This window comes from Pipistrellus hanaki, assembly GCF_964339955.1.
Source record: "Pipistrellus hanaki genome assembly, chromosome: 16".
NCBI lineage: Eukaryota > Metazoa > Chordata > Mammalia > Chiroptera > Vespertilionidae > Pipistrellus > Pipistrellus hanaki.
The window spans coordinates 19146360-19281364 of NC_140518.1; the positions used below are offsets into that span (position 1 = coordinate 19146360).

The window sequence follows — 135005 nt, forward strand, 5'->3', positions numbered from 1 at the left end:
AGGAGAGGATTTAAAAAAGATGGATCCTGCAGGTTTGCTTTCGTCAGGGTGGCTGGACTTGGGGGCAGAATTGGGTGGGGGGAGTTCTGGAGACACCTTGGAGATGGATTTGATGCTAAACCGTTTGCTAGCCTTTCATCCACGTGTCTGTAACTTCCAAAGAGAGAGAAAGCGCGCGTGTGTGTGTGTGTGTGTGTGTGTGTGTATACACAGGGGAGGGGGAGGGACTCCATCCCTGAGCGTGGCTGCCTTGGGCTGGTTAATGGAGACAGGTAGCTGCATGTGGATGTCTAAGAATGCTTCTCCTGCATACCTGTGTGAACCTGTGGGTCCAGAGCAGCTGTGGGTCTGCCTAGGAATTTGGACAACCACGGGGGAGGTGCGGGGTAGTCTGTGTGTCACCGAATGCCTGGGCTTGTGTTGCAGAGTGTCAGAGTGTGTGTGTGTAATGAAGCATGTGTCTGAGGATAAGAAGGGGTGCTTCTGTGAGCATGCATTGTGTCAATATGACTCTTTCTATCCCTGAAGCCCCATAAAAAGTCCACAGACCAAGCTGGCAACAGAACATATTTCCCGAGTACCTACTATGTGCTGGGTGGGCCCTGTGCCAGGCTCTGGAGATACAAAGAGAAATGGCCAGCCATCTGGATAGTTTCTAAGCATATCTCACTGTCTAACCACGCATGTCTCTGTTGACTTTTTGGCGCTTCCTCCAACCTCTCTGCATCACAGTCTCAACCATCAGATGTCAACAGGTAACTTTTATGAAATGTTGAAAATGTGTCACTTTGGGAGAATGTACTCCCCCTCACCCACCCACCCCCTTCTCCAGGCACGTGCCTGCTTGTGCCTGCTTGTGTGTGTGGTATGTGCTTAGGGGCGTGAGGACAGGATGGGGAGTTGGGGAGCCCAAGCTGGACCTGCTCCCTCCTCACTGCCAGCACTCAGTGCTGCGAGGGCGTGGCTGGGGCTCCGGGCTGACTCACACGGTGCTGCTCCTCCGAGCTCTGTTGAGCTGCTTCAAGGGCTTACTAGGGGTGAGCTGGAGCTGGCTCAGACTGGCTGGCAGAGCCGATGGTGCAAACCTCTTCCTAGCTCCAGAGATCGGGGGTGACACCACATTGGCAGCTCGAACTCTTTCCAGCACAGAAATCGGCAAACGATAGGAATCAGACACCCATTCACCCCCCAAAAGCATGTAAACATCACCGGTGCTGCCTGCCGTTACAGCAACAACAACCGGCTATTGAGTGGCAGCACCTGTTTGGCACTTGGCATCCCTCTCATCTGCACAAAAACCCTGTGAGGCGTTGGCCATTGTCCCCATTTCATACCTGGGGTTCACAGTTACAAGATTTGACCTCAGGCCTCTGCCCATCACGCGGGGCTGTGCCCCTCCATAAACGGGACCGTGGAATTGGGTAGGGCTGGCAGAGTTGTTAAAAAGCATCTTCTACCAGCTAATCACTGCTCACTTGACAGGAAAATTGAACTCAGAGAGCCTCACTATGGAGGGACGGGGGTGGGGATGGTTCCTGTGCTAATGCCACCGAACACCTAACGCCACAGCTGCCATCTCCCACCTGTCTCCCCACCTGCAATCATGCAGTGCCCACCGCAGAGCCAAGGTCGCTGCCACCGGATGTTGTGCCGGCATGGCAGAGTTTTTGGAAAGTTGACCCGCAGGTCTTGGCATCCAGTGCAAGTTATAGTTTCTTGTGCTGGATTTGATCCAGAGTTCAAGACCCTCAAGAACATTTTAAACTTTGCTTCGGTTTCCCCCCTAGAGTGTACCACCTGCTCACCTGCGCTTCGGGAATTAGGATTAAATTTTTTAAAGAAAAAAAAAAAAAGAAGAAGCAAGACAGAGCTTCGTGGTCCAGTCGTGGAGACGCACATCCTCTCCGACAGAGGTTCTTTGGGAAGCAAGTCCCCCCCCCCCCCCCGGTCCCCCACCCCCTCCCCGGCTCTGCCCGCCCCACTGACCAGAGAACCTGGATCTCTGTCCCCAGAACATCAGCGGCGCTTTGTCAAACGCCCCCCGAGGCCCCCGCCGTGCACCTCGCCTTGGCCGGCCTTCCATTTAGAACGAGAGCCCCCTTTCCCCTGCTCCGCTTTGGCTAAGGGACCTTTTGGGGGGCAAAAGGGTCCTCCCCCCAATACACGTAGACCCTGAGAACCGCTCTGCTCCCAGGACCTGGCCCTGCCCTGGAGTCCCCGGCCCTTCGGCCAGGGGAGCGGACCCCACACTGCTTCTCCCCTACCCCAGGCTCCTCCCTCCCATTCCCACTCCTCCCTCCTAGTCCGGCACCCCCATACCCCGTACCCTGGGGAGAGAACCAGCGCGGGCCACCACCCGCCCCGAGAGAGAGAGAAGCACACACTCCCTCACCCCACGCAGCCCTCCCATGCCCGCCTCGGGAGGACGGGGACTGAGGGGCGAGAGGGTGCCCCCGTTCCGCCGCCGCGTCCCCGGGTGGGCCCAGCGTCAGGTGCGCACTCACCTGGGGCGGGGGGGCGGGGCGGGGGCGGGCCGAGGCCGGCGGCGCCAATGGGACGGGGGCTCGCCGCCGGGGGGGGGGGGGGGGGGGGCAGGGGGGTGGCCAACAGCCCTCCCCTCCCCGCCCCGCCCCGCCCCGCCCCGCCCCGCCCCTCCGGGTTTAAAGCCCCGCGGGCGCGGGCGGCGGCGCTGCGCCGTGGAGCGGCGCTGGAAGTGGCCTGGCCCCGCGCCCCGCACCATGCGCCCCGCGCCGCCCCCGGCCCTGGCCGCGCTGCTCCTGCTGGCGCTGCCCGCCGCCCACGCCGCCTACTTCGGGTCAGTGCCCCCGCCCCCCGCCCCCGCTCCTGCCTGCCGGGCCTCCGGCCGCTGCGGGGCCAACTCCGCCGACCCCTCTGGCCCTGGCCCAGGCGGCATCTCCCACTCAGACGTCGCTCTGCCCGCGCCCAGCGCCCCCTCCCCGCGTCTCCAGCCACCTGGGCTCCGACCCCCAGCGCCCCCTCGAGAGTCCGGCTCTGGGGTCCCCATTCGCAGGCGCTCTTCCCACCGTCCCTGTCCGGGACCTGGCCGCAGGTCCCGGGGTCTGCACGCTGCTTCTCGGACCCTGGTCCGGTCCCGTCCGCCCGGTCGCGCCCCGGCGTCTCTCGGCGCCCCGATGCCCGCTCCGCGGCTCGGCGTGGGCTCTGTCCGGCCGCCGGCTTGGCCTCGGCTCCCTCGCCGCCCCCCGGAGCGGAGACCGGAGGCTGGGGCGGGCGGGGTGGGCTGGTGCGGAGCCGGGGAGGGGGCCGCGCGCGGGCCGGGAGGAGGGTCCGCGCAGCCCCCAGAGGGGACTGTCAGCTGGGAAATCCCACCGAACGCAGAGCGGCGTCGGTGAGTTCTCCCCGGAGGAGGACGGAGAGAGAGCAAGGGCGGGACTGGGAGCGCTGGGAGCGCACGTTCGGGGCAGTGAATGGGACCTCCTTCTCTGGCGCTGAATGGCAGGCACTTGGGGTGGGAGATGGGGTCGTGGGGGTGAAGGCACTTCCCTGCCCTCCGCCCGAAGCCTGAAGCCTGCTCCGACCACGTCCAGTCTGTCACTTTGGCTCACGCCACTTTTTATGGTCTTCACTCCCAGGTGAGGTTTGCAGTCGGACTAGAAGGCAGGCAAGGGAACCCCAAACAAGTGAACCTGCCAGAGGTTGCTTCTCAGGGCCTTCCAGGGAGGGGCGAGTAAGGGTCTGAGGTGCCCCTCCCAGGCTGGAACAAGGGCTGTGGGCTAATTTCCAGGTCATGACCTCTGGTTAAAGCACTCCTTGGCTGTGGGCAATGGCAGAGAGAGAGAGAGAGAGAGAGAGAGAGAGAGAGAGAGAGAGAGAGAGAGAGAGAGAGAGAGGGAGAGAGAGAGAGATGGAAGGGGCAAGGGCTTGTCAGCTCAAACCCTAGCTCTGGGCTCAGCTGCTGCTGACGGGGAAGACACTCACTCCGTCTTTAGGGCTACAATGACCCCTTTTACAAAGAAGGGGATGAACTTGAGCCTCGACCCACTCCAAGAGCAACGCACTGACACTTGTGTTTTGTTTTCCTAATGATTTCAGGCTTGAAGGTACTGTTATTGCCTCAGCAGGAAGGATAAAACGGGAAGGGCACAGATTTGGGGTTCAGTTCCACACTCCTACTTGCTAGCTGTGTGTTCTTGGCCAAATCACGTAGGCTTTCTGTGCCTTGGTTTCTCATCTGTAACGTGAGGTTAATCGTGCCTGTTTCATATGAAGATTATGTGAGTTAGTACATGTGAAGCAATCAGGACATGTCTAGCACATATGCTCAAGGAATGCCAATGATGATGATGATGATGATGATGATATCCCAGCTCTGACAAGGGTTTCTGAGCCAAAATGGAGAGGACCATTCTGGCTGGTGTGGTAGGAAAGCAGAGGACTTTGAAACAGGGCATGGGATTAGAGATTGAGGAGTGAGCAGGCGGCAGCCGTGGAAATGAGAGGGGCGATGATTCGGGCTGGGTTAACGGGGAAAGGAGTCCCGTGAGTCTTGGAGCCACCCCTTCCAGGTGTGAGCCTAGCTGGGCAGAGCTGGCAAAGCACACGTAAGCCGCCACCAAAACGTCTGGGGAGCAGGACTCACACTAAGAGAATAAGCTAAAACCGGGCCTCGTGCTGGCATGTGTTTGGTCTCAGAGAGCCCGGGTTCTCACTGGGGAAGCCCTGTCCCTCACCAGTCAGGCCGGGAGTCCCAGCTTCCCATCAGCATTTGCTCTCTGGGAGGGAGGTGTATCAGCCACCCCCACTGTAGTGAGAATGGGAGGCAATGTGCCTCTCTCTTCTCCAGGCCATTTGCTTTCTGATTATCAGAGGAAGAGCTCTGGCATTCTGATAAAGGAAAATTCAAACACCAGGAGAGCCAGTGGAGCCCATCTTTTGGGGACCTTCAGAATCACAGAAGCATAGACTTCAGCATTGGAAGTGACTCCCCAGGGATCTCTGGCCCAACTCCCTGCTTCAAGCAGGTCATTGTCCCCAAATTTTTAAAGGAAACAACCATCTTTTCCAAACCACAGTAAGCTGGCAGTTGCTGCTACTGCTTCTGCATGAGCCTGGAGCCTAATTCTGTTTATGGTCATCTATAATAATAAAAGCGTAATATGCTAATTAGACCAGACAGCCAAATGACCTTCCGGACATCCTTCCAGACGACCTTCCGGACAAAGCTGGGGCTGCGAGGGAAGCCGGTGCCAGCAGCGGGGGGAAGGAGGGCCGACTCTTGCACGAATTTCGTGCATCGGGCCTCTAGTAAGAACTTAATAACTAGTATCACAGTTTACAAATAACTTTCTCATTCAGCTCTTCTCTCAGCTGATTCTCAGAGCCATTCCTGGGGAATATAGGATGGGCCTAAGCAGTGCCCCAAAGGAAACCAAGGGTCAGAAAGGTCCAACAACTCACCCAATGTCACACAGCATATCAGTGGGAGAGGCAGACTAGAAGCCAGTCTGAGCTCTTTGACCTGCAGCCTCCAGAGCTAATACGGGTGGTCAGTCACCCAGGGAAGCAGCAGCCGCAAAGGAGGCTGTTTAGTTAACTCTGTCTGACTCTCTTGGCTGCGTCCTCAATGATGGGACCGGATGCACTGAGCTCTGCTGGTGTGTCAGGTGGACTCTCAAAGGATGGCATGTTGATGGTGGGCTGGGAGGTAGACCAGAAGTCTGGAAGCTCAGGTTTGCCCTCTTTCTGGACCATTCTCTGTGTTGTCTGTGGCCAAGTCATTTGCTCCAGGATCCTTAGCACCTGGAAGTATTAAGGTTTCCTAACAGGCTGGTCCTCGCCTGGAGTCTAGGATTATTCACCGACTCATGTTTTGGCCCTGTTGGCTTGAGAATTCCGGAAGTATTAACTGATGAGATGTTTTATAAAGGAACATGCCTTGCCTATGTGATGAGCTGCATGCATGATTAAGTCAGACCAATGGCTTTGCAACTAGAAATAGTTCCTTTGGATGCAACTTTTAAAAATCATAGTTGACTTCAATGGTTATTTTTAAATGTGTGACCTCTGTGCTTATTGGGTTTCTTTCCTCTCTGGAGATGAACAGAGAAGTTTATGAAAAGCACAGCTAGACCTGAGTTAGAGTTCAGATCATGCCTCTTGCTAACTGTGTGACGTTAAGCAAATGTCTTAACTTTGCCGAGTTTGGGTGATGATAACACCCATCCTAAAGGCTGGTGTGAGGCTTCATTGGGCCAATGAATGGAAGGGCCTGGTAGGTTGTCAGGCACATACTAAGTGCTCAATACAGTGCTTAGTACTCTTGGTGGTTGCTGGGGCTCTAGCCATCTTCTTGGGTTGTGGAGATGTCATCCTTGTAGAGAAGCAAAACATGCCGAAACCGGTTTGGCTCAGTGGATAGAGCATCAGCCTGCGGACTCAAGGGTCCCGGGTTCGATTCCGGTCAAGGGCATGTACCTTGGTTGCGGGCACATCCCCAGTAGGGGGTGTGCAGGAGGCAGCTGATCGATATTTCTCTCTCATTGATGTTTCTAACTCTCTATCCCTCTCCCTTCCTCTCTGTGAAAAATCAATAAAATATATTTTTTTAAAAAAAGAGGCAAAACACAATCTTAACCCCCCACACCTCCCTCCCCCAAATCAACATTACATACAATAAAATGCACGTGTTCTAAGTGCACGGTTTGGGTTTTAGCAAATGTCTGTCCCCATGTAACCACCACCACAATTACATTTCCTTCATCCCAAAGGATCCCCTGTGCTCCTTGGCAGCCCACCCTCCCCCACCAGCCCCAAGCCACCCCTTCTCTACTTTCTGCCATTATAGATTAGTCTTGCTCCTTGTAGAAGCTCATATAAATGGAATCATATGGAATAGTATAGCTTTTGCTATATGAATTCTTTTTTGCTCAAAATAATGTCTTGAGATTCATCCATGTTGTTGCATATACCAGTAGCACATTCCTTTTTTTTTTTTTTTTTTTTTTTGCCGAGTAGTCTTTCATTGTGTGGATGTTCCTCAATTTGTTTATTCATTCACCTGTTGATAGACATTTGGGTTTTTTCCAGGTTGGAACTATTCCAAATAAAGTTGCTATGTACACGTCTTTTTGTGGACATGTGTTTTTATTTCTCTTGGATAAATATCTAAGACCGGATTGTTAGATCACATGGTATGTATATGTTTAGCTTTATAAGAAACCGTCAAATAGTATTCCAGAGTGGTTGTACCGTTTCACACAGTAATGTGTGAGAATTTCAAGTATTCCGTATTCTTGTCAGCTACTGTCAGTCTTAATTTTGGCCATTTTAGTGGGTATGTATTGGCATCTGGCTGTGGTTTTAATTTGTGTTTTCCCATTGATGAATGGTGTGTTGAATATTTTTATGTGACTATTGGTCATTTGAATGTCTATTTCATTGACTTATTTGGGGTTTTTTATTGTTGAGTCATAAGAGTTTTTATTATTTTTGGTACAAGTCCTTTGTCAGAAAGTATTGGCAATATTATATCCTTGTCTGTGGTTTGCCCTTTCATTTTCTTATTGGTATCTTACCAAGAACAGAAGTTTTTAATTTTGATGAAGTACAATTTTTCAACATGTTCTTGTATATAGAGCATGTGCTTTTTTGGGGGGTCCTATTCAGGAAACCTCTGCCTCCCAGAGGCTGTGAAGATTTCCTCCTTTGTTTTGTTTTGTTTTGTTTTGTTTTTTCTAGAAGCTTTATAGGTTTAGCTTTTGCACTTAGGTCTATGATTCTCTTTTGAGTTACTTTGTGTGTGTGGTGTGAGGTAAGGGTTGAAGTTCATTGTTTTTTCATGTGGATAGCCACTTGTTCCAGCACCATTTGTTAAAAAGGTGATCCTTCCTCCATTGTTATCTTTATTGCAAATTGATTGAGCCAATAGATGAGGGCCTATTTCTGGACTCTCTTTTCCATCTCACTAATTTATATGCTTATCCTTATGCCAGTACCACTCAGCCTTGCTTACTGTAGCTGTTAAGTAAGTCCTGACACCAAGGACAATAAATTCTCTGTCTTTTGTTCAAAATTGTTTTGGCTCTTTTGGATTCTTTATATTTCCACATACATTTTAGTATAAACTTGTCAATATCTACAGAAAAGCCTGCTGGGATCTTGATTAGAATTGCAAGGAATCTATAAATCAATTTATAGAAGATTGGCATTTAAACAATAGTGAGTCTACTGATTTATAAACAGGCCATCTCTATTTAAAATGTTAGCAGTGTTTTGTAATTTTCAGTGTACAGGTCTTACAAATATTTTAAAAAACCCATTAAGTGTTTTATATATTTGAATAGTATTTATTTTTAATCAAAAAGCATTTTTAGGAATTACTTGAGAAAAAGCAGGGTTGAAGGGAAGAAAGGGTAAAATACATGTTACTGCTTTGGGGTAGTGGGTTGGAAGCCAAACATCACTGATAAGAATCACTGTGTTTAGGGAAGGAATTCAGCCAGCCTTGTTACCAACCCCCCTCCACGCCCCCAAGAGTTGGGCTCTAAGGTTGGGTTTAGGGTGAAACCAGCCTCCTCAGTGGATGGCGGTGACGTTTCTGAGGCTGTGGAGTGGAAAAAGGAGGGGAGGGAAGCAGGTCAGGGGGACCCCTGGGGTGGCATCTCCTAAGTAAGAGAGGTCCTGGTATCTTTAGGATTATGTGCTCAGGTAGATGTTGGGCTCAAGAGGATGTGGGCCAGGTACTCTGAGGGGACATCACCTCGGCATCTGCCTGATAGGATTGGAGGCAGCCCAAGGTCCTGGTCTTGGAGTCACACAAATTGAGTTCAAATCCTTCATCCAACTACTTACAAAAGTGTGGCCCAGGCAAATCATTTAGCTATTCTGACCTCAGCTTTCCCATCTTTAAAAATGGGTTCATCCTTACCTCGTGGGGTTGTTGTGAGGGTTAAATAAATGCATATAAACGCGCTGAAATGCTATTTATATAATAAAAGCATAATATGCTAATTAGAACAGACAGCCAAAGACCTTTCAGACTTCCTTCCTTATGGATGAAGCCAGGGCTACGAGGGAAGCCCAAGTCCCTGCTGGTGGCCAGAGGGAAGCTGGTGCCAGCAGCCAGGGAAGGAAGGCCTACTCTTGCACGAATTTCATGCATCGGGCCTCTAGTCTCTGCATAAGGAGTCTGAGAAATTTCATGATCTGCCTTAGAGCATCCAAGTTAAGGAGCATCTTTCGTGCCATTTGCTCCTTCCTCTCTCCATTTTTAGCCCACTGTGTAATTGTTTCCAGTCATTGTATAATTGAATCCTTCTGTGTTCAGCACTTTATGTGCATATCATCTCATTTAGCCATTGTGACAGCCTAGGAGGTGGGTACTGATATAATTATCTTCATTTCCAGGTGGGTGGGGGCACGTTCACAGAGACCAAGAGCCTTGCCCAAAGCCACGCAGCTAGTGGCTGGGAGCACCAAGATTTAAACTCTACTACTCTTCAGAATCCAGAGCCAACCCAGTCAGCCCTGCCTCATGCTCCTGTTGAGCCCCAGCTGAGGCCTGCCTCCCTCTGGCCAGCTCAGGCCCTCTGAGACCCAGCCTTTCACTTAGCTTCTATCATGGGCATCTCTCGTACCTCTCTCTCTCTCTCTCTCTCTCTCTCTCTCTCTCTCTCTCTCTCTCTTATATATATATATATATATATATATATATATATATATATATATATATATAATGTTTTTATCAATTTTTAGAAATAGGGAGAGAGAGAAATGTCATCAAGTGGCTGCTTCCCATACGCCCCCTGCAGGATTGAGCCCACAACCCAGGCATGAGCCCCAACTTGGAATCGAACCAATGACCCCTTAGTTTCTTGGTTGATGCTCAACCGGTGGGCTGTACTTCATGTCTTAAACCCTTAATTTGTCATCCAATTCTTCATGTGCTCATGTCTCCAATTCATGCATAGCTCTCTTTAAGAAGAGGTATTGGGGCCCTGCTGTGGTCTGAGTACCTCCCAATAGGCCTTAGCTTTGTTCCTAGTCTGTAGTGAATGTCTGAATGAGCAGTCCCTCTCCCTTTCCCTGGTCCTTCCTCTCCCCCAGAGCCCTCCTCTCTACCTCATCACATTTATTCTTTCATCTTCTGCTCACTCTTGGCTCTCTGGAGCACACGTTGCTTTGCCAGGATCTGGCCTGTATCTGGAAGGAGCTAGAAGCCAAGCAGAGAGCAGAGACTTGCCTGATCAGATGCCAGAGTCAGCCCCACATGGCCTACCATGGGGAACCACTGGCAGCCAAGATGCACTTGGTGCTAGGGCAGTGGCCTCAAGGCCAGACCCTTCCCTGGAGAGATGAAGATTGCGGGGGGGGGGGGAGTGAGGGGAGGTGAAGAGTCTTAAAGAGCCAGGAAATACTTAGACCCCCATGCTCAGTCAGCACTGGAATTTCCAAAGGAACTGGTTTTAGGACAACAGCAGAGAAGGCCTACTTTCTTGACAGTTACAATCCCTTCGAGGCCAGATGCGCCTCAGAATTGAAGACTTTTCAGATTTTAGAAAGGTAATATAATGCATACATCATGTATAACCTGACATCCCTAGCAAGGCCGAGGGCCAGCACCCCATCATCCGACACTTCATTTTTGCAGAAGAAGCATCTAGGTGTTGGGATAAATCAAGACCGTAAATATTCTCGCCTTGGTTCAGGTCAAGTCTCTGCCGCGTGAGTTCCTCACAACCGTGCGAACACTCGGCAGTTTCCAGAGCTGTCTGGAGTCTGGAATTGTGGATAAAGGCTTGTGAACCTACAGCAAACTTTCAGCACATGTCACCACCAGAGGCTGTGAAAGAAAGACTTGGGCCAAGTTCTTGGCTGGTCCTCACTTGGTATCAAAGGGGGGCTCGGGCTGCCCTGGGCAGTGTTTGTCCCCACAGGGGCTCAGAGGGCTGGAGGACGCGGGGTCTGACTGACCGCAGCCAGGTGGCCCTGAGCGCTGGCACCGGGGAGAGCACGCACAAGTGATCCCAGTCTAAGGGCCAGGGAGGGCATGGTTGCAGCCACACCCTCCTGAGAGCAGACGGCAGGGAGGCCAGGAAGTAGGGATGGAAGAGGCTGAGGGAGAGCCTAGAGCTACGCTCGAAGGGTTGGACATCTGAGGGAGTTATGCAGCCAGCAGGAGTCTGAGGAACACTTGCTCAGAAGATCTGGGGTGGGGACAGGAGGACCTCAGAAGAAAAGAACCTATGATCTCTACCAGGGAGCGTACAGGCTGCTTGGAGAGACTGTACGGCCCTGAGGAGGGAGAAAAGAGTGCCAGCCCCACAAAACCAACGCTCCTGTATCTGCAAAATTGGAAGATGGGGAAGGGGATGGGCGAAGAGCGATGGGGCTGACAAGTAAGGAGGTCTTCCTGGAAGAGATGGACAAGCATCATAGCATGTTAGATGGAGCTGGACAGGCCCCCTGTGTCCCTTTTCTCGTCCTCTGCATTGTCGGAGAAGGCAGTGGCTGGCTATAAAAGGTCCTAGCTGGTTGGCTCAGTGGATAGAGCATCAGCCTGTGGACTGAAGGGTCCCAGGTTCAATTCTGGACAAGGGCAGGATTCCAGTAGGGGGTATACAGAAGGCAGCCGATCAACCATTATCTCTCAGCATTGATGTTTCTATCTCTCCCTCTCCTTTCCTCTCTGAAGTCAATAGTGTGTGTGTGTGTGTGTGTGTGTGTGTAAATATAAATATATATTAAGTAAATAAAAGGGTACAGGGGATCCATGAGGGGTTTTGGACTGAAACGCATTCCAGGTAGGAGGTCCAGCATGAAGAAAGGCATGGAGGTCGGACTGAGAGCCATGGCTGGGGAGCAAGGAGGAGACTGGCTTGGCCTGAGGAGAGGCGCCCTCTGTACAGCCCGGGCTCGCTGTGCATCCAGCATGGTCCAAGGTGGGAAGTTATTCTGGTCCTGCTCTGGAGGACCCTGATCTGTTCCCGAGGGAGCACCCCCTTGGGCTGTCCTGGACCACTCTGGCCCTCCCTAGGCACACTCAGGGCCTGACTTCTTGACCAGGTTAGGAGGTTCCTGCTATTTCTGGAGCTGAGAGGAGGAGTGTGGGCCATCCCTGGGACCTGCGGGAGGACAGACGACGACAGCAGCCTGGGACGTCTCTGCCTACAGAGCATCTGCAAATAACAGAACTGCCCTTGTCACAGAGTGAGCACACATGAGACGTTCCCTAGGGGCCTGGCGCTTCCGGGACCCACAGCCCAGTTGAGCTTGCCTGGCCATGGGGAAGAGGGTGACCACTCAAGAGCATGCCATACTAGTTATCGCTGGTTGGTCAACTTACCATGATTCATAGGTTGGCCATAGGTTGGGGCAGAGCTGAAGGGGGGTGCTGCTTGCCAGGAGGAGATACAGCCTCAGCAGCTGCAGTCCCCACTCCATGCCTCCTACGCTGCTCCTCCCCTGGGTCAGGGTTGGGCCTCTGAACCAAAGACCCTTGGGAAGCTTGTCTTTAGGGCTTCTGGCCTCTCCTCTCTCTCCTCCCCCCACTCCTTGCCTCAGGCTCCCAGTTTCTCCCTTCCCAATCCCAGATGCTCTCCTCTGACCATTTTTCTATCTAGCGAAGTACGTGCTCCGGCACTAGCATTACATCAGACTCTCCTGCTGTAGTATGAACAAGCAGGCTGCTTCTCTAAAGTCAGAAGCTCTCTTTCTGACTTGGGGCTGAAAAGGGAAGGTTAGACCAGGGGCAAGTAGCCTCTTAAACAAAGGCACCTTCTCTCCCTGGGGCTGCCCAGGGGCCAGAGGAGTCCTGACCAGGTTTTCTTACCTTCAAACCTTCCTCTCTTCTATTCCTATCACCCTAGGCTGTGGTGGTGTCTGACTTTGATTACCTGAAGCTTCATGTTGAAACTGAACGCGGGAACCACCAGACGGGTTGATAGAAGCCGTTAGGAGACCTGGGGCCTAGCCCCAGCCCTGCCACGAGCTCAGTGGGTCACCTCGGACCATAAATCCTACGTGGATTCCTCAGGCACCAGGCAGCTCACAGCAGACACTTGGCAAACGTCTCCCTGTCCCCAGAAGCCTCGGAGATATCTCCCAGAAGCCATCATGGCGAAACCTTGGGACTGGGTGATCTTGTGGGGTTTATTCAGCCCTAAGACAGAATCACTCAAACGGTGTCCATCTGGACCCAGCCAGGGACCTGGGGGAGAGGTAGAGGCGAGGGGTTCCTCTGCTCGGGAGTCACTTCGGGGACCCTCCATGCCACCCGATCCGTGCATGTGATGGGCGAAGGCTCCCTCCCCTCAGCTTCTGCCTGAGCCTGAGCGGGGAGGGAGGGAGCCCGGAGGGGGGAAGAGGGATTCGTTTCCTTTCCAGATGTTGCACTTGTTACGCTGTGGATCCTGGAGATTGTTGAGATGCAAAGCGTGTTTGCTGTGTGGGCTGCTTGCTGCCCATTTAGCTCGGGAGCACGTCTCCCCGATGCCATCCTCAGCGGGCAGCCCAGTCTGCGGAAACAGGAAGCAGAGCAGTTCTTAGGGAGACAAAGCCCACAGCTGGGACCGCTCTTTCTCTCTAAGCCAGGGATGGGGGGGGGGGGGAGAAGGGGGGCTGGGGAGAAGCTCTGTGGGCTCCTGGGGGGAGGTGGTGATGAGATGCAGTCCTCAAGGTGGGCTCTGCGGCTGAGAGCTGGGGAGCAAAGCAAGGCTGGACCCAGGAGGGGCTGGGGGACCCAGACAGGAAAGGAGTGAATGTCCTTGTTTATTTCCGTCTTCTGTGGGTAAACCTGGCACAAAGCTGATGCACAATAAAACCCTCCATCTTAATTTTAAATGAGTGAGTGAGTGAGTGAAAGGAAGGAGTGCAGTGAAGCTAGGAGATGTAGACTGCTCATTGAGGACTTCTTCCTGGGGGAGGCGGGAGGTGGCGCTGACTCCAGGAGAGGGGGCAGGAGGCTGAGGATGGAGGGAAGGATGGAGGGCAGGACACCTGATGGCAGGAAGAGGGGAGAGAAGCCTGGGGCGGTGTTGAGGGCCCCGCCCCCTCTTTGAAGGACTGTTTGCTCAGAACCATGGATGCTCTCTTCCTGGGCTAGTCACTGCCCTCACTAACTCTTCCTGCTGGGAAGAGGTGGGTAGTGGAGAGCGAGCACGGGTGGGGGTAACAAGTTGGTGAGAGTGGGGGGGGGGGGGAGAGAGAGAGAGAGAGAGAGAGAGAGAGAGAGAGAGAGAGAGAGAGAGAGAGAGATTCAATGAGGGCTGGGAAAGGTGGGCTGAGACGTTTGAGATGAAAGCACAAAAGGAGCACTTACCGTGTAAACGGCCCTGCAGCGGAAGCCTGTTATCGGAGCATCTAATGGGGCTTGTAGGGCCGAGGCCAATGCTCCAGGCAGGGCAAGGCTTTCCTGGTTCCCAGGCAGCTGCCTGCAGTTGGCATGGGCCCTGGTGCCAGGCACAGCTCCTGGCCCCTCCAGCTAAGGGTCCAGACATGCTGGCATGACCTGGTGCCCTGGAAACCACCAGCCTTGTCCTGTGCCAGCCCCACTTACCCACCACATCCTGGGGGAGGCCTCCTCTGGCCCCATCAGACCCTCTCAAGCAGAAACAGGTGTGTGTGGAGGTGGGAGGGGGGTAGAAAAGCAGAGCCTGGGGCACACTCAGGTGATGGGAAGTGTTCTCCACCTGCCAGGCCTGGGGGCGTCCTCCTGCCTCCTCCCCACCCCACACCTCCCCCTGCAGGCAGGACCGAGACTGGCCAAGGTCAGGTTCTCACCCAGATGATTTGGGTCCCTGAGCAGCTACTGATTGTTCCTCGGGAAGCTGGACTTGTTCAAAACTTCCTTCTCCCTCCCCTGCCCCTTGGGGTCTCGGGAGAGTCTGGGGTACTCTTGCATTCAGCCATGTTTTCTCTAGACTGTGAGCTCTTCGAAGGCAGGAGCGGGTCCCAGCACCCAGCACAGGGCCCGGCACATAGTAGGTACTTAAGAAGGACAGGTATCTGGAGCTTATGATGTGCGAGGCAGTGTTCTAAGAGCTTACAGATGTGAACGCATTTCCCCCTCAGGTCAGCCCTGTGACGTAGGCACTGTGATGAGACTCAGGAGGTGGAGTCCCTTTCCCAAGGTGGGGGGACTCGTAAGAGGCGGAGGTGGGATTCGAATTCAAGCAGTCTGGCCCCGGTCATGCTCCCCCACTCGTCACCGCGTACCTCTTAGATGGAATGGCTCAGAGGGCGAGTGGATGTCCTCAAGGTCACGGGCGAGTGAGGGCAGACCTGGGACCCAACCACCCAGATCAGAACTGCCTTGGGGACCTGAGGTCCCTGGGTCCCCACTCTCCAGCAGGTGATGGGTGATTGGTTCAGGATGAACCCCACTTCCTGTCAGGGGTCTGATGGCTCCTGAGTCCTGGCTGATGGTAAACCAAAGCGGTCTCCTGAGAGGCCTTCCTCGAAGCCTGGGGAACCGCCTATTGCTTACTTCACCGTCACCTCAGGTGGGGCTGCTTTAGCCCAAACTGGGGGTGACCGTGGGGAATGTGAAAGGAGGCAGGAGCGGACAGAAGAGACATCTGGGTTGGGGGGTGGGGCAGGGGGTGAATGTGAGGTGGAGTCCTGAGGGGCACCCTTGCCTTTTCCCACTCCATGGGGAGATGAGGTGGCCAGGGAAGTGTCTGGGATGGTCTGGGGCAGGGGTCTTCAAACTACGGCCTGCGGGCCACATGCGGCCCACAGAGGAGTCTGATCCTGCCCGCCAGGTTTTTTGGGCAGTGAGCGCAGCCGAGGTGTTACAGTAGGAATTAGTAGTTCATATAGTCCGGCCCTCCAGCTCTCTGAGGGACCGTGATCTGGCCCCCACTTTAAAAAGTTTGAGGACCCCTGGTCTAGGGTCAAAGCCAGGTGCATCTCATTGCATGGGGGTGGGGGTTTCTTGTCTTATTATTAACCTAAGGGTCATGGGCCAAGGGGGCAGGGGGCAGAGGATATAGGCTGGGGCCAAAGAAGGGAGGAGAATGGAGATGGTCACAGGGGGGTGTTACTTTCCTAACTGGAGAAGAGAGTCTGGAAAGCAGCCTGTGGAAGCCGGACTGGATGATGCAGGAATGGGGAGACCAGTTGGGCCAATGCAGGTGCCACCCATGAGGTCCCGGGTGTCTCAGGAACACCAGTCAGGCGGGGAAGCCTGGAGGCTCGTCCTCCAGCGCGGAAGAGCAACAAGGAAAATTGCAAATTCTCCGTCCTCTGCTCTTTGGTTCAGAACGCTGGTCACTTGTTTGGCTGATAGTCTGACCTCACCGAGGAGCCGTGTCTTTATTAGAACCCCCAAATTTGTCTGGATTTGTTAGATTAACGAAGGCCACTTGATCTTCTCCAGTTTACTCCCATGGGGCTCAGCTAATATGTGGGCAGTTGAGACTTTTGCAGAGGGGCCTGGTGTGTGGGTTCCCAGGCCTGGGTGTGGTTTCTTTAAGGAAAGAGGATCCTGTCCACTGACCTGGAGCAGACTGGAGCCTGCACCACCTGGAATTCTTCCAGGGTCCAGGAGGAAGCCTTCCCCAGCAGATGCCCTGGGCTGGGCCCGTGGAGAAGAGCTCACAAGCACGGGTTTAAGGAAATGCCTCCAGGCATTCTCTAAATTTGATGTCAGGGCCCTATTTCTTTTTTTTTTTAATTTTTTTTTAATATATTTTATTGATTTTGTACAGAGAGGAAGGGAGAGAGATAGAGAGTTAGAAACATCAATGAGAGAGAGTCATCGATCAGCTGCCTCTTGCACACCCCCCACTGGGGATATGCCCGCAACCAAGGTACATGCCCTTGACCGGAATCGAACCCGGGACCTTCAGTCCCCAAGCCGACGCTCTATCCATTGAGCCAAACCGGTCTTGGCTTTTTTTTTTTTTTTTTTTTTTTTTTTTTAATATATTTTATTGATTTTGTACAGAGAGGAAGGGAGAGAGATAGACGGCCCTATTTCTTCAAAGGAAATATGATCTCCAACCACAACATGGAAAACAAATAAGGGGAAAACTGGGTCCCGGGAGGGCTCCCAGCTGTCCGCCTCCTCGCCCCTGAGGGGCAGTGCCAGGGCGCCTCTTCTGAGGGCAGCCCTGGGCAGCCCAAGGCCCAACGTGGCCTGAGGTCCCTGTGCGGTTGGCTGCCTTTCCCGACCATTAATCGCTACTTAGTGTCATTACCGCTAATAAAATTAACCGACTTTATAGTGGACTCCTGGGGCCGTCAATCACAGGCTCTATTACATGGAATTTAAAAACAAAAACAAAACATGTGCCTGTGGATGGGGAAAGGGTACTGAGCCTGGCTCACAGGAGCAGCCTAGGGCACGCTGGTACTCCACAGCTGTCATAAGAACCTCATCAGGGGCTGCAGGCACCCTTAGTTAGACAAGCCAACTCCAAGTCTTGACACTGTATTACAGGTAGGGGCGTCTCAAGCAAGAACACAGCTGACCTCAGAAAGACCCTGCTCCCCAAATTCTCTCTCCCACTCTCTTGAGGCATTGATTCATTCTCTCTTTAGACCAGCTTCCTTTAAAAAAAAAAAAAAAAAATCGCCTGAGTTACAGGCCAGTCACCAAAAAAGAGAGAGAAAGCAACTGTATGCTCTCTTAATTCACATTCCAAATTCCCAGAGAAAGGACTGATTGGCCCAGCTTGGGTCATGTGATCCTCATTGGTTCAATCAACAGGCCAGAGCAGCAGGGCAGCCAACCCATGCAGAGGGCCACCAGGGAACAGGGCTGTTTTGAACTGGTAGAACCATTTCACAGAGAGCTCTAATCCTAGTCCCCACCTTGCTGCTGATCTGCCCAGTCACTGTCTCTTCAGGTGTCTGCATAGTAATTTAAGGGGCTTAGAAATAAGCACTCATAAAGTGGTAGCTATATCATCTCATATAACATCATGTACCTGTAATGATACAACAAGGATAGCCATTATTCTTAAAATGCATTTGAGACAGGACTTGAAGGACGGGCAACACTGTTGATCAAAATCCCTATCCCTCCCTGCTCATTCTGCCATCTGTCAATCAGCCGCTGTAAGGAAAGCAGCAATTTCTGAAACATGGGAACTGCAGAGGCAGGCACTGTCCCTGGCGTGGGGGGGACATTTGGGGGGCTGCGTGGCTGCTGCCCCTTTGCTGCCTGCAGCCCCCCAGGGGCTCTCCGCCCTGGAAGCCGGTCAGGGTGGGGCCCCTCAGCTGGAGGAGTTGACATCAGGTTCTGCCATGGACCAGCCAAGGGTCAAGCTCCCAGGGTTTCCTGCCAGGCTGCCGGGAGGGGCTTGGGTGTAGGCCTGGCGGACTGGAAATTTACCCATTTGCCCCCAGGTTAATGATTAACGGGCCCCTGCCCTCACCCTGTCTGGGAGGGGAACCAGGGCCAGGCTGGGCCAGGAGGAGCCCGATAGCATCTGTCTCTGCTCGGAGGTTTCAGAGATATGCTCCGTGCTGGGTTGGCTGCACCTGATGGGTTTGGAACCTACAGGCACTTTCTGGGGGCACCTGGGGCCCGGCCAGCACCGGCGCCCACCCAGACAGGGAGGGCATGGCGTCTGGCCAGGTGTCCTGGCCGGGGCAGGTGGCTCCGAACGGGGAACTGTGCCCCTGTGTCCATGGGACACGGGCCTTTCTGACCCCTCGGGGCTTGGCCGGGACTTGCCTTGGAGCAGGAATGGCCAGTGCCACGTTCAAGCAGGAGCTTTAAAAGCCTCCGTGTGGCTCTACCTTCGTTCTTTTACCTTGACCGTGAGGCCAGCATGTTCCAGAAAGGGGTTACGTCCTCCAGCCTGCGTCTGGGATGACCCTCGCGGAGGGTCACTAGGGGATGGGACAGTGAGTTTTTGAACTGGTAGAACCCTGTCCCAGAGAGCCTCTGGGAGGGTAAGGCGCGCTCTAATCCCAGTCCCCACCTTGCTGCCGATCTGCTGGGCGACTCGGGCCCGTCACTGCCTCTTCAAAAAGCCTCTGTTTCCTTTTCTGGACAAAGGGAAGACTCTGCCCAAGTTAGACAGTCAAGCATCTTGCAGGAGGAAAGGATTCTGAGAAACTCTCGCATGTCCCCAGGCACTGTGGTTGGTACTTTTCACGTGATCACCCCCGACACCCCCAGGAGGTAGAGAGCATCGCTGGTCCCACTTTCCGGAGGAGAAAACCACGGCTTCAAGGTCATACAGCGAGGCAGTGGCAGACAGGCTCAGAACGTGGCAGCCGGATTCCAGCTCCCACAAACTTCAGATGTTATTGTATAACGAGAAGTCGGGACTGAGGGCAATTCAGCTCCGTCACCTTCACTCACCCATCTGTCAATCTGTCCATCCACCCACCCACCCATCCTCCCTTCCCTCCCATCCCTCCTCCTTTCTTTCCTTCCACCCATTCTTCCACCAACGCGAATATTCCCCAAGCATTTCTTATAACAGGCACTGAGTGGCCAGATGGTTGATGATCTGGGAACAAGTTAGGTTGGCGTGGGATTACTTGGGCGGTGACATGTGTCAGGGGGACAGGGCCATCGGGAGAATGGCTGGGTGTCTGCTCACCGTGTACAGCGCTCTGCCTCCCCTACCCCCCCCCCCCCACCTCATACTCCATCCCCATCCCCGCCTTTGGAATGAGTGTGGCTCTCCCCTCTGAACAGCAGCCAGTGCTACCTGCAGTATTTCCAGACTTCCCTGATAATTGAATCTGTAAATATACAGATTCCCCGGGCCCCACTCCAGACCCACAGAAGCAGACTTGCTAAGTGTGGATCCTGGAAGTCTGTGTTGTTAAGCACCGCGTGATTGCATAAGGGTGGGGAACTGGGTGGGCGAGAAGAGCAGAGACTTTGGCATCTAGAAGACACGCTTGGGACCCTGCCCTGGCCCCTGTTAGCAGCACCTTGGTTTCCTGCTCTGCAAAAAGGGACTAGAGCCCCATGGGGCCGGCCTCCCTCCGGAAATGGCGAACCCCTCCACGAGGGCCCCCTCCCCTGGCCTGCCCGCGTCCTCCAGACCTGTCCTCGTTAGTTCTCTCCCCCAGCTCCGTCGCCCCATTGGGACTCCCCAGGGTCACGGGTCTCCCTTCTCGCCCCCCTAGCCTGACTGGCCGGGAGGTCCTGACGCCCTTCCCCGGGCTGGGCACCGCGGCGGCGCCGGCCCAGGGCGGGGCCCACCTGAAGCAGTGCGACCTGCTGAAGCTGTCCCGGCGGCAGAAGCAGCTCTGTCGGCGGGAACCCGGCCTGGCCGAGACCCTGCAGGATGCTGCCCACCTCAGCCTGCTGGAGTGCCAGTTCCAGTTTCGGCAGGAGCGCTGGAACTGCAGCCTGGAGGGGAGGACGAGCCTGCTCAAGAGAGGTAGGGAGGAGGGCAGAGAGGAGGAGGGCTGGGGGGAGGAGGGCAGAGAGGAGGAGGGCAGAGAGGAGGAGGGCAGAGAGGAGGAGGGCAGAGAGGAGGAGGGCAGAGAGGAGGAGGGCAGAGAGGAGGAGGGCTGGGGGGAGGAGGGCAGAGAGGAGGAGGGCAGAGAGGAGGAGGGCTGGGGGAGGAGGGCAGAGAGGAGGAGGGCAGAGAGGAGGAGGGCTGGGGGGAGGAGGGCAGAGAGGAGGAGGGCAGAGAGGAGGAGGGCAGAGAGGAGGAGGGCAGAGAGGAGGAGGGCTGGGGGGAGGAGGGCAGAGAGGAGGAGGGCAGAGAGGAGGAGGGCTGGGGGGAGGAGGGCAGAGAGGAGGAGGGCAGAGAGGAGGAGGGCAGAGAGGAGGAGGGCAGAGAGGAGGAGGGCTGGGGGGAGGAGGGCAGAGAGGAGGAGGCTAGGAAGATGCCCTTCCCACACCCCTGGCCCCTGTGCTCAGGCCACACTGCCCTTGCGAATCCAGCCCAGTCCTGGGGAGCAGAGTTGTGGGTTAATGAGGCCCGTTAGTGAGGGCATGTGTCAGAGGATCGGGGGCTTCAGAAGTGGGTTAGTCCAACTTGTTCACACACGGATGTGGAGTCAGGAGCCTCGGTTCAGTCCCAGCTGTCTCCCTCACCAGGTGCCTAAGTCCCTTCTCTTTGCATCTCAGTGTTTGACCTGTTCCCCTGCCCCCAGCCCTCCACTGCCCCCAGATTCTGCCTGGGGAACTGGGGTATATACTCACAGTGAATGGAAAGGCCCATCTCAAATAGCACCTCGCGGCCTGAGCCCAAGGGCAGGGTCCTCGGGTTCACGCGCCCCTCCCCCCGCGCCCGGCCAGGCTTCAAGGAGACGGCCTTCCTGTACGCGGTGTCGGCGGCCGCCCTCACGCACACGCTGGCGCGGGCCTGCAGCGCCGGCCGCATGGAGCGCTGCACCTGCGACGACTCGCCGGGCCTGGAGAGCCGGCAGGCCTGGCAGTGGGGCGTGTGCGGCGACAACCTCAAGTACAGCACCAAGTTCCTGAGCAACTTCCTGGGGCCCAAGAGGGGGAGCAAGGACCTGCGGGCGCGGGTCGACGCCCACAACACCAACGTGGGCATCAAGGTGAGCGCGCTCCCGGGGCCCCCAGCCCGTCCTCCCCACCGGCCCCCCAGCACACACACACACACACACACACACACACACGCACACGCACGCACGCACACGCACACGCATGCACACAGCCGTCCCAGGATGAACCTCTTTTAAAAAAAAATTGATTGATTGATTAAGGTATTACATATGTGTCCTTATTCCCCCATTCCCCCCCACCTCCTATTCATGCCTTCACCCCCCTGAACCTCTTTTTTTCCACCAGCGTTCCTTGGGCAGTGGCTTTCAGCCGTGACCAGGACGCAGGGAAGGTTCCCGGGGGTCAGCGGCGCTGGACAGCGGGTGGGGGCCAGGGTGGGGGGACAAGCCCCGGTGAGACAAGAACGTTAGGAGAGGGGTCTCCGTTCCAAGGACTAGCCTTCCTGGAGGCCTTAGTAGCCAACACCGTCAGAAAGCTCTGATCCGGTGCCACCCCCACTCCTCCTCTGAGTTCACACATGGAAAGAGGAGGAGGCCCGGGCGAGGGACTGGACTTGGCTGGGGTCACACGGTAGCTGCCTCTCCTGGACTGGAGGGTAAACGGTGTCCAGGTCTGTGGGGTGAGCGGGCTGCGGGAGGAAGGGCCTCAGGAAGCCGAGGTCCAGGCCCTCATCACTGAGCTGTGCAAACCTCGGCTGCTGTCCTCGGCTGTGCACGCCGTCCACTCCACAGGGACTCCGGCCCGGGGAGGGGCCAGCCTAGCCCTCTCTCACCGCGGCATGCCCGTTGGCATCGAACTGCTTCTGCCCAGGGCAGGAGGAGCCTGGGGCTAGTTTGCACAGAGATGCCACCCGGCGAACTCTCCCATCTTCCTGCAGCTCCCCCGCTGGGGGGGGGGGCGCCCTGGGCCTCTGACCCCGCCTCCCTCTGCCCCCCCCCCCCAGGCCGTCAAGAGTGGCCTCAGGACCACCTGCAAGTGCCACGGCGTGTCGGGCTCCTGCGCCGTGCGCACCTGCTGGAAGCAGCTCTCCCCGTTCCGGGAGACGGGCCAGGCGCTCAAGCTGCGCTACGACTCGGCGGTCAAGGTGTCCAGCGCCACCAACGAGGCCCTGGGCCGCCTGGAGCTGTGGGCGCCCGCCAGGCTGGACGGTCCCGCCAAGGGCCCGGCCCCCCGGCCCGGGGACCTGGTCTACATGGAGGACTCGCCCAGCTTCTGCCGGCCCAGCAAGTACTCCCCGGGCACAGCGGGCAGGGTGTGCTCCCGGGAGGCCAGCTGCAGCAGCCTGTGCTGCGGGCGGGGCTACGACACCCAGAGCCGCCTGGTGGCCTTCTCCTGCCACTGCCAGGTGCAGTGGTGCTGCTACGTGGAGTGCCAGCAGTGCGTGCAGGAGGAGCTCGTGTACACCTGCAAGCCCTAGGTCCGCCGCCCGGTGTGCCAGCCGGGCACTGCCAGGACCCCCTCACTCAGTGCCCAGAGCCGCCCAGCCGTCCAGCTGGCCCCTCGGGGCAGATACGCCTGCACGCATGCGCTCATCGATGGGCGTGCCCATGGGCACCCGTGCTCCTTCCTCTCCCCGTCACGCCTGGCAGCCTCCCGCTCCCTCGACACTCAGCCATGCGAGGGGCAGGCTCTGCCCTGAGCCCGAGGGTCCCCAGTCTTTTTTGAGGACTTGCAGCAGGAAGGCAGAGTGGGAAAGGAGTGGAAGGAAACGAGAGAGGCCGGGAGGAGGGCAGGCCCGAGGTTTCGGAGGGGACGGGAGAAATCCCTCGCCATCTCCGTTCCTAGGACACGTGGCCCAGCGCCGCCCGGGAGAGGCAGGGAATTGAGCTTCGGGGTAAGGAGGGCACCGGGAGGCAGTGCCAGCTGGAAGCCCAGGCTGGAGCCTGGCTGGGAGGGGTCAGTCCCCCCCCCGGGGGCCCTGCTCCGGGCACAGTGGGCCCAGGGGCCACAAACCGTCACCACCCAGAGACAAGGGGCAAGGCCAGGGGCTGGGAGCCGTGGGTTTGGAGAAAAGCAAGCTTTCTGGGCTGGAATGGGCCACATCAGAGACACGTCCTAGACTCCGAGTCCCTGATTATGTTTTTAAAATCTGCCCGTGCTGAGGCCTCTTTCTTGTCTTGAGAGCTGTTACCCGGCGCCACCCAGCCGTGCTCAGCAAGAGCACCGGCGGGTGCAAGACCCAGAGGGGGCGCAGTGCCCGGGGGGCTGTTTGCTCTGGGACACAGATCCTTTAGTCCCCGCCCAGGAGAGGGTGGCAGCCCCCTGGTGCCAGGCAGGATGTGGTGCCAGGCAAGCTCAGCGTCTCAGCTTCCCCTGGAGCTGGCTCTGGTCCCCATGGTTGGGGTCCCCCTGTGCTGTGAGGCCCCCACACAGTTGACATTTGGGGTACAGGAGAGTTGGCTTATGCGTCCTGATCCTGGTTACATTTCTGCTCTAACAGCTACTCATCTGCTTAAGGTTTTTGCCCTGGGGAGGTGTAGGGACAGGAAAGTCTTTGCTAAGCCTGGTTTCCTAGGGAGCCCCCTTATTTACTAATGGGCCCTCCGCCTAAGAAACAGAAGTGACTGCTGAATTCCTCCAATCCTGTGGACATTTTCAGTGATACCTCCCAAGGCCCTGGGTGGGAGGAGGAGAGAGAGGCTGGTACACTCACACACACATACACACACACACTCACACACACACACACACACACACACGTACACACACACAAATGCACACACACTCACACACACACACACATGTACACACACATACAAATGCACACACACTCACACACACATGTACACACACATACAAATGCACACACACTCACACACACAAATGCACACACACTCACACACACACATGTACACACACATACAAATGCACACACACACACATGTACACACACATACACTCACTCACACATACATACACACACATGTACACACACAAATGCGCACACACTCACACACATGTACACACACATACAAATGCACACACACTCACACACACACACACATGCACACACGCATGCCTCTTGGACCTGCCGGGCTGAGGCTCCTCCCTTGGCAGCACACACCCCCCTGGGTCAGGACCAAAGCCCCGCAGGGATCACTTCGCTGGCGGCTGTGCTTCCCCAGAGCAGGGCTCGGAGCCAGCCGGGCGGAAGTGACCTCCTCTGGGATGGCCTTGGCCACGCTGCTCGCCCGGCCGCGCCCTCTGTCAGCTTCCTCTCGCCCTGAACGCAGAGTTGCTGACCCTCCGCTGAAACAGGAAGCGTCAGAGTCAGCTGAGTGCTCAGAAACTCCCCTCGGGCCCCAGGAAGACGCCCCGGGGCGAGACCTCCAAGGGCGAGATGGCTCTGCCTCTCCAGGGGCGCGGGCAGCCTGCAGGATGCTGGAAGGATCTCTGGCCGCAGAGGCTCTGATGAGCCTTCTTTCTGGACTGACCACGCACCCAAGCAGCTGGCCCACAGCTGACAGAAAGAGCACCCAGGAGAGGGGGCTGGTTTTCTCGTTTCTTCCCCACTCCCACCACCTGGAGACTGCCAGCCGCAGCCATCTTGCTCCCCAGAGACCCAACTCTGCCCCCACACTGGCTCAGCCCGAGGCCTACAGCGGCAGGAGGAGGAGCATGATCCACCAACACGCCATCTGCACCTCAACGCCAGGGCCGGCAGTGTCGGGGGTGCAGGAGGATAAAGGGCAGACTCTGAGGGATCAAGGCCATGGCTGGCCACCAACACAGACAGCCCAGGCCAAGAGCCTGGATGCAGGCTCTGAGGGCCCCTCCACCTGTGGGGCCACCTCTCTCCAGCCCTTCCTTCTCTTTTATGGCTCCCACCCTTTCTCTTCCAGTTGCCCCCAGAGGTCCACCTCAGTCCTGCCGGGACCCTGGGGACCAGTTACCACTGACCCCCTCATTCTATACAGCTTTAAGGGAATCACTCACAGGGTATTTGTTGTCTACCTCACATATATAGATTTTAGGGCAAAAAGAGAATAATTTATATAGCTAAGATATATGAGAAAATATTTATGTTATTTATATAGTTTCTATATTCTATGGGCAGCACCTGTGGCATGACTCCCCCCCCCCCCCCCCCTTCTGCATGAGCCCCATTGGCTTGATCCGGATCCTCCTTGCGAAGTCTGGAACTCTCTGCTCTTCTGGTCCCAGGCCCCCTCTCCTGCTCTGGCCACACTGTCTTGCTCATAACACTGATGACAACAAGGATGACCACACCTTGAATCTGTAAAGCACTTTCAATCTTCAGAAACCCTTCTGCCCCCAGAACCTCACCTGCTTTCCCCGTTACCCCGGTGAGGTCGGTGGGACCATGTCGCTGTGCCCTTACACAGATGCGGCCCCGGACGGGAAAGCGATGCTCAGAGTCACGCTGAAGAGGGCCCGTCAGTGACTATGGACCGACCATCTCTTGGGCCAGGCTCTGTGCGGGCTGACTGATCCTGAGCCCGGGAGCCCCAGAGCCCGGACACACCCTCAGCGCAAGGACCCGCGGCAGTGGCTGCTTCCCTGGCGGTGGGTGACATGGGCCGTTTGGATAAGGACAGCACTCCGGCATTTTCCCCATGGATTCCTGTGTCTCGGGGCCGGGACTGCCCACTAAGGCTGGAGAGACAAGGACCCCGTGGGGGATCACTCCAGGGGGCCACCATTGGACCCCCCCTCCTCCTGCCCAGGCTGCCCAAGAGGTCGGGCGGCTTCACAGGGCTCCTCCCAGCCACATATGGGTCTGCTTTTATTTGTGTTTTTATTTAAAAAAATGAATTGTTTCCCATGGGATTTCTGGCTTCTCCTGTAATATCAGCTGCACCGGTAGCCTGGGCCTGCGATGCCACCTGGCCGAAGTCAGCTTGAGAGGGGAGCCCTCAGAGACAGAGGGCACGGGGCTCCCCAGGTGGCCAAGGACCAGCCGCTGCCGCCCGCTTGATTTACAGATGCTCCACCGGGACCTCATGGGCACATCATCTCCAGCCCCTTGTCCAGACACACCCGGCTTCCCTCGTGTCCTCCGTTGCCTGGCGGACAGAGCGACAGACCTGTGCCAACCCTGACCGTTATTTCTTGCTTTCCAGAGGTTTTCTCTTTCTTTCTCTCCCTCTCTCTTTCTCTCTCTCTCTCTCTCTCTCTCTCTCTTTCTCTCTCTCTCTCTCTCTCTCTCAACAACCATGAACTTCAAATGCTTTTTGTCTTGGCACATTTGAGGATTACCGTGGGAGCTATCGTGTATTGAGCACCTTGTTCTGCCCATCCATGCGATTGCTTAGGGAGTTCCTACGGGTGCCCGCACCACCCTGGAGGCTGGGGGGCAGCAGTGAGCGGGACCAAGTCCCCGCCTCCCGGGACTGACACTCTCGTGGGGGGGGGGGGGGGGGCGGGGAGACAATAAACCAATAAACTACATGTCTGCTTCTATACCCACTTTGTCTCATTTATTGAAACCACCTTACACACTGGGCACAAGCACCACCATCTTACGGTTAAGGAAATGAAGGTTGTGAGACATACAAGCTCCCAGATGCCACTCGCAAGCAGCGATGTCAGGACTGAACCGCAGAACCTCCGAAGTGTGTATTCCTTCCTCTCTCCACCTGCTGTCCCCCTCAGATGTAGGCATTTCAGGGATGGATCACCCCCTTCTATGGATTCTGGTCACCTGAGGCCTAGAGGAAGGAAGTAACCCATCCAAGGTTGCATGCCACGTCAGGTCAGGCCGGAGCCTGGGTGCCCTCCCAGACAGGGTAAGTATGTCTAGAGCCCCAGTTTCATGGCCAGCAATGCAGGTTTGGGTGGGGGCAGGATGAGGCAAAGCCAGAACCTTCAGGACTTAGGATTGGTTGGGAGAAATGAGAGGCACGACTGTGCCTTGGTTTGAATCATTTGTCTGTCAGCCCAAGTGTCCTTCCTCTGGCCACTCTGCCTTCCCAGCATGCTTTGGGAAATGCAGGTCCTCAACCAGCCTCCGCTCCTGGGGGTCTGATAGGGCAAGAGGCACTGCCCTACGCCCACTCTCCAGCCCTGCTGGGACCCTCAGGAGTGCCCAGGGAGGGAGGCTGAGGGAGGTCTATAGTCCAACCTGAGAGAACCAACAGCTCCACCAGCGTGGCTGTCCTCCTCATGGGCTCTTCCTGCCCAGGGCTCCCAGGCCTGGCCTGGAGACAGACGAGTCCACACACAGCAGGTTCCAGGGCCCCGAGGGATTTCCCACTCGAGGGGAAATGAGGCACAACATGGTTCAGAGACTCACTGAAGCCACTTAGCTAGGCCACCCAGGTCTTTGCCCCCAAATCTATGTTCTTTCTACTCCACCTAACTCTCAGCCTCCCCCGGCCGCCATGGGAGGAGGCTGAACGTTACATAGAGTAGAAAGGACCTTCCGCTGCTCTTGTCCATAAACTGGTCCCCAGTCAAACCCTCTGGCCTTTCCACCCTTAGCTGCTCGGTGCCCCGCTCTTCCTGGGGATCAGAGCTTTCCGAGACAGCGGCTAGGTTCTTGAGCCTCTGGAAACGGCCCTTTTAAAAATGCTTAGCCATGTGTGCTCACTCTGCCTGCGTGTGCATTATCTTGAACCATTTATGAGAACATTGCAGACACCGAGACGCGGACATATTTTCCCACCTATCTCCTAAGAACAAGAACGTTCTCCAGAAGAACCATAAGGCCGTCATCCCATCCAATATTGACACAATATCATCTACCACACAGTCCTTATTCAGACTTCCCCAATTCTCCCTCCAAAGGCCCTTTACCCATTTTTTCCCCCTGATTCAGGATCCACTCAAGAATCAGGCTATGCATTTTGTCATCCTATGTCTCTAGCCCCCTGTAATCACGGATATTCCCCTCGCCTTCTTTGTGTCCATGCAGGACGTTGCCATTTTGGAGTGGTTCGGGCAGGATGTCTTGTAGAATGGTACTCCGTGGAGATCTGTCTGATTGGTTCCTTTGATTACACTCTATAAACACTCTGGCAAGACCTCTACTTGGGTGATGGGTGTCCATCTCAGCGCATGCCATCAGGAGCCGTGGGATGCGGCTGTCAACGTTACCGGTGATGGTGGATTTCATCACCTGGTTAACGTGGTTTCTGCCAGATCTCTCTGATAAAAAGCTGCCTTTTCCCCTTTGTGGCTCATGTGATGTATGACTCATCTGTGGAGCGATGCTCTGAGACTGGGAATATCGTGTGGCCCAATAATATTTTACCCAACAGCCTCAGTCTCCGTTGGTGATCCTTGCCCCAATCAATGGCAAATGGTGATTTTTCTAATGCTGTCATTCCTCTTTCTAGTTGGCATTCTTCCATAAGAAGAGATTTCCCTTCTCCCTTTCGCACAGGGTATTTCTTTTAATCGTCACAATCACCCTGCAGGGTACGAGTTGTTATCCCATTTTACAGAGGAGGAAACTGAGGTTCAGGGAGCTCAAGTCATTTGCCAAGTGAGTGGCAGAGCGGAGATTCGAACTCGGGCCTTTCTCCATGCCTAAGCTCACACCCTTCTGGAATCTTCTCAAAGTCCTGGGCTTCTTCTCTGACAACCTAGCTCAAAGTGGGGAGTGGGGAGTGATGCCATCTTCTAGCGGAATCCCTGTAGCAATTGTGGAAGACCAACTTATGCCAGTGGTGGGGGGAGAGGAGGAAGATTCCTCTCTTGAAACCACAAGGCAGTCTTGCTCCCGTTTCCCTGGCCCACTTCCGACCTTACAGGCTCAGCAGTGTCTCAGCCTCCCTTTTTGCTACCCCTGAGGGCCCCTGTCCCCACCAGCCCTGCTCTGGTCCGTTCTGGGTTCCTGGCTCTATGGAGCATGGCTGTAGTGGCCTCAAGTCCTGGAGCTCCTGAGATGGGCCTGGGGTCAACTCCTCTGCCTCTACCAACTCCAGGAGACACGTGGCATGATCCCAAATGTCGTATTTCCAGGAGGGGAAGTATGCTCACTGTCCAGCTAGCAAGCATAGCGTGCCAAGCTCTGCCCTAGAAGGAAGGCTGTAAAAGACCAGAGGAGTGGCCTGCGATTGGGGCGGGGCCATTCTAGAGGGAGAGCATGGGGTGGGGTCCTCTGCTCACCCCCCACCTTTCCTCTCATTTCTCACATCTCTCCCCGGGTGTGCCTTCTTGCAACTGATCGCTCAGCAAACGAAGGGGCCACAGGTGTGCTAGGCATGTGCCAGAGTGCCATGGTGATGAGCCGGAGGCCAGGCCTTCAGGGAAGTCACAAACCAGGAAAAGAGATCACGAGGTGGTAGTGGGGGAGGCGGCTGACTGCACGGAAATTCTAGTGCCCTTCTCGCTGGTCATCTCATTTAACCACGATGGCATCCCTAGGAATGTCCTAGTTTTAAGGAAACTGAAGCTCAGAGAGGTCCCCTGCCATGCCCAGGTCCCGCGGTCAATGACAGGCTGGAAATGACACAGCCCCGCCATGCCTCTTGTCCCACAGGGTAGGGCTCGGCTTGTGCAAAGGTCTGGGGACTAGGGAGAAGGAGGCACCGGGGGATTGCAAGGATTCAATGTGGCTGCTGGCATCTTCCTCCCTTTTGCTTGTTCTCCTCCTGTCTTCCCCTCTCTCCCTCTCCCTTTCTCCCCCGCCTGCATACCTGCAGAGCTGAGGCCCCGGCTTCTTGGGTTCTTATCCCCTTTCCTCCCATCCCTCCCTGAGTCCCCAGGGCCTGTGGGGCCCACATTCCTCCCTGACTCTCCCTCAGACCCATTAGTGTGTTTACCCTGGAGCCCCAGCCCCTGACTCTCCCTGCCCTGCCCCCACCACTGGGAGTGGTCAGTGGAGAGGTAAAGGCTGGTCAGAGCCGCAGGAGAACCTGACCCAGCATCCGAATTCCTGCCCCCCTGTCCCAACAAGTCCGGGGCAGCCAACAGTAGCCCCCGGGGTGCCTGCACCCCTTCTCGCACGGCCCCTCCTGTGGCTGACAGGCCCTAATCTCAGCTGTCTTCATGCAGCCAGCCCTCCAAGCCTGGGGTCACCTGATGCCGACACATTTTAATTCAGAAGCTGATTTCTGCTTGTTGGCAACATGTCATTTCTGAAATTGCTTTCTCTGCCCAGAGGCAGGAGATGTCAGAGCCGTGCAGGTGTTACAGCAGGGCCGCACCTCCCACCCCCACCCCAAGTTCAGGAAGGATTAAGGGGCGTGGGGGGCACACATTAGATCCTCCAGCTCTGCTTCTCATGTTTCCCCGAGGGCCGGGGGCCAAGGGTGGGGGATGCTGGGAACAGCCTCAGCTTTCCTCTCCGGACCAGAGACGGAGGCCCAGGAGGCCCAGCGGAAGGTAAATGAAGTTGCTGCTGCCGCCGATACTGACAGTATCAATGGGGGGTTGTCGGGAGCGTGTCCTAGACAGGGGCCAGGCACCCTGCAAAGTGCCTCTCACGCATTACTGTGTTTGCACCTCATGACAACCCTCCAAGTTGGTGTCACCCCTGCCTTACAGCCGAACATAGGTGCTCAGAGAGGTGAGATCACTTACAAGGACCTGAGGTCACACAGTAAGTATGTGACGCAACTAGGACTCAAACCATGAGAGTGACAGCCGGGCTAAGATTTAGAGGTTCCAGAAGAGATGGGCCACAGAGCTGGGCAGGACTTGCGGCTGGCTTCCCTTTGCCTGCTTCATGGCTCCACCCAAATATCTCCAGCGAAGTTTGCCTGCTCCCCTAGCTTTCCCACTCCTGCAGCCCACCAAATGGTTATTTGCTCCTATTACACTGATTTGGCTTTTTGCATATACCTTGATTAGCTATTATTTCAATATTGGCATCGTTATTGGATAGATGAGTGAAAAGACAAATAAATTAAATTATGAATCTTTCTCTCCCACTTCCCTCCCCATCAGTGTCCTACCGTAGCAGGCTTCCTGTGTCATGTCCTCCCATGACACACTGGCTCCTTACCAGCCGTGCTTCCTGCCCTTTTCTCTCCTCCCTTTCCTTCTCCTCACTCTCTCTTGCCTCCCCTTCCCAGCTCCCAGAATTCCGGGCTGCCACCAGGAACAGAATTAGGCAGAAACTTGAACCTGCAGCCCCAGCAGGAACAAGCTAATGCAGCTGGAAAGCAGCCTTCTTGTCCCCTCGTACAGATGGGGCACGGGCCACCCCACCCGCTCCAAGGTGGTCATCGCCTCCCAGCTCCACCTGCTTCTCCACCTGCTGCTTCCTCCTGCTTCTCCTGCTAGCTCTACAGAGGACCTATGGCTGCGTGTACTTGACCCTTGGCCAGAGCGAGGGACATGGCCGGATGGGCTGGTGTGGAGAGAACTGTCCTGAGTCGCCTCATGCATTTGGTGCGTGGGTGCGGAGTGTCAGCCTTAATCAGAGGCTTTCACGGCCATCATTTCCTCCAGCGCTGGCAGAAAGCAGTGTCAGCTGGAAGCGTAAAAAGAAAGAGGTTAGCAAGTCATTGAACTGCAGACCTCACAGGCCCCTTCCCATTTTACAGATGAGGAGATCGAGGCCCACAATTGGGCAGGCACCAGTGGGATTTCTGAAGTGTGGCAACTAAAAATATGAAACCAGGATCTGTTTCAAGAAGAAGGGACAGGTGGTCTTCAAAAGTCAGATACGCAGAGTCCCCAGGTGAGTACTGTCTTGGGAGCTAGAGCCAAGCAGGCAAGTTACCTTTCTTCTCTGAGCTTCATTCATTAAAGCAAGGAAGCAAGCACATAGCCAATGCCACCAACAAAATCCTCTCTATAGATAGGTGGGCGGGTAGATAGACCGATTATATATATACACAAAGTACTCCTACTGGGTGCCAGGCCCTGGGGAGGAAGCAGTTAACACGGCAGGCTGGGCTTGGAAGGGACAGAAGACGGATAAACAAGTCACCACTGAGGGTGATGAAACTGACAACCTGGTCGCCCCAGGCAGCTGAACTCAATGACCGGGATCAGTAGGAGCGCAGGGAGACTTCTCACTGTATTCCTTGTAGTTGCTGTTGGATAGGAACCATGGGAACTGCATTGCTTACCCCTCAAACTGAAGAAAATACAAAATAGAATGTAAATACGAGGAGTGATGAGTGTTAACAAGGGGTGAGTATAGAGTGCTTCCAGAACACTTCAGGAGTGTAGGGGCAGACCTGGGGGGGGGGGGGGCGAGGGAGAGACATCCCCCTCCCCCTCCAAGAGGAGTGACTTCAGCCCAACTCCAGCCTGCAGCTTCCTGGGGCCTTGGCCAGGTGAAGAGTTCGAGCGGGAGCCGCGGGAGGTTACAGCCGGAGGTGATAAAGGCAACCTTGCAAGATCACTGAGAGGATTGGAGGGCGTCTCGAGAGAATGCCTGGCATACAGGATGTGCTTCATGTGTGGTGGCCACTGCTATGATTAGGCCCCGAGTGCTGCCATCGGCAGGGGCTGGGAACATGGGCCCTCATGCTGTCACTGACTGCGATAAACGCCCGGGCCTCGGGTGTCTCTAGCGGACAGGAGCCTCCTGCACGGCTGCAGCCTTTTATAGTTTCTGTGGACCCAGCAGTAGGTGCAGGAAGGCAGAGAGAAGGCCTATAAGATGAGGGTGCCCTTCTTGGGGGGCGGGCTCTCCTAGAATCAGCGATCAGACATAGGACCCAAAGAACCCTGAACTTTTGATGCTGGGGCCGGCTGCCCAGGTGGTGGCACTCACACCGAGAACCCTCCTCATGCTGGGAAGGGACAGAATGCCCTGAAGGGGATGGCACAGCAACCAAGACCAGTGTTGTGAGCACTAATGATGCATGAACGCCTCATCCTCACAGCCACCCCACCAGGAGTGAGGAACTGTACTCACTACCCCCTCACCCCCGTCTTACAGATGAGGCATGCAAAGGTTAAGTGACCTGCATGAGGTCATTTCATGAGGTCACATTCATGAGGTCACGTGGTTGAGCTTTGATCCCAGGTGGCCCCTCAGCCACTTAGAGGCCCAAAGCAGAGCTCCCATGTCTCCAAGGTCCTCTGTGTGCCTGCTCCGCCCCTTCCCTGCAACAGGAAGAGAACCATTTCCTTCAACCCAACAGCCCACTGTGCGCGCCTAAAACCTAATTTGTGTCCTGGACTTAGGATCCGTGGTGACATCAATACGTTTTTGAATATCTGATTTCCAGGGAGGCCGGATGGCCAGAGGGGTGGACTATATGTAGATGCCGGATGGGGTGAGGTGCGCAGCTCACTTAGAGGTGTCCCACTGGGTCTCAGGCCCTCTGGGATGGGAGAGCCTTACCCCAACAGGAAGTGCTTCCCTCCGGAGGGGACTCAGCAGGTGGTTGGCCAGGGCCAGAGAGGAAGAGCCCTGACCCTGGGAGCACTGTGGGCTAGCCGGCTGGTGACCCTGTCCCCGCTCTCCTCCTCAGAAGAGATCAGTAGTCACACCTTAACCCGAAGCTTCATCATGGCCTTGGTAGGGTCCAAGCCAACCATCAATGGTCCACCTATAGCCTCTGGTTGGCTAACTAGTCCTCTGACCTCTGACTCCTAAAGGTGAATCAAGACCTCTGACCTCTGTGTTCCTGGACCTCATCCTCTCTGGCACTCACCTAGCTCCCGTCATCCAAGCCTGAGAGGTGTTCTGGAGCTCGTGTCTTTTCTTCCCTTCCAAATCCTGGAAGGAGGGGATCCATGCAGTCCTTCTTTATCTTGAACGTGGGAGTTGCATCTCATTGACCCCTGAGTGAGGCCTTTGACTTTTGACCTTTAGAGAGAAGGGAAGGCCTCTGTGAGCAGCAGACCCCAGCCTTGTGATCAGGATCAGCATTCTTTTTTCTTTCTTTTTTTTTTTTTTTTTTAATATATTTTATTGATTTTTTTACAGAGAGGAAGAGAGAGGGATAGAGAGCTAGAAACATCAGTGAGAGAGAATCACCCATCAGCTGCCCCTACTGGGGATGTGCCTGCAACCAAGGTACATGCCCTTGACCGGAATCGAACCTGGGACCTTTCAGTCTGCAGAGTGACGCTCTATCCACTGAGCCAAACTGGTTTCGGCAGGATCAGCATTCTTATCGATGGGCCTTTCTGTGCTATAATTTCTACATCATCTGTAAAACGAGGATAGTAATACACCCACATCATGAGAATCACACTTGTTAATACGAGAGCTTAGAACACTGCTTGCACAGTGCAGCTCTAAATAAGCATCAGCTGCTCTTGGTGTTATTTTCACTACTGTCACTGTGACACTCTGTCCCTGGGCTCCAAGGCGCCCCTTTCATGCCACCCCCTGGGTCCTGCCCGAGTCTTCATCCCCAAAGCCCTGCCTCATTCCTGCATCTGCTCTGTCTCTTTATCCCCTGTTCCTCCTCCTCGTCTCTCCCCTTCCCTCCCTGCTATTCCGCTGCTCCTGCGGCTCTTCGCTGTTAATAATGCTGCTGTCACTTCAGATTAGAGCCCGTTCCGTTCCTTCTTCTCAGCTTAAAATTTTTGTGGTTTCCCAGCTCTGCCTACGGTGCTCCACAAGGGGCAAGGGCTGCCCAGCCGGAGGAAGCTTCGGGAGGAGGAATGCAGGTCTGAGTCTCCCAGGTGGGCTCTCCTGGGCTCCTGCCTATCAGAGACGGGGCTGAGGTGGGTGTGGGGTTGGAGGGTGTCCACTTGTAGGACTGTGCATGGGAAGTACTGGGAAGGCCAGGGCCCTCTTGACTTGGGCGGGTCATTATCTACATGTCATGTTGGGATTTTGTCACCATGAGGAGAGGTGAAAACAGAATCAACTTCAGAGTTGAGGTTGGAAGCCTGAGGAAACCAAACTGGAAAGGCTCTGGCTTCTAGGGCTGAGAGGAGGAAAAGAAGCAAGAAGCCTAATTAATTCTCCTGGGTAAGGGCCTATCCTCAGGAGAGCTGAGCTGGCCAGACAGGGCAGTGGGGCCAGAGAAGGGACATCATGTTCCCAGGGTCTCTCCGGGAGTAGAGATGTCTTGATGTCAAGACACACACAGTGAAGACCAGGATAGCTGGCTTGGCACAGCTGCCTGTTGCATGCAGCAACCCAGTCCCCACTTGTGCCTTGGTTTGACCTGGTGACTCAACACCATGATACTCACCTACATCCATTTTTTAAAAATATAGACTTTTATTGATTTTTTTTACAGAGAGGAGGGGCGAGGTATAGAGAGTTAGAAACATCGATGAGAGAGAAACATCGATCAGCTGACTCCTGCATACCCCCTACTGGGGATGTGCCTGCAACCAAGGTACATGCCCTTGACCGGAATGGAACCTGGGACCCTTCAGTCTGCAGGACGATGTTCTATCCACTGAGCCAAACCAGTTAGGGCACCTACATCCATTTTTCATGACCAATGCATCAGCTCACAAGATTTGGAGAATGGTCCAAATGATCACCATGCCCTCTTAGGTGCCACCCTTTTATCATCCATACAACCAATTAACAAACACTTACTGAGCACCCAGTGTATCCAAAATGCTGTTGGGGTACAAGAATGGAGTCACCTGGCCTTGACTACTCGTCGTCCCAGCTCCTTTGACCTCGGTACTTTAGGTTCAAAGACAAAATTTGGAGATGCAGCCACCTTCCTCAAGGAGACTTACCACCTGGTGGGACTAACCACACAGCAATGTGGTTGACTGAGTCCCTTCCCTTCCCCGGGCCTCTGGCTCCTGCTCTGTAATAACAAGAAGGGTCAGACTCCCTGACCTTGGGTGCTTGCCAGGCCTCCTATAATTCCAATGTAGGTTCTACACAAAAGGTCACTGGGTGATGCGCAGGAATAACTTAAGTCCCCTGAAGACAGGTGCCAGGAAGCCTACCAATTGGATAATTAGGCTTGCCCCGACCCCTCATCCCTTGAGGGAGCAGACATGGACCTCAGCTGCCCTGCCCACAGTGGCAAGCGGAAGTGCCCGGAGGGCCCCCTCGTGGTGTCGGGGGTCCCCCGGTGGAATGTGGCCACGGTGGGCCCTGGGACAGAGGGCTTGCCTGACAGATCTAAGGCTGCCGCCTGCCACCGGGTCTCCATAGGGCAGCCTGCTGGCCTCCCTCCTGTGGAATGACAGCCCCGCTCCCCCCTACCTGGTGTTTAATCTTTAATGCAGGCCCCGCTGCCCTCGGGCAGGACCCATCAACCCACCCGCTCTGATAAAAGCGATAATTAGCTCTTTTTCAACTTTTCACTTCTCCCCCCCTCCACTCTGATGTGTGAGCATTGGGAGAATTCCAACTAATGGGCCTGCCCTCAGCCAATTCCCCCGCTGATGCAGGCCGGAATGTGCGCAGGGTCATTAGCCGGGCCTCCGGGCAGGGGCCAGCGCTTGGGACGTGCTTGGGACGCGCTCTCCTGCCTGCTCTGGGTGCCCCAGCCACCCGGGAGAGAGCCCCGCTTCTGCAGAGCAGACCTGCCCGGACCTGCTGGATCCCACCTTCCTCAGCGACGGCCCCTGCCTGCATCTCAGCACAGCCTGCTGGGAGGTGGCCCTCGGTTCCCATGGGGCCAGGCCGAGATGACACAGGGCCATCCGTCCCAGGCATGGCCCTTGCTTACAGGGCAGGGAGCCCAGCTGGGTTCAGCCACCGGTCAGTGCAGAGACTGCTGGCTGGAATCCCCCCAACCCCACCCCCTAGTGACTTACAACAACTAGCTTGTGCATGACGCCTGTCCCAAGTGCTTCCTGATGGCTCAGCTCAGACGTTGCTGCAGCCCAGGGCTTAACCTGTACCTCAGGAGCAGGGGACGGCTCTGGCCCTAGCTCCTCTTCCCTTCTTCTCTGACCAGCTCCAGCCAATACTCACAGACTCATGGGTCACCTAGTGCTAGAGGCTACCAGCACCCAGAACCATGGAGCCTACATCACTAATATCATAGATTGCCAAGACTACCCAAGTCTAGAGCTACTGCCTCTAAGAGGTAGAAACAGCAGAAACCGGTTTGGCTCAGTGGATAGAGCATCGGTCTGCAGACTGAAAGGTCCCAGGTTCGATTCTGGTCAAGGGCATGTACCTTGGTTGCGGGCACATCCTCAGTGAGGGGTGTGCAGGAGGCAGCTGATGGATGTTTCTAACTCTCTATCCCTCTCTCTTCCTCTCTGTAAAAATGTCAATAATATATTTTAAAAAAGAGGTAGAAACAGGGCCATTGATGCTGAGAATCAGAGGTTACTACTAGCCAGAGCCACCTTGACCTAGAAACCCAGGGCCACCTTCACCAGGTGCTGTTGACACCTGGAACCGCCTAGACCCACAGGACACAGGCACAAGCACCCCAGAAAAGCCCATCCAGGACTTCCGGGGACTAGAACTCCAGGGTCTTCACGAACCAGAAAGGCGAGCCACAGAGTCCCTGATGTCTAGTCCAACCTTGGGCCTGTATTGGACTGAGGGACTTGGAAGTAAGGCCGCGCTGGCACTGAATGACGGGCTTTCCTCGTGCAGGCTCTCGTGCGTTTCCCTTCACTGACTCTGCTTGACAATGAACTGCCATGGAGACTCTTGAGCCACTAATTATAGCTAATCTCTATCAGCACTTTTGCGGCTGATGTTAGTTTATTTTCACCTCATCCCAGAAAAGCAGTCCACGCTGGAGAGATCATCAATTCACTCATTACCAAACACAGGCCAAGCTCTGTACCTTAGGAGAGAGTGGAGAACGAGACAGCCCAGGGTCTGGCCCTCGTGGGCTTCCATTCTAGTAGATAATAAAGAGGCAAGCTTATAAAAAATGTGTTCTCAGTCAGCGGTAATGGAATAAAAATAAACCAGATAAAGGTGGAAGGGACTAATATACCCTGTTTTCCCGAAAATAAGACAGTGTCTTATATTAATTTTTTCTCCCAAAGTTGCGCTAGGTCTTATTTTCAGGGGATGTCTTATCTTTCCATGCACTAGGTCTTATTTTCGGAGGATGTCTTATTTTCGGGGAAACACGGTATATATACCTTATACGTACATATAGGTAGGTGTTCATGGAAGGGTCCTCTGAAAAACTAGCTTCTGAGCCGAGATAGGAGGAGGGCATATGATGCAGAGGGAATTGAAGTGGGAACCAGGGTGGCACAGTTAAAGAACAGCAGGCTGGTCAGCGTGGGGCTGGAGCTGGGCCAGCACGGGGATGACCAAGGGGAGACCCTGAGGTAGGCGGGGGCCTTCTTACACTGAGTGCGTGGTCTGCTTTAGGGACTTGAGTTTTGTACCTTGTGCAGTTGGCTGCTTTGGGAAGGTTCTCCAGGCTTCTTGATATGGAATGCAAAACTCCAAGGAATACATCCTTTTAAAATATATATGTGTGTCTATTTTTTAAAAATATATTTTATTGATTTTTTTTACAGAGAGGAAGGGAGAGGGATAGAGAGTTAGAAACATCGATGAGAATCATATATCAGCTGCCTCTTGCACACCCCCTACTGGGGATGTGCCCGCAACCAAGGTACATGCCCTTGACCAGAATCGAACCTGGGACCTTTCAGTCCCCAGGCCGATGCTCTATCCACTGAGCCAAACCGGTTTTGGCTGTGTATCTATTTTTTAATGATTTCAGAGAGGAAGGGAGGGGGGGAGAAAGATAAAAACATCAGTGATGACAGAGAATCACTGATTGGTTGCTTCGTGCGTGCCCCACAATGGGATTCATGAGGTTCCATGAATCAAATGAGATAACAATCAAACTTTTTCCTTTGCTTTAGATCAAGCCCAGTCTTTGGCTGCAGAAATGGAGGCTCACAGGTGCCTACTTGTGCAAACCCCGTCAGAAACGAATGAGGGGAAGGTGTCTGTGCTGGGGTGGGGGGGGGGGGCGATGACCTGGAACAGCCATTTTACTCGTGGTTCAGAGTAATTCTGAAAGGGTTTTAGATAGTGTGTGTGTGTGTGTGTGTGTGTGTGTGTGTGTAAAACTGAGATGGAGAGGACTCTGTGGCAGGAAGTTTTCACTTGGCTAAGTTCGAACAACAAACAAGGAGCCGTTTGGGGCCAAGCAGAAAGTCTGGAGGGGAAAACAAACAGACAGAGCAGGGGACCAGGCATGCCGGGATGGGTTTCCCAGGCTGCTCCTGGGCTGGGGGGGAGAAACACAAAACGCTGGGAGCTGGCTGCCAGCAGACACTGTAAGGAGCCTGCTCCCCCTTCTTCAAGGTGAAAGAGCCCCAGTTCTGACGAGATACTCACCTCCCCGGGAACAGCGCTCTACCCCCAGTGGAGGAGTAAACCCAGGTGTAACCAGCTCTTTATCTGGTCAATGAGAGGTGAAGCCAAGTTCTGCTGGGCTGGTGGGAGAGGTCTCTCTCTTGAAAAGGGCAGACACTGCTCCTCTTATGCTTCCGTTCTTTACAGCACTGGTCTGCAGCACCCAGATGTGTGGCTGACACTTGGACACCAGGAGGTGAGCTGGCAGGCAGAAAGGTGGAAAAAAAATTCAAGTTCTCAAGGATGCATCGCGTCCCTAAGTTGACCAATACCGGAGCCTCCTCCCTTTGGCCTTCGTACTGTGAGAGATAAGTTTTCCTTGTTTGTTTTTGTTGTTGTTGTTTTTAATATATATATATATATATATATATATATATATATATATATATATATATTTTTTTTTTTTTTTTAATATATTTTATTGATTTTGTACAGAGAGGAAGGGAGAGAGATAGAGAGTTAGAAACATCGATGAGAGAGAGTCATCAATCAGCTGCCTCTTGCACACCCCCCACTGGGGATATGCCCGCAACCAAGGTACATGCCCCTGACCGGAATCGAACCCGGGACCCTTCAGTCCCCAAGCCAACGCTCTATCCATTGAGCCAAACCGGTCTCGGCGATTTTTAAAATATATTTTATTGATTTTTCACAGAGAGGAAGAGAGAAAGAGAGAGAGTTAGAACCATCAATGAGAGAGAATCATCAGCTAGCTGCCTCTTGCACACTTCCTACTGGGGATGTGCCCACAACCAAGGTACATGCCCTTGACCGGAATCGAACCTGGGACTTTCCAGTCCGCAGGCCGACGCTCTATCCACTGAGCCAAACCGGTTTCGGCAGTTTTCCTTGTTTTTTTTTTAAAACCCTTTCAGGCAGGGAACTAATATTCTAATTGATTCTGTCGTCCTCACTGGAAAACAACTTGAAGGTAAGGACATGGCTTCCTCTCTTCTAGATCTCCAGCACCTAACACCTGGCTTATTGTGGGTGCTCAGCACATGATGGATGGATGGATGGATGGATGGATGGATGGAGGATGGATGGATGGAACGAACTCACCATCTCTCACAGCAACTTTGCCCCAGTATCTGCTCTTCTATTCTCATTTCATCCTTGATTAAGGTTAGAGTGTACTGAAGAGGCATGGAATCCCAGTCTCAGGAGATCTGCATGAAGCCTTCATGTGAACACAGGCCTGCGCTCTGACTGGGGCTGCAGAGAAACGGGGACCTCCCTAGCAAAGACCTCAGAAAGAGTCCCTTTCCCCAGGTTTCCTGCAGAGCGCTGCCTCTTCCTTGGAGTCCAGGCACTCCTGCCTCCTACCCCCCCTCCCGTCCTGGGCCTTCCACTCAAAACACAGAGCAGGATCAGCCACCCCATCACAAAGCAACCAGCTCTGGGATCTTGGAGCAGGTCTCCACGTGTCCCAAGACCTCCATTTCTACATTGGAGAAAGGGGGGCCGCAGCAGCCCCAGTGAAGTGACCTTAGTCACAGCGTCCAAAAGATGATGTGAAGATGATGCTTGGAATATAGCCCACCCCCAGCCCACGTGGGCAGCAGTGAGAAGACAGAATTTTATCTTCTGCTGAGTCACAAACTGACCCCTTGAGTACATGTTGCTCATGTGTGAGAGAGCAAGCCCTGATCCCGGGTGACATCTGTGGCTATGGAAGAGAAGGAAATCTGTGTCTCTAAGGATTAATCCATGACCTTGACCTCGTGGGCAATGAAAACTGACAGCTAAGCCATCATTTCCAATGGCCCATTGTGCCTCGTGGCCCAGGACAGCCCAGTGGGGTGTCAAGCAGACAGCCAAATCAGTAACTGGTTGCTTCATTCCGCAGCCCTTGTGTATATGTGTGTGTGTGTGGGGGGGGGGGGGGGGAGATATTGTGTGCCTGTGAGTGTGTGCCCAGCCCTGCAGACTAAGGATCTGCCCCAGTGTGAAGGAAAGACCCCGCCTAGCAATGACAAAGTGGCGAGGACATCTTTCCCCAGCATCTGGGAGGAACGGGCAGGGCCGGATGTGGGCCACTGACCTTCTCCCTTCCTCCTGGAAAGGAAGCTCCTCCTGCAGCCACCTTTGTGCTGACCATGGGCGGTTACAAATGCAGTTCCCCGACTGTCGTCTCTTCCTGAGCAGCGAGGAGCAGCGGGCCCAGCCCCCACTCCCCGGGAAGGCGCTACACGCCCTGGTTTCTGACCAGTGCTGCTGGGCGGGGCGGAGGCAAGGACCAGAGGCCGAGCCAAGGCCTTCCCTGGGCCTCTCCTGCAGCTCGGCTCCCTCCCCTCTCCCGTAAGAAAATAGACACAGGGTCAGAAAGGACTTCCCTGAGCTAACAGGACGGGGCCTGCAAAAGGCGTGCACCGGGGCCAGCAGACGGACGATGGGCATCTTTGGGCAGGGAAGCTGGCCGGTAAATGTCACTCACAATCCACCCCTGTGGCATGAGCACGTGCCCTGTGGTAATTATTACGTTATTCAGGCCCCACAACAGCCCTATGAGGAAGGGGCTACCGTTATGTCCATTTCACAGATGAGGAGGTGGAGGCACAGAGAAGTTAAGCAACTGGCCTGAGATTGCCCATCTAGGAAGTGGCAGAGCTCAGATTGGAACTCGGGCTGCAGAGGGATGCTCTTAGCTCATATGCAACCCACCACACACACAGAAGAGCATTGGGTGAGTGTGTATTGGGCGCTGTCATAGGACCCTGCCGCTTGGGAGACCGGTCTATAACCGGGCCACAGCTACCCTGCCACTGGAGCTACATGGACAGAGACAGAAGAAGAAACTCCATCTGATAGCACCATCCACTCTGTGTTGCGCCACATACTTTCCAGTACGTGATTTCATTTAATCCTTGCAAAAACCTCCTAAGGAAGATGAAGGTCAGAGTATTCAAGTCATTTACCCAAGGATGCACAGCTTGCCACTGACCCAACCTAAGGCTCCCTGATCACAAGGCCAGATGGCTTTCCACTACACCAGGAGTGTGGGAGGGGCATTTGCCAATTGTGGCTCAGAGCTTGGAGGATTCAAGTAACCTGCCAAGGTCAACAGGCAGCAGGGGCCTGGGTCAGGATTTGGACACAGGCCTTTCTGGTGCCTAAGTGAGCAAGGTTTTCAGTTCATCTTCGTCCTGTTCTCAGGACTTCAGGCCTCCATTGCCCGCCCCCCTCCTTACCCCCAACTGGGAGGGAAGTAGAGGAGGGAAGTCCATGCTCTTGTCCCCCAGGCCATGGCTGGGAGCACTCGGAGCACTTGAAGTCAGCTGACCCTCGTGCTTCAGAAGGGCGAGCCGGTGCAGGTGTTTGGCTCGCTGGGGAGGACAGCTGGTCCTCTGCTCTTAGCCGAGGGACCCTTCCACGCTCCGGCCCCTGCTCTCGGCATTAACAAGGCTTCGGAGACCCTGACGACTGGCAACCCAGATCTCCTGATTGAAAAAAAAGAAAAGATAGTCAAGATAGCGTCTCAAATTGTATGCTATTTTCTTAAAAGCAGGGGCAGACGAAAAGGCCCCACCAATTTCTATCTTGCCCTGGGCCCCTTAACCACAGCTCCAGTTGGGAGGGGGGTATAGGGGAGTTCAGTCTCAGCATTGTGGGTGAGCAGGCTTGGGGGGGGGGCATCCCAGCCTGAGCTGAGGACCCCCTAATCCCCCACCAATGGAATGTGCTTGATTCCAGGAGGCTAAGGTATTGGGGGTGGGGAACTTTAAAAAGAAGTCCCCTCTAAAAAGCCCAATGTTCAGACAGGCCTGTGGCCCTGCTGTTTGATGGTTCTTGATGGATGAGCCTCCGACTCTCCTCTTGAGCCTCCTTGTCCCCCCTCCTCCGGCGCCCCCTCACTCTGTGAGGTCTGGCTTGTGCGAGGAAGCCCGTCGGTGTTGGGACACGTTGGTCCCATGGCCTGCAGCAGGATGGAGGCCTCTGAGGGAGGCCTGCTGTCTGGCCCTCTCTCCTCAGAGGGCTTCTCCAGCCCCACGCCTCAGGGTCCTGGGCACTTCCCTTTCAAAGCTGCACAATTACCGCCATTAATGCAGCTTGTCTCCCCAGGGCACTGAAAGCTGGGGCGAGGAGGCCCTGGCAGCAGATCTGGTTATTGGGGGCTGGCCCGGTGGGTGTCGATGGGGCTTTTCCCTGTGGGAGGCAGGGGCTAGGAGGAACTACAGTGAGCTCAGCTATGAACCTCTCTCTGTGCCCCAGTGAAGGGGCCTCACTGGAGCTGGGAGCAGGGGGGAGCGGCAGGTGAATTTTCTAGGGTCAGCCTGCACCTGGAGTGAGTGCCTCCTTAAACTGTGTGCTCTGGGTGCCCAGCTGGCCTCATTCTTGTCCTGTCCCCCGTTCGCCTTCAACAGAAAGCCTGCCTTGATTGCCCTCACACCCCACTCTGAGAGTCTGGATTCCAGGGAGGGGCCATTTAGTCTAGAGAACTGGGGCCCGATGTGTGCGTCAGCCTGTGCCAGTCCTGGGGTTTCAGGCTGGGAGGGTTGAGTGGGTGGAGGAAATACTATCCAAGTCAGCTCTCTGCCCTCAGGAGCCTCAGCTCTCCTAGGGGAGCCACAGGGTCCAGCCTAGACTAAGGTGACCAGACGTCCCGCTTTTAGCGGGACAGTCCCGCTTTTGACCAATTTGTCCCGCGTCCCGATTTTTGGAAAGATCGGGACTGTTTTTAAAACGCCGCAGGACGCGGGACAAATTGTTAGAGATCGGGACTATCCCGCCAGAAGCGGGACATCTGGTCACCTTAGCCTAGCCCCAGCACTGCCCCATAGAAATATAGCACAACTACCGATGAGAGCCTCATGTTTAGTGTCACATTCCTAGAAGTCAACTTTAAAAAAGGGGGGACATGGGTGCAATTCATTTTAATAACACTATTTCAACATGAATCGATGTTAAAAAAAAAAAAGTATTGAGATATTTTATATATTTTCTATTCTAAGTTTTTTTTTTAAGCCAATGTGTATCTTACACTGGCAGCCCAAGTCAGTTTGCACTAACCACACTTCGTGGGCTCAATAGCTAGTGTGGCCAGTGGAGCCTGAAGACCACGTGGCTTGGGCTGGCGGACAGCACCTTCGTTTCAAGGAGAGACAAACAGGTAGGATGTGCGGAGGCCCGGCAGGTTTGGGGGCCTCGGGAGAGTCCTCTGGGGAGCCTTTGTGGTCTGGGGGGGGGGAGGAGGGGCTGCTTCACCTCCTCGCACGTTGGAGGCGATCTGAACGCAGGGATGCGTCCTGAGCTCTGGTGTCCAGCCTGTGTTTCCAGAATCCCTGTATGGAAAGCATTGCTCTATGTGCCACTCAAGAGGCAGTGTGAGGCCGGGAGCTGAGCTTGGCATTGGGAGGCAGGCATGAGTTCCAACCCCAGCTGGGCTCTGAACTCCGTGATGTGGGCAGGTCACATCTCCTCTTTGGACCTCAGGGTCTTCATGGGGAAATAGCAGGTTGATTGGTTCTCAGTTCATTGGTTATCAAGGGCTTGGCAAGAATTATTTAACACCTCTGCCTCCCACCACACCCCTGACACCCGGAGGACTCACTGAGTGGTGAGGATGCTGCGTGCGCAGGGAAAGCTCTGCGGGGCTGTAGATGAAAGGGCGTCTAGATTGCCACTCTGCCAGGTCCCACAAAGTTGCCACCTGCCAATAACAATCCCTCCGCCACACTGGCCTCCCGAGGCTTGAGTCAGTTCCTGTGTGCATATTGAGCTCTCCAGTAAGCCAGATCCTCAGAGTCCCACTACTTGAGGGTAAGACACTCTCTGCTGGCATTAAGAGGACATCCCCTTAAACCCATACTCTCCAGCCTAGAGTAGTTGAGCAATCCTGTGCAAAGCCCTTCATTCCCCTTCTCATTTAATCCTCCTTCAACACAGCAAAATACCTAAAATGGGTATTATTGTCCCCATTTAACAGATAAAGAAACTGAGGACCAGAGGAATGAATTGATTTGGTCAAGAGGACCGAGTTGGAGAGTCACACTCAGACTCTGTGTATCAGATCCTGAACTCTGTCTACTGTCCCATACCTCAAGGGTCCAGCAAAATGGGGGTCCAAAAGGAGGAGACAGAGACCACCAAGGAAGGCCCCCTGGGGGTGGGGTTGAGGAGGTGAAGTATATTTCAAAGAAAATAGAACTCACATGGCCCACCATCCCTTAAAAGTTTCAGACTTAGCCAAAAGCGGTTTGGCTCAGTGGTAGAGCGTCGGTCTGCGGACTGAAACATCCCAGGTTCAATTCTGATCAAGGGCATGTACATTGGTTGCGGGCACATCCCCGGTGGGGTGTGTGCAAGAGGCAGCTGGTTGATGTTTCTCTCTCATCGACGTTTCTAGCTATCTCTCTCCCTTCCTCCTCTCTGTAAAATATCATAAAATAAATATATATATATATATATATATATATATATATATATATATATATATTTTTTTTTTTTTTTTTTTTTTTTTTTTTAAAGTTTCAGACTTAAATACTTATCTGGTCCCATTGACACTGAAATGTCCAGCTGGGAGTCAGCAAGGCCTGACTGAGTTCAGGTCTCAGCTAGCCACTCACCCACCACGTAACTTTGGGCTTCAGTTTTCTCATCTATAAATTAAGATACCCACACTCAAGGGGATTGTAAGAAATGAATGAGATCGTTAGAATTAAGATCCCAGCCAAAAAAAACCGGTTTGGCTCAATGGATAGAGCGTCGGCTTGGGAACTGAAGGGTCCCAGGTTCGATTCTGGTCAAGGGCATGTACCTTGGTTGCGGGCACATCCCCAGTAGGGGGTGCGCAAGAGGCAGCTGATCGATGACTCTCATCGATGTTTCTAACTATCTCTCTCCCTTCCTCTCTGTGCAAAATCAATAAAATATATTTTAAAAAAAGAAAAAAAGAATTAAGAGCCCAAAGAGACTAATTCCTTATTCTGCCCCTCCAGTCTAAATGAAGCCTACCCATTGCTCCATGATTAACCAGGAGACCACCACCCTTCCCTTATACAGTTGCCCCAGCCTCATGCTACCTCCGCTTTCCTCAGGCCTCCTCTCTTTCCAAGGATGCCCCCACACCCACCCTGACCCGTGTGGCCCCAGGAACCAGGGGGCTCGGAGGCATTTCTGCAGCCTGGCAGAGGGCTTCCTCGAACCTGCCCGCGCTGAGCCCCTCCTGGTGCCTAATGACCATGGGAATCACTTAGCAAGAGGAAGAGCCGGACCTTTGCCCTGGCCCCACTCACAGGTGATGGGGTTAATTGGGAATTCTCTTTTCTTGCTCAGGGCTGCTGGTGGGGGTCCGGCTCCCCATGACCTGGGGACACATTAGTCCGTGATAAGTGGGGCTTTCCAGCCCCTTTTATCATGTTTACAATACACTGACTCTTTTTGGACAAAACCCTGCTCCCCGCACCTTGCTCCTGGCTGTTATGGCTACATGAGACAATTTGCTGATGGACTCTCCGAGGAGGGCAGCTTCCTGGGAGACCTCCCGCAGCACCCCGGGCAACATCTCCTCCACCTGGTGGGTCCCGGCAGGGCCACAGAGGCTTGTTTTCCTCAGCTCATGGCAGCCTCTGAGTTCAGAAATGTCATCCTTTCTGTCTGCTCAGATTTAATCGGAGGGGTTGGGGAGCACACCCAGAGGCAGTGAGATTATGTTTCTCTGGCTTTGGTGGAGCGACTAGGGTTTCGTTGCTGTTCAAAGTGGAAGCCGTCAGAGGTGTATTACTTACCTGTGGCAAGGCCCTCTTTGGGTCTAAGATAAGGTGACCAGACTTCCCACTTTTGGTGGGACGGTCCCGATTTTTGGAAAGAAAAATTGTTAAAAATCGGGACTGCCCAGCCAAAAGTGGGACGTCTGGTCACCATAGTCTAAGAGGAAGGATGATGCAGTAGTGACCTAAAGGGTGGTGTGTGACTGCAGCCTGGGTCCAGGGCCCCTCTCTCACGGCCAGCTTGGGAAAGCAAGTTAATTTCTCTGAAGCTCAGCATGTTTGTCCACCAAACCACGATGGTGATGCCTTGTCCTGCCTCCCATCAGGTGGTGATGAGCCCAGAATGTGAAACAGTTGTGAACGTGCTTAAAAGGGGGAGCGTTTCGTTTAGCACTCTGCACTGATTTCAAGCGACGACTCAGCAGAAGAATGGCTCCCCTGATCAGGCAGTCTATTAACTGCCTAAAAGTCAACTTTCAAATAATTCTGGGCTTCTGACATGGCAGGAAGGTAGACTATTTAAGAGGGTGAGTTGATTAAATGGAGTGCATTTCAAGTCAACAGATATGTAACAAGCACCTACCTCGTATGAGTCACTGAATTAGATGCTGGGGAAATGCAAGAATGAAAGAGACACCTCCTGCCTTCCAGTTAGTGGACAGAGGAATTGTGAAACAAATGCTGAGAGGGAGCACCAGGTGCCAGAGGAGCAAGGGGGAGGAATTTCAACCCTGCCTGGATGTCAGGGGTGCATCCCAAGGGAGCTGAGACCAAAGCTGAGACTCCAGAAAGTGGGGGTTAATCAGGCTTGAGGCAGAGGAGAGCGTGCTTGAAGCTCAGGGAACAGTGCGTGCAAAGGCCAGAAGACACAGAGGCCCTTGTGAGAATTCCTCTAGTTAGGACAGGGGAAATGGCCAGGGATGTGGCCAGTAAGGAGGGCTGCCAAGTGTGTTTCTTAGGCACCAGGGAGCTATTAAAAGTCTTGACGTGTATATGACATCAAATCTCTGTTAGAAAGATCTTGGGGCAACAAGATCTTGGGGAGGAGGATTGGAAAGGGAAGGGAGTGGTTGAGGAACGATGAGGACGGTTCAATAGGCTCTCACGGTTTAGTAGAGGAAGTGAGATTATTTGAAGCTGGCACCAATTGTTCGAGGTGGTGCCTGAGCATTGGCACAGGTAGCATAGACAATAGGGGCAAAGGGGGGTTAGTCAGGAGGAAACAGGAACAGAAGATATGTGAGAGGGGATGGAGCCAGGGCTGGGGAAGTACAGGGAACATTGATGGGTTGGTAGATGGTTTAAGAGAATGAGTCCGTTGAATTTGCACGCGATGGGCAGAGAGACACAGATGAATGTAGTTTCAGAGATCCAAATTATTTCATCAAATTGGACAGACCCAAAAGACTCTTCAGGGGGATGTGTTCCCAGTTTATCAGACCATACAGGGAACAAGCAGGCTGACTACGGACTTTACCATATCCCTGTGATGTAGTCTGCTTCTCAGGCCTAACAGACTACATCAAGGGATATGGTATGGTCCAAAGAAGAACAAGGTATAGGGATAAACATTCTTTGAGAATATTTAAAATTTCTATCCAACCTCTGATAGCTTCCAACTACCTATAGAATAAAACTCTATAAAAACCTAAGCATAACATTTAAGATCCCCTATGATCCACCTCCAACTTTTCTTCTAATTCTATTATTGCCCCAAACACCCTAAACTCAGCCACAGAAGATCTATGTTCTTTTTCCCATTTGCCTGTGCTCAATGCCCTCCCCTTAATCACCACCAGGCCAAAACAATAAACATACAGAGTGGTAGTGTGTGCAAGACACTTAAAATTCTATTGATTCTTGAAGGCCCTATTCATGTTTTTTTCAAAACATATTTTTATTGATTACAGAGAGGAAGGGAGAGGGAGGGAGGGATAGAAACATCCTTGATGAGAGAGAATCATTGATAGGCTGCCTCCTTCACAACCCACACTGGGGATTGAGCCTGCAACCCAGGCATGTGCCCTGACCAGGAATCAAACTGTGGCCTCCTTGCCGAGACAGGTTTGGCTCAATGGATAGAGCATCAGTTTGGGGACTGAAGGGGTCCCGGGTTCGATTCCAGTCAAGGGCATGTACCTTGGTTGCGGGCACATCTCCAGTAGGGGAAGTGCAAGAGGCAGCTGATCAATGACTCTCATCGATGTTTCTAACTCTCTATCTCTCTCCCTTCTTCTCTGTACAAAATCAATAAAATATGTTTTTTTTAAAAACCACACATACACAAAAAACTGTGGCCTCCTGGGTCCTAGGTCAATCTCAACCATTGAGATCTGTCACTGCCAGCTGAGCCCTACTCACGATTTTTAAAAGTCCATGTATACTTGCTCTTCTCCAGAGAAATGGTTCTTTCTATCAGTTGTAGCATTTACTATGATAGTATTCTGCTTGATAATATAACTTGAGGGTGTGAATAGTCCTCCCAACAATGAGAGGTGAGAGATGTGAGGGCTGTTTTTCTTGTATTCCTACCCCTACCATCTGTGCCTTGTAATAGTAGGTACCCATTAATAAATACTAGAATGGAAAAATAACGTTAGGGAAAGAATGTACACGATAGACAGTCTCCTGAGACACAAAACTGGGTGGGATCCAGGATACAGGAAAATAGTAGCATCAACTTCTCAAAGGAAGAGGAACGTCTCCTCCCTTGGGAGGAACCGCAGATAAGCCTAATGGGGATGGAAATGGGTTAGGCGTTTGTGGTGAGGCCAAAGAGTCCAGATCCTTCAGTCCGAATTCAAACGCCACCTCCTACATTGTCTTCCCTGAATCTCCTTGGTGTTGCCAAGCTCGGCTCAGAATATTTGGACTTTCTACTTTGTAGACGTTTATTCGTATACATATCTTATTTTCTTTCCTAGATTTCGACCTCTTTGAGGGCAGGCGGAACCTAGCGGAACCTCCCACAGCACACATTAACACACAGGAAACATGCATTCAATGTGGGTTTATTGGGTGACTAAACAGTGTGCGCGTGGAGGGGATGGGGGTAGGTGCGTGGGCAAGTGAGCACACACATTTGAGATAGGAGCAGCTAGTGCCAGATTCTGCAGGGGAGAGTGCATCTGCAGACCCACAATCAAGCAGTTTAACGCGAAGCCCAGCCAGACAGCAGCTAGGAAGAGCAGGTAACCGCCCCTTCGCCGCCAACCTGGCTCTGAGGACCTCACGTCAGAATTCTGAGGCTGCCCTCGCCACTGCCTGACTCAATGCTGAAGACAGCCTCCCGCCAAAACCTATACCTCCTAGTCCTGCATCTGAGGCCGCACTTTTAACGACAGTTATCCTTCTTCTCGCGGCCTATTTCCTCGTTTCCACTCCTACTCTCGTAATCACCACCAGTAAGGCGTATTGGGGGGGCAGCCCTAGCCGGTAGCGAGGAGAGAGGGTCCTGAGACCGGAAGCCGAAAGCCGGAAGGAGGGCTGTGAAGACGTGTTCGGAGGAAGCTGCAGCCGGACCCGGCTGGGCCGGCGACATGGAACCGCTGTACCAGCAAACGCACAAGTGAGGGTCGCGTCGGGGCACGGGCGGGGCAAAGGCAGGCTCGGTGAGACCGGCCTCCTGAGCTGGGGCCTGGGGCTTTGACCATTGTGGAGGCCCAGTCTTTCCGCCCGGGCACTGCTGGAGGCAGCTCGGAGGTGGTCAGTTCCTCGCGGGATGCCCAGGTCCACGGCGAATGGAGGGTCTGGCGTGGGGCCGGAAAAGATGTGCCGGATGGCTCCCGGGATCTTCGAGGCCGTGACTACCTGCTGAGTAGACTAAGTGAAGCCAAAGTTGCATCTACCGGTTCTAATAGTTTGTCTCGCACCTGCCAACTCAGTGCTCCGGGTTGTTAAGAGTTCTACGGCAGGATTGGATGGAGGGTAAAATAATCAGTATAGACAGGATCAGCTTGAGCAATTTAGAAGGATCCATCAGTGGGCGAATGTCAAAAAGTTTCATTGTAGCTCGCAGCTCCTAAATGATGTCAGCCTCCATTCTTGATTGACCCCAAACTTGTTGCTACACTATGATTTTTCCCTTTATTTTTTTCTCATTTGGTTTATAATAAAGACCATGTTTTTATGGCACAAAGAAATTGCTGTACAAGTAGCATTCAGCATTACACACCTAGTTACAGATTACCATTAAGAAGATCAAGTTTTGATGTGGCTTCTCATAATTTAAATTCCTTGGTAGTCCTTTTTGAATATTGTCCTGCACTTTTGGAATTTGCTGAGACATATAGTTGAGTATGGTAATAGGAATCATACCTATCTGTTATTTGGAAAGAACTTCTATGATTTATTTTGTTTTTATTGTGGTAAAATACACAGAACATAAAGTTTACCACCTGCACCATTTCTGAGTGTACAAATCAGTGACATGAAGTACATTAGTGTAACCATCACTGCTATTCATTTCCAGAACTTTTTCATCAGCACAAACAGAACCTTGATGTACCCATTAAGCAATACCTTCCCAATCTCCCTTCCCTAAGCTCCTGGTAACCTCTGTTCTACTTCCTGTTTCTGAATTTACCTATTCTAGTTATATAAGTGGAACCATACAGTATTTGTCCTTTTGTGTCTGGCTTATTTCACTTAATATGTTTTCAAAGCTCATCTATTTGTGCCATGTATCAGAATATCATTTCTTTTATGGTTGAATAATAATTCTTGTGTGAACACCAACCAGATTTTGTTATCCATTCATCTGCAGATGGATACTTGGGTTTCTGTTATGAATAATGCTAATATGAATATTGGTGTAAATCTAAGTCCCTGTTTTCAATTATTATTATTATTTTTTTTAGTATATATCTATTCCAATCCTATTTTAACAACTGTCTTTCCTTCTCTCTTCCATTCTCTCTAAAAATAAATGGAAAGATATCCTTGAGTGAGGATTTAAAACACAGGAAACACACCAAGTCCTGGGAGTGTCAGAAATTAATAATTGTAGCTGAATTGACACAACCTTAACTGAACATATTAATTTTACTTGAAGTTTGAACCCAGTTTGTGATTATCTCTCACATGATACATAGCTTTAAAATGTTTATCTAATTCCAATGTACAGAACATTGGAATTAGATAAACATTTTGAAGTTAACGTATCTTACAAACTCCTGAACTGCCTGAACAGTGAATGGAGGGAAAAAATGAAAAGTGGAATAAACATTTTATACTTAGTGCATTAGAATGAACTTTAGAGGGGAGCCAGTAGGCAGGCTTCTGTTTTTGAGACCCCGGTGTTGTAAAGGTGCCCCACTTGTAGTCCTAGAGATTCTGATTCAGTTGGTCTGGAGTACAAGAAGCTCTGTTTTGTTGTTTTGTTTTTAACAAGCTCTCCAGATGATTTTTATGAGCAGTTGCACTTAAGAACTTTACCTTATGTCAAGACCAGTTTTTCCATATTTAATTTTGCCTTCTAAATACTGTATAGTAGAGGCAAAGTGGGTGAAGTGAAAATGACCAGATGGTTTTACTACTTAATAAGTAAGGTTAAAACAACAAACTTGTATGCTGCTATATGGGGTACAGAGCATTTTCATATTGCATTTGGATCTACCACCCTTTAAATAATTACTGTTAGTATCTCTATTTTAACAGTTGAGGAAGCGGAGGCAGCAAGGGGTTAAATTACTTGTTCAGTGTACCTTAGCTAGTACATAGTGGAATTAGAACTTCAACCCAGATCTTTCCGTATGACAGTCAGAGGCAGCATGGATGGACTTTTAAAAAGCAATTGTGTTTTAAAGTGCTTCCCAGATTTTCTACTGACCCTTTAAAAAATATTAGCAACAGTGACCCTTGCCTACGTGCTCCTAGGTCTCTGCTTAGTTTTATGTTACCACCCAAGCCCACCACGGACTCCATGCTAGACTCATCTAGGACTTCTGATTTCTAACGTCCACACTCCCAGGTCTTATTAGTGTATCTGTTTCTTGCTGGCTTCAAGTGTGTTGTCCGAATGCCCAGTTCAGTTTAAAACAGATTTTCCACTTGGCACATAGTAGTTCCCACCCCGCCATGCATACTTGCTTTGTTGTTTTGCATATATTCCCTCTCAGGCATGAAATGTAGAGATTGGAATCACTTTATTGGCCATATTTTTTCTAGTTCATTCGAAGCAAGAAGAGATTGGATGGGGAAAGTCAGTAATGTTTCCCTGCAACTTATTAAAGTTGATCCTTTTTAGCTTGGGAAATAGTAAAAGCCAGCTGAAGATGTTTTGTGGGTATTGGCCTCATCTCTCTCCTGCTGTCCTCATAGAATTTAAGAATTGAAAGTGACTGGCAAGATCTTCCATTTCATTTCACTCCGGTCAGGAAGACCCTTTTGACAGTTTGTCTTCATGGCTTGATTCCTAAACACTCCCTTAGTCATCCTGTTCATCTCCCATTGGGGTAAACCTTTAATTGATAGGGTTTCTTTAACAGTTGGCTCCCAGAATAGAATGCCACTTTACAGTGTGCATTTGACTTTTTTTTAAAAAATATATATATTTTGTTGATTTTGTACAGAGAGGAAGGGAGAGAGATAGAGAGTTAGAAACATCGATGAGAGAGAGTCATCGATCAACTGCCTCTTGCACACCCCCTACTGGGGATATGCCCACAACCAAGGTACATGCCCTTGACCAGAATCGAACCCGGGACCTTTCAGTCCCCAAGCCGCTGCTCTATCCATTGAGCCAAACCGGTTTCGGCTTTTTTTTTTTTTTTTTTAACATCTGAAGACAGGATACTTTTTAATCCCCATTTTATCGTAAATGGAAAATGTTAATGTTTATCTTGTCACATCTTAACCCCTCATTTTATCACAAATGTGCAGGTTTTATAAACATAAGTTGATTTTTTTTTTCAATATTGAACTATATAGAACCAAAGGCAGTGCTATGGTAGAACACTGGAAATCAGTCCCTCAACCTGTATTATCATTAAACCAAATTTACTACAAAATATCTTGAGAGGCTATCAAATATCTCTTGAAATAAACGTAAACTTACTGTGGTATCCTCAGCATATTACTCCTTTCCACTGAAGGCACACCTGTGGTTTTATTTCCCATGGACCATTGTGATTGTCTATCCCACTTATTTGTTGAGTGAGTAAATAACTGATCCTTGTTAAACCATTGATTCAACACCTGAAATTACCTTCCCAATAATCTCATCAGGAAAAAAAAAATTAGTTATTTTATGTATGAAATATTTCAAACATAAAAATAGAGAATAATATAACATGTGCTAGGCCTCATATTTAATACATATGCTGCAGGTATTTAAAGACAGAGTAGAACTGAATCCCACACATTCTCTTCCTTTCAGGGACCTAGTCCTAGAAGTGGAATGCTGGCTCATTGGATACACACATATTTCACTCTACCAGTTTTTTGTTTATTTTTTGGTGTGTGTGTGGGGTTTTTTTGTTTGTGTTTGTTTTTAGAAATATGTCTTTATTTTTTAAATATACTTTATTGATTTTTTACAGAGAAGAAGGGGGTGGGATGGAGTTAGAAACATCCATTAGCTGCCTCCTGCACAACCCCCTACTGGGGATGTGCCCTCAACCAAGGTACATGCTCTTGAATAGAACCTGGGACCCTTCCGTCCATAGGCTGATGCTCTATCCACTGAGCCAAATCGGTTAGGACTCACTCTACCAGTTTTTATCAAAAACCTACTAAAGCTGAAACTGGTTTAGCTCAGTGGATAGAGCGTCAGCCTGCAGACTGAAAGGTCCTAGGTTCGGTTCTGGTCAAGGGCATGTACCTTGGTTGTGGGCACATCCCCAGTAGGGGCTGTGCAAGAGGCAGCTGATCCGATGTTTCTCTCTCATCGATGTTTCTAACTCTATCCCTCCCTCTTCCTCTCTGTAAAAAAACCAATAAAATATATTGAGGAAAAAAAAAACAACCTACTAAAAGGGTTTCTACCAGTTTATAATCTTATCGGCCATGTATGAGAGTTCTAGTTTCCCCACATCCTTATATCAATGTGTGTTATCAGACTTTAAAATATTTGCCATTCAGATAGAAGAAATATGATATCTCCTTATTTTTATTTTTTATTTTAAATATTTTTATTGATTTAAGAGAGGAAGGAAGAGGGAGAGAGTGATAGAAACATCAGTGTTGAGAAAGAATCATTGATCGGCTTCCTCCTTCATGCCTCCCACTCGGAATAGAGCCTGCAACCTGGTCATCCAAATGGGAATCGAACCATGACCTCCTGGCTCATGGGTCAACATTCAACTCCTGAGCCAGCCAGGCATATCTCCTTATTTTTAATTTGCGCTTTCCTGATTACTAATAAAGTTGAATATCTCTTCATATGTTTATTGAGCATTTAGGTGTTTTTTTGTCAGTTGCTCTTTGCTCATTTTTTTAAAAATTGCTTTGTTTGACTTTTCCTATTGATTTGTAGCTGTTTGTTATATATTCCCAACATTAGTTCTTGGTTATCTGTGAAGATATCTTCCAGTCTCTGCTTGTCTTTTTATATTTTATGGTGCCTTCATTGTAAAAAAAAAAATTTTTTTTTAGTTCATGGTTTTCCCACCGATCAACTGGTATGTCACCAAGTCCCCAAATATGTAGGACTGTTTCTGGCCTTTATTCTTTCCTCTTGCATCAGAGTTGGGGTTTGGCTATCTTTTTCTGTCTCTCCCTGCATGTTACCATATTGTTTTCATTAGTATGTCTTTGTAATAAGTCTTAATAGTAGATGGGATAGGTCATTCCTTTCATACCTATTCAGAGTGTCTTGGCTATTTTTCTCCCCACTCCATTTTTTCATTTTATTTCTGTTCCTGACAATAATGCCACCAATTTTCAGATTTACTCTGTTAAGCTTCCATTGAAAATTTACCTCACTGCATACATCCAGGACTTTAGTAAAGTTCTAATTCTCCCTTTGATCGGCATTACCGTCCAGTCCTCGATAGCTGTTTCCACAGTTGCCCTGTTCTGGATGTTCAGTACCTCGAGCTGTGTTCTACCTTTGCCTCCACGTCTCCATGTGCCCCGTTCTGGACTTACCTGCTGAAGAAGCAGTCTGGTCTCTCAGATTCTGTTTGTGGTTTCTAGGGGGCATGAGTCTTGCCCAGGATCACTCTGGGAGTCATTAAAAGGCTGTCCTGGCTTCTGGGGCCATAGGTCATGCTTAGAGGCCACAGGAAAGCCCAGAAAAAGACTTAGAGAAACCGAATTTGGGCTCCTGGCCCACATTGATACATTTGCAGTCACAGTTTGTGGTACTCATGGTGGAAGATGGCTGGTGACCTTTCCCTCGAGTTGGGGATGATATAAGAGCTCAGCAGGTCCCTTTCACATGGCTCTAACGTGGGGAGACTCTAAGCACCAAGAGGTGGTTGTTGGGGGGAGCATAAGCAATTCCAAGGACTAATCCCAGGGACCACTAGGAAAGGTTCTGAGGGTGACCTTGGCCAAGCTTTGGGGAGCCTTCAGGGTGCTCTGGAGCCTTATGTCTGGGACCATGCCAGAGGTCCAAGGTGTAGTGTCATTTCCAAATGAGATGGCAGTGGCCTCATGTTGCCTGGGAAAGATGTCTACCAAGTAGGAGATCCTTTCACTGAGGGCCTTCCTCTGATGGTCCAGCTCAGGGGTCTTCAAACTACGGCCCGCGGGCCACATGCGGCCCGCAGAGGAGTCTGATCCGGCCCGCCAGGTTTTTTGGGCAGTGAGCGCAGCCGAGGTGTTACAGTAGGAATTAGTAGTTCATATAGTCCGGCCCTCCAGCTCTCTGAGGGACTGTGATCTGGCCCCCACTTTAAAAAGTTTGAGGACCCCTGGTCCAGCTAATCACCTCATCCACCCTTCCCCTCTGACCCTGACTCTTCCGGACAGGCTGGCCTCCTTTTAATCCCCATGACATTATTTGCATGCCTTTTTGCATATCATTTTCTTTATATCTTTCTTCACCAAATCACATCTCCCTTCAAAATGATATTCAGTACTCCCTTCACCCACAAAACTCCAGCTTACTCTGTCTCAGCCCCGGCCCTTTCATTCACTTGCCTTTGCGTGGCAGCACTATGCTTAGCTTTCTGTTTGTTTACACTTACATGTGTTAGTTTTCTCCTAAATCTTCTCGGGACTTTTCTTTCTATCTAGCCTGTCATTCCTAATTACACTGTTTCTCAAGAACAAGGATTATCTCTCTCACCCTGTGACTCTGCCCAGTACAGACCAGTGCTCAGCACATTGGGTCAAACAACAGAGAGTGGGATTGGCTGGGTCCAGATCGAGGTTTATCACTTGCTATGTGACCTTGAACAAGTTACATAACCTTTCTGGACTTCAGTTGTCTTGTTTATAAAATAAGAATAATAATACTTTCCTCATAGGGTATTGACTTTGCAGAATGTCTCCGATGGGGGAAGCACTCAATAAACGCTGCCTGTCAGTATTATTATTATTATTATTATTATTATTATTATTATTAAGATATTCTAAACCATGCCAAAACATGTGGCCTCAAGTGCCACATACAAATTTTACAGTTCAGCGATGCTGTCAATTTAAATCAGTTACATGTTGGCATCAGAAAAATTGACTTTCCTGACTGAAGTGCTGTTGATTACTCCTGTCTCACCCATTTCCTCCCTTTTCCTTTGATAGGCAGGTCCACCAGATCCAGTCTCACATGGGACGCCTGGAGACAGCAGACAAGCAGTCTGTGCACTGTGAGTAATTAGCTATGGAGACCAGAGTCCTTTCTCTGATGACACGGTGCTAATGGGCTGGGTTTCCTGACTGCCTTTCTGCCTCAGGGGCCTAATGATTCAGCGTGGAATGAGTTCTGTTGTTAAGGTGCAGAAAACCCTATGGCACAGTCACTGATTTCCCTGATTGTGCCCTTTGGAATCCCCCAAGTCGCATCCCCCATTACCCCTCCACTCAACCTGACATGGCCCTGTGCGAGTGGAAGTTCTTTCCTCCATCTGTCTTAATCTCATTACCTAGTCCTTAGAGGAATGTGCTCCGTAAAAAGTCGGACATGTTTAACTGGCATTGGTCATTTCTTCTGAGAGAACTGTGGCTTTTTAGAAGGCCTGTTCGGAAATGGATAGCAATATTAATTAATTTAGTTCCCACACCATGATTTCTTTGGAGTAGAGGGCTGCTTTGTGGTTTTGAGTGTCTTTTCTATCATTAGGAAAGGTCCTTTTTCTGAGTCGGTCATGCAGACACTGCTGGCTACCCTCACACTGCAGAAGCTGCCTTCTCACCTCGCTGCTTGGCTGTCACCATGCCCGTTTCCCTGTCTCCTTTCCACAGCTTCAGAGCATCTCTTCTCCTGGTTCCGTGCCCCACTTTGTTCCAATCTGTGTTTGTTAGCTAACTTACAAAGGTGACGTTGCTGTCACTTATTTATGGGGCAAAAAGCAGTCTGCTTTTGTGCACAGTTTAGTTTCTGTCCATTGACTTTGTTTGCCTTCCCAATAATCTCATTGTTACCTGATTAGAAATGGAAAGAGGTCATTTTGACGGTTTATCACAAGGGATAAGGAAGACGGCTGTGTTTATCATATCTGTACTGCTATGGATTCTTTCCTGGGCCTTTCCTACTGATACTTAGTCTATTTTGGGGATTCCAACTTCAGCCCACCCATTCTTATGGAAAGCCTTAAGGGAACTCTTCTCTGTTTCGATTACTAATCTTCTCCTTTGTGTGTGTGTGTGTGTGTGTGTGTGTGTGTGTGTTGTTTTTTGTGTGTGTTTTTTTTAACCTTATTACTATAGGGAATTCAATGGGCAGTCTTTTTTCTAGACATTTATAATCTATATCTGAGAATAATCTCAAAGGAAAAGAGACCTCATGCTGTATCAGAAAATACTGACTTGCTTAAAAACTTTTTGGATAACATTTACATGTTCATTTTATTTTCTAACAGCAGAAAATTTATTTCTACAGATTCACCCCTCTTAAAAATTGGCATTGTTATATCATTAACAGCTATATATACATATTTGAAACAGCATTTACAGAGTCACTTAGTATAACTTGAACTTTTTCTGTTATTCAATAGCATATGCATTTTTCTCCTTTTGAAATACATATTTTGAGTCTATTGGGTGTGGAAAAAGATATGTTTGATTTACCATTCTAATTTAAGTTCACTATCTCTTTTCCAGCAATTATTCTTTTTTCTCTTTTGTGCAGTAGTAGAAAATGAAATCCAAGCGAACATAGACCAGATATTCAGCCAGCTAGAACGCCTGGAGATTTTGTCCAGCAAGGAGCCCCCCAATAAAAGACAGAATGCCAAACTGTGAGTGCTCTATGACAGGTCTTTCTCCACAGGGGGCTATTGAATGCTCTGAAAGTTCATTTACACATTGAAAAACTGAGACTGTGCGAAGATAAAGTCCCTGTAAAGGGTACAATTTTATTTTCTCAAAATAAAAATCCCGTGATTTAGTGGCTCAGAAGTTTTGTGTCTCCTTACCTCATTGGTGTCATTTTGAAAATTTGCCTCCAGAACTGTTTTTCTGTCCAAACCCATGGCTGCTTGAAGCCTAAGTGAGTTTACTGTACCCTTTGGCTCCCACTACATTCTTGGGTTGAAATGAATCTTGCTCTTAATCACTTCAATCAGTCTAATTATAATGAAATACCGATCTAATGTTTGATAGTCCCCCCATGAAATTAAAATGAAACCACCCTCACCGCTTACACCCCAGCCCCTGCTCCCAAAAGTTTTATGAAACTTTGCGGATGCTTTATGCCAAAGATGCCCTTGGGCTTCTTCCAGGAGAGTGATATAATCCATAGAAGGTCAGGAAGAGGTCACTGAGCCTGTTTCCTGTCACCTGTTCTCTGTCATGCATTCAGAATCAGAGACCAGCAGGTATTTAAGTAAAGCTGCTGGAATCTCGTGTGCTACAACCCTACTTTAACCACAGCTACTTCTTCATTTTCAACATAATTGATCAAAATCAGATTATTTGGGGTGGGAGGGTGGCATGGAGTGGCATAGGAAGAAGTAAGGAAAGTCTTCTTTCCTGAATGCAAAGCCTGGTGATCTCAAATTGTGCCACTCTGGGTTCCTGGGATGTAATATCTATCTCTCTTTCTCAATTCCAGTCGTGTTGACCAGTTAAAGTATGATGTCCAGCACCTGCAGACTGCTCTCAGAAACTTCCAGCATCGGCGATACGCAAGGGAGCAGCAAGAGAGACAGCGAGAGGAGCTTTTATCTCGCACCTTCACCCCCAACGTAAGCCAGGCACCAGGGTGGGAGTCTGCAGGTACTCAACAGCTCATTGAAGCTGGAGCTCAGGGTCTGAGCGTCATCCTTTTAGGTGGAGTCTGAAGCAGACTGATGAGGAGACCAACTGGAAATGACAGTGGATCCTGTGCCTCGCCACAGAGTCTGTAACTAGACAGGGACTCTCTTTTTCTAACACAGAAACCTGAAGAGGAAGCAGTTAACTTGAGGGAATGAGCGGGGTGAAAATTGCCTGGTTTGACTGGGCCGATGCAGAGAGGTCGTGGTTGACATGGTAGAAACGTTTTTTTCTGATCAGATAGAGACAGATGATTAGAACTTAGGCCATTTTTAGGGAGGGCAGCATTTCAAAGCTGCCTTGGGGCAGTTGCCTTTGTGCTGAGTATGTGTGTGGTTCCAGTGTCAGATGCATTACAATGTTTTTGTCCCTAAGCTGAGCGCAATTTTGGAGGAATTTGTTAACAGACTTTTTTGTTTTAGACGGATTATTTGTTTTGAGCCTGTTTGAAAGTGGCCTGTTGGCTTTCTCGTTTGATTTTGTAGAACACCATTGTCCCTGCCCTTTGGTTTCTATAGGATCATTTTCTGCACATGATATAGGACATACGACTTTTCGTGTTCTGCATATTATATTCCGCCAAATGAGGTGGGTTTTTGGGGGTGTGTGTGTGTGTGTGTGTATTTATGGAGATGTTTGTTTCCTAAAGAGGTCTTAGATTTCTAAGCCTGACATCAGAACAAATCAGTTCCCAATTTGCAGATGTTTAACTCTCTTTGCTGTGTCCACACTTGTAGTAAATTTCCCCAAGTGTTTCAGAATGTACCTCTGTAGTTTCTGTGTCTCCAGAGTGAGCATCAAGTAATAATGACTAACAATTCAAAAGTGTGATGGAGACCTGTTGGTGGTATAGTGGTAAGCATGGCCCTTTTCCAATAATTTAATGAACTCTGTGATGCTCTGGAAGAAGTTATGTGGGCTTTTGATTGTTACTTAGGCATTTTTTAGGCTGAGGACATACTGAATGAACTTCTTTCTATTTATTCTATGATCTGGAACTATCAAACATTTTTCTGAGAGATAGTGGCTCATCAGCTCTACCCTTTCAGGTGGAAAAGTAAGGAAGATTTGTATATAAAAGGCATTCAATAAATGCTTGCCAACTAAGTGAAGTATTTAATTAGTTCAAACACTGCAGTCTTCTGACCCACTGAGCATTAGCTGTATGTAGAACACTATTTAAGGTGCTGAGAATAGAGGGTGTGAAAAACTCCTTTGTCATCAAGGGAGATTGAACATGTGTGCGTTAATTAATTTTCAACTTGAACATCAAACAAAAGATGGTTTGATCTCTTTGTAGTGATTAAAAGTGTGTGTGGGGGGGGGGGGGCGGGGGGTGGAGAAATGGCCCTGGCTGGTAGGCTCAGTTAGTTAGAACGTCCTGAACACCAAAAGGTCGAGAGTTCGATTCCTGGTCAGGGCACATACCTAGGTTGCAGGTTTGATCCCTGGCTGTGGCAGGGTGCATGCAGGAGATGGATTGATGTGTGTGTTTTTTTCTCTCTCTCTTCCTCTTTCTCTCTTTCTATCTGCCTTCCTCTCCCTCTCCCTTTCTCTAAAAGTCAATGAACATGTCCTAGGGTGACTCAGGACATGTGGTAAGAATGGCTCTGGTTGACAGAAGAGTTTGTGGTCATCAGGAGGCAGGAGAGAGAACAGTGTTACAGTTGGTCATGAATTGCTCTGTGTACAGTGCACTTTCAGTGTCAGTTTAGAGCCTAGGATTGGTCCTGATCTTCCTCCAGAGAGATGGCTAAAGAGCAGACTCTGCACTCAGAACTGGGATTCATGCCTTCCTGGATTTCTTACAGCTCAGGGAGAACTTGAACAAGGTATTCCAACTATCTGGGCTTCAGTTTCCTCATCTCTAAATGGGGACAATACGTTAACTACTTCATCAGGTTAGGATGAGGAGTAAGTGAGCTTAGGGTAATGAGCATGCAAAGTGAAAAGTACTTGGTCAGTATTAGTTTTTGTTTCCCTTCCTTTTTGTGCAGATTTTTCTTGCCTGCTCAGGAGACCAGTCCCATCTGAACATTATTTTGGCGTCAGTAGGAAAGCACTGTCTCTTCTGTCCTTAGTGTCAGTCTAAGTGGAGGGATAAGCTATGGATAAAATAGCTAAAGAACAAAAGCAAACATTTAATGTGGAATTAAGGGGAAACCAAGAAAAGGAACATTTGGAACAAGCTAGGTTAGTGGGCAGTCAGAGAAAGACTTTGAGAGAAGCCCATGGGGTCTTGAAGGAATCGATTTTCCCCAGTGGGGGTCATGATAAGAGGCAGGAATTAACAAGACTTGTGTAATGGAAGTCTGAGGAAAGTGACAGAGGCTACTCCAGATCTTTGCTTTGCTTTTTTTTTTTTTCTCTCTCTCTATTAGGCTCCTCTGATTCTTGCACCATTCCCTCTGTCAATTCTTCTGGCTTGGCCTTGGCCAACAGGCAGAGCTGTCAGACGTGGTGGGCCCGCAGAGGCTGACTAGCAAGCAAAGTTAATCAAGTGCCTGCGTTTCTTCCACAGGACTCTGAGACCACCATACCAATGGATGAATCCCTGCAGTTTAACTCCTCCCTCCAGAACATTCACCACGGCATGGATGACCTCATTGGAGGCGGGCACAGTATTCTGGAGGGACTGAGGGCCCAGAGAATGACCTTGAAGGTGGGGGCCCTTCCGGGGGACAGGGAGAAGGCCTCTTGTCTTGGCCTAATCCAACAGCTTGGTCCCTGCATTTGCATTTTGGTTACGTATTCCCAAATTGTGATGCTGTGATGGTGAGACGGATCCTTCCTTTGGTGTCAAATTATTATGAGTCTGAAAGTAGCCCAATGGCCTTTGCTAGTAGGTGTTTCTTGTGCTTGTAATGAATCGTAATGTGGCATCTTTTGGTATCCCAGGTCTTGTCCCACTTTCTGAAGGTGACTGCTGCTCTGAGAGGAACCAATAATAGACTAAGAAATTCTGTTATTTAATCCACTCTCATAAGAAAGAAGATGTGGCTGTGCTTTGGCATCTCACAGTCAGGTGTTTTCTCGTAAGGGCCTCTGCTGTGTGCTGTAGAACTGAGACCTTTTTGTGCTGTCGTAACCAAACCCCCAGGGGTGGGGTCTCAGGGCTGCCCTGGTTGTTTAGCAGGAGATAGCTTCTAGGGCCCATGATGATGACCCCCGGTAACTCCTCCCCACTCTTAAGCCCCAGGTATTGCTGGGAGCCCTGCGCCATTGGTTGAGATGCCAACCCCCTGGGAGTAGTTTTACAGAAACATTACACAGACTCTGGTGCCAGCCTCAGCCCTTTTCCTGTACCAACTCTGGTGGATAATGGGGTGTGGACTGTGCCTCATTATCAGGGTGTGGTTCCCTGTGAACGAAGCACTCCCAGCCACTGAGCTGTGAGAAACAGTCCCTCGGAAGCGTGAGCTTTATCTCAGTTTTTCTTGGACCACGTTGAGGCAGTCAGCTCCACGGGCCTTCAGTACATTTCTGCCACCTTTACCCGGGGAAGGTCAGGCCAGCCACGGGCGACACGTAACCTGCTGCTGCTGGCCTGAAGTGTGGCCTCTGACAGCCTCACGGTGCCCTCCTTTCAGAACAGCCGCTTGCAGTAATCTAAGCGGATACCCGTTGGTTAACCCGCCCTTTCTGCAGAAAACGGCTGGCCTCCTTCCCATCTCTCAGAGAACAGTAAAACCCTTCTAGGACAGGGCTCACCATGTCACGCTAACGTCGAGCAGTGGGGGTTAGAGCTTATTGTTAAGGCTGATGTTGGCTTCCTACTGCAGTCTGCCATCACTGAGTAGTGCAAGCAACTCCTGCCCCTGCACAGTCCCCGGAAGTGAAGTGCTAGGGAGCCTGTGAGGTGCTCAGAGGCTGGGAGGAAGATGCTGATCCCGGTCCTCTACACACACCACTACCTGCCTTCTTCCCTCCGCCGCCTCCCACCCACCTCCGCGAGGGAAGTTTTGGGCTTTAACCGTTTGAAATTAACATGGGGGAGAACATCAAGGAGCTGGGCCATGATTTGGGGCTCGTCCTAGTTGAAATGTTTGTTTTGGGGAAAAGTTATGGTAGTTTTTAGGTGATTTTAGAAACTTGATGCTTGAACTTCACATGGTGAGGAATTAATACGCATTTTCAGAGTTGAGCAGAATCTTAGTGAGGGTCCAATATTCACCATCACCGTATGGAAAGCATGTCTCTGCTCTCCTCTGGCAGTAATCAAATTTGACTTGTGAAATCTCTCAGTGAGGCTTTGAGATCATGGTCTGGGCAGCACGTAGGTCTGAATTCCTGTCGGTAGTGCCTTGTGTCATTCTTGCTTCTCTTGCTTCTTCTCATTTGCTTGTTACTGTGTTGTTCACTTAAAAAATGGGTGTGGGGCATTAGGTTAGATGCCATTCATACAGATGCAGTTGGTGATGTGTGTAGAAGTAACTTGGGGTCTCCCCCGCATGCATCTCTATTGTTTCATAAGAATTTGAATGTGATTAAAAACGAAAATTAGGAAGCAGAGAGGAAGAGCACGTCGGGTGGCTTGGTCTCTTGGTTTAGGAATAAAACACCCTTTTGTTATGGTTGTGGGTGGTGACATTTATATAAGATCATTGTGATGGTGTTTCTGTCATTCCATCTTGCCCACTTCAAACCTTCTCATAAACCTGGGCACTAGCCCACGTGTTGTACTCAGCAACATCCTGATAGGATTTTGGAGATAGGGAGCGGAGACTGTTTTAATATAAAATATTCTAATTTTAAAAAATTTATTGAGGTATCATGTACATGCAAGGAGGTATATAGATCTTATTTGTATAGGTCATTGAATTTTGACAAATGCTTGCATTTTTGTAATTCACACTGTATCAAGACATAGGCTGTTTTCATCGCCCCTAAAAGATCGCTGATCTGTGAGAAACAGTCAGTCTTTCCAAGTCAGTCTGCCCCTTTCCACAGGCAACCACGGTTCTGATTTATTTCACCACCAATTAATTTTGCCTGCTATTAATGTTACTGTTTTGTGTGTGGCTTCTTCTCAGTGTTTTCCAGGCTCTTTCATACCGTTACATGTTGGTAAATAGGTCCTTTTTATTGCCAAGCAGTATCCCATTGTCACATGTATCATAAATTGTTAATCCATCCATCCTCTGGTGTTAGACATCTGCATTCTTTCCAGTTTTAAGATATTCTCCTGGGTTTTCTTCTAGAAGCTTTATTACAGTTGTTAGCTTTTATGTTTAATTCTATGATCCAAATTAAGTTTTATATATAATATGAATCAAGGATCTTTTTTTAAATTTAAATCTTTATTGAAAATATTACATGTCTTCTTCTTCCCCTCCCTCCCCCCCATTGACCCCTTTTAGCTTGCTCCCACCCCAGGTCAAGGATCATTTTTTTTTTACACAAATATATATGCATATACATAGATACTTATATATAATTTATACAAGACGTATATGTGTGTGTGTGATACATACATGTGATATTTATTATATAACCAGACTTTTCTTTCCCCCTTTTGTTGCTCTGGTATCTTGATCAAAAGTCATTTGACCACATGTGAGTGATCTATTTCTGGTTGATGCTGCTTTGTGTATGCTTTAGACTTGACTAGAGACTATTGTTGGTAAATCCCCACCTCATATTAATGTTCACCCACCCTGCTTTTCTTTCTCTTTTCTATCCCAGGGGACTCAGAAGAGGATCCTTGACATTGCCAACATGCTGGGCTTGTCCAACACGGTGATGCGGCTCATCGAGAAACGGGCTTTCCAAGACAAGTACTTTATGATCGGTGGGATGCTGCTCACCTGTGTGGTCATGTTCTTGGTGGTGCAGTACCTGACATGAGCCAGCTAAGCCCAGCAGCTGGCCGCCGCTCCTGCTGCATGAGCGAGTGTGACTGTGTATGTATGCGTGAGAGAGGGAAGGGGGCCCGGAGGCCATGTTTTGAAATGTATGTCCGTCTTAACTGTGAAAACCGCTCAGAAGTCATTGTGATCTGTAACCCAGTGGGCGTTTCAAACCTGCTCTGTGTGTGACATCTTGGAGAGGATGCGAGTGCTGCCAAGATTCACGGTGCATAGAAAATGAACGGAGTACCTCTTCTCTTTTTGTCATTCTCACTCTCGCTGGGGGTGGAAGTGATGCAATGGTAGGCGATGAAGTAAGGAAAGGAAAAGAATGGCTTTGGTGGGTTTGTCCACATACATGATGCACACCCCCGGAAGGCTTTCGCGGTGACCCTTCTGGGCAGGACTGTCCACATTTTTGTCATCCAGCTCTTCCAGCTCCGAGTGGACAGGATGGAGCAGAGGCGGAGAGAAGGAGGGGGAAGAGGCCTTCTTTTCCTGAAATGGATTCACATGCAGCTAGCCACCCCGCCCCATAATGACATGCAGATGACTGACCGCTCACACTGTCACCCTTCCCCAGAAGCGGCTCCCTGGAGGGAGCGGGCATTGGTGCTGTTGCTGACGAGTAAGGTTTTCTACATTATAGCTGTTGGGTGTTGCTCCTTTCTAAACTGAGGCCACTGTCATTCTCTGGGCGCATGCAGTCTTAAGACTAAAGACCCTGGTTCCTGGAATGGTTGGCCTTTAAGGTTCCAAGACTGCAGCCTGGCACCCATGCCCAGGTTTTGTTGGGCTTTGGCCCCTTAGAAAACAGCTGGGAGCAAAGGTTAGTGATTTGTCCATTACAGTCTCATCTCTAGTTTTAACGTCTGTAACTCTCTGGATCTCTTTTCGTCCCTGGAAATATATTAGCAGCTGCCAGCCAAGCGCCCCCACCCTCCCCCTGCCCAGCCAGTGTGGGCAGGTGCCACCCTAAAACTGTCTCTGGTGTCCTTGTGAGACCAGACCCTTTTCCCTTTTCTGACAAACCCTGGATGAAGAATGGCATATCGTGGAATTTATTGTAAAAGCAGTCTGTCTGTTTTTGATTAATTGCTGAAAGTGCCAGAAAGACCTGGTTAGCATTTTTTTTTTTTTTTTAAATCGATCACAGGCCCTCCCAGCCCTATGCTCAGTAGCTTTATGGCAAGACAAGCTAGCACTCAGAATTCCCCAGACCGGAAACCTGGTCCATATTACTGCCACCTTTGATTGTGTTGCCCCACCTACTGTCTTTATTTCTTATTACTTAGACTGTCTTCTGTTTCTTTCCCTTTTCTATGTGTGCTCCATTCAACTTCTCTTTTCACCTCCCACCTGTTTCTGTAGCAGTATTGGTCTTTTAAGCAACATCTGTGGCATAGATCCCCTTTTGGTAAATGTTTCTGATTTCACACTTTTGGTGGAATCTCCATTGCTCTGGCCCATGGGTTTTCAAGGAAGGGGGAATCCATGATCCCTTCATAAAAGAATTGAAGGCCCTGACAGAATGAAAATGATGGCCTGGAGGATGGAGAGAGTGTTGAGGCATCTTCAGTCCTAGATCTAATTTGGGGGAGGTACAAAATTTTGAAATTTCCCTCACATCCAGCACCTCTGCCATCCTCAGGACCCAGCATAGGCCTCTTAGCATTCCATAAAAATGGGTTTTTAAACTGCACAGACCTGGACTCGAAGATCTTGCCAGACAGTGCACTTTGGAAGAAGGTGCAAAAGGAGCAGCTAAGCTATTTGGACTTGAACTCTGGGAGAGTAAAACTCGCCTGCCCACCCCCCTTTGTTGGCTGATGTGACATCTGTTTGCAGTGTGCACCACGGCGTTTCCACACTTGCCTTTATAATGATTGTTAGCCTTGATGAACCAGCAGTAGGGCCTTCCCCACCTTCAGAGCCATTCTCCCAACTTTGTAATAAAAACTGTGGAGGCATTTTGTGGGTCTTCCATCCTGGCTAGGGAACTGCAGTCACAGTGTGTCTGTGAGAAACGCCTAACTGAATGCTTGTCTCCACAATCCCATGTAGGGAAGAGTCCGAGACCAGGACAGGAGCACCACCTAGTGGATTCAGGGTGAATTACCAGGTTGAGCTTGTGCGAGAATCTCCAGTTGACAACCTGTGACCTTGTTCAGGCTTTTGGTAAAAGCTTTGCTTGTTGAGGTTTAAGACAAGTGGGGTGTCAAGGAACTTAGGAATATCTTCTTTCTGTGGAATTTACTTGAGTGACCACCTTAAAAAAAGCCAAATTTGAAGACCAAATAAATAGGAGAGTCTTGATTTTTATAGGTTTCATTGCTGGGATTTTTCCTAAGTCCTCTGCCCTAATGAATTTAAATGGGTTTTATTTGCAAATTTGGATTTAAACCCATTGTTTTTTAAACATATCGGTTAAATAAAATTGAGATTTGTTTTATTTAAAATGTTACATTTTGTAAAGAAACTTGACATTCGTTGTTGTAACTAATGGTCTTTTTATTTTTATTGATTTCAGAGAGGAAGGAAGAGGGAGAGAGAGAGATACATTAATGATGAGAGAGAAGCATTGATTGGCTGCCTCCTGCACACGCGCAACTGGGGATCAAACCTGCAAACCAGGCACATGCCCTGATGGGAATTGAACCCTGACCTCCTGGTTCATAGGTGGACCTGGTTCAAAGCCATGCTAATGATCCCCTGTTTAATGTTTTCAGGCCAGACATTCTCAGACATTGCTCCATGGCTAGGGGCTGCTCTGGCTGCTTCAGAAGCAGCTGGGAAACTTTTAATTATGATTCTTGGGGGTCTACCCCAAACCTTCTGAATTAGAATATTTGTATTAATCAAAGATTATAGCATTTGCAAATGTATGCTGAACTAGTTCATCATATATGAGTGAAGAACAATTTATAAATTTCCCAGTAAGCCTTATTTGTTTACATCCTTATCTCAGAAAAGATTTAAGGAGAATTATAGGAAATAACTAAAACAGTGAAGTAAAAAGAAATGATCCAGAACAAATCAGAGTAGAATATCAATACCAAGGAAAAGGCTCAGTTTAAATCATGAAGCCGTGCTGAATAGCTCTGGGAACCCCTAGTTTGCCTATGAGCCCCCAAAGCCAAAGTAAAGAGAGAAACATGATTTGTTGGTGTCTAAATGGGGGTGGGGGTGAGCATGGGGATGTGTTATTTGCTCAGGGGGAACCCAGACCTTTAATGCTGCTAGCTTGCCTGGAGCCCTTACTGGAAGTCAGCCGTGGTTATTTTCCTGGGCTGCCCCTCTAACCTTCACAGACCCTCTGAGTTCGGTCCTGTGTTGTCCCCGTTGTGCATGTGAGGAGGCTGGGCTTCAGTGACTTTCCCAAGGCCCCGGCGAGGAATCCTGGGGGAGCTGGCCTCTCTTCTGTCCGGTTTCATAGCCCAAGCTCACGATCACTGCACTGACCTGACTCCTGCATTCCGTATAAGATGGGGGAACAAAGCAGCCTGCCAGGATTGGGTAAAGGGCTATAAGGCATTTATTGCACCTTATATGGCAGGTTCTCTGTCCTAAAACATTTTCCTAATTGAAAGGGGAGACTTTTTGGCCAGGAATTTCTGGGAATGGAAAATGGAAGCGATGCTCGGGTCCTGCCACCAGAGAGCGACATAACTACTCGTTGGTCTTCCCACAACCCTGTGTCAAGCCTGGTGTTGGAAGAGGAAACAATTGCAGGTTTGATTTGGCTCTTTTTAGGTCTAAAGTTCCTTCTCCTTTTTTGTGTGTGTGTCCTTTCATTTTACATGGCACATGGGAGAAGAGGGAAATGCGATGGGGTGGGAGAGTCTGGCAGGTCCTTGCTCCCCCAAGTGCAGTTGGTTAAGACCCAGGCCATAGGGCAAATGTGTCAAACACAAGGCCCGCGGGCCAAATCCAGCCCGCCAGGCCTTGCAATGTGGCCCGCACCGCACTGTCATCACTGCACTCCGCTGTCAGTTTATGACATTGTCAGTTTATGACTGTTCAGTAAACCATTCGGCCCGCGATTTAGGCTGGATTTTAGATTTTGGCCCCTTCTCTGATTGAGTTCGACACCCCTACCATAGGGCCTCTGCAGGCCCTCCCCACTTCATCCCTGTGCCTCTGGTACAGATTCTCAGCCTTGGTCCTACATTGGGCCCAGCAGGGAAGCCCTCCCATCTCAGTATCCAGCTGCCAGAGCCTGGCATATGCCTGGCACCGTGTTAGCTGTTTTAGGGCAGATGAGTTGGAAGCAACCTCTGCCCTCTGCACTGGGCATAGTTACCGAGGCAGCGGTGAAAGCCCTGGACCCAGGATGCATACACTTGGCTTCAAGTCCCAGCAGCCCTGCTGGCGGCAACCACGTCTTTCTCCTGAGCCTTGTCTTTCTCTCCTTAGAATGGGGTAACAGCTGTCCCGCACCCCCTCCCAGTTGGACAGGGGCCCAGAAGACCTTGTTTGAGGCAGACTCTAGAGGTCTGAAGTGAGGAGTGTCAGCCTTGGCCTCTCTGCGATCACCAGAGAACTTAACCAATCCCCATTCTGGGGCTTGTCCCCAGAGGCTTTGAGCTACTTGATCTCAGGTGTGGCCTAGGATTCAGGAATTTTTTTTTTTTCTCTAACCTTCAGGAGGCTTTAGCTGAGCTCCATTCCAACGAGAGGCCTTAGCTCAGTCTGTATGCCCTTTGAGCCATTGACATTTTCGTTAGTCCACGAGGGAGTTCCAGATAAGCATCCACCCTACATTCACAACGCAGGGTACTAACCACTATATGGTCATGGCAAGCTACGGAGCCTTTATGTTGAATATTCAATCCAGCAAAAAGCTCAGCTCTGCCTCACATGCCTCTTGCTGGTGTACAGCTGTCTCCAGTCCAGCTAAAGGGTTGGTTGTGCTCAGTCTCCAAAATCCTCGATAGATGTCATAGTTCAACCTTCAGTACATCATGAGGTGATAGTCTCACCTTTAGATTCGGGTGAAGTTCAGCATCCAGTGTTGCCTATCAGTGTGAAAGATGCTGACCTGGGGTTTTTGGTAACTTCAAAGCTCCCTAAGAACTTGCAGCTGAGAAGGAAGTCTCAGCTCATCCTCCAGAGGCCACTGAAAGATCAAACCTCCACCCCAGCCGGAGATCCCAGCTCAGCCTACTTCAGAGGTTGATACAGCCCTGCAGCAGACTGCAGCTCCTCCAAAGCACCCTGAGGTGGCATTTCCATGTCCAGAATCTATTCAGGCTCAGCAGCCAACCTTGATTGAAGTCCCAGTTCAATCTTCAAACATGGAGGTCATCAAACTCCAGAGCCTACCCTGAATATGTTGAATTTTCAATCCAGCAGAAGAACTCGGCTTCTGGCTTGGATTGTCGCTGTGCCCCACTTGCCTGGGTCACTTGCTGTGCTGGGACCTTTGCCCTTCATGTCCAGGCTGCACAGGGCCCCACAGCTCCCGTTCACATAGCAGCTGTTGTGGCTCTACGTCCAGGTAGCTCAGCCTCTGGAGTTGGCCCTGCACTCAATCCTGGTGACCTCTATCCCTGGGGGACCCACCGAGCCTGCCCTTGGATCAGCAAAACCCTTGTGAAGAGGTTGAATTTGCATCATTCCAGTAGGAAGCCTCAGCTCTGCCTACAGAGGCCCCTGAGAAAATGGAACCTTCTACAAACCTTCAGGAGGCTTCAGCTCAGCTTTCAGAGGCCTCAACTTAGTCTACAGCATCCTCTGAGCCATTGAAATTTATGTTAATCCACTAGGGACTTCCAGATAAGCATCCACCCTACCCTCAATCTTTAATCCAGCAAAGAGCTCAGCTCTGCCTTAGGTGCCTCTTGCTGGCGTACAGCCTTCTCCAGTGCTGCAGAGGATTGAGCTCAGTCTCCAAAATCCTCTATGGATGCTGTAGCTCAACCTTCAGTACATCCTGAGGTGACAGTTTCACCTCTAGGTTCGGGTGAAGCTCAGCATCCAATGCCTGCCTATTCGTTTCAGGCCCCCCTAAGAAGGTTGAACCATCTGCAACCGAGGAGGTCTCAGCTCATCCTCCCACAGTCCACTGAAGAGGTCATACTTCCACCCCAGCTCAGCCTACTTCAGAAATTGATGCTACTGTATTGCAGCTGACTGCAGCTCCCCCAAAGCACCCTGAGGGGACACTTCCACTTCCTGGTCTTGTTCAAGCTCAGCAGCCAACTTTTTGATTTTTGGACCTGGAGCTAACTATCCCTCCAGAGTACTTTGCTTCCAAATGAGGACCTGTTCACTAGTGTGTCACAGTTGGTAAACTGGCTTTGTGTGCATTAGGTTCCAGTTGCTCTTTACCATGAGGTTTCAACTGGTTTTGTATGCATTAGGTTTCACTTCTTTTGTAGGGCAATTATAGATATACTTATTATTTTGTTTGTTTTTGAAAGTTTATAAAAAGTATAAATGATGCTGTTTTATGTAAGGTTTTTTTGGAACATGAGAGTTTTGGGATCCATCACTGAAAGCTGCTACCAAGCCCTCTAATGCATGGGAGGGCTCTTGTATTCTTCGACTGTCCAACTCTAACTTGCTCTGAAGCTCATGGTTTTCTATCCACCAAACTCTCTGGTGCTTTTAAGTATTTTTCTATATATTAGGTTTATTGGCAGTTACTTGATAACTTCCAAAGTGTGCTTTCATGCCCAGATAGCTTGAATACGGTTTCTGTCAATGATCTGGGGTACATCATAAATAATGACACTGTGCTTACTTATATAAAGACAGTGCTGCTTATTTTTCAAAACAATGTTTTGGCTAATTATATTACTCCCTTCTGCCCCAACAGTGGGCAGGACAGGCATTTTAATCTCCTTTTACAGGTGAGTAAAAACAAGATGAGAAAAGGGCTAACAGCTGTCACCTAGTGCCCAGGTCTCCAGCTCCCAGTTTTGGGCTCCGCAAGTCCATGCGCCTCCTCTCTCAGGACCCTTAGCTCCCCCTCTAACCCTCACCACCACCAGCAAGTATTTTTACTTCTTCTGGAAAAGAAACATAGCTGCACAATGGTACACTTGACCTTCATGTAGTCAGAAGCTTTTGGATGGTTCCCAAGTAAAGCTGAAATGAAAGCAAACTATGCAACTGACAAAATTTGCTTTCTCCCTCTGCATTTTGGGAGGGGTACAAGAGTGGGAGAAGCACCTGAAGGCATAATTGGGTGGAAGGAGAAGGCTCAATCCTAAATACTGGGGCCCTCTTTGATCGTGTTCAGCCGCCATCTCCTTTCTTCTCACCCCCTTGGTGACTCTGAACTACAGCTGTCACTGGCCTGGAGTGCAGTCACGTGAGCAGCGTCAGGGAAGAGCCTGGGCCAGAGCAAGGATGCGCGGCGACCGCTAGGGGGAGCGCGGGAACCAGGTCGGTCGCGGAACGGGCACCTCGCGCGGAGGCGCTGGACCGCAGACCAGAGGGACACTCCCCGTAGTGAAGTGTCGTCGTCGTCCTCGTCCTCGTCCTCGTCGTCGTCGTCGTCTTCCCCGGCCCCCCACCCCTCCCGCATCCCGCCAAAACTTCGGAAGACTGAGACGACTATCTCCGCGGAGCTCACGCTGGAGCCAACTTCCCAGATGTACCACCCTCCTGCCTCCTTGGGGGAACTGATGTTGAAAGAGCCAGAGTGTATCACAGAGCAGGGCTGGGGTACCCTTTCCTTTAGGAAAAGAGAAAGGTTTATCATACAGATTACCTAGTCTTTCTCTGGGGGCCCATGTGACAGATCACAGATGACCAGAAAATTACATACTGGTGGTTAAGATTATGTTTCTGGGAGAGGCTGAAACTCTAGTTAAATTAGGCATTAAATCTAGGTTTGTTACATGCAATAAACATTCTTGAAATATTGATGTTTATTGCATGTAACATTATATTTAAAATAGTTTTTCTCGAAATATTAAATGTTTATTGAAAGATGAGACCGAGGGCCAAAAACCGGGACTACAGGTTTTATTAGAGGAGAAGGACCCCTGCCGGGCTGGGAGTAGTAACACGTGTAGGGGTGAACACGCCTTTTGAGGGGAGGAAAGGGAAGGGATGGGGCTCAGAGTACTAGGGGCACGCTGATCGGTGGTTTCCTATAAGGCACATGATTGGGCACTTAGGTACTTAGGAATCAAGAGCTTAGGGTGTTTGGCAGGTGCTGATTGGTGGTTCAATGTACAGTCCATACAAGGTGCCCGGTTAGGTGCTCAGGAATATCCAGGCCGTGGGTGCAGTTTACATCATACGCTGTCCATCTGTCGGGGGGAAGGGAGGGTCCATCATTTATTGCATGTAACATTATTATACTTAAAATCGTTTTTCTTGGGGGAAAAAAAATCTAGGTTTATCTTGGGCCTTTAGCATGAATGATGCCATTTTGGGCCTGTGGTTTTTGTCTTTAACACTCCCTGTCTACCACACCTAATTCAGATTACGCTATAGTTATCAAAAATGGTATTTCCCTATAAATCCTCTGTAGGTTCTTCCTGAGCCTGCAGGGCCTTGATTGTTTTCAAAGCCGGTGTTGCTCAGTGGTTGAGCATCCACCTATGAACCAGGAGGTCACTGATTCCCATGGGGCATGCTAGGGTTCCAGGATCTACCCCAGTAGGGGTATTTCAGGAGGCAGCTGATCCATGTGTTGCTCTCATACCAATGTTTCTTGCTCTAAAATAAATTTAAAAATCATTAAAATACATAAAAATTTAAATTAAAAAAATAGATTATTGCTGATGATAAACTGAACAAAATCTTTTTCTGCTACTTTTTAAAGTCTAATGAAGGCACCTGATTTAAAAAAAATCTTCTAAATATTTACTCATCTTAAAGAAAGCTAGAATTTCAGGGAATCAAGATCAATAATAGAAGGTGAGAGCTGGAGGTTTTTATTTAGTAAAAAAAAATAAATCTCATTTTACAGATAAAGCAACAGAAGAGAATAATTTGCTTAAGGCCAGAGACAAGAACCACAAGAATTTAAATAACCAGTCTGCATTCTACCTCAGTGGAAGACTAGCTCTGGCCACATTTTCGGCCCGGGGGTTAATTCTTTTGCATTTAAACGAGGACTGGAGATTGGAATTTGTGGGGTGAAAGGGGAGCTAGTTGGGACTTTTGGAATTCAGTTTCCTGTCTTCCTAAGACTTCTGAGTGACAAACTATGGCCTTGTCGGCGTTTCCTTATTTTAAATAGACTCCCTAAGTCAACAAATATTTGACTGCCTAACGTGTAGATAGCATGGGGATTGTATTTCCATACTAAATTAAAGAAGAGCCAGTCCCTCAAATATTTGACTAATACATTGGTACCTGGCATGGGCACATGTTGCTCTAGGGCAGTGTTTCCCAACCTTCTCTCATGATGAGAATCACCTGGTGGAGTTGTTAAAACACAGATTCCTGAATCCCAACTAAGAAGTGCTAAACTAGGATTTTTGGGAACATATAGGTAAAATTGTATACTTAACTAGTGCTCTAACACAGATGTTATATACAGAGCACTAAGTTAGGTATGCAATTTTACCTATATGTTCTCAAAAATTCTAGTTTAGCACTTCTTAGTTGGGATTCAGGAATCTGTGTTTTAACAACTCCACCAGGTGATTCTCATCATGAGAGACGGTTGGGAAACACTGCTCTAGGGGACGTTCTCTCTCGGCTTAGACAAATGGTTGGGTTTGTTAATTGTTTTAACAAGCGTTCACTCCTCCATCGGTTACAGTTCCTTGCCTTTCCCAGAGCAGAGGCTAAGCCGCACGGTGCAATCATTCCCTTTTTACGTGGATCGTCCAACGATGCCAGGCCCTCTCTGCCCGAGTAATGCGGAGGGCACGGCCAGGTCCCCAGCTCCCGCCGCGGTGGGGAGCTGCCGCTGACCCCCAAGCCGGTCCCGGCCGGCGCCCACCCCGCACCGGGCGGGCGGAGTGCGCCTGCGCGCCGCAGCCCTTTGTTGCCGGGCCGGCGGCTGCGCCTGCGCGGTGGGCGCGCGCGAACAAGTGCGCTGCGCCGCGGGCACCGGCGGGGGGCGGGCTGGCCCGGAGCCGCCGCCGCGTCCGCGCGACCGCCCGCCGCAGCGGCGCTCACAGGGCCTGGCGGCGCAGCCTCCCGCACTTGGCCGACATGTCCACCGCGGCGTACTACCTCCTCTCCACCCTGGGAGGGTACCTGGTGACCTCCTTCTTGTTGCTCAAGTACCCGACCTTGCTGCACCAGAGGAAGAAGCAGCGGTTCCTCAGCAAACACATCTCTCACCGCGGAGGTGAGGGGTCCACGGAGCCCGGGGGCGGAAACGGGCGCCTTTCTGTCGTGTGTCCTCCCCCCCCCCCCACTCCCCTCAGGTCCTTCGGGGCTCCGCCAAGGCTGGCGGGTGGGAATGCGCCCAGTGTGAGGAAGAATGGGGGGCGGTGAAGAGGGGGCGCCCCGGAGGCGAAGGCGATGAGGAGGGGGGTCTCCCGGGGGCAGGAAGGGGGTCTGGGGACGAAGCCGAGGGGAGGATTTCTCGGGCGCAACGGTGTCGGGGTTCCCAGGAGGAGGCGGGGCCGGGTGAGAACGGCGGACGGAGTTTCTCAGCGGACGCGGAGGGTCCCGCCGCGGGGCACTGGGGGGCGAGGGGTTAGGAACGGGCCGCTCCCGGGGGGCCGGGGGTTCTGGGGGACGGGGGTTCTGAGGGCCGGGGGGCCGGGAACGGCCGCTCCCGGGGGTCGGGGGAGCCTGTGGGGAGATCCTGGGCCGCAGTGTTCAGGCGGAGGAACCGCGGGGACCGGAGCGTGGGGCCGCAGACCCGGGCCAGCCCCACCCCGCCCCGCGCAGAGCGGGGTGATGGGTGAGAGGGGAGCCGGGCCCCTTCCCGCGCCCCTGGAGCCCGGGCCGGGCCCGTCACCGAGCGCCCAGGTGCCCCGGTCTGCAGACCTGTGGGGTTTTAAAGCCGCACCCACACCCCAGCCACCACACGTGGATTTCCAAAAGATGGAAAGGTGATTTCGTTATGACGGGATGGTATTGTTTAAAGAAAGCAAAAGTTTGTTTTGGAAAGATGTCTTGCTAGAAGGAGGCTAGATAGTCCGCCCTCTGATCTCCCAGACAGCAGTCTCAGCAGGTCCAGTCTTTGCCTCTTCATTGTTGAGTATTAAGTGTCTGTTTCATTTGAAATAAGATGTATAAAATGTCAAATTGGGTTATTTCCATCAACGTTCACTCTTCTTTAGAAATGAATGTAATACTAGGTTAAAATTTCTTGGAATTTGTAGCCTAATACTTAAAATGGTACATTTCTAGATTTATAGTCTAAAACTTGATTTAGTACCATCACTCCTTTTCTAACAAAAACTGGCCAGGAATAAGGTGTGGTTTTTTTTGTTGTTGTTGTTTTGTTTTGTTTTTTAACATTTTATTGATTTTTTACAGAGAGGAAGGGAGAGAGGGACAGAGAGACTTAGAAACATCGACCAGCTGCCTTCTGAACACTCCCTACTGGGGATGTGCCCGCAACCAAGGTACATGCCCTTGACTGGAATGGAACCTGGGACCCTTGAGTCCACAGATTGAGGCTGTAGCCACTGAGCCAACCCAGTTAGGGCAGGAATAAGGGTTTAAATGTCACAGAAATACATTAGCATTCATCTGTATAATTTTATCACTTCCACATAGTATTAAAGACTAACTTCCATGGTTATGCTAGTCTCCCACTCATGAGAAGTATCAAAGGTTTTAAGGTGTCACCTGCCAAACGCCATGTTGTTTCTCATTTGATTTATCTGCATTTTAATAAATGCATAGTTCAACTATAAAATGTACATGTAACTGCTAATACGCCTTCAACCATTAAAGCTCCAAACCAACTTTTAGTGTTGAAGTTGTTACTCTAGAAGCAATTTTCAGTGGTGATGGTCCTATTCTGGGGGTGGCAGTACACACTGCAGTTGTGTTTACTGATTTTCAAAAAGTGTGCTTGCTTAAAACCCAGACCAAAACAAAACTAGATCCTCTAAAAAGCTCTCTATCATTAGGGGTGATCTAAATTTTTATTTTAGAAGAAATACTCTTGTTAAAATATCTGCAGGCTCAAAATCTGTTTAACTCTGCTTGTATGCTGGGCTAATGCACTGTAGTAAGTTTCACTGTGTTAATGTCTTCATATGCTTTTGTGTGAAGCATCTACACCAAATAATATAGTTGAGTCCAGAGTGATAGAGGCAATATTTATTTTAAACACACACACACACACACACACACACACACACACACACACGCAAACACTGTAACTCAAGATACTCAAGATACTACGTTTCTGGCCAAAACTGGTTTGGCTCACTAGATAGAGCATCACACACACACACACACACACACACACACACACACACACAAACACTGTAACTCAAGATACTCAAGATACTACGTTTCTGGCCAAAACTGGTTTGGCTCACTAGATAGAGCATTGGCCTGTGGACTGAAGGGTCCCGGGTTCGATTCCGGGCAAGAGCATGTACCTTGGTTGGGGGCGCATTCCTGGGGGGGGGGGGGGCGTGCAGGAGGCAGCTGATAAATGTTTCTTTCTCATCGATGTTTCTGGCTCTCTATTCCTCTCTGTAAAAAATCAATAAAATATACTTTTAAAAAAAAGATACTACATTTCTGGGAAATAATAGACTGGGAAGGAGTCTCCTTGTTTGCTTTTTTTTTTTTTCTTGGACACTGATAACAGCAATCAGTAGTCTCTCTGTGCATATGACTAACATTTGGGCTAATACTATAACTGCCTAAAGACAAATACCTGATATTTCATATAAACCAGGTGTATAACCATTTCGAGACTGAAATATTGATAGCTATATTTGTTTAAAGTATATACACCTGAATTGCTATAACGTGAAACTCTTAATGTGTAACTCTTAATGTATATTATGTCTGCCTTAAAAGCATTTTCCTGAGTCAGATGCTAGACCTACCACTAATTAGCCTTGGGTGTAAGCCTGAGTTTACAGGCTTGCTTCTCTTTGAGTTGTTAGAGGACTAGGTACATAGAAAGCACTTTGAAAGTTTGTAGAGTTGAAAATATAAGCATGGATATAGGAAATCCACATTTGCATTTGCAGTAGAACTTTGAGTTGATTAGAAGATTGAGATCACCCTATACTTATGTTTTCAAAGTTTTAATGAACACTTTCACCTTTTTTAACATTGACCTTGAAAGTGGCTGTCTTGGAAATTAAATGCTATAGGTTTGCTTTGCTCTTACCTCTTTAAAGCATACATTGTATTGCATTATATTGTAATAGGATATATTAATACATTAGCTTCCATTACTAGGCCAAGTTTTAGATTTTATTAATTTTGTCTCTAACCTCTAATACTGATACTAATATATAATTAAAATAATAGCTTATTGTCTGCTAATTATCTACTACATGTTAGATAGTTTCCATGTGTTTCTTAAATTTATTTGACCAAGATCACACTTTATAACTACAGTGTATTGATGAAATATCAACAGAACCAAAGATATAACCTTTGGATTAAATGGAGAGCAAGCAGTATAATCAAGGGCCTTTTTCTTTTTTAAATATATTTTATTGATTTTTCACAGAAAGGAAGAGAGAGGGATAGAGAGTTAGAAACATCGATGAGAGAGAATCATCGACCAGCTGCCTCTTGCACACCCCCTACTGGGGATGTGCCCGCAACCAAGGTACATGCCCTTGCCCGGAATCGAACCCGGGACCTTTCAGTCCTCAGGCCGACGCTCTATCCACTGAGCCAAACCTGTCCCGGCAAGGGCCATTTTCTTAATTCCTTTATGAAATTATAGGTTTTGTTATTATTTTTCCAATTGTAAAAGTTACTCATGTTCATTATAGGAAACTTGGAAATATGGAATTGAGAAGAGAAAAAATAACTCCTAAAGTTTACTATCTGGACATTTTGAAGTATATCTTTTAAGTACATATTGTCCTGTATTTGGAATTATATGGTATATATATTTCAGATAGAGATAGGATAGCAGGGAAATAATATACTTTAATACTCTCTAATCTGTCTCCATGAGCCAATTGAATTAAGCAACAGCCTTTAAAAAGAAAGTCTACTTACTAGGAATTAATGGTCAAATAATTTTTAAAAATCAGCTGATCAGCCCTGACTGGTTTGGCTCGGCGGACAGAGTGTCGGCCTGTGTACTGTAGGGTCCCAGGTTCAATTCTGGTCAAGGGCATGTACATTGGTTGTGGGCACATTCCCAGTGGGAGGTGTGCAGGGAGCAGCTGATCGATGTTTCTCTTTCATCAATGTTTCTAACTCTCTATCCCTCTCTCTTCCTCTCTGTAAAAATTCAATTAAAATATTAAACAAAAATCAACTGATCAAATTTTTTTAATGTTTTTTTTATTTTAAAAAATTTTTGAGAGAGAAAGAGAGAGAAAGGAGATGGGCGAGTGAGATAGAAACATCAATAAGAAACATCAGCCCTAACCAGTTTGGTTCAGATAGTCGGCCTGTGAACTCAAGGGTCCCAGGTTCTGTTCCAGTCAAGGGCATATACCTTGGTTGCAGGCACATACCCAGTAGGGAATGTGCAGGAGGCAGCTGTTCGATGTTTCTAACTCTCTATCCCTCTCTGTAAAAAAAATCAATAGAATATATTTTTTTTAAAAAATAAACATCAACCGGCTGTCTCCTGCATGCCCCCTACTGGGGATCAAGCCTGAAACTTGGGTATGTACCCCGACCAGGAATGGAACCAGTGACCTCTTGGTGCATGGGTCAATGACATTCAACCAGAGCCACACCAGCTGAATCAACTGGTCAAATCTTAACCTTTCCTTCTAATTTTTCACCCTTGCAATTAAGCAAGAGTGCTGTCACAGTCTGGGCATGTTGCCACAGATCGATTTAACAGGTGATAAGTCTGAGGATAAAGGTTGCTTTTGGGCCCTGGCCGATGTGGGTCAGTTTGTTGAGCATCATCCTATGCACTGAAAGATCGCCATTTCCATTCCTGGTCAGGGCACATACCCAGGTCGCTGTTTCAATGCCGGGTGGGTTGTGGTGCTCGTGGAAGGCAACCGATGGCTGTTTCTCTCCCCTCTCTCTTTCTCTCTCTAAAATCATAAAATAAAATTTAAAAAATAAGGTGGAATGAAAGTATCTCTATTCCTAAAAAAAAAAAAAAAAAAAAAAGGAATTTCATGAGAGAAGTGCCAACACCAAATAATTCTTTGGAGAGGAATGACATACTCTTAATTTAGTCAGGGGTCGGCAGCCTTTAAGACATAAAGAGCCACTTGGACCTGTTTTCAAAGGAAAAAAAAAACCTGGGAGCCGCAAAACCATTGCGACATTTAAAACAAATATAACACTGCATATATTGTTTCTTACCTTAATGCTATATACCGGATCGTGCAGAAAAAGGATTTTTTCACTTAACAAAAAGAGCCGCATGCGGCTCCGGAGCCGCAGGTTGCCGACGCCTGCCTAGGCTTTCCCCATATGAATCTAATAAGTAATTTGTCCCATGCACCAGAAGGTCTCTGGTTTGATCCTCAGTCAGAGCACATACAATTATCGACCAATGAATGCATAAATAAGTGAAACAGCTAATTGATCTCGCTCTCCCTTCTTTCTCTAAAATCAATAAATAAGAAAAAAAAAGGCAGTTTCACTTAAGAATATATTTGGTGTATTATTAAACATTATTAATGTTATTAAATTTCAACCTTCAACTATACATAGCCTGTGTGACATAATTAGAGGTATTCACTTTTACTGCATACCAAAGTACGATGATGGTTATCTTGAAAAAAAGCACTTGTATGGTCATTTGGCTTGTGAGCTGAATTTACCTTTTTCCCCCACAGAACACCATTTTTACTTAAAACAAAACAAAACTGACAGCTGGTTATGGATACTTGAATATTCAGCAGATATGTTCTTGAAAATGAATAAAGTATATCTCTCATTAGCAAAAAAAAAAAATAAATAATAATAATAATAATAATAATAATAAATAATCTAGCTGCCTTCTATAACGGTAGTGCCAATGATTAAATTTGAACTTTTAAGCAAAAATTAGAATTTTGAAAACTTGCATATGCCAGTGTGAGCTTGATAGCTTTCCAATTCTCAAAGATTCTCCTAATAAGATCAGATGTTAACAAATGAGATTTTAAAATATATATTATATAATGATATGTGTCAGTATTTAGAAGATTGGCATAATTCAGTGAATCAGTATTTTCCAAAAGATTACTGGATGATATCAAAAAGCCATGAATGGGTGAAAGATCCATTCAAAGTTCACAGTGGACCAGTGGGTTTCTATGTAATAGAGTGTGAAAAGGACATTTATGTGGTTCAGATTCCACATTGCAACGAACTTATAAAACTCCCTTGTTGAATTCAGGTACATGTTAAGCAGATAGAATAATCCAGCTGCCTTCTATTAAGCCAGACATTAAAGAGATTAGCAAAAATGTAAAACATTCTTCTCATTAAATTTTTTGGAAGGTAGTTATTTTTCATAAAATATATGTTAGCATGAAATGGGTTAACTCTTATTTTCAAATAAATAAATTTTAAGGAGTCAATTTTTGAAGTTCTTTGAGGTAATCAGTAGAAGAGTCCTGAGAACAAGTGTCTGGAAACTGCCAGTTGAATGAACTCTTTGTAATAAGAATCATTGTGGTCTGAAGCGACAAGAAAGTACTTTGTCACGGAGGAGTTGCAAAGTGACTTCATTCTGAAATTAATGTTAAAAAACATTGGGAGAAAATGGGGAAGAGAAAGTCTCAGGCACATGGCATGAGCTTAAGACTTTGATTCTTCCCTCTATTTTGAAAGTAGTGCATATTCATTGTAAAGTGCTTATAAAGTATAGAAGAATGCATGTTAGAAAAGAGATCATTTGTATTCTGACCAAATTGATCATTGTTATTAATTTGCTTTGTTAAATTAAACTACTCACTGCTTATTGTGCCAAAAAGCAAGGACATGAACAGGACAGGGCAGTCAGCTTGAAGAAGCCAATGATGTTGACTTTGGTCATTTGGTTAAAGTGGTTTCTGAGAGACTTTTCCACTGGGAAGTTACTCCTTTATTCTTTGTAATAGCGTTTTTGTAGGGAGGTACTTTGAAACTATATAAATAAGCATTCCTCATCAAACTTTCCATTTATTAAAATAGACTGAGAATTTCCTATTTTATCCAGTAGTTTAAAATTTGTTACTATCATTCATTTGATGCTAACGTCGTTTCAGGTTTGGCTGGTGAAAATGCCTTCAAATTGGCTTCAGAATTCTTTTAACTTCCTTAGGGTGTTTTGTTTTTTGTTGTTGTGTTTGTTTGTTTGTTTGTTTGTTTTTGAGACAATAAACAGTCACTAGTTTACTTAACAATAACCATTTTAGCATTCTAGGTTTTTTGTGTGTTTTTTGTAATATTTTAGAGTGCTTTGTTCTTGAAATATTGGTTATCTGTATATAACATATTTCCATAGTTTTTTATTAAAAACAGACACCAGTTGGATGTTTTAAAGTCATTTAACCTCAAAACAGCACTTTCTAAAAAAAAACAAAAAACCACACACAAAAAAAAAACACAGCACTTTCTTTACAAAAAAAACTATAATCTCCATATTTATTTTATGTTTTCTATTATGCAACAACTCTAGTAACCATTATCCTCATTCTTATAGGTAAGAAAGCACAGTCTAACAGAGATTGGGTAACTTTCCCAACGTGACACAAACATCAAATAGACTGTAGAACAAAGATCAGAACTCTGGAGGCCCATTCCCAACTACTATAGTATCCTGCCTTCAGCCAAAGTGATTAAAGTGCAGTCACTTGTCTTAAGTAACTCATGGGGAAGGAAGGAGAGAAATAGGTAATAACTTATGCTATAATATGATAAATGCATGGCAGAGAGGTGCATAAGGGACTGTGTAAATACCGAAGAGAGATGTTTAACTCTGCTTGGGGAGGTGTATAGGTACCAAGTCCTGTTCTGTCTTTCCTTGCAGATATGACAGTTTACAAATCATGTTTACATGCTTTCACACTTCTGAGTTGTGTCTGTGTTTTGATCTTCGATTCTACCTGGTGCAGCTAAAAAATAAAGATGCCATTATACTCTTTAGAACAGCGTTTTTCAACCGCTGTTCCGTGTGCCGTAGGTGCAGACAAGACAAGAATTTTATAATTTTTCACTATTTTGTTTACTTAATATTTCATAATAAAGTAATTATAAAATACTTTCTTTGTGTTTATTTGATTCCTATTCAAGAGAATTACTTTATATATAGTCAATATAGGCACAGAGTTAAATTTTTTAACATTTTCTAATGGTGGTGTGCCTCGTGATTTTTTTCATGAAACAAGTGTGCCTTTGCCCAAAAAAGGTTGAAAAACACTGCTTTAGAACATTTGTAAAGATGTATCTTATTAAAATGAATTTATAGAAAAATAAAATGTGCAGAGTATACAAGTAAATGAAGTTTACATTTAATGTTTTTACAGGTGCTGGAGAAAATTTGGAGAATACAATGGCAGCATTTCAGCAGTAAGTATATAAAAGATTTACAGTTTATCTTTAAAGTGATGATGATTCACAAAATGAAGATAGTATACATGTCACATCCACTTGTGAATAATATAGTTGTTTCTATATTACTAAAATTGCTTTTTTGTGCAGTTAGTCTCCAGTGTTACAAATAGTGTGTCTGGCTTCTGCATAACTGAAGAAACTACATCAGAATTTGGGTAATCAAAAGATACTATAGTTCCAAAATTGAAAGAAGACATTTATAACAAGGAGCACACTGTGTGTAATGCTAATTAGTCTTGGAGAGAAAGAGAAAAGTAGAAAATGAAACAACTGTTACACTGGCTGCTGTTTATGAATAGGATTATGTGTCGACCCAGACCCAGTGATTCTCGTACAGACCTGAACCCATAATCTAATCTAAAACAGGGAATGTGAGAAGTTAAACCCTGTGAAAGACATTATCTATCCATATTGATTTTTTCTTATGTAATTTTAAAATCATTTTTATGTATATAAAAACAACTAAGAAATCAGGAAAACTTGGCTTATGTTTTGGTCCTGCTTGTCATCATTCAAAGACATTTTAGAGATTATTTTTCCTGTTACCAGGTCCAAAGGTATGCTTTTCCACATTTTATTTCATCTAAATTTTATCCCCCTGAATTTGTCATGGCTTATTTTTCCTGTTCTATAATATGATGCCTTTTAACTATAATCTCAAGAGTCTCTTACATTTTTAAAGTGCATACTCTTTCCTTCTGTCATAAACTATAAAACAGAATAATTTAAATTATTTTTCTACTGAGATTATATTTCTAGCTAGCTATAGCTAAATATGTTTATAAGTTCATTTGTACAGTTTCCACTGAGATACACCCCACACACATATTTAGATACACAGTTCATAAAGTATATATATATATATATAATGACATGTAAGTGAAGATGAGAAGATAAGATATTAGAGGAAGTATAAATAGTTGGTGTGGGAAGCCAGGTTAAGATTAACTAGAAAACTGAAAAACTACCAGGACTAGAAGAGCTATAATTCGGCAGAGAGGAAGAATGTGGAACGTTTGAGATTAAGATGTGAGGATATATAGACCAGGTGTGTCTAGGAAATTGTAAGGACCTTAAGACTGTATTGTAGTGGGGCTAAATAAATAATTAGGACTGACAAAGAGAAATAGATGCATCTCACGGTTTATAAAAGTTCTTTAATTTGGTTTATCAAATGCTTTCAATAACATCTTAAGTTATCAATATAGCTCTTCAATAATTTCTTGGGAGCAAGCATCTTTCCTCATTGCTCTCTCAGTCTCTAACATAAAGTGTATGTTACCATGAAATGGGTTAACTCTTATTTTCAAATAAATAAATTAAAAATTTTAGACATAATTTTCTGAAGCTCTTTGAGGTAATCAGTAAAAGAGTCCTGAGAACAACTGTCTGGAAACTGCCAGTTGAATGAACTCTTGTCTGTAATAAGAATCATTGTAGTCTGGGTGACAAGAAAGTACTTTCATGGAGGAGTTGCAAAGTGAATTCTTTCTGGAATTAATGTTAAGAAACATTGGGAGGCATTACCCAGAACTACAGGAAAGTCGACTGACTGGAAATCCTACAACAAGAAGCAAGGAGAAAACCAGAAGGAAGCACGGAGGAGCTGTAAAAGCCTAAGGTACGGAGACACGCGGCGCACGCGAAGAGGACGGAGCCGGAGAGGAGGGAGGCCGAGTGCCTGGCAGGCGTTCCCTAGCGGAAAGGAGATAAACACTACGACTGTGCTGGGCCCCCAACTGCTCTGAACCCCAGTTCTGGGCCAGACCCCGGGGACTCAGGCTCAGCCATAGGGAGCTGGGCTGTAAGTCGGAACCCCGGGGTAGCGGAGAAAGGAGGTCCCGGAGGCGCGCACACTGCCCCCAGAGAAGGAACGGTCGGCTGTGCCGCGGGATTGCCCTGACGGGAAGGAGACTGGGGCTCCAGACTGCTGTGAACGCCACCTCCAACTCCACTTCCAACTGAACTGAACCCCAATACCGGGCTCATTGTGGGAGAGCATAGACTGTTTGGCAGCAGGCGAAAATCGAGGGCACCTTTCTCTCAGAGGCGCCGGCAGCGAGCACTGAAGGACCCGCATAGGGCGGGGCTGACGGAAGCCAAAGCTGCAGGCTCCACCCTGAAACCCCGTCCCATCTGTAACTGCGAAATGCGACAACAAAATAGATCACAAACGAAAGAAATGGAGGACAAAAAGCATCTGGATATAGAGTTCAAATCTACGCTTCTAAGGTTTTTCAAGAATTTCCTAGAAAAGATGGATAAGGCCTATGAGGATATGAAAAGAGATCAACTAGAATTAATAAGAAGTCAACAAGAAATGATAAGGGATCAACAAGAAATAAAGAATACATTGTCTGAAATAAAAAATATTCTACAGAGTCCTAAAAACAGAAGGGAAGATCGCAAGAATCAAGTCAAAGATTTGGAACATAAAGAGCCAGAAGACACTCCTCCACAGAAGCTAGAAGGCAAGAGAATCCAGAAAATTGAAGATAATGTAAGAAACCTCTGGGACAACTTCAAGCGAACCAACATCAGAATTATGGGGGTTCCAGAAGATGAGAGAGAGCAAGATATCGAAAACATACTGAAAGAAATAGTGACAGAAAACTTCCCCCACCTGGTGAAAGAATTTGACTTACAAGTCCAGGAAGCGCACAGAACTCCAAACAAAAGGAATCCAAAGAGGACCACACCGAGACACATCATTATTAAAATTCCAAGAGCAAAAGATAAAGAGAGAATATTAAAAGAAGCAAGAGCAAAGAAGGTAGTAACTTATAAAGGAGCACCTATACGATTGTCAGCTGACTTCTCAACAGAAACCATGCAGGCCAGAAGGGAATGGCAAGAAATATTCAAGGTGATGAATAGCAAGAACCTACAGCCAAAAATAAGCTACCCAGCAAAGCTATCATTCAGAATCGAAGGCCAGATAAAGAGCTTCACTAATAAAAAAAAGCTAAAGGAGTTCATCACCACCAAACCAGAATTATATGAATTGCTGAAGGGGGTTCTTTCAGAAGAGAAAGTAAACAAAGATAAAAATTATGAACAACAAATACGTAATTATCAACAAGTGAATCTAAAAACCAAGGAAATTAAAAAAAATCTGATGAATAATATTAACTGTTGAATATAATAGAATCAGAGGTATGGAAGGGGAGTGAACTGATGATTCTTGGGGAAAAGGGGAGAGGGGGGCGTGGGAAGAGACTGAACATAAACTGTGCACCTATGGATGAGGACAATGGGGAGAGGGGAAAGGGCAGAGGGTGGGGTGGGAACCTGGTGGAGGAGAGCAATGGTGGGGGGGGGGGGGAAGGAACATTTGTAATAATATGAAAAATAAAAACATTAAAAAAAAAAAAAAAAGAAACATTGGGAGGCAATGGTGAAAAGAAAGTCCCAGGCATATGGCATGAGCTTAAGACTTTGATTCTTCCCTCTATTTTATTTTATTTTTTTTATTGAGCATCTTTTTTTTTTTTTTAATATATTTTATTGATTTTTACACAGAGAGGAATTGAAAGGGATAGAGTGTTAGAAACGTCGATGAGAGAGATACATCGACTGGCTGCCTCCTGCACACCCCCCACTGAGGATATGCCCGCAACCAAGGTACATGCCCTTGACCGGAATCGAACCCGGGACCCTTCAGTCCGCAGGCCGACGCTCTAACCACTGAGCCAAACCGGTCTCAGCTGTTTTATTTTTTAATATATTTTATTGATTTTTTACAGAGAGAAAGAGAGAGGGACAGAGAGTTAGAAACATCGATGAGAGAGAACCATTGATCAGTTGCCTCCTGCACATCCCCGCCTGCAACCAAGGTACATGACCTTGACCAGAATCCAACCTGGGACCCTTCAGTCTGCAGGCCGTCGCTCTTTCCACTGAGCCAAACTGGTTTCAGCCTTCCCTCTATTTTAAAAGTAGTATAGCCAAAACCGGTTTGGCTCAGTGGATAGAGCGTTGGCCTGCAGACTAGAAGGTTCCAGATTCGATCCTGCTCAAGGGCATGTACCTTGGTTGTGGGCACATCTCTGATAGGGGGTGTGCAGGAGGCAGCTGATTGATGTTTCTCTCTCTGATGTTTCTAGCTCTCCATCTCCCTTCCTCTCTGTAAAAAAATAAAATAAATAAAATATATATTTTTTAAAAGTAGTGCATATTCATTATAGAGTGTTTGTAAAGTATAGAAGAATATATGTTAGAAAAGAAATCATTTGTATTCTGACCAAATTGATCACTGTTATTAATTTGCTTTGTTAAATTAAACTACTCACTGCTTATTGTGCCAAAAAGCAAGGACATGAACAGGACACAGCAGTCAACTTGAAGGAGCCAGTGATGTTGACTTGGTCATTTGGTTAAGGTGGTTTCTGAGCATTTTCCACTGGGAAGTTAGTCCTTTATTCTTTGTAATTAATAAGTGTTTTTATAGGAAGGTACTTTGAAACTACATAAATAAGCATTCCTTATCAAACTTTCCCTAACACCTGGCTCTGGTACTATCTCTTACTAGTTGCTTACTGAATGAGATACAGAACAGGGTATTCAAGAACAAAGCAGAATATTAGCAGAAGACAGGATGAAGAAGATAGAACCCCATCCATAATAAACATAGAACCAAAGACTAAGGAATTATATTACATACACACACACACACACACACACACACACACACAGTCACTAAGCCCTTGAGTATGTAAAAATCTGGTTCTTAAGAGCTAATAAAACTAGGTTATTAAACTAGGCTGTCTTTGTAAATACCCACAGGACAATTTGTTCCCTTTGGTATTAACATGAATGGTAAGAGAAAGAAACAAATTGTATTAGCAATAGCTGGAAGTATAAGTTGGCAGACAGTCAAAGTAATTAATCAACGACCTGATTCTTATAATATTTTTTGGACTATCTAGTTAATATAATACCAATTATCTCATCAATGAAATGGGAATGATAATACAACCTCAATATTGTGAGGAGTTAATGAAATTCAAATAAATTCCTTAACAAAATTCCTATTGTAAATTGTATGCATAGCTTCTGTGGAGTTTCAAGTAATTTCACATCTTCTTTTATAGCTAGAGTTTTCTTTTTCTAGAAAGTTGAAGCCTGGCTTCCCTAACCTTTTTCAATGTTTGTCATCAACTTGTCAGAAATTTAGCTACAAAATAACTGGTGTTTCAGTTGATGAAGATACATACTATTGTTATTTATGGAAATTTCTGAAGGCCATAGTGATAAAAAAAATTCTATGTTCTAGCTATTTGTATATCAAGTTGGGGTAATTTATTAGGATAACTTATAAATTGTCCTAAGTATACTTGCTATTGCTCTAAATTTTTATTTATTATCTTGTTATTAAGAAATAACAAGTGTGGCTCAGTGGTTGATCATCAAGCCATGCACCAAGAGGTCACTGGTTTGATTCCTGGTCAGGGTACATGTCCATTTTGCCAAGCTCCATCCCCAGCAGTGGGGCATGCAGGAAGTAGCTGATTGATGTTTCTCTTTCTACTTCTCCCTTCCTCTCTAAATATTATATGACAACAATATTTAAGGAAATTAAAAAATACAGAAAAATAACCTACCAACCTAAAAGCTGTTTTGTATATTGTACTGTTTTAGATTTTACTTTTATATATTTGTGGCTCTAACAAAGAAACAGTTGGCAAACAAATATTCTCTTTTAAAGTTGAGAATTTAATGCTCAGGAGAAAAAAAAATTCCTTTCAAAATATTATTGCTCATTGATAATGTACCTTGTCACCCAAGAGCTGGTGGAGATGTACACTGAGTTTCATGTTTTCTTTTTTTTAGATGTATCTTTATTGATTTCAGAGATGAAGGGAGGGAGAGAGAGAATTTCATTGATTGGCTGCCTCCTGCACATCATCTACTGGGGATCAAGCCCGAAACCCCAGCATGTGCACTGTCCTTTGGTTCATAGGTCAAAGCTCAACCACTGGGCCACACTGGCCGGACCTGAGTTTAATGTTTTCATTCCTGCTAGCGCAACATCCATTCTGCAGCTTATGGATCAAGGAGTAATTTCAACTTTAAGTCTTATTATTTAAGAAGTATATTTTGTAAGGCTATAGCTGCTTTAGTGATTTTCCTGATATATTTGGTCAAAGTAAATTGAAAACCTTATGGAAAAGATTCACCATTCTAGAAGATAAGAACATTATGATTAATGGAAAGAGGTCAGAATATCAACATTAATAAGAGTTTAGAAGAAGTTGATCCTAACCCTTGTGGGTGACTTTGAGAGCTTCAAGACTTCAGTGGAGGAAGTAACTGCAGATGTGTGGAAATAGCATAGTGACTAGAATTAGAAGTGGAGCTTGAAGTCATTACTGAATTGCTGCAATCTCATGATAAAACTTTAATGTATAAGGAGTTGCTTTTAATAGGTGAGCAAAGAAAGTGGTTTCCAGGGATGAAATCTAATAAAGTCTAAAGTGAAAAAAGAAAGGGAGAAAAATTAGCTCTGGCCAGTGTGGCTCAGTGGTAGAGCATTGACCTATTCCAGTGGTCGGGAAACTGCTGCTTGTGAGCCACATGCGGCTCTTTGGCCCCTTGAGTGTGGCTCTTCCACAAAATGCCATGGTCTGGGCGAGTCTATTTTGAAGAACTGGCGTTAGAAGAAGTTTAAGTTTAAAAAATTTAGCTCTCAAAAGAAATTTCAATCGTTGTACTGTTGATACTTGGCTTTGTTGACCAGTGAGTTTGCTGACCATGGGCCTATGCAGTCGAGGATCATAGGTTCGATTCCTGGTCAAGGACACATACCTGGGTTGCAGGTTTGTTCCCACTCCAGTGGTCTGGGCACATGCAGGAGGCAACCAATCAATGTCTGTCTGTCTGTCTGTCTGTCTGTCTCTCTCTCTCTCTCTCTCTCTCTCTCTCTCTCTCCTTTCCTCCCTTCCTCCCTTCCTCCCTCCCTTCCCACCTCTTTCTCCTTTTCCCCCTCCCCCCTCACTTCCACTCTCTAAAATTCTATGGAAAAAATATCCTTGGATGAGCATTAACAAAAATAAAAAATGGTAAAGAGGAGAAAATGTAAAGTAGTGTGGGTGTGAGATTATGGTTAAACTTTTTAACTTAATGTTTTCGAATGTTCCTTATAATAGTGTTCTGATATGCATAAAGTCTAATGTGAGGTGGAATCTATTCCTGGAAAAGATGCTGACTAAATAGTTGACATAACAAAGGATTTAGAATATTACAAAAACTTAGTTGATAAATCAGTGGCAGGGTTTGAGAGGATTGACTGGATAAAATGCTATCAAACAGTATCACATGCTTCAGAGGAATCATTTGTGAAAGGAAGAGTCAACTGATGTAGCAAACCTCATTGTTGTCTTATTTTAAGAAATTGTCACAGCCACTCGTCTTCAGCCACCTGTACTCTGATCACTTAGCAGCCATCAACATTGAGGCAAGACCCTTCACCACCAGAGATTATGACTCACTGAAGGTTCAGATGATGGCTAGCATCTTCAAAAGTATTTTTTAGCCGAAACTGGTTTGAATAGAGCGTCGGCCTGCAGACTGAAAGGTCCCAGGTTCGATTCTGGTCAAGGGCATGTACCTTGGTTGTGGGCACATCCCCAATGGGGGGTGTGCAAGAGGCAGCCGATCGATGTTTCTCTCTCATCAATGTTTCTAACTCTCTATCCCTCTCTCTTCCTCTCTGTAAAAAAATCAATAAAATAGATTTTAAATAAATAAATAAATAAATAAATAAATAAATAAATAAATAAAAGTTTTTTAATTAAGGCATCTACATTGTTTTTTAGACTTAATGCTCTGCAAACGTCTTTAAGTGGGTTCCTTGGCAATCAAAGCTTAAGCCAGTCACTTGCATTATAAGAAAAAAATGTCAGGGCTTACACTACCCTACACTGTAGCTGTGTAATAAATTTTGAAGTCATGAGGTGTGAGTCTTCAATTTTGTTCTTCTTTTCCAAGATTGTTTTGACTCTTTGGGGTTCCTTGAGGTTGCATGTCAATTTTAGGGTAGATTTTTCTGTTTTTGCCAAAAATATCATTGGGATTTTGATGGAAATTACATTGACTCCGTAGATCAGTGTAGTATTTGCATTTAACAATGTTAAATATATTCTAATTCTTGAATGTGGGATGTCTTTCCATTATGTATTTCTTCTTTAATTTCTTTCAACAGTGTTTTGTAGTTTTCTTTGTATAAGCCTTTCTCCTCCTTAGTTAAGTTAATTTCTAAGTTTTTTATTCTTTTTATGCTATTGTCAGTGGAATTGTTTTATGATTCCCTTTCCAATTTGGACCCCTGCCCTCTTTTTTGATCCTTGCTTAATTGCCCTGGCTAGAATTTCTAATCCTGTGTTGAATTAAAATGTCAAAAGCTGGCATCCTTTCCTTGTTTTTCACTCCTTTCATTTTATAGATGTGGCAATGTAGGCCCAGAGGGGGCATTTACTTGTCCAATGTTATACAAGTTTGTAGCAAAGCAGGAACTGACACCTAGATCTCCTAACTTCTGGCCCAGTGTTCTTTCCATTCTAATTGGGTTGACAGAAGCTAGGATAGCTAGTTATGGAAAGACAACATGCTTCTCTTCTTCTGAGTTCCTTTAGAATATTTTCACATCAGTTAGTCATAATAGGTGACAGTGTTGAGAAATTTTAATATTACAGATTTTTAATTTTTTGCTGTTTGATGTATAATTCCAAATTTAAGTTTCATAATGTCATTATTCTTTGTATTTCTTCAGTGCAGTTACTATTGGAACTGATATGCTGGAATTGGACTGTCATATCACAAAAGATGAGCAAGTTGTTGTATCACATGATGAGAATCTAAAGAGATCAACTGGGGTCAATGTAAACATCTCAGATCTCAAATACTGTGTAAGTATAAAAATGCATGATAAACTGATATCTAGTAGATCTTGGGCCTGTAACATTTTTAAAAACAGTGAATGCCAGATAAATAATAAAATAATAAAAAATAAATGACAGTGGTTAAATAATGAATGTCAAAGGGAATTTTAAAAAACTATTCTGAGTTTCAGTAAAGATGTACTCACTATGTACATATAGAGAGTCTTATTGTAAGTAATTTAACAAAATTCAAAAGTCCTCAAATGTAAAACTACTAGAGTTCAATTCCTTGAAATACTTTTTAATTTGCTTTATTTGGATTAAATATATAAATTAGTTTTACCCTTACAGTATGGGAAAGAACCCTTTAAAAAGCTGGTTTTAGTAGTAAATCCTGATAAATAGAAGGAAAAATGCTGTTTTACCACCTAAAGAAAACTTATGTTAATAGGATACTATCTTATTGAATGTCCAGTATGTTTTTTTATATAGTTGTGACCCTGCTGTTTATTATATATATTGTATTTTTTTAAGATCTTGACATAATACACATTTTCTGAACTTTTTGTTTTTAGTGGACTTTAGTTTTTAGAGCAGTTATAGGTTTACAGCAAAATTAAGCAAGAAAATATAGAGAATTCTCACATAATTATATGATTAAATTGCTTTTGGAGATTTTCTGCTACAGGGTACCTTACATATGTGTATTTTGTTCTTTTATTTTTTGAAGAAGCAAATATTTATGTCTTAATGTAATACATTAAAATATTGATTTTTTTGAGAGCTAACTCTTTTCAATCTTTTAAAGGAACTCCCACCTTACCTTTGCAAACTGGACGTCACATTTCAAAAAGGTAATATTTCCCATTTGCAACTTAAACATTAACATTAAAGTGTATTCACTTATGTTGAGAATTAGACATATAGGCATGTTCTCTTGTAATAGTAAGTTACAGCTTAAAAGTACTGCCCTCAAAACATTCTCTTAGGCCTAATCTGAAATCTTGACCCTAAAAATATGTCCAGAGATTTAATTAGCTCATTCTACTAAAATTATATACAGTTAATTTGAGCCAATACTAATGATAAGAAACCTATATATTATTAGGGACACTTTGTACCTCTAATGCTTCCAGTTCTTAAATATTACTATAAAATATAGTAATCATAAATGAAATAAATGAATAAATTGAAGGGATCCCTTTCAGATCCTTACTAATTGTCTCACATTTGATTCTATGTCATTCAGGTGCTCCATATTTTAAATTTTAAAGAGAATTCTGTTTCTCAAATCATCCAGTCCAGTCAGTGTGGTTCAGTGGTTGAACATCAATCTATGAACCAGGAGGTCAAGGTTTAATGCCTGGATTGCTGGCTTGGTCTCTAATGGCAGTTGTGCAAAAGGCAGCTGGTTCTCTCTCATCATTGACTAGAGGGCCAGTGCATGAAAATTCATGTCCTGGAGGGTATGGGGGAGGATCCCTCAGCCCAGCCTGCCCCCTCTCACAGTCTGGGAGCTCTCAGGGGCGGGAGGCAACCCAGCAATCGGGAAGGCGACACCCCACTCACACCTCTGCTGCTGCCATTGCCGGCAGCGCAAGCCTTGGCTGGCCCTGGTTACCTGAGCCTTGGGCAGCTGGGCAGCTGACATCGAGGCTTGCCAATGAGTTTGCAAGTGGAGTTTGCAACCTGGGCAGGTGGGGGGCTGAGGGCAGGTCCGGCCACAGTACTTGCGGATACACTCACACCTGCCGCCACCACCCCCACTCATCTACCTCCCCCACCCCTCATGGTTGAAAGGACTGGAGGACTCTGGCAGGACTGAGGGGACTGGGCACCGCCATCTTTGTGATGATCAATTTGCATATTCCCTCTTTATTAGATAGGATGTTTATATCTCCTTCTCCCTCTCTGAAATCTATAAAAATATATATAAATAAGTAAATAAAAACCATACATTTCCTAGTCAGCTTCACTTTTCAGTTAGCAGCATAACAGTTTTCTTTCCTTTGAGAGAGCATATCTTATAAAGAAACATGTTCCTTGGCCCCAATTTGTTGGTTATGCTAGAATGGAAAATACACCTTGAGATACAGGTTGCTGAGCAGGTATAGTCTCCCACACTAGCACAATTCAGCCTCATGCTTTGAATGATTCAAATGTAAGTCAGTCACACTATGAGATGCTATAGGTCAGGGGTCTTCAAACTACGGCCCGCGGGCCACATGCGGCCCGCAGAGGAGTCTGATCCGGCCCGCCAGGTTTTTGGGCAGTGAGCGCAGCCGAGGTGTTACAGTAGGAATTAGTAGTTCATATAGTCCGGCCCTCCAGCTCTCTGAGGGACTGTGATCTGGCCCCCACTTTAAAAAGTTTGAGGACCCCTGCTATAGGTTATCGTCCATGGTATGGCTTGGATATACTTAAAAGTTTGGTCAAAGGATCTATTGATAATAATTTTCAAAACGTACTCTTAACTTCTCAGTGAGCTACATTTAAAATTGGTCAGTAAAATTTCTCTTTGGGAAATTTTATTTATGTACTTATTTATTTATTTTGGAAATATTTTTATTTCATTTTTCCCACATGTTTTTTTTTTTTAATATATTTTATTGATTTTTCACAGAGAGGAAGGGAGAGAGATAGAGAGTTAGAAACATCGATGAGAGAGAGTCATCAATCAGCTGCCTCTTGCACACCCCCCACTGGGGATATGCCTGCAACCAAGGTACATGCCCCTGACCGGAATCGAACCTGGGACCCTTCAGTCCCCAAGCCAACGCTCTATCCATTGAGCCAAACCGGTCTCGGCGATTTTTAAAATATATTTTATTGATTTTTCACAGAGAGGAAGAGAGAAAGAGAGAGAGATAGAGAGTTAGAAACATCGATGAGAGAGAGTCATCAATCAGCTGCCTCTTGCACACCCCCCACTGGGGATATGCCTGCAACCAAGGTACATGCCCCTGACCGGAATCGAACCTGGGACCTTTCAGTCCGCAGACCGACGCTCTACCACTGAGCCAAACCGGCTTCGGCATTTTCCCCACATGTTTTAATACAACATTCAGTTCACTCGTTGTGAGAGAGTAAAGCTTACTATGTATTTTCACAATTGAGTTTAGTAGCTCATGCTGGCTGTTCCTTGAGCCTGGAATCCACTTCCATTGGTCTGAAGAAATTCTGTTATCCTACTAAGCTTAGCCTAAACGCCACATCCTTCACAAAATCCTCTGACCGATCCCTTTTCTACTCTACTTCCCACCTCCCCAAACCTTGTCATGGGTGAGTCTGTTCTCAGCTCAGGATCTGTCCTTGTCTGTGGGAAATTTTAGAAAGGCAAATAAAAATTAGAAAACCGTTTAAATTAGCTAACTCTGAGTGATACTTAGATCTGATGTTTGTTGTTTTTTGCCTTCCAGGTAAGTATCATTAAGCTGTCTTGGTTTCAGAAAATACCTTTCTCATTCTTGTAATTAATAGGATTATACTTAACAACCTTTTCTCATAGTTGTGTCGATTGTGAACTTGGGAAAGTTAAGAGAATTTCATGGGTGGGGAGTAGGGACGGGCTAGAAGGGGTCAATTTGGTGCAAAAGGGGACATATGTAATACTTTCAACAATAAAGATTTTAAAAATAATGATAATAAAATATAATTTTTTAAGTAAAAGAAAATTTCAGAAGTGAAGTTTTTCCCTTTGTGTAGAGCAGAACCAAAGCCCCATAAAAATGAAAAGATCATTTGAGAGAAAAAAAAGTTTTAATTTTTTTCTGGTTTTTATTCCTCCCTCATAAAGTCATAAAACTTTTGGATGTGAAGAGACCTTTGAGACTATCTGTCTCTTCCTGTTATAGATAAAGAAAGAGGCCTAACGGTGTAAATTAAGGTCACACAGTCAGTAAGTGACAAAGCTAGGACTTCATCTAGGTTTTCTCCTCACCAGGCCAGTATTTAGCTACACCATATTGCTTCTCCATCTGGAGAAAATAAACCTCCGGAAATACAAAGAAATATAAAGGATGGTTGAAATCTTCTTTTAATTTTTTCATGACTCAATTTTCTTTGAATTGAGTTGTACTCAACACATTACTGAAGTAGTGTGTATTACTCTTGCCTGAACATAATATTCTCAATATCTGAAAAATTCAATGATGATAACAGAGCAAAACTTTAGAAGTAATTTCAGTAACCACTGATAGGCTATAGTTTCTACCTTTCTATATTCTCAGCTGAGACTCTGTAACAAAAGAGAGATTAATATGAGAAATATGAGAAAAACAAGCAGAAGTTTATTAATATGTATGTCTCATGAGAGAGACTCAGAGATGGTTAGAACCTGGGTTTATATAGCATTTTAACAAAACAATAATATTTTTTCAGAGAAGTAACAAGATAAAGGAAAAGGACTTTGAATTTTTAGGGTGGCAAATTTTAAGAATGCACAGATGTGGGAGAATAATGGAAGATAAAGGCTAGTCAGTTTGTTATATACAGTCCTCTGGTGCTGATAAGGGTCTATGGTTGTGGGTGATTAATTTTTGTACAAATATAAGTGTTGTTTTAAAGCAAAAAGGGGAAGGGCAGAGAACCTTTCTTGGATCTGCTTCTCCATTGTCTTCAATTAAAAATAATCCTTATACCAAAGCCGCATATTTTGGAGTGGCAGACACTGCTACCTTTCAAGGGAAATGGTTAAACGAAAGTAATTAAATTGATATATGGCTATGGAATATGGAATATTTTTAAAACTTTAAAATAATAATTGTAGTCCTGGCTGGTGTGAGTCGGGGATTAGAGCATTGCCCCACACACTGAAGGGTCATGGGTTCGATTCCCAGTCAAGGGCATGTTACCTGGGTTCCAGGTTTCATCCCCGTCCCAGTGTGGGCACATGTAGGAGGCAGCCCATCAGCGTGTCTGTGTCTCTTCCATCAATGTTTCTCCCCCCCACCCCCCACTCTCTAAAAAAAAAATTAATGAAAAAATATCCTAAGGTGAGGATTAACCAAAAATAATATTTATAGAATTAGATCGGTGGATTATATCAATGTCAGTATCATGGTTATGATACTGTATTACAGTTTTACAAGGTTATCATTGGTAAAGGGTGCACAGATATCTATTATCTCTTACAATTTTATGTAAATCCAGTTAATCTCAAAAAGTTTAATGAGCCCTAGCTGGTTTGGCTCAGTGGATAGAGTGTCAGCCTACAGACACTACAGACACAGGTCCCGGATTCAATTCTGGTCAAGGACACATGCTCAGGTGGCAGGTTCCATCCCCAGTTGGGGAGAGGGGGGGCGGTGCAGGAGGCAGTCTATCAATGATTCTCTCTCATCATTGATGTTCCTCTCTCTCTCTCTCTCTCTCTCTCTCTCTCTCTCTCTCTCTCTCTCTCTCTCCTCCTTCCTCTCTGAAATTGATTAAAAAATTTTTTTTAAGTTTAATGAAAAAAACTTTAAACAATTATAAATACGGTGTAATAACATGCAATACTTATTTTTTACTTATATAAAAAGATCAGGTTAAATATGTAGGTATACTATAACTATTAAATTATGCATAGAGGGGAAAAAGAATAGAGAAAGTATACCAAATGGTCACAATGGTTATATCTAAATTGTTGCATTTATATGATTTTTCTTTTTATGCTTTTCATCATTTTGTAAATGTCCTATTATGGCTACTACTTTATCTCTTCTAATCATCAAAAAAATAAGTTATCTTTTAAAAACCTTGCTTTCTCAGCATGCCAATGTGAAGGAAAAGATAACCGGATTCCGTTACTGAAGGAAGTTTTTGAGGCCTTTCCTAACACTCCCATTAACATCGATATCAAAGTCAACAACAGTGTGCTGATTAAGAAGGTACTTCAGGCATTGCCTCCTCTGAATGTGTTGCATGCATCCAATTTCACAAACTAATAAGGCTAGAGTAGATAGCTGCATAGACTGATAATGTGCAAGGAAATGTGATGCTCTGTGTTGTTTTAAATAATGCCCTGGTAAAAGAGATCACTTTACTGTCGGGAAGCCTGTTTTCAGAGTTGTCATGTCTCAGTCGTGGATAAAAGTGAGCTCCTGTGAGCTAATAGTTCTGGCATTTGTATGATTAACTTCTAGTTTCACTTATTTCATTTTTAGTTAGTGCATGTCAAATTATTAAGTAGTTGTATTCTATTAGATAAATGATATGATGGTAAAATGTAACTAATTTCTTATATTTTATAAAATAATCTTAATTTATACATCGGTTCTTCCAAGATTTTGTACTATTCACTGGCAGATAGTCAGTTATAACCCATTTTTTAAAATGAAATAATGTAAGTGGATTTCCAGTAGGCACATCTATAAAAATGTGAATTTTCACTTACAGGTTTCAGAGTTGGTGAAACAGTACAGACGAGAACACATAACAGTGTGGGGTAATGCCAATTATGAAATTGTAGGAAAGTGCTACAAAGAGGTAATTCTTTCAAAAATGACACAGAATGACCTTTGTTATTGTTATGTATAGATGGTAGGTTATAGTGATATTTTTTAATATGAAGACCAATGGTACTGGGTGAAAGCAACTAACCAGAGTTTGCTAATAATAGAGATAATGGATTTCTTAGAGGTAATGGACCTTGCAATTAAAGTTCAAAAAAATTGGACTGGTTTATAGGATTGTCACCATTCGGGGCAACTAAGTTAAGGGTATATAAGACTCTCTTATGTTTTTACAACCTCCTGTGAACCTATAATTATTTCAGAATAAAAAGTCCACTTTTGGCTCAGAACCACAGAACTTTTCTTTTGATTCATATTTGTTTTCTAGAAGCCTCTGGCTTTCTATCATTTTATTTATTTAGGTAGATAGGTAGGTACTTGGTTTTGTTTTTAGTTTCCTGTCATTTTAGAACTTAAAAACTTACAAAATTAATGGAAAAAGTACCTTCTGGTGAGGATTGACCAAAAAAAAAAAAAAAAAAAAAAAAGATAAGAGTCTTGGGAAATTTTTAGTATTATGAAATAATCCTCTCTTTGAGCAGTTGCAAAGTAACATAATATTGTTTGTGTCTTTTAGAATTCAGATATTCCCATTCTCTTCAGTGTACAACGTGTTCTGCTCATTCTTGGCCTGTTCTTCACTGGTCTCTTGCCCTTTGTGCCAATTCGAGAACAGTTTTTTGAAATCCCAATGCCTTCTATCATATTGAAGTAAGTGGTTACCTGTTTTCATCAATTATCAATTACAGGAGGACTAAGATAAAGCTCATTAATATCAATATTAATGATAAAGAATAGACTGCTATAGTTATGTCCGTGTTTTATTAGCTGACCTATATTAACAGTGCTTTTTGCCCATTCTCTAAAACGAATAATACTAGCAAAGGATTATAAGTATTTAATCTGGGCCCATTTCATATAACAATGACTTTCTGTGCCTATGTATTCAGAAGTCAGATAAAAAGAATTGAGCTTAATTATTGAAGTTTAATCTCTTATTCTAACATCTACCGTGTTTCCCCGAAAATAAGACATCCTCTGAAAATAAGCCATAGCGCATGGAAAGATAAGACAACACCTGAAAATAAGACCTAGTGCAACTTTGGGAGAAAAAACTAATATAAGACACTGTCTTATTTTCGGGGAAACAGGGTAGTAACAATTGCCCTCCAACTTTCCTTCTTCCTACTACTATACAAAGCAGAAAACCCATTAAACTTGAAATTCACCACTAGTATTAATATATTTAAGAAGAAATACAGCCACCCCACAACAACCCAAAAGAAACTTCTGGAGATAGGAGAAAGAAAATGATAGAATTCATTTATATAAGATATTTCTCTGAATGCATAACTTCTCTACAGGATACAAAGCCTTGCTTTCACACACTAACTTACTACAAAAGAAAAAACAAAACAAAACTATTAGTGCCTGACAAATAATAAACACTCAATAAATGATAGCTTTTATTGTTAAATTATCTTTAACTTTATTATTAAAGACAGCTAGTTTCATCTCCTGTACCCTCAGAATGTGATTTCTAGCTATAAATTTATAATAATAACTAAATCATCACAAAGGAATTCAGAGTTCCTGGGAGATCATTTAAATGTGATTTCACCTGCATGAAAACTTTTTTCATTCTCCAAACAGAATTTTTTTAAAAACCAAGCTAAGCCAGGCTGGTATTGCTCAGTGGTTGAGCATCAGCCTCTGAACCAGGAGGTCGAGGTTCGTTTCCCAGTCAGGGTACATGCCCAGTTGTGGACTCGATCCCCAGTGTGGGCCATGCAGGAGGCAGCCAATCAATGATTCTCTCTCATCATTGATGTTTTCTCTCTCCCTTTCCCTTCCTCCCTGAAATCAATAAGAAATATTTATTAAAAAACAGCAACAAGCTGAATATTAGTCATTAACTATTTGAGAATATTGGTAAGAAAAGGAATTTGGTCAGTACCCTTGTATTCAGCATTTATATTTCATACCAGTTTGAGTTACTTAGTGATGAGCATTTTTATCTATTCCTAGTTATATTTATTAGCGGTCTTTGTGGCTATTTCTCATATAAAACAACAGAAATCTCTTCTTGTTTACAAAGAAATAAATTTTTTTTAAGAAATAATTTTCATTGCTAAATTAAAATGATTCCTAACTATTTATTCCTAGTGTACTTAGCGTTTCTCTGACCTGAGATGAACTTTTGAGCTCTCTAGATTGTCTCTATGTGTTCCTTTTAGAAGCTAATATTATTGAAACACAGACCTGAAAAAATTAGAATTTTTTCATAGAATTAATCTTTTCTCTAAAGAGTGATTATGAATTAAGACATGGGTAAAACATGTTGTATGCTTTAATGTTTTGGGGTTCTTTTATGGGAGACAATGGGAACTTCCTAAGACAACATAATAATTTGTATTTAGTGAGGTAATTTAGTATTTGAGGTATTAAATCCCTCAGATTCCTGAAATAGCAACCAGGACTTTCCACCTTGGCTAGAGTTAGGGAAAAGAGGATTTTATTTAGAGAGCTTCTAAATAAAAACTGAATTCAAAGAGAAAGGGCAAAATGAATTTAAGTGTGGGGACTCAAGATTATACTAAGAGTATAGAGAGGTGGCTTTAGAAAGAAAACAAGGAATTAAGAGCTGGGGAGATTAAGAATCACTATGTGCTGTTAAACTTAGAAAGAAACTAAGAAATCTTCATAGTAGAGAGGCTAACTGAGACTTCCTATGGTCACAACCCAAAGTTAATAGCACAGGTAGTGGTGCTGCTCTGGCCATCAGTAAGACTGAAGAAGGAACAGCATAGGTCTAAAAGTCATGTCCTCTTTCAATAGCAAAAATAATTAAAAAGTACAGGGCCTACATCTTTAAATATTGAAAGGGAAAGAAAAAGAAAAACACATGCTTTTATATGGATTTTTTTTTGTCTCATTTTTACCCCAAATATCTTTTAATCCATACTAAGTTTGGTTGTGTGTTTTAAGTCTACTATATACTAAATGATAGCAGATGCAGCAAGAGAAAGTTGGCTTCACCAAAATAAGAAGAGACATGAGCCCTAGGCACTCAGGGTCTCTAGAAAGATAACTTTTTTTAAACCGTTCAGTCGTTGCAAAAAGCCTGAAATCAGTGGAAAATAGAGAGCCCAAATGGGCTTTATTTTAATTTATGTTTGTCTTTTTAGGAATTTTTTTTTTTTTTTTTAGTACATACTAAGTATAAGGCACTTTCTGTTTTTGAACTTGTTTTATTTTATCACACTGTGTTTCTAATTTATTCAAATTTTATTTTGTCTCAGGTTAAAAGAACCACACAAAATGTCCAAAAGTCAGAAGTTTCTCATCTGGCTTTCTGATATGTAAGAATTTTCATTTCTTGATATTCAAGTTAGTGTTTTAGCTATATCTATTAAATACTGTGCTCAAACTTAGTGTGATCTTTCGACATATAATTTGTAACAAGGATGTGTTGAGTATCAACTATACAAATGAATGTATATGAGTCATTTAGAATTAGTTTAATTATTAGTCAGAAAGCCTTAGGAGGAATTTAGGGAGATAATCTCATTCAACGTGAACACAACCCACCCAAAGTTAAATTATTTACTTGAGGCTACCTAGCTAGTTAGTAGCATTCTAATAAACATAAACGAAATAGAAATTAGATGTATCCCTAGCTGGTTTGGCTCAGTGGATAGAGCATCAGCCTGTAGACTGAAGGATCCCATTCTGGTCAAGGGAAACATGCCTGGGTTGTGGGTTTGATCCCCAGTAGGGGACATGCAGGAGGCAGCCAATCAATGATTGTCAATCATCATTGATGTTTCTATCTCTCTTCCCCTCTCCCTTCCTCTCTGAAACCAATAAAGATATTTTTTTTTTAAAGAAAGAAATTAGATGTAAAGCTTTTAGTACAATAGTTCCCATCTTGCTCAAGTGATTTGTATTCTAAAAGTTCACTTTTAGTTGGTTATTTGGAACTTTAAAAAAATGGTTTTTTCCCCCTATATATAGATAGTATAATTAAAGGACATTAGATTTCTAAGAGAGCTCACAAAAGACTGATCCATTCTGTACATGAATTACGATGTTATAGAACTTGACCCAAGTTTGCCATCTTATTTTAACTTGCAAATTTAGGAATGCAGACTCCAGTGAGCTGCTCCAATAAGAATGGGTCTCTTGAGGATCTAGTGGTAGCAAGGAGTAGAAAATTGGTTCTGGTTGTTCACCAGCCAGCAGTGAAAAGAGATCCAGCAGTTAAGATATAAATGTATCCATAGCAGTGGTTATTGTTTGAGGCCATTGCTTAAAACTCTAAATTAGGACTACATTAGAACTAAGGACTAACTTTAGTCCTTCCTAAGGCTAAGAATTACCTAAATCTGTTCTGCTTTTCTCTTCTAGTTTATTAATGAGAAAAGCTTTGTTTGACCACCTTACTGCCCGAGGCATTCAGGTAAGTTTCTGGAAGGATGAATTTTTGGAAAAAGACTAGTTTACCAGTTTAACACAAGTATAAGTAGCAGGAACTTTTAACGGACTTAATTTAGTCCCAACTCTGATGATGATGCTTGCCTGGTTGACATATGAAGATCTTAAGTTCTGCCTTACAGTGAACAAGAAAGCATTGGCATTTCAGTAACTACAAGTCCACTTATGTAGAGGTAAGAGTAGCTAAAGGCAGAGGGTAGGTCAGGGCATTGAGCAAAGTGGAATTTTTTAAACTAAGAGTCCTGTTATTTCTTAAAATTGCAGATAAATGCTATTATAAAAATAATTTTCTTTTTAAAATAATTTTCTATGTTAACATTTGTTCTCATACTTCTCATGCTTCTAATTTTCAGGTGTATATTTGGGTATTAAATGAAGAACAAGAATACAAAAGAGCTTTTGATTTGGGAGCAACTGGGGTGATGACAGATTATCCAACAAAGCTTAAGAATTTTTTACACAGTTTTTCAGCATAGAAAAGGAAGTATTCAGAAGCATTCAAAGAAACCATGAAAAGACCTAAGGGGAAAAAAATTTCATTATCATTTTCCTAAGCCATTTTCAGAATGGTAAAAGGTTTAATCAGTTAAGTTTTTATTACCTCATTTTTAAGCTGCCTGAGAATGTAGAAACTCTATATTGTATATTTATTTTAAACAATATTGCATATTTTGCATTTGTAAATAGTTTATTTAGAAAGATTATTGATTGAGATTTCTGTATATGATTATATTGTTATAAGTAATTCTGAAATCAAAAGACTATTGGATAATTTGATAATTTCACTGGAATAAGGCCAGCTCATTAGTAAAACAAAACTATTAAAGGCCACTATAGCTATTTTGAGTTGTCTTACTATTTCTAGCTACATCTTAGTTGGTGGGAGGAAATGCAGTGGAAGGAGAGCTTTGAAATCATTGATGTGGTTACCTGACAAATTGTACATGTTAACAGAAGGCAGACTCAAAGAATTAACTGGAAGTTTATTATTTGATCAGAAATAAAATCTGTAGACTGAATTAGATTTCATAGTTGCTATTGTTAATGGGGACATTCTATTGTATTTGGAATCCTCTTCAGGTGTGTAACATGTTCTTTTACTTTTGGCAGGGGGGGAGGGGTAAATATTAAAACTAGACTTATCAATTGTAAATTAAGACAAGATCCAAATAATCATATTTTTATGTTTCCTGTAAAGAAATTTAAATTTTCCATTTTGGGCAATGACTAAGTGTTTGAGCTTACATCTAGATTTTAAGTAACATCTTGAATCCTAATCACATGAAACTGATGAAAGTGCATATCATTTGTTAATACTTGTAGTATAAACTACCTGTTCCTGATCTCTTAGAATGTATTCTGAGTATTAATGTGGAAATGAAAATTTCCAAGGCATTAGCCATCACTTTCTCTGCTTTTCTGATGTGACCTCATGTAAATCTGTTTCTGATTTTATGGACTAATTTTCGTGATCTCTTTGGGAGTTGAATGTAATCTGGATTAATAAGTGTCTTTTACCTAGATCACATCTCTCACTTAGAGTCTGCCAGTTTGCAGCTAAGAAGGATGGCCAGACTCTCACTTATCCCTGGATGATATAAGTAACATTTGCCTTTTTTGTTCATACCGAAATAAAGTTTTCCAAGAACAAAATAAGGGTCCTTCATTGTTTGTTTGTTTTTATAGTTGTAAATTCACATATACTTTGTAGATTTTTCTTTTTGCAGAATTTGATGAGGTGTTGAATTGATGAGTAAACGCACCTGAGATTTCTCTCTAGTCTAGAGTAAAGAAAATGTGGAAACACTTTTATGGTAAAGAAGTTGCTTCTTGGCATGTGAACAAATAACTTGGGCAGGTAATCCACTATATCAGTCACTTTCGCAATAATTTGTTATTATAGTTGCTAGGGATCATATTTGATATAATTCTTTTTGTTATTTCTTTTTACCAAATTTTGCTTTGTTATGATTCAGAGCAGTTCATATTGTAGGGCCAGCATATATTTTGTGTCAACCAATAGAAGATAAAGTACCCAGTATGGTAAAGATGTTTAGAAAGTCATGTTTTAGAAATTTGATGATTTTATAGTCAAGGTGACTAAATCACTTTTATTAAGTATAGTAGCTTTAACAAGAGAGTTGATACTCACTATCAGAAAACATTTATATACTGCTTTTCTGATTGGGGTATCATGTTTTAAAATAGGCTAAATAGCCCAACCAGCCTGGCTCTGGTTTAGTATCAGCCTATGAACTAGGAGGTCACAGTTTGATTCCCAATCAGGCACATGCCCAGATTGTGGGCTCTATCCCCAGTGGGTCGTGCAGGAGGCATCTGATCAGTGATTCTCATCATTGATGTTTCTATCTCTCCCTCCCTCTCCCTTCCTCTCTAAAATCAATAAAAATATATTTTATAAATAAATAAAATAGGCTAAATATCCTCACATTTTGATATAGCTATTGGTAGCATGGTGGACAGCATAAGTGGGGAAGACCTTTCTGTTGAGATGCAGCTGGCACTAGATTTGACAGAACCAGCTGTAGGTCTAGTCCAGCATGTCAGTAGTATTCCAGGTACATGGCATTTGGCAGGCATTTCAGTAAGCAAGGTCCCAACCAAAGCTAGCACCCCGGTCTTGGAAATAAGCTCATTTTATGGAACAGAAGAACAAAGCGATAACACTGGACTAATTATAGTAGTAAATTGGTACTAAGTCCTAGAGCTATTACATCTCTAATTTCTGGCCAGGCCTGATTCTAAAAATTGGGGTGGGACTCTGACAACAGTGGGCATTTAGAAATCACAACTGTAGAGAAAGAATGGCAGTAGTGAATTGAGATGAAAGAACGTAAAAGTAAATCTTAGTATGTTCCAGTATGGGAAGCCATTAGCAGAGTACAACGTGAATGATGATTCTCCTTAGAGTTGTGCAACATGGTGGCCCTGGGGGGGTACATTGAAAAAAAAAAAGGCCCTAGCCGGGTAGTTCAGCTGGTTGAGCGTCATCCCAATTCACCAAAGTTGCGAGTTTGATCCCTGGTCAGGGTACATACAAGGATCAAACAATGAATGCATAAATAAGTGAAACAACAAATTGATGTTCCTCTCCCTTCCTCTCCCTCTCTATCAGATCAGTAAAAAAAAAAAAAAATTTTAATGGTCAAGAGAGAATCTGCAGTACTTACGAGTGCCAATGGAAGAGTGCCAGGTTGAAGAGTTTGTTCTGAACTGAAAGTCTTAGGACTTTAGTAGGTGTCTAAACTTAAGACATTAAAAACAAGCACTAAAACTGTTAGACAATAAATAATATGACATAATCATTTCAGTAACAAAAAGAAAATATAAATAGCAGTCTGAGACCAGGCACCAAAACAAGGTCAGAGCTAAAACAGTCAGATTCAAAAGTCAGAGATGAGAATGCAGAGAGCAATGGTGCCAGATGAGTACTGGAAATATCAGAGGGAACACTTTGTGAAGTATTATACATGATTGACTGACCACTATACTGTACACCTAAAACTAATACAAAACAATATTGAATGTAAACTGTAATTGAAAAATAAAAAACTTAGGGTTTTGTTTAGTCGAAATAGTTTTGGCTCAGTGGATAGAGCATTGGCCTGCGGACTGAAAGGTCCTGGGTTCGATTCTGGTCAAGAGCATGTACCTTGGTTGCGGGCACATCCCCGGTAGGGGGTGTGCAAGAGGCAGCTGATCGATAATTCTCTCTCATCGATGTTTCTAACTCTCTATCCCTCTCTCTTCCACTCTGTAAAACATCAATAAAATATATTTAAAAACAAAAAAAAAACTTAGAAAAAAAAAACAAAAAACTTAGATTGTACATCAACTGTAATTGAAAAAAATTATTAAAGAAAAAAAATTTTTTTAATTGTTTTAAAGAATGCTGAGAGCATACAAACACAATTCATAAAGCCACCAGTGATGTTAGGCTTTTCTGCCTCTGGACTGTTCGGAATGCTAATTCAAGGCTTGAGATTCTGTATTTAAAATGAAATCAACTCACTTGTGATTTATTTAGCCTCATCAACAAGAGTTGATAATTTATATTAAGAGAAAAAGAAGAACTCTTAAAGTAAATGAGCGTGGAGAAAAGAGTGACAGAGTCAATCCCTTGAATTGGCGCACAGCATTTTCAGCCCCTTGAAAGCAGAAGTGGCATCTTTTATTTAGTGAGAGAAAGTGGTTATCAGCATTGTCCAAAATAGGACATTGAGAAGGCAGGGTCTGGGGAGGATGATAGCATTTGGCTTAGAAGGAGGCCTCCTTAACTGTGGTTCACTTATCTCTCTAGTTGATGGAACTGATACCAAATTGCAAAGGACTGAAGTGGACTGAATGGTACTAAATGAGGCTAGTAAAAGTCAGCCACTTATTCAAAGGAATTGGAGAACCAGGACATTTGAAAAGACAGCAGTATCAAGTGAGTTGTGTTTTAAATGGGGAGGCTTATAAATGTATGAAAATGAGAAGGGGCTAGTGGAGAGAGATTGGAGATATTAGAGAGAGGGGACATGTGAGAAAAGATCCCTATCAAGACTGAATGGGTTGTACTTATTCAACAAATATTTATGAATGCCTGCCATGCCTGGCACCTGGGTTATAGCTGTGAACCATACAGAACAATCCCTGCCCTCCTTAGGGCATTTAGTCTTGTTAGTAAGTAAGTGAGCTGAGAGAAAAGGAAGAAGCAGGATATATATTTTTCTTATACTCTAGGGTAGGGGTGTCGAACTCAATCAGAGAAGGGGCCAAAATCTAAAATCCAGCCTAAATCGCGGGCCGAATGGTTTACTGAACAGTCATAAACTGACAATGTCATAAACTGACAGCGGAGTGCAGTGATGACAGCGTGGTGCGGGCCACATTGCAAGGCCTGGCGGGCTGGATTTGGCCCGCGGGCCTTGTGTTTGACACATGTACTCTAGGGTAACATCCTATATAATAAAAGCCTAATATGCCAAGTGTCAGACCATTTGTACAACCGTTTAACCAGTTGCACTGACTACCAGGGGACAGATGCTCTGACCAGTAGGTTAGCTTGCTGCTGGGGTCTGGCTGATCAGGACTGGATGAGACTGGCCGAACATCCCTGGAGTCCTCCCACAGTCCCTCCAAGGCACCGATCGTGCACCGGTGAGATCCCTCAGCCTGGCCTGCACCCTCTTGCAGTCAGGGATCCCTCGCTCCTTACCGCCCAAACCTGCCGCCACCACCACTGCACTTGCCATCCATGAGCCCAGCTTCTGGCTGAGCGGTGCTCCCCTGTGGGAGCACACTGATCACCAGGGGGCAGACGCTCAATGCAGGACCTGTCCCCTGGTGGTAGCACAGCTACCGGGTCATTCTACCCGTCTTTCTACCATTTGGTTGATTTGAATACTAGGGTTTTATTATAGAGGATCTGTAGTCCCTATGCTGTATTTTTTATGTAGTGCATTTTTAAATATTCTTGCTGCTAAGAAAAAATAGATTGGAAGGGGACAGGATGGAAATAAAGCTAGGGCAGTGGGAGTGGAGTTGGAGTGACTGGATTTGAGATTTATTTTAGAGGTAGAACCAATGGATTTGGTGGGTAAAGGAAGAGGGAAAACTCTTAAGTTAATTGGTAGGTTTGGCTTTTACAACTGAATAGTTGGATGGTGGAGCCAGTTACTGAGATGAGAAAGAAATGAGTTTCTGGAGGGAGTATGAAAAATTTCAATTCAAGTCACTCTTTGAAAAGCAATATCCAGAGCCCAAGTATGCATGCTTTAAGCTCTACCAAATAACTAGACAACTCTAACCCTACTTTAGAAAAAGGAATAAAGTTAACATGTTTCCAGTATCTTTTGTATGCCAGGTATTATTACACCTATTATTTAATATTTACCACACAGTCTTGTGAAATAAGTGATATTATCTCTGATTTACAGATTAGGAAATGGAAGCTTAGATGGATTGGGTGACTCACACAGATTGCCCAGCTAGTAAGGTGACAAACTTACTATGCAAAACCTTTAAACTTGTCTTCGAAGACAAAGTTCAAAGCTGTTTTCACCAAACAACACTGCTGCCCCCAGGCTTGTTCTTTCTCCATGTTCTTTGTCACTGAACTTCTTAAATACGATCATAGGAAAAGTGTGTTAAAAGAAATCCAATTATTTCTCTCATGTCATTGTTTTCCTTTTTCCTTCCAAGTAAAGCTTTTGATTAAACAAATTAATATTTAATGTACAAAAGTGCTAGCCTCTCCCAACTATTGTATGGCATTACACAAAGGGTCGGTGTGTTGTTTTGTTCACTTTCTTATTTTAAACATTTTATGGGGGGGGAAAAGAAATTTGAGTTTAAAACACTCCAAAAATCTCACCTTTCTGTCTTCTGTGATCTCTGAAATCAAATATTAAAGTTTACCAACGATGAAACTATACTTCTGTATATTTAAGTAAAAGTTCAGATGAACTATTAACTTTTTACAGGCTCTTTCCCAACCCCATCTCCTTCAGGGTTGACTCACTTCCCTTTTTCTTGGTTATATCCCTTTAGTCATCATGTTTAGGTCCGATTCCAAAGAAAAACATTTGGGTGACTTTGCAAAATGTAACAGGATACACCTGGTCCTGTTAATCACTCACAGCAATCACTGACCTATCAAAAGTTAGATGGATGACATCATCTTAGAAGAAAAATACCTCTTGGGAAATACCAGATACGAAATGCTGAGGACAGCTATGGCAACATTTTTTCTCAGGAAAATGTCTTTTTTCTAAACTAATCAGTTCTGGGAATAACTTCTCCCAAATAACTTATTTTTTGAAAATTACCCGAATTTAAAAAAAAAAAGAAAATTACCCGAATTACTTCACACTCATTAGAATGACTACTATGAGAAAAATCCAGAAAAATTACAGATGTTGACAAGGTTGTAAAGAAATTAAAACTCTTGTGCACTGCTGGTGGGAATGTAAAATAATAGGACTTCTAAGAAAAAAGATAGGGTGATTTCTCAAATAATTTAAAATAGAATTACCATATGATCAGTAATTGGGTACATACACAGAAGAATTGAAAGCAGGGACTTTTCCAGTACACCAGGTCCATAGCTTTATTCACAGTAGTCAGAGAACGATGTAACCAATCTAAGTGTGCATTGACAGATGAATGGACAAACAAAATGTGGTATGTATGTAATGGAATATTATTCTTATACATGGGGAGTGCATAAAGCTGTTGGTGGGCCCTACCATCAGGAATATCATATTTTAGAGAGAAAGAATAAGAGTTTAGTAGTCCAAGGACAACTTCTAACTTGGCATCTTATGTTCAGTTACTACCCTATTATTTTTTATTTTTTATTTTTTTTTTAAATCAATCTTTATTGTTCATATTATTACAAAGGTTCCTCATTTTACCCTATTATTAATCTAAAAAATTATAGTAAAAGTTGCCTCATGAGGACATATATTATATAGTAAACCTTCATTCAAAATGAAATAATTAGGTATCTTCTATGTACCAGGCATTATTCCAGATGTTGGGTATTTAATAAGAATTAAGATGTAGTTCCTACTTTTAAGGGATTGGTGGGGCATTCTTATTTAGAAGGCTTTAATGTGTGTGTGTGTGTGTGTGTGTGTGTATTATTGATTTTAGAAGGAGAGAGAAACATTGATGTGAGAGAGAAACATCAATTAGTTACCTTCATATGCACCCCGACTGGGGAACCAAACCCAAAACCTGGGTACATGCCCTGACTAGGAATTGAACCAGCAATCTTTTAGTACACAGGACATGCTCAACCAACTGAGCCACACTGGCCAGAGCTAAAAGATTTTTTCTTAAGTATGTTTCTCTTCCCTCCCCGCCCCCCTCGCCACCCAGCATGGCTCAGTGTTTGACTAATGGCCTATGAACTGGGAGGTCACGGTTTGATTTCCAGCTGGGGCATATGCCCAGGTTGTAGGCTCAATCCCCAGTGTAGCGTGGGCAGATCTATGATTCTCTCTCATCATTGATGTTTCTATTTCTCTCTTCCTCTCTCTGAAATAAATACATTAAAAAAGAAGAAGAAGAAACTGCCCTGACAGGTTTGGCTCAGTGGATAGAGTGTCAGTCAGCAGTCTGAAGGGTCTCAGGTTGATTCCAATCGGGGGCATGTACCTTGTTTGCAGGCACATTCCCAGTGGGGGTTGGGGGGGTGGGAGGCAGCTGATCGATGTTTCTCTCTTATCAATGTTTCTAACTATCCCATTCCCTCTCTGTAAAAAATCAATAAAATATGTTTTTTTAAAAAGAAGAAATTTTTTTTTCTTAAAAAAAAGCACACACCATTTTATGTATATACAAATATATATTGATTTCAGAGAGGGAGAGGATGAAAAAGATAGAAACATCAATGATGAAAGAGAATTATTGATTGGTTGCCTCCTGTAGGCCTCCTACTGGGAATTGAGCCCACTACCTGGGTGTGAGCCTTGACCAGGAATTGAGCTGGTAACCTGGTTGGTGGGCTGATGCTCAACCACTGAGCCATACCAGCTGGGCAGGGCAGGCATTTATATATATACATATATATATATATATATATATATATATATATACACACACACACACACACAGAGAAATATGCAAATTGACTACCTCCGTGACACCAACCAGGAGTGAGTATGCAAATTAACCCAACAAAGCTGGGTTAATTTGCATATGCTGATACAGAGCAAAGACTGAAGGCTCTGCTGTGGCCATAGCCAAGCCTGAAGATGGAAGGCTTGGCTCCACTGCAGCCTGGGTCCTGGTTGCTGGGGGAAAACCGGTGCTGGCAGCCAGGGGAAGGAAGGCCTATTGCATGAATCTTCGTGCACCAGGCCTCAGTGTATATATATTACCTTCCTTGATTCTTACAGAAGTCTCCTGAGGCAGTCATGAAGAGACAGAGGCTCAGAGAGGTCCAAGAATTGCCCAGGGTCTATGATCAAGTAAATCACAAAGTATCTAAACTGAGGTTTTCTGATGGCAAAGTTCACGATATAGACAATGAGAGCTGTCTTAGAGAGAACGTGGAGATCTGACTTATTTCTCTGTACCCCTTCCTTTCTTATGGAAGGCAAAGGGAAATTTTCATTTTTGGCTGGTAGTGCATTTGTACTTAACATTATGAAGAATCAGTAGTGTTCTGGCTATTTTTTTTTTTTTTTTTAATATATTTTATTGATTTTTTTTTTTTTTTTTTTTTTTTTTACAGAGAGGAAGGGAGAGGAATAGAAAGTTAGAAACATCGATGATGAGAGAGGAACATCGATCAGCTGCCTCCTGACACCCCCCACTGAGGATGTGCCCGCAACCAAGGTACATGCCCTTGACTGGATCGAACCTGGGACCTTTCAGTCCGCAGGTCGACACTCTATCCACTGAGCCAAACCGGTTTTGGCTGGCTATTTATTTCTTGAGACTACTTAAGCAACAACCTTTAAGAGATTTTAAATAATAGCATGAAAACTCTTAAGTGCTCTTGTTGGAATTCTTGTTGTTGTCATAAAAATAAATACTATCCAGGAAAACAGAGATCCCTTACATATTTATTTTCTCTGCAATGCATAATGTAGGTATATAAATTGCACTTCCTCTTGGGGTAATTCAGTCACAAACAAAAAATGACTGTTACACGGAGCTTCTGGAATGTGAGAAGCTTGTCTTCACCTCTGCTACTTACCTTTTCCCCAACTTTGAGAAATGCATGTAAGGTACATGGAAGATCCTCGTTAAAACTTCAAGTTGAGCCCTAGCTGATTTGGCTTAGTGGATAGAGTTTGATTCTAGTCAAAGGCACATGCCTGGGTTTCGGGCTCAATCCCCAGTGTGGGGCATGCAGGAGGCTGCCAATTAATTAGTTTCTCACATAATTGATGTTTCCATCTTTCCCTCTTCCTTCCTCTCTGAAATCAATAAAAATACATTAAAAAAAAAAAAAAAAAACCCCACAAAACTTCAAGTTGAGGCCACTCTCCCTCTAGGGAGCATGAGCTGGCCTTTCCCCTACTCTCTCCCTCTTCTCCCTCCCACCCACCACACCCCCAGGGCATTATCTTTACCTTTCTCTTCCCTAAGCTCCAAGGACCCTTGTTTCCTGAGCCCATTTCTTCTACCATTTACTTCTAATTAGAAAAAAAAAACAACACAAAAAAAATTTAAGTTGAAAAGATATTAGAAACAACTTCAAGTTGAAAAGAGCAGAAAAAGAGAAACCGAGTATGGAACCTCTTTTTCTTTTTTTTCTTTTTTTTCTTTTTTTTCTTTTTTTAAAAATATATTTTATTGATTTTTTTACAGAGAGGAAAGGAGAGAGAGGGATAGAGAGTTAGAAACATCAGTCAGCTGCCTCCTGCACACCCCCTACTGGGGATGTGCCCACAATCAAGGTACATGCCCTTGACCAGAATCAAACCTGTGACTTTTCAGTCCACAGGCTGGTGCTCTATCCATTGAGCCAAACTGAGTTTGGCATCTTTGGTTTTTTTTTAATTTTTATTTATTTATTTTTTAAATATATTTTATTGATTTTTTACAGAGAGGAAGGGAGAGAGATAGAAAGCTAGAAACATCAATGAGAGAGAGTCATCGATCAGCTGCCTCTTGCACACCCTTTACCGGGGATGTGCCCGCAACCAAGGTACATGCCCTTGACCGGAATCGAACCCGGGACTTCTTAGTCTCCAGACCGACGCTCTTCCACTGAGCCAAACCGGTTTCGGCCTCTTTGTTTTTTTAGACAACATTCTTCAGGGTTAACATTTCAGGTAAGTTAGTTCGTCTAGTATTCGCAAGTAGAAAAAAAAGCAAAGGGAGCTATGAACTTCTTTCAGTATTCAGTGACTGAAGATAAAAGAGCATCCTTGTGTAAATAAGAGCATTTGGATTTTGTGTTGTTTGGGTTGGTATTTTCTATAGGTATAACCAGCGTCTTTGAAAAAACACTTCAAGGACAAAAGAGCTTTGCCTGAGGAAGAGGAGATAAGGAGGCTGAGCTAGGCTATAAACATGGGTCTGCTCCTACTGGCTGATGTTGGGCAACTCAGTAAGCTGGAATCAGAAACAAACAAACCTTCCTGTGGAGCCTTCACTACATAGTAGCCATACTTGCCCGGTGACATAAGCACAGGGGGGGGTGAGGGGCCACGGCGTTCTGGAGTGCTCTGATCCTGAGGTGGAGCAGAGAGGTCTCCAGTGTCGCTGCTGCCGTTTCCCCAGAGCTCTCCGAGGCCAAGAACAAAAGGCTTCTTTTTGTTCAATGCTGCAGCTCGGAGAAAGCACGAGGCAGAGTGGCCAGCTTCCTTCATCAGTGTGTGCAGAGCGTGTATGCTCAGATATTCACTCAGCAAAGATCGAAGGCTCACCATGTGGAGGTTCTGGGGCTCCAGTAGCGGACAAGGCAGGCAAGCTCTCCATTCTGAAAGTTCTGATGCCGTTGTTTGTGGGCTGGCTGACGCACCATTGCGTCTCCTCTGGCTCTTTTATATTAACTCCCCATGGAAAAGGCCAGTCTAAGAGCAGAAAACCTGAACAGTATCTGATTCTAGCTGATTAAATGGGTTTGTATCCCTTTCCTTTCTTGGAAAAGTGATCTTTCTCCTTTGTATTGCCTGAAAAGAATGAGAGCCAAGTGCTGCAGGTAAAAGCTGTGTACACTTGCCCGCTGGCATGGCTGAGCGAAGCATGGGGTGTGCGAGAAGCAGCAGCCAATCAGTGATTCTCTTTCATCATTGATGTTTGTATTTCTCCCTCTCCCTTCCTCTCTGAAGTCAATATATGCATTTAAAAAAAATTTTAAAAGCTGTATATACTCTGTGCTTTTCTATTTCTGGGATGTGCACTCAATTGCATTTTATTTTTTTAATATATTTTATTGATTTTTTACAGAAGGGGGGGAGAATCAGAAACATCGATGAGAGAGAATCATCGACCAGCTGCCTCCTGCACACCCCCATTGGAGATGTGTCCGCAACCAAGGTACATGCCCTTGACCGGAATCGAACCTGGGACCTTTCAGTCCACAGGCTGACGCTCTATCCACCGAGCCAAACCGGTTTCGGCTCAATTGCATTTTAGAAATAAGTTTCTTCACTTTTTATTTCTACCTTTGTACATCGGTGTGATATGGAGCAGGGAGTTGGCAAGCTTTTTCTGAAAGGACTGGATAGACACTATTTCAGGCTTTACAGGCTGCAAGGGCTCCTGTCACAACTACTCCTCCCTAAGTGGACAAGTGGGGCTATGTGCCAATAACACATGATTTATAGATGCCAAAATTTTCATTCTATGTAATTTTCACATATAACAAGTACTCTTCTTTTGATTATTCCCCCCAACCACCCAGAAATGTGAAAACCATTCTTAGCTTGTGGGCCATGAGTCATGATTTGCCATTGCTGTGGCTGTCATTCCCCTGTGAGCGGTCACGTCAGCTCGGCTCTGGTGAGCCTGTTGCAATCTCCAGTTCCACCCCTGGTTCTTGCCAGTGACTTGGATATGTCACCAGACGCCATTGAAAGATGCCACTTCTCATGCTTTCTGATGATTGGTCCCTCTTTTTCTGTCCCTTGAAAGTTGTTGGAGTTTTTTTTTTTTTCATCTTTATTTACATAGGTCCTCCTTTTTCCCCCATTAACCTCTTCCAGCCCGCTCCCAGCCTCCCCCCCGCCCCCCGCCCCCTCAACTTGGAAGTTCTTTAATTCCATTTTTTCAGAGGAGGGCGGCGCAAATCGCAGTGTGCTCTCCTCACCCCCTCAGTAAGGCAGTAAGGCCAGAAATCTATGGGGTTTTATTGCTGTTATGTAGGAAAAGCGACTCATAAGCATTTTCGGAAAATTCTCTGAGTGAGCATAACAGTGTGCTGTGCATATTTAATGTCGACCTTGAACTTTTTATTGACCAGGATCATTTCGTTCAGTCCCCTCAGGGGGACTTTGTGCTGTGAAATCCGAGTTGCACTTTTGCTTCCTGTTGAGGTCCTTCCTGAGCACTCTGTTCACCTTCACTGAGCTTTACAGATAGCTTTGAGGTGAGCTCTGATGTGAAGGCATTTGTTTTCCAGCCTAGATTCCCCTGCCTCTTTCACACCTCTTAACTCTCTGCTTTTGAAATGCCTTTGTTTTGAGGTGAACAACTGGCTAGTGTGGGATTTGTAAAGTGTATGGAGCCCTTGGAGGAGATTTGTAAACAAAGCCAGTCTCTGGCTGCTATCACTGTAAACTGGCTTACATCCCTCCACAAGGAGTTATTTTTTATTATAGGTATCAGTAGGTGCAAAGCTGTTCCAGCAAAGCTCTGTCACCTGGACTGTTTCCTAAATCTGATGTTTCTGTAATGCGGTTTGAAGGAGTAAACTCCTGGCGGATCCTCTGTGTGGTCAGTTATACCAAAAAGTTTGTACAGAAGACTGGGTTCGATTCCACCCTGAAAACCCGCTCTCGTGCTTGATGATCTCCTTTTCGTATACCCCGGTCCCATCTAAGAACCCGTCATGCCTCCTCCACAGTGACTCCAGGACCATATCTCTTCCTCAGTCTGTAATCCTGACCCAGGCCCACACCATGTCTCTCCTGGGTCACTCCCTCTGCCTCTTCCCTGCTCTGCTCCTTCCCCTGGCTCTTTAGGCTTATTATTATTATTATTATTTTATTGATTTTAGGAGGAAAGGAGCGGGAGAGAGAGAAACACCAATGATGAGAGAATCATCGATCAGCTGCCTCCTACATTCCCTCTACTGGGGATTGAGCACGCAACCCGGACACATGCCCTGACCAGGAATCAAACCGTGACCTCCAGGTTCATATGTTGATGGCTCAACCACTAAGCCATGCTGGCCGAGCCAGGCTTTTCTTAACACCTCCGTGGCAGTGCTAAGGACCTGTCAGTGGACATCCCCTGAGGGGTCCCAGACTGCAAGAGAGTGCAGGCTGAGCTGAGGGAACACCCTCAATCCCCCAGTGCACGAATGTCATGCACCAGGCCTCTGGCAGCTTGATAATTAAGAAAAATAAAACAAATTCACTTACCTAAAATAGCCCTTTCTACCTTCTCGTCACTTCTCCCCCTTTTTGTTTTATTTTTGTCCATAGCCCATGTGACCAGCTGGCATATTTTGTATATACTTATGCATTTGCTTATCCATTATCTGTCTCTCTCACTAGACTGTGAGCTCCATAAGAGTAAGGATCTTGTTTTGTTTACCACTGTGTCTCAGAGCTTAGAACAATGCCTGGCAAAGAGAAGGTTTCAATAAAGATTTATTCGATAAATGAATTACTATATTGCAGCCTTCAGCTCTGGATATACCTACAAATCAATTTTTGTCCGGAATATGAGCTACTCCTCTTTCCTGATAATCAGCACTGTGGTGAATTTACATGGTGCAGTGTTTTACTAATGACAGACTGCAAGATGGGTCTGGGGACAATGTCAGTCTTTGGGGTGAGGTGCAAGCACTGAGATTTTACTGACAAAGACATTATTTGGTTGACTTCTGGGCCCAAACCTAAGAAGGTAGAAGTGTTGGGGGTGGTGTTGGTTCATATTTCTTACTCTCCCAAGGTTTTTGAGTTGTTTAGTTTTATTTTCTCAGGAGCTAGAGGAGGAAACTGAATAAGCCATTATCTCTCTGAGCTAAATGTTTGTGCTATCATCAAGATCTTTGACCCTGGAATCAGGTAGAAAGAAGAAAATCTAAGGACATGTGATACAGTGAAATGGACTGGGCGGAGGAGCTAGTCTCTCCAGATCTAAAATGCTCTTGGCGCCGAAACCGGTTTGGCTCAGTGGTAGAGCGTCGGTCTGTGGACTGAAAGGTCCCAGATTCGATTCTGGTCAAGGGCATGTACCTTGGTTGTGGGCACATCCCCGGTAGGGGGTGTGCAAGAGGCAGCTGGTCGATGTTTCTCTCTCATTGACGTTTCTAGCTCTCTATCACTCTCTCCTACTCTCTGTAAAAAATCAATAAAATATATTTAAAATAAATAAATAAATAAATAAATAAATAAATAATAAAATGCTCTTGGCAGGATAAAGAATATACAACAACAACAAAATTGTCTTAAGGTAGAATTTAAGTGCAAGAATATAGACGTGAAAAAGAAAATGGGCAGTAGATTCTGAGAAGTACCGGAGCATGAAAACAGTGATGAGTAAAAAATGCAAATGTTCAACTGTGAACTCAAGGCAGGAGTGGCGTGGTTGGAAATAAGGCTTACTGAGTGACTACTGTATTGCCGGCATTAAAATAGTTCTTCTCATTTAGTCCTCACTGCAGCTACTTAGGTAAGTATTATTGGCCTCCTTATTTTATTAGAGGTCAGGAAATGGAAGCTCAAAAGGCTACAGTCAATGCCCTGACTGGTTTGGCTCAGTGGATAGAGCGTCGGCCTGCAGACTGAGGGGTCCCAGGTTCGATTCTGATCGAGGGCATGTACCTTGGTTGGGGTCACATCCCCAGTGGGGGGCATGCAGGAGGCAGCTGATCTATGTTTCTAACTCTCTATCCCTCTCCTTTCCTCTCTGTAAAAAAATCAATAAAATATATTTTTTTGAAAAAAGCTACAGCCCCAGCCAGTGTGGCTCAGTTGGTTGACTGTCACATTCCAGGTTGGGGCACATGCCCAGGTTGCAAACTCAGTCTCCATTAGGGGGGCGTGCAGGAGGCAGCTGACCAGATGTTTTTCCCTTTTCCTTTCTAAAATCAATTATATATATTATTTATTTATTTATTTTTATTATTTTTTTTTTTTAAGGCTACAAACCTTGTTCACAGATGATGAAAGACCTGGGATTCCTGCCTACATCTGATTTTAAGGCCAAGGTTCTCTCTCTATGTGGTGATAACTCCCTCCCCTGAACGCCTACTGTTATTATCTGTGCCATTTATCACAGCACATTTTACCGTTTTATTACTTATTTGATCTTATCACTCTGCTGCCTGTGGGTTAAGGTCCAGTGGCAGGCGTGGCTACGGCGCTCAGTGCTCTTCACAGTCTGGCTGCCATCTTTCCAGCCTTCTCTCTCCCCATCCCAAGCCCTCCCTGGTGCCAGAATGATTCTGTCAAAAACCAATTCTGATAAAAACTCCTGCTTTAAAACCTTTGCTGACCCTGTTACTTTTATGATAAAGTTCAAACCTTTTGCATGCTAGACACCTCCATTCATCTTTCCAGAAGCCACCCCCATTCCAAATGCCCAAAACGTCAGCTACACCAGATAAATGCCTGTTCTCTGTGCAGAACATACTATTCAGTGCCTCCCTAGCAATTCCCGTTTGCCTTGCTTCAGCCCTTCACACAGAAACGTCCAGTTTCCTATCCCTGAACATGAGGTGTCTCTGCTCCATGGAATGCACCTTTTCCTCTCTTTCCATGCAGCACCCTTGTCACTGATTAATATTATCTCCTTGGTGCAGCCTTATTGACCTTCCTTGTGGCGTTTTATTGCCCTGCTTTAAATTATTTAGGTCATCTGTTTATCTTTCCGAAGAGTATCAGTTCCCCAAGGACAGAAAGAAATAGACACACTCATCCGTGTGTCTTCAGAGCCTGGCATATAGCGTATGCTCAATAGATGTTGTGATGAGTGAATTACTAATTCTTCTACAAGGCTAGTATATTATATAGAAATTATATAATCAATTATGTGAAGCAAATTGTAAAATAGACCGTAAAGCAACAAGCAGACTGTCAAATTACAGCAGGGAGGGTAGGGCAATCTGGGGGAGATAATAGATCAACCGAAGGACTTGTACACATGCATATAAGTACAACCAATGGACACAAAACTCTGGGGAGGGAGGGTATGTATGGGAGGGGGAGGGCAATGTTAAAATATGTACACAGATAATAATTTAATAAAAAATGTAAAAAAATTGTAAAATAAAAATTAATTTTTACATTAATTTATATCACTAATGCTCAACAATAACCAGTGAAGATGGCATGAGGGAAAAACCTTTCTCTGCGCCCTTTCACCAACACAATCAAAAGAAAGACGTCACTGGTTAATATTAACAAGAAATTTGGGTGACAAAACCACCAGATACTACTCAGGAATACAAAGAAATACCTGAGTAAGTGGAGAAGTAAGTCATTTTTTAAAAATTATATATTTTTTATTGATTTTTTTGCAGAGAGAGGAAGGGAGAGGGATAGAAAGCCAGAAACATCGATGAGAGAGAAATATCGAACAGCTGCTTCCTGCACACTCCCCACTGAGTATGTGCCCAAAACCAAGGTACACGCCCTTGACCGGAATCCAACCTGGGACCCTTGAGTCCGCAGGCCAACGCACTATTCCCTGAGCCAAACTGGTTAGGGCTAAACCATATTTCTGAAGGAGAATTTTAATTAGTATTAATATTAATATCATATTAACTCTTAGTGTGAATTAGTTTCCATCAAATTCTCAAAAGCAGATTATTTTGGTTTGTTTTTATTTTTACTTGAGTTTTGAAACAAATGATTTGGGAATGTTAATCTGGGGTGCTTATAATTATTTTACTTTTCTCTATATTTAAATTTTCCATAATTAATTATGGTAATAAAATTTATTTGGAAGAATGAGCAGGCAACCTAGCAAGGAAAGTGTTACAAAGAATAGTGGGTATTGGTGTGGGCTTGTCCTGTCATATTTAAAATGCCATTTTATTTTATTTAAATTTAAAAAATTTTTCAATTAGTTGCCTGGCCAGCATGGCTCAGTGGTTGAGTATCAACCTATTGACCAGGAGGTCACAGTTTGATTCCTGGTAAGAGCACATGCCTGGGTTGCGGGCTCGATCCCCAGTGTGGGGCATGCAGGAGGCAGCCGATCAGTGGTTCTCATCATTGATGATTTTATCTCTCTCTTCCTCTCCCTCTGTGAAATCAATAAAAATACATATTTAAAACTTTTTTCTCAATTAGTTGACATCAAGTATTATATTAGTTTCAGATGTACAGCATAGTGGTTAGAGATTTATATAACTTACAAAGTGACCCCCCAAAAAAGTCTAGTACTCAAATGACACCAGTTATTACAATATTATCAACTATATTCCCTATGCTGTACTTTACCTCCCCATGACTATTCTGTAACTACCAATTTGTACTTCTTAATTCCTTCACCTTTTTCATCCAGTCCCTCACCCAATGCTACTTTATAATCAAAACTAAAACAGAAAACAACACAGATCAATGGAATACAAACAGGTATCCTTGAAACAGATTATTGGATAAGTAAATCCATGACATTTCCCCTGAATTTATTAAACATTTATACGAAGATTACTATGTGCCAAGCACTGTTCTAGATTCTTTACAAATATTAACTCATTTACAATTTAATTCAATTAATTAAGAATAGGTCTCTATGCCAAACTGCTGTGTCAGATTGAGTCTCCACCGTTTATTAGCTGTTGTAACCGTGGGTAATTTACTGAACCTCTCTGTGCCTATTTTCTTAGATGTAAAATGTGGATAATATTTATAGGGTTTTTAAAAGAGTAAGTTAATATTTTTAAAGGATACATCACAGTAGAAAACAAATTATATAATCAATTATGTGTAGCAAATTGTATAAAAATACGTAGTTGAGTTTTACCTCACACCATATACCGAAAATAAATTCTAGAATTTAAAGAAGTATATCTAAAACTATTGAAACAATGTTAGAAAAACTATTAGAAAAACTACTGAAACAATAGGAGAATTGCTATACTGTGGTTCATCTACATCAGGGGTCCTCAAACTTTTTAAAGTTGGGGCCAGATTACGGTCCCTCAGAGAGCTGGAGGGCCGGACTATATGAACTACTAATTCCTACTGTAACACCTCGGCTGCGCTCACTGCCCAAAAAACCTGGCGGGCCGGATCAGACTCCTCTGCGGGCCGCATGTGGCCCGCGGGCCGTAGTTTGAAGACCCCTGATCTACATTGTGAAATATAGGCTTTTAAAAAGATAATGGGAAAAAAAACTTAATGAAAAGATAGTAAAGACTCTAGGAATATAAAAACATTTTAGATGCAACATTCATTGAAAAAAGTAGAGTATGGCCGAAACCGGTTTGGCTCAGTGGATAGAGCATCTGGGGACTGAAAGGTCCCAGGTTCTATTCCTGTCAAGGGCATGTACATTGGTTGCAGGCACATCCCCAGTAGGGGGTGTGCAAGAGGAGACTTTTCTAGCTCTCTATCTCTCTCCCTTCCTCTCTGTAAAAAATCAATAAAATATATTTTTTTAAAAAGAAAAAAGCCAATACTGGTTTGGCTCAGTGGATAGAGCATCAGCCTGCGGACTGAAAGGTCCCAGGTTCGATTCCGGTCAAGGACATGTACCTTGGTTGCAAGCACATCCCCGGTGGGGGGAGGGGAGGTGCAGGAGGCAGCTGATCAGGTGTTTCTCTCTCATCAATGTTTCTAACTATCTCTCTCCCTTCCTCTCTGTAAAAAAACAATAAAATATATTTTTTTAAAAAGAAAAAAAAAGAAAAAAGTAGAGTGTGAAGTGGTTATTTCATTGGTTACAACAACATAAAATATATAGGGATATATAGGGATGCAATTGAGATAGTTGTAGATCATGGTTGTAATGGAAGTGGCTGCAGTTTTCCCCTCAAACTTATTTTTAGTTTAATTGATTTAATTTTTAAAATCATCTGGAACAAAATGTGTCACTTATTCCCTTTCTCAAAACACTGGCCCTGACTCAGTTATTTTTCTGCCTGCACCTCTTCTGCTCAGAACAGCCTCCTGTTTACCAATTGCTTCTGTTTTGCTCCACAGCATGAGTTTTTGCCATTCGTATTCATGTGCCCAATGTTAGCCCCAACAGAAACTGCACATTTCCAAAAATCTCTTCGCCATTTCTTCTATCTCTGCTGTGATCGATAGCGTTGAGCTGCACATTTTATTGAAGAATTTGTCCTCTCTTTTTACAAAACAGGATCTCTCCCTCCCCCCCTTCTCTCTCTCCCTTTTATTTTTTTTCACTTTAAAAAAATTTTTTTTCTTATTAAATTATTATCTGTGTACATATTTTAACATTTCCCCCCTCCCATACATACCCTCCCTCCCCAGAGTTTTATGTCTCTCTCCTTTTTAAAGTGTTTGTTTGAGCATGACTATAACCTTTATACACCTGTATACAGCTGTTGGCCACAGGGCTTCTTAACCTTAGTATCAGTGACGTGTCAATTCAGATCATTGTTTGTATGTGTTCTGTGCAACATCCCTGGCCTCTTCTTACTAAATGTCAGTAGCATCGCCTCCCCAAAATGTGGCTTTCAAAGATAGCTCCAGATACTGCTGAATATTCTCTGCGGCTGGGGAGCAAAATCATCCCTGTTTGAGAACCACTGGACTGAAGGAATGTCAGTGGCAGAAGGCAAGAGCCTGCAACTGGCTTGTTATGCCCTTACCTAACCACTAGAGGTCTCCCTACACCCTGTTATGGTTCTAATCTGGAAACTAGTACAGAGCTATGGAAATCAAATACCAGGTTCATGGTTATGCCTTGTTGTGTGTTGACAGCAAAAGGTTTACAAACTAAAACCTTTGGACAATCTCCAAATCTGCAGAAGCATTCCAATTAAAAAATATTCCACTGTCAAGGAGGCGTGGCAGGGACCTATAACTCCCCTAGTCTGGGCTGTACATAGTGCCTTCATATTAAAACTTCAGTATGGAGCCGAAACCGGTTTGACTCAGTGGATGGAGCATCGGCCTGCAGACTAAAAGGTCCCAGGTTCGATTCCGGTCAAGGGCATGTACCTTGGTTGCTGGCACATCCCCAGTAGGGGGTGTGCAAAAGGCAGCTGATCGATGTTTCTCTCTCATCGATGTTTCTAGCTTTCTATCTCTCTCTCTTCCTCTCTGTAAAAACTCATTAAAAAAAAAATTTAAACAAACAAACAAACAAAAAAACTTCAGTATGGAAAGGAAAGCAACCATGGTGGAGAAACCTAAGGTGACCTCAGCCAGGTGATTCAAGTCAACATCATCACTGATAAATCAAATAGATAGCATGTACCTTTGATATGATGTGATGAAAACGGCACCTTACACCTGATCCTCCTCCCAAAACCACATAAACCCAGTCTAATCATGAGAAAAACATCAGACAAATTGCAATAGTGGGGCATCGTACAAACACCTGACCAGAACACCTCAAAACTGTCCAGGTCATTAAAAATAAGGAAAGTCTGCCGGGTAGCTCAGTTAATGTTGTCCCTATATGCTAAGGTTGTGGGTTTGGTCCCCAGTCAGGGAACTTACAAGAATCAACTAATCTATCTATATAAAAGGCTAAGTGTTTGTCTGTCCAACTGGTAGCTATGATTCACACTGACCACCAGGGGGAAGACACTCAGCGCAGGAGCTGCCATGACGCACACTGGCCATCTATAATAATAAAAGGGCAATATGCTAATTAGACCAGATGTCATTCCTGACGTCCTTCCTGATGAAGCCAGGTCTGGAGGGAAGCCAGCTAGGTCCCAGGTGCTTGCAGACAGCCTGAGGGAAGCCAGCCCAGGTCCCAGGTGCCTGCCAATAGCCGGAGGAGGGGGCTGGAGGGAAGCCAGTGCTTGCAGGAGCGGGAAGGAAGGCCTACTCTTGCATGAATTTTCGTGTATAGGCCTCTAGTTTAAAAATAAATGGCACCGCCAAAACCGGTTTGGCTCAGTGGTAGAGCGTCGGTCTGCGGACTGAAAGGTCCCGGGTTCGATTCCAGTCAAGGGCATGTATGTTGGTTGCAGGCACATCCCCAGTGGGGGGGTGTGCAGGAGGCAGCTGGTCGATGTTTCTCTCTCATCGACGTTTCTGGCTCTCTATCCTTCTCCCTTCCTCTCTGTAAAAAATCAATAAAATCTATTAAATAAATAAATAAATAAATAAATGGCACCATGGACCTGGCACTGAAAAAACAACATCTTGTCTTCCCCCAAGTGGGACATAGGCCCTGCCACCACCCCAGAGCAACACCCCACCAAATCACAGACCAGGCTGCCAAGACCCCATGGTGCAAAATGCGGCCCACAGCCCAGCCCAGCCTGGAAATGGCCCCTGTGGGTGCCGGGTAGTAACATCGTGTAACAACGCCTGGCTTCCTCTCCCTAGCAACTAGCCTTCTCGGAGTTTCTTCAGCCAGGAACCCGACTTGCTTTATAGCCAGGTACAAACATTTTACAGTTTAACCAAATGTTTGTGAAACATTTTCCTGTGCCTCATCTCTCTCATTTGATTGTCACAGAAGTCCTGAAGTAGGTAGGTAGGAGACTCAGTAGAATCCTATTTTCTTTTCATTAGCAAAATGCGATGGCAATATTAAACTATTTCTTCTAATTAATTTCCTTTCGATGTGCATGAATCTGTGCACCAGGACACTAGTGGATGCATAAATAAGTGGAACAACAAATTGATGTGTGTGTTTTTTCCCCTCTCTAAAAAAAGAAAGTGAGTCAATTAACACTTTAAATGTTGAATTTTCTATGCTTCTAATTTCTGATCTACATGAAATTATTTGGTGACTGTAATGAGAAATGCCGCCAGCACAAACCAGTGAAGCACCTCACCTATGCAGCAGCATCAGGTATGAAAGGCAAAGATTGAGACCAAAGAAAACTTAATGGAATAAAGGAGCCCAACTACATTAAAAAAAAAAAATCCTTAGAGATTTGTTCACAAGTCGGAAAATGTGGCATGATTACATAATGAGAATATCAACTGTTGTATCTCTTTGATGCCCCTTTGAAGGTGTCACTATAGTTTTGTTCTATATTCAGGTGAGGAAAACTGAGTCTCAAAGAGGTAATACCGTATATGTACCTAAGATCTTAGAGCTAATAAGTGGCAAAACTAACATTCACATTCTTTCATCTGATTGTTAAACCCTTGCTGCTCATTCCTGTGCGATAGTCCTCCCTCCGTGTGACAGCCGAGGTTATTGACTGTCACTGCCGAGTATGCAGTTACGTAATTTTAAAAGTTGCTGGACAAAAAACAGAAGTTCGGGTCCTCAGTGGGCTCAGGATACCAACTTCCTTACCAGAAAACTGTAGCTAATGATACCTGTCTCGCTTGCCTCACTGGGCTATTTTAAGAATCAAAAGTAAGAATATGTGAGAAAATGTCTTGCCACCTGTGAAGCATAGCATTGTATCCTTAATACTGTTATTCTGCAGTGTTTTTTTTTGCAAATATGTCTGTGGGCTAATTGCAAAGGTGTGGAGATGCTTTAGGGGAGCTTCAGACCAGAAAGCTTAGAAGGGGATTATGCCAGCTTCCAATCCTCTCTCTCTGTCTCTCTTTCTCTCCTTATCTCTCTCTCTCCCTCTCTCTCTTTTTATCTCTCCCTCTCTCTCTCTTTTTAAGAGAACTCTGCCGGTATTTATTTATTCATTCATTTGTTTGTTTTTTAAATATATTTTTATTTATTTCAGAGAGGAAGGTAGAGAGATAGAAACATCAATGATGAGAGAGAATCATTGATTGGCTGCGTCCTGCACGCCCCCAACTGGGGACCTAACCTGCAACCCGGACATGTGCCCTTGACCAGAATTAAACCTGGGACCCTTCAGGCCGCAGGCCGAGGCTCTGACCACTGAGCCAAACCAGCGAGGGCCCAATCCTCTCTCTCTCTCTTTTTTTTTTTTTTTTTTTTTTTTAATATATTTTATTGATTTTTTACAGAGAGGAAGGGAGAAGAATAGAGAGTTAGAAACATCGATGAGCCGAGACCGGTTTGGCTCAATGGATAGAGCGTCAGCTTGGGGACTGAAGGGTCCCGGGTTCGATTCCGGTCAAGGGCATGTACCTTGGTTGCGGGCATATCCCCAGTAGGGGGTGTGCAAGAGGCAGCTGATCGATGACTCTCTCTCATCGATGTTTCTAACTATCTCTCTCCCTTCCTCTCTGTACAAAATCAATAAAAATATATTAAAAAAAAAAAAAGAAGAAGAAGAAACATCGATGAGAGAGAATCATCGATCAGCTGCCTCTTGCACACCCCCTACTGGGGATGTGCCCGCAACCAAGGTACATGCCCTTGACCGGAATCGAACCTGGGACCCTTCAGTCCGCAGGCTGACACTCTATCCATGAGCCAAACCGGTTTCTGCCCAATCCTCTCTTTTAACATGATCCTAAGTCTGTGGTCTTCATTGCGACTGTACATAGAACCTGGGAAGCTTTTAAAAGGCATCCGTGCCCAGTTTCCACCCCAGACCAATTACATCACAATAGGTAGGAGAGGGAACACGGGCATCGCTACTTCTAAAAAGCTCTCCAGATGATTCTAATCTGCAACTAAAGCTGAGAACTGCCGTCCTCATTGATCTGAGGTCAGCCCAGTTCCCTGGGGCCCGTCACCCCCTTCCTGCATGGGCTGCTCCTCACTCCCAGAAATTGCTGGAGTTGGAGTATTGCCTTCAGGCAGTGAGGCTAAAATAAAAGTCTGGCCATCCAACCTGCTAGGACAGCTGACGAAATTGTCACTGACTAAAGAAAACGGGTCTGTTTCAGTTTTATTCGAAGAAGGAACAGCCCAGGCACAGGAGGGAGAATGCCAAAGAGGCCGGCTATGCAGTTACTCAGCATTCAGCCGCTGTAGTAAGCCAGGTCGCAGACCCCGAACCTCGGCAAACACGGCTCTGCAGGACGGTTCATCAGTGTCGTCTGAAGAGCCTTTGTTGAGAGCCTGAGCCTTGGTGCCTGGCAGACCAAAGCAACAATCAGCTAACGAGTTGGTGAGTTAACACTGTTCAAAAATGGAGGCCCTGGCCCTGGCCCTGGCTCTGCCGGTGTGGCTCAGTTGGTTGGGCATTGTCCTACACACAGAAAGGTTGTTGGTTTGATTCCCGGTGTGGGCACCTACCCGGGTTGCTGGCTCAATCTCCAGTAGGGGTATGCAGGAGGCAGCCCATCGATGTGTCTCTTTCGTGCCTTCTCCCTTCCTCTCTCTAAAAATCAGTAAAGTACTGTTTAAAAACAAAACAAACCTGAGGCCATAGAAGAAATTGCTGTTGAGCAAGAATAACATTAGGTGTGCTGCAGAATTATTACAACTCAGAACTATATATCCTCTTATTTTAGAAACAAGGCCCAGGTTTCGATCTGTCTTACTTCTCAGGGGGAAGAATTTGGGTTACAGCACTGGGAGGAGAGCATGCGGCACGGAGTCATCTGGGGAAGCTGAGGGTGTCTGTCCTCTGGGCATCACTTTGACAAGCCCAGGACCTCATTTTGTCATAATGCTCAGAGGTGAGGCGTCTCTTGGGGGTGGACCGACATTAACCAAGCTCCCAAGAGTCCAGTACTGGGTTATGCAATGACCAGACCTTGGACGGCACATTTTCTACCTGTGAGAAAGGTAACAACGTGGGAAGCCACATTGGAATCATCCATTCTCCTTGAACATCAAGAACATAATTAAGAAATGCGTTGGGTGATCTTAAAACACATGTGTCAAACACAAGGCCCGCGGGCCAAATCCAGCCCGCCAGGCCTTGCAATGTGGCCCACACCGCGCTGTCATCACTGCACTCCGCTGTCAGTTTATGACATTGTCAGTTTATGACTGTTCAGTAAACCATTCGGCCCGCGATTTAGGCTGGATTTTAGATTTTGGCCCCTTCTCTGATTGAGTTCGACACCCCTATCTTAAAAGATGGTATCATTGAACTACAGTAGGCTCAGTCAGCCTCCCCGTGGGTGTGAGCAGTTAAGCAGAATGAAACACCCCAGACTCTGGGGCACCTTCTGTCTGGACCAGGTGGGAATGTCACTGACAAATTCTTGCTCTTCAGGGGTCACTTTTTCAAACCAGGGGTCTCCAAGCTTTTCTGATTGTATGTGACTAACAGCAAAAAAATTTACAAATCAGTTTTTCAAGTCATTTATGGATATTTTTTGATACCACCTTCTTGTCAGATCTGACAAGAGAAATTACCAATTTACCTTACTATCAACCATATAAGAGTGGCTATTTTTTAAAATATGTTTTTATTGATTTCAGCGAGGAAGGGGGAGAGAGAGAGAAACATCAATGATGAAAGAGAGTAATTGCATTGATTGGCTGCCTCCTGCATGCCCTCCCTATACTGGGGATTCAGCCCAAAACCGGGTATGTGCCCTAACTTGGAATTGATGGGTCAACACGCAACCACTGAGCCACACGAGCCTGGCAAGTATGACTATTTCTTTTTTTTTTTTTTTCCTTTCTTTCTTTTTTCTTTTAAAATATATTTTATTGCCGAAACCAGTTTGGCTCAGTGGTAGAGCGTCGTTCTGTGGACTGAATGGTCCCGGGTTTGATTCCGGTCAAGGGCATGTACCTTGGTTGTGGGCACATCCCCAGTAGGGAGTGTGCAGGAGGCAGCTGGTCGATGTTTCTCTCTCACTGACGTTCCTTCCTCTCCTAAAAAAATCAATAAAATATATTAAAAAAATAAAATAAAATATATTTTATTGATTTTTTACAGAGAGGAAGGAAGAGGGATAGAGAGCTAGAAACATCGATGAGAGAGAAATATTGACCAGCTGCCTCCTGCACACCCCCTAATGGGGATGTGCTTGCAGCCAATGTACATGCCCTTGACCAGAATTGAACCTGGGATCCTTCAGTCCGCAGACCGACACTCTACCACTGAGCCAAACCGGCTTCGGCAGTTTAAGACATATTTTTAATTCTAGCTCTACTACTTACTAGCTGTGTGACCTTGAGAAAACTAGTGAACCTCTATGTGCCTATGTTTACTTGTCTGTAGCAGGGATAATAATATAGTTCTCAATCCTATATTTGATAAGTAGATGTTTTAGATTCTAGAATATTTTCGTACAAATACAGTTGTATGTTCATATAAAAACCTAGGAAGTATGAGCTGTTTCAAACATTAATATTCCTATAAGAAACATATGAATGTACTAAGTGGGATTAACGATACCTACGAATGACATCGTGTCAGTTTAAGTTTGCCATCAAATGAGTTGCATCCAACGTTTTTGTGTGTTTTTTTTTGTTTTGTTTTGTTTTTGTTTTCATTAAGTGGAGTATAGGAAAAGATATGGTTTATTGCATCGGGTTGTCGAAGAGGGACATCCTAGTGATATTGTAGCTGATTGTTTAAATAGTGAGACTAGCCCACATGGGCAGAAGGATTGAAAAGGTAAAGATACTCCATGAGAGTACTTTTAGTAGCTTGTGCAAATAAAGAAATATCACAGAATCCTGACAAATATAGTCTACCCTGCCTATCATAATGATTGAACACCGCTGCCTGTAATTGTTCCATGTGGGCTCTCTCAGGCTTGTTTCTGATGGTCAGAGCTTTTTAGATTTTGCACCAGTGGTTAAGTGTGTGCACCTGCGGTATCCTCCCGTAGGTTGTGAATAGTGGATTACATTACGCCACACGTGTAAAGCGGCTATAGCAGCTCTTAGAACAGAAAGCACCAAGTAAATATTCTTGTTCTTGTTTTTAAGATGGGATTGCTGAGCCCTTGCAATTCTTATTTACAATAGCTTGGCTTTGTGGGGTGGCTTGGCGTTGAATAAGTTTCCTTGTGAAGGCGATGGGGATATTTAGAGAGGAGAGAAGCATTTCTCTTTGATGGAATGGACACTGTAGAAGAAAGAATCCATGGCCTTTGAAGCTAGAAAAATCAGGGTTCAGCTTCCATCCGATCAGCTTCTTTTAAAAACGGGGGTGGGGTGGGAGGATAACCTATCTTACAGGTTGCTTTGAGGATTAACTATAACTAGATAGGATGAGACTGCTCTGTATACAGTATATGATAGCAGTATATGATATACTCTGTATACAGTATATGCTCAATAAATGATAGCAGCTGTTTTGTCAGGGGAATTTCCGGAGGGCTGAGGTCCAACCTTTGCAGTCTGAAAAGCATATAATCAGCCGCCACTTTGATGACTGAAAATGAGGGACTTGGACAAGGATCAGAGGAAGCATTGATTGTGCGCAAAGAAACAAAGCGCCGTTACCGCGATCCGTCCGCGAGGAGGCCCGGGACCCTCCTCTGTGACATGATGTCATGGGCTTTACTTATGGGCAGAGGTGGGGGGCGGGGCCCAGTGAGGTCTGCCAGGAGCAGCCCCCCTCTCCCCACAGGGGCCGAGCGGACCGCGTCCCCATCCCCGGGTGGTAAGGTGAGCCAGCAGCCTTTAGCCTGCAGGACGTTTCCATGGCCCTGTGATTTTAAGATACAGGTTGCTCCTTTTATTATCGAATATCCCCAAGCTTTAGATTGAACTTCTCAGACTTCAAAGTCAGACTGCTATCTCTTGATCCGTATACCTGAGGCTAGACCCTATCCGTTTCTGCTTAAATCCCTTCTGAATTCAAGGGAGATATAAACCGTGAGGGAGTGCCTCCCGCACGCCAGGTGCTGAAAATACAAAGATGATCTGATAAGTTTCCATTCCAGGCGGGACTGGCGGGAGAGGAAGGATCGCTGATAACTCTTAATAGGGAATGCTGAGTGATGTGGCAGCGCTATGAATAAAGTGCTGTGGAAGGTACCGAGGAGAGAAAAATTAAATTGTCTAGGGGGGTTAGCGGAAACTCCTCCACAGAAGCGCCATTTGATCTGATCTTCGGACTGAGTCATCCAGCAGAAGGCTTTGAGATGGAACCAGGAGAGGGAAAAAGCAGAGACGGAGGGAAGTGGGGGAGGAGAGAAAACGGGGAGAAAGAAGCTGTAGGGACAAGGATGCGGGGCAGGAGGCATGTTCACCATCTTGTTCCGTTATTTATTCAACAAGCAGGTGCTGGTTGAGTGCCAGGCACTGGGGACACAACAGGAAACAGGACAAAGCCCCCCCGATGCTCTCACCGAGTTTATGCTTTAGAGCAGGATGGGTCTGAAAACAAACAAAATAAGTGAGGTGACTTTCCAAGAGCAATACCTGTTATAAAGAAAAGAAGCTGAGAGAGGGTATGGTGACAGAAAGTACCCTGGCATGTACGATTGGGTAATCAGGGAATGCTCTCTGGGGGAGGTGTTGGACCTGAAAACCAAGTGGCACGGAGGCAGCCTTCTGAAGGCAAAGTGCCCCAGGTGGAGGGAACAGCAAATGCAAAAAAAAAAAAAAAAAAAAAAAAAGGCAACAGGGCTAGGCCTGGTGTATTTGAGGGACAGAGGGCAGCCAGCTCGACTGCGAACAGCCTGAGCAAAGGAGTGCTGGGGGAAGACCACCGAGGGGCAGGCCAGGTCGGAAAGCCCCGTGGGGCATCCTAAGGAGGTGGTTTTGGAGAAGTCCCATCTGGCTGCTGTGTGGAAAAAGGGTTGGAAGCAGGGAGATCAGTTAGGTGTTGCTTACTCTGGGCAAGAGATGCTGGTGGCTCTGACCAGAGGGCAGCAACAGAGACAGACAAATGTTTTTTAATATATATTTTTATTGATTATTTTTTTTTTTTACAGAGAGGAAGGGAAAGAGATAGAGAGCTAGAAATGTCGATGAGAGAGAAACACCGACCAGCCGCCTCTTGCACAGCCCCCACCAGGGATATGCCCGTAACCAACGTACATGCCCCTGACCGGAATCGAACCTGGGACCTTTCAGTCCGCAGACTGACGCTCTACCACTGAGCCAAACCGGTTTCGGCTAAATACATCCATTTTGAAGTAGAGCTCACAGGATTGGAGTGGGGGTGAGGGAAAAGAAGAGGTAACCATGTCACATGCTACCCCAGGTTGAATAAGATGAGCAGATAAACGTGACTTTGCTCCTTGTAGTAGTGATGTCCATGTGGCAACAGTGGGGACATGGGGTTGGAGAGAGAGGATGCTGGGAAAGAATGGCTGTAAGGACTTTGGGAATGAATGAATCTGGCCTCCCACAGAGGACTCAAGGGTACGGAGCCACTGACAAAGCCAGGCTGATAACCTGTCTGTGAGGCCAGGTTCCTCTGAAAATGTTACTGCCAAGGGTTTTAAGAGGCCTGCCTCAGACTGGGGACCAGCACCCTGGGCGTGTGGAATTGAACTCATCACCTTTTGCT

At 46.0% G+C, this 135005-nt stretch overlaps 3 protein-coding genes across 5 annotated transcripts; all 3 read left to right on the forward strand.

Annotated features, from left to right (window-relative positions):
• Positions 1-2709: 2709 nt before the first annotated feature.
• Positions 2710-24127, forward strand: WNT9B (Wnt family member 9B). The gene is made up of 4 exons (XM_084861748.1): positions 2710-2815; positions 20083-20339; positions 21209-21474; positions 22386-24127. The coding sequence occupies exons 1-4, from the start codon at positions 2739-2741 to the stop codon at positions 22857-22859; spliced, it is 1074 nt and encodes a 357-aa protein (XP_084717874.1). The 5' UTR covers positions 2710-2738; the 3' UTR covers positions 22860-24127.
• Positions 24128-50696: 26569 nt separating this feature from the next.
• Positions 50697-66745, forward strand: GOSR2 (golgi SNAP receptor complex member 2). 2 transcript variants are annotated; one of them, XM_084862272.1, is made up of 6 exons: positions 50698-50843; positions 57968-58032; positions 59514-59622; positions 60438-60570; positions 63162-63302; positions 66326-66745. In XM_084862272.1, the coding sequence occupies exons 1-6, from the start codon at positions 50815-50817 to the stop codon at positions 66485-66487; spliced, it is 639 nt and encodes a 212-aa protein (XP_084718398.1). In that variant the 5' UTR covers positions 50698-50814; the 3' UTR covers positions 66488-66745. The 2 variants fall into 2 exon arrangements, with proteins under 2 accessions (XP_084718399.1, XP_084718398.1); XM_084862273.1 differs by lacking the exon at positions 63162-63302 and having other exon boundaries at positions 50697-50843.
• Positions 66746-76484: 9739 nt separating this feature from the next.
• On the forward strand, positions 76485-121100 carry GDPD1 (glycerophosphodiester phosphodiesterase domain containing 1). Of its 2 annotated transcripts, none has more exons than XM_084861750.1 (12): positions 76485-76762; positions 85011-85053; positions 93869-94004; positions 94786-94831; positions 99729-99847; positions 100356-100445; positions 101049-101182; positions 103774-103833; positions 104882-104933; positions 105322-106826; positions 109290-109418; positions 120757-121100. In XM_084861750.1, the coding sequence occupies exons 1-10, from the start codon at positions 76624-76626 to the stop codon at positions 105442-105444; spliced, it is 942 nt and encodes a 313-aa protein (XP_084717876.1). In that variant the 5' UTR covers positions 76485-76623; the 3' UTR covers positions 105445-106826; positions 109290-109418; positions 120757-121100. The 2 variants fall into 2 exon arrangements, with proteins under 2 accessions (XP_084717876.1, XP_084717877.1); XM_084861751.1 differs by lacking the exon at positions 120757-121100 and adding an exon at positions 115922-115999.
• The last annotated feature ends 13905 nt before the right edge of the window (positions 121101-135005 follow it).

Bases quoted from the DNA above. Each gene is read 5' to 3' on its own strand.
- WNT9B (XM_084861748.1), top strand. From the start codon at position 2,739: ATGCGCCCCGCGCCGCCCCCGGCCCTGGCCGCGCTGCTCCTGCTGGCG. The intron at 2,816-20,082 runs GTCAGTGCCCCC...TCGCCCCCCTAG, and splicing joins GCCCACGCCGCCTACTTCGG to CCTGACTGGCCGGGAGGTCC. The intron at 21,475-22,385 runs GTGAGCGCGCTC...CCCCCCCCCCAG, and splicing joins ACACCAACGTGGGCATCAAG to GCCGTCAAGAGTGGCCTCAG.
- GOSR2 (XM_084862272.1), top strand. From the start codon at position 50,815: ATGGAACCGCTGTACCAGCAAACGCACAA. The intron at 58,033-59,513 runs GTGAGTAATTAG...TCTTTTGTGCAG, and splicing joins AGACAAGCAGTCTGTGCACT to TAGTAGAAAATGAAATCCAA. The intron at 63,303-66,325 runs GTGGGGGCCCTT...TTTCTATCCCAG, and splicing joins CCCAGAGAATGACCTTGAAG to GGGACTCAGAAGAGGATCCT.
- GDPD1 (XM_084861750.1), top strand. From the start codon at position 76,624: ATGTCCACCGCGGCGTACTACCTCCTCTCCACCCTGGGAGGGTACCTG. The intron at 85,054-93,868 runs GTAAGTATATAA...GTATTTCTTCAG, and splicing joins ACAATGGCAGCATTTCAGCA to TGCAGTTACTATTGGAACTG. The intron at 101,183-103,773 runs GTAAGTGGTTAC...ATTTTGTCTCAG, and splicing joins ATGCCTTCTATCATATTGAA to GTTAAAAGAACCACACAAAA.